The sequence below is a fragment of the Pelodiscus sinensis genome, chromosome 3 (assembly GCF_052426305.1).
Source record: "Pelodiscus sinensis isolate ZL-2025 chromosome 3, ASM5242630v1, whole genome shotgun sequence".
Lineage (NCBI taxonomy): Eukaryota > Metazoa > Chordata > Testudines > Trionychidae > Pelodiscus > Pelodiscus sinensis.
In genome coordinates, this window is record NC_143054.1 from 4,033,248 (window position 1) to 4,165,273 (window position 132,026).

Here is a 132,026-nt window from a genome sequence, read left to right on the forward strand (position 1 = left end):
ATTTGGTCTGGAAAACCTGACACAAACACGGAGCCCACAACAACATCGTGGCAAAGCTTGGCCCTCCCGCTCCCCTAAGCACACCACTCAGTTCAGCTGACTCTGTGCTCTGCTAAAGCCTCCCCCTTGCTGCCCAAAAAGCACAGCAGGTTGGACCGGTCTGACCAGCTGTTAAGCAACAACAAATGGGTCCTGGTAGGGTGGAGTGACTGAGGCAGATTGAGATCCTGAAATGAGACCATCACTCCACCCACATGCCCCTGGTTAGTCCCCACAAGCTCTGCCTAGTAAAAGGCCGTTATTCCGGGAACTTGGAGAGACACTGTGAGGGCGGCAAACCGAGGGTCAGGTAGCAAAACAGCGTTCTTCTGGGGTGCAGTACTGCGTTCCTAGCAGACCCAAGCGATAGCTCCCCGTTCCATTAGTCTGTGTGTGGCGGCTGTCAGGAACAGGTGGCCTGGGAAGTCCAGCTGCATCAGAGGAACTGTCCGACTGAATCAAAACCTTGTTTGGCAGGAAAGATTCAACCAGCTTCTGTGGCAACACGTTCCAAGCCAGGCTTACACAAACCTGTCTCCGCAGCTCTTGCTGCTGCTGCCTCCCACACAATGCTGTGGGGGAGACTGGGTCCACGAGGCAAGCCAGGTACCAGCAGAGGCTACAACCCTTACCCGGCTCGCTGTCGATCTGCATTTCAGCAAAGTGCAAACAAGCTCTAAGGCAGCCCAGCTGCCCCAGCACATCCCCGACACCCAGCAAGGGGCACAGCCCCGAAAACTAACGCCCCACGTGGCGGAGAAAGATTCTCCAGAGACTTTCAGCAGGCACATGACTTACCCTCATCCCACTGCTGGGAGGAGGTGTCCTTTACAAGCCAGCCAACCCCAGCTGGATCTCTCTCGTGCTAGGGTTACATGCACCATTCGCTAGAACCACGGTTGTTCACGTTCCTTGCAAAGCAGACGGCAGCACAGAGCGTCTTAAGGGCTTGTTTACACCAGACGCGACCTCGGCCCAGCAGCGCTGCTGTGGGGCATCTGGTGAGGATGCTTCCATGCCGGCGGGAGAGCACTCTCCTGCCAGCATAATTAAGCCTCCTCCGTGGGAGGCAGAAGCTATGCCAATGGCAGAGTGTCCCTGCCAACAGTGCATCGGTGTGGACTGCACAGAAGACAATGCAACATACATTGGTTGGGGGTGTCTTTCACTCCACTGAGCAACCCAGCTTACATCAGCTCAAGCCATAGTGTAGACCAGAGCTACTCAACATGTGGCCCGTTTGTCTGCGGCCCGCAGTGCGGTTTGGGTTTACGTGGGGCTTAACACGTGGCCCACGGGTGGGATCCTTTGAACGTGGCCTCCACTGGGAAATGCCACGCACAGCTGCTAGCATGAGCCTTTCCTGCTACTTCATGCCCTGCGCCCGGCAGAGCCCACGCAGCTGGAGTTGGATTCTGCTCTGCTTTGCCTGTTAGGCGCAACGGGGAGCAGGCTGTGGCCTGCCCAGGCTCCCTAGCCGGGGATGACACGAGCCACGAAGAGCCCAGCGCAGAGTGCAGGTTGGAGGAGCTGGGCTGACCCAGAAAAAGCCCCTTTTTCCTTTTCCTTGCTCCACAACAGCGAGGCCTCTCCCAGGCGGGGTGAGCATTGAAAGACGCAAGCGGACGGGCAGGTGGAACAGACGGGTACAGGGTGTCGGCATTTCTAGCCCCCCGGGAGGAGGTGCCAGGAGCGCCGGGGCATTGTGGGAAGTGCTTTGTATTCATGCCCGTCAGTGTGAAAGAAGCTATTTGCATGTACATGCAACCACACTTCCGTTGCAGCCCTCAGCGTGTGCTGAGTATCACTGTGGCCCTCGGGGCTTCCAAAGTTGAGTAGTCCTAGTCCAGACCAACCCTCAGCATGCAGGAAAACTCAGCTGGGCCAAGAGCCATTAAAACATTAACCAGTTAACTGCTAATGCCTAATCAGTGAACTGTAACATAGGGCCTGCTGCCCGGCCCTCTGTAGCCATGGGGTGCAGCCCTGCCTGTGATGTCCCACCGCAGGTCCTTTAGTGGCCATGAGGTCCCGCAGCAGCTGTGGGGTCCTGCTGCCCGGCCCACTGACCTGTCCAGGGCCAGGACTGTTCTGGGCCGGTGTGGCTGGCCACCACTGCTTCACCCGCAAGGGCCTTTTAACTGACAGACTGGTAAGCCTCCTGCTGAGTGGCACACGGACTGGTTCATTTTACATCCCTAGTGTGAGGCCCCGGGGAGTTTTGGGGGCTGCATGCAGAGGGGGCACTCAGTGCCCCGGGATGTTACTGGTTCATGTGACAAGGGGGAGACAGGTTGTTTCAGAGACCAGCCCAGAACTGGAGCCCCAGTGACCGATGCCCCCAGCCCTGCTCAGAGGACACGGCCGCTTCCAGCCAGACAACAGACAAGGGGCTGCAGAGGGGAGACCCCTGCGACCTGCCCAGCTGGTCCCAGCAAGGGGAGAACATTGGCTGGAGGAGAGGAGGTGGAGAAGAGGGGCCCAGAGGCCCGATTACCTGAGACACTGGCTGGGGAGGGGCTGTTGCTGAGGCTGTTGGAGGCTCTGCTGGGAGACGGGGGGCTGTTTGGGATGGGGAGCAGAACAGGCAGGACTTTGCTAGCTGCAGGGGAGACTCAAACATGTGGGGCTGAGGGCCCAGGCCCGAGAGAGCCTTTGCAGTGTTCAAAGCTCAATAAACCCTCCTGTTTTGTGCTGAGTGTCGCTCTGGTCTAGAGAACAGGGGGGCGCTAATCCCTCTGGGAGTGGAGGCTCCAGGGGTCCAGAGGGAGGGGACTCCCCCCAGGTGAGAGTGGGCCCCCCAAAGAGGGTCGCTACACTGGAATGGGCGCCCTGAGAAAGGGCTGTGCCTCAGGCACTGGAGTGGAGGGGGCCCCGAGAAGGGCTGCCGTGCTAGAGGGGGGGTCCTGCCCGGGGACGGACGGGCTGAGCGTGAGCACGACCTGTGAGCTTGACACCGCGCTGGGCCACAGCTTCCAACAAAGCAACAGTCGGAACTTTGGAAAGAAACAACTGGCCCAAACTTTCTCATCGGGTTCAGGGGCCCCAAGGGAAGGCATCTCGTCTTTCGAGGCCAGTTCGACTTTGGAGCCTTCGTACAAACGAGGGATGTGAAGTCTCGGTTCATTGAATAGTCGAGTAACCTCAGGAATTCTTAGCAGTTACCCCGCTATGCTATAAGTCCCAGGGGCAGGGCCGGTAGTCAGTGCGCGTCAGCCCCACTCCCGAGGAGCGCTCTGCCGTTCTGCGCTGCTGTGTCTGTATCAGAGGCAGCAACGCAGGGTGCCAAGCGGGAGCTGATCTGCAAGGGGAGCCCGTTTAAAAACCAGCTCCCTTCTCAGACTGGCTGCCTGTCGCCCTGCAGCAGCAGCGGGGGTGACAGCAGCCCCTGTCCAGGAGGTGGTGTGGGGGGTGTTTGAGCTCTTAGACCCAGCACGAGCCAGAACTGAGCCGGGCTGCCTGGCTCCTAATACACTTGAAATGCAGAGCCACAGCGGGGGTAGGTCCTGGACCTGGCGCAAGCCAGAATTGAGCCGGGCTGCTGGCCAGCCTGCTAGAAAATTTACTGGTAGGGAAGGGGAGTGGATGCAATATGCAATCTATGGCAGTAAGCGATAAGCTTTTGCTTATTGATTAATCGACTACGCTATTACATCCAGGAGTCTAACTGAAGAAACCAAAGATAAACAATTTTGTTGTCGTGATCAAGAAAAAACAAAGCTACTTGAAAATGTCAGTCATCCAGTTGAAAAAAAAACCATGTGATTCGGTACTGGCCGAGTCCCCATCAATACCCCAGGTCTTGCAGCGAGCATGAAGAAATCACGACTCAACCACCAACCACAGTCCAGCGGGTATGGAGAGGACAGGTGCATTCGGCAGGGCTTGTCTTTCCCAAGCTTGGGATCCGGTGGAGCAATCGCAATGGCCATGCTTGCGAGGGACAGTAAGTTGGACTGTAGCGAACAGTAACATCCCAGTGGCTTCGGAGAGCTGCTAAACCCGAGGGCACGTGCCCAAGCTAAAACACACGTCTCCAGAGCCTGAGGTCACAGTTACGAGACTGCAGCCTGGGAGCTGGCAGGAGACACCGTGGGGTGGAGAGGGGAGGGGAAGACATGCCAGCAGGCCCAGGAACGAAGTGCAAGTTTGCATTCCACACGCTGGGGGAGGCTCCCCGTAGACACGAAGCCATGTGCCGAACGGACCGCTGCTCTGAAGCGAAGGCGCCACACGCCGTCACGTCTCAGCTCCCACCCCCTAATGACAGGAACACAAGGACACCAAGTGTCTTCAGCAAGCCCCTGGCTTATCTGCACGGTGCTACGGCTGGTCTCCAGCGCTGGCAGCCAGATCGAACAACAAGCCAAGGGAAGACGCGGAACGTTGTTTGGAGTACACCGACGCAGGCACGTGGCCAGGTGCGGGTGTTATTCACCAATGCGGGTCTCTTCCTGCCAACGCTCCAGACTGAGGGACAATTCACAGCACCGAGCCATCGTTTTGGGAGCATTTTTAAGGATCGTAAAAGCAGCCGCTCACTCAGGGCAAACCAGGAGACTTAATAAGTAAGGCCACAAAACAAGCAGCCTTCACATGGGCAGAAAAACGCAAGGGAACAGAGCATCTCTAATATAGACAGAAGGGGAATTCTCAGCATGGGCAAATATATTCATGAGTCAGATTATTGTTCCTTCCTGATAGCATAGGCCCTGGAAAGAAATGCACCCCTCTGTGACGGAGAAGGCCGGGCGAAGAAACCATTTCCTTCCTTCACGTCTCCTTCCCCAGCATTTCAGAGGCAGGCACAACAAATAATCCAACCCCTCACAAGAGAACAAGTTTATTTTAAGGACCAAATTAAGAGAAAACACACACCAGGTTTAGAAATAAACAAACCAACCCAAGAGATTTGCTCCCCCACACCCACACTCTCAGCGGCGTGGCTGTGATTCGGTTTTTCTGAGCCAACATTTCATTCCCCAGAATCCAGGACAGTCACTAAATACAGACAAAAAGAGCGCAACTGAAAAGGGTTTATTGTGTGAGGCGGCAGACCGGGCCAGGGAGCAGAATCGGACAGGCCCGAACTCAGGCAACGCTCACACTGGTTTCTAGCACCATGTGACGGTGGACGTTTTGCCAGCTCCAACGTGCAGTAAGTGAAGGCACCAAGTTCCACGACACCCCAAAGATAAGCCCGGGTATGTCAAAGGTAGCTCTGGGGGTTGAGACATTCTGCCTTAAGGACAAGTCAGTAAAATGCATGAAGATGTTTAAGTGGCAAGTCCAAGTCTAGCTACCAGCCTCCACCCAATGGAGAGCGTGGGTTCCCCCCCTCAGGGCATGTTTCCACACACTGCAAAAAGTAATAGATCAAAGTATTGCACAGCCAGAGGGAAAGCGCGCTAGGAAAGCCAAATCATCGCTGGCGATTAGCGTCTCATGGTGTTACCACCAACCCAGTCTGAACACAGCAGTGCTGTAGAGGCGGGATGGGGCAGAGGAAAATGGAACACGCCATAAGCGAAAAATGAATAGGCCATTCTGCTTCGTGCTCGAGACCCTGACATTCCTTAACGTCACTAGTCAAGGGCAACCGGCCCGAGTTCTCCGTGAGCTCTCAGCATGCAAATGGAAAAACACCCGCCTCAGCAACGTGCCGCTGCCCCAAAGGCAGATTCTGCAACAGGAAAACGTTCCACAAATAAACGGTCCCATTTTCAACATCAAAATCCTAAGGTTTCTTGTGTGATACATTTCAAGTTAATTGGCCCATAATTATACATTTAATTCAACAGGTACAAGAGTCAAAAATTCAAGCACAGTCCAATTCCTCTGTACACTTACGGTTTTTCTGTACAATGTCAGTAATATATATAGTCAAGAGTAAGCTACTTATTGAATAAATTCCGAGGGAAGCAAAAGGTTTTTCCTCTCCCAGATTAACACCTGCCTCCAGTTCCTGATGTACAGTCACGACACATTAACAAAATAATTAAAATGTTTCGTCCAATCACCCCCACAAAAAACCATGATGGGAACACAAAGACAGACACAATAATGGTATCTTCCTGCTTGAAATTAAATTCTCTCCTGTGCCTTGCTGGGTTCCTCTATCCATCAGCTGTGATCTTGCACATCACACCACAGTGAGAATTCAAATAAAAACTAACTTATTTACAATAAATGCTGTGAACTGGCTTCTGGTTGTTGTGTTTTGTGTAACTCGCATGTCAATGATTTGAATGTACAAAATAAAAACATTAAATACTAATTACAGTTAACGTTTTCCTAAGTGAGAGAGATCTCTCACCCACAGAAGGAACACACCCTGACCAAGCTGTTACTAAGGTACGAGTGAATTTGTTCCCACAGTGCATTAATTCGCTGTGCTTGCTCACTTCCGGGTGCAGCCTGTCCAGAGCCTGGGTTTAGGTTGCACTCTTCATTCAAGCACAAGTCTCCATTAAATAAAATGAACAGAAAAGAAAATCAGCACTCAGCCTTCATCACCACTCAATTAAATGAATTAAAAAAAATCACTGAACGCAAATGGTTGAATGGATGGTAAACAAAGATGTTGTTGGACGGGATGTGTGGCCTAACCGTCGGGACAGGTGTGCCCTAAATTAAACGTAAAAAAAAGTCACCCACTTTTCCCCAAATAAAAGGTCCCCAAGCAAATGTGCGTGTCTTCTGTTGTAAGAACTATTCAGGTGTGTTCCCAGCTGGGGGACTTGCCACAATTCAGTTATCTGGAACGGGGAGTGTCTCTATAGAGTCCGTCCCACCCATCGCGTGGACGTGTGCACAAATCGTAGTGCACACGGCCAGACTGAAGTGAGACAAGCCCCCTGTGGCAGGCAAGCCTCCCTCTGGCCCCGCAAGCCAACTAACACTAGATGAGGCTGTACGGATTTATCCCAAGGGAGGTCTTGGCTATGGGCTACTGGAGCTCTTGCAGGCGGTTATAAAGCCAACCGCCACCCACAATAGCCAATGCTGCCCAGAGCTCCAGTTCCCTTCATGGGCTCGTGCGCAAAGAACACGGGTGGCCAATGTATGGTTCACAAGAATAATACTGGCGAGATGTGGTCCCACTTACCCACAGCTGGGAAAATGGGGGGGTGCTAAAGCTGCCTCAACCCGAACCCCTCAATTCCCAAGTCATCCTAGTGGACGATCACTTGCAGCCGCTAAACAACATTTTGCACGTGTGGACGTGCCTGCACCTGCTGGGGAACATGCGCGTGGCCAGCTCCTTAGGTCAGCATCAGGGGGCTTCATATACAGCTAACACATTCCCCACTGACCCAGCTGCTCAGACGTCTCCCTTACGGATGTAGCGAGGCCACTGCTACCGACTCGATGGGCCGATCACTTTTGGTGTCCGTGCCATGCTTAGATTCTGAGCAATACCCAAGCCAGCTCGACTTGCAGTCAGGACCGGAGGCCATTCGGCAGGTCTGTTAGACAGGAATAACTGGGAAGGCTACTCCCAGTGTCTGGTCAGCTGTACGTGGTCTCAGTGGCACTCGGGGTCTAGACCCCACTGTCCCCCCATATCTGTCCAGAAGAGATTTAGGTCTGTGGTGATGGTGGAAGTATTTACAGTCTATTTGCAGCAGTTATTTACAGTACTTGCGCAGACTGCAGGCTGATTTTCTTTTCTTCCGCTTCTAGTCAATCCGTCCCGGGCTTCTTTAGCGAGAAAGGCCGGATGTTGAAATGCTTGCTCAGCTGGCTTACCTGGGGGAGAGAATCAAATGACAGCCCGGCATCAGCCAACACGCCTTCCACCTGAGCCTCCAACGGAGCCACTCAGCACGCCCCCCGACTCGGGCCCAGGAGCGCAGTGCAGCTAGCATGGGAAGGATGCGTAACGCCTGCCGGAGCTACCCCGCAGCAACCCCCAGAGGCTGGCCAGTCAGTCGACTGGAGCTTGCAGGGCCCAGGCTGCGGGGCTATAAAACGGAGGGGTGGACATTTGGGCTCACACTGAAGCCCGGTGTTTTGGGACCCAGGAAAGAAGGGGGTTTCCGCACTGCTGGATGTCTGCACTAGGGGTGTTAAGTCTCGGTTAACTGAACAGTCGAGTAACCTCAGGAATTCTTAGCAGTCAGTCGACTATTCTATAGTCCCCAGGGACGGCAGCCAACGTGCTCCAGCCCCACTGCCGAGGAACCCCCTGCCTCTGGATCAGAAGCAGCAGCACTGGGTGCCAGGCGGAAGCTGGTCCGCGAGGGGAGCCCGTTTAAAAAACCAGCTCATAAGAACATAAGAACGGCCGACTGGGTCAGACCAAAGGTCCTTCAAGCCCAGTATCCTGTCTGCCGACAGTGGCCAGCACCAGGTGCCCCAGGGTGTGTCTAGACTACATGCCTCCTTCGACGGAGGCATGTAGATTAGCCAGATCGGAAGAGGGAAATGAAGCCGCGATTAAAATAATCGCGGCTTCATTTAAATTTAAATGGCTGCCCCGATCTGCCGATCAGCTGTTTGTCGGCAGATCGGGGCAGTCTGGACGCGACGCGCCGACAAAGAAGCCTTTCTTCATCGGCACAGGTAAGCCTCGTGAAACCAGGTTTACCTGTGCCGATGAAGAAAGGCTTCTTTGTCGGCGTGTCGCATCCAGACTGCCCCGATCTGCCGACAAACAGCTGATCGGCAGATCGGGGCAGCCATTTAAATTTAAATGAAGCCGCGATTATTTTAATCGCGGCTTCATTTCCCTCTGCCGATCTGGCTAATCTACATGCCTCCGTCGAAGGAGGCATGTAGTCTAGACACACCCCCAGAGAGGGTGGGCCGAAGACAATGATCAAGCGATTTGTCTCCTGCCATCCCTCTCCAGCCTCTGACAAACAGAGGCCAAGGACACCATTTTATCCCCTGGCTAATAGCCTTTCATGGACCTAACCTCCATGAAATTGTGGACCTAACCTCCATGAAAAGCTCCCTTCACAGCCTGGCTGCTTGTCGCCCTGCGCAAGGTGGCAGCAGCCCCTGTCTAGGGTGGGTCTGAGCTCCGGGACCTGGTGCGAGATGGAAAAGAGCCAGGCGGCCTGCCCGCCGAGCTCCTAATACACTTTACATGCAGAGCCGCAGTGGGGGTAGGTCTTGGACCCAGCGCGAGCCAGGACTGAGCCCCGCTGCTGGCCAGCCTGCTAAAAAATTTACTGTGTGTGTAGGGGGGAAATGCGTATCGTCTATAGCACTAACCTGTCGGCTTTTGCATCTCGGTTAATCGGCTACACTATTACATCCTTAGTCTACACTTCAGCCTCGCCAGCCTGGTCACTGACAAGGGCGTTTTACTCAAGTGCAGATGTTCCTTTATGCACCAATGGACCAAAAGGAGCCATATGTACAGCTAAAAGGGCCGAATCAGCCCCCGCGGGCACAGAAGCCCGGTATCACAGGAACACCATGACGCTTTGTGCACGGCCAGGCCAGCCACACAGGACACTCTGCCTACGTCGGCGTACTTCACTGAAGCACCTCTCCCCCTCTCCACTGACAGGGTAGACCGATCATGCCAGAAGGCTCCCATCAGGCCAAAGCCTGCAGTTCACAGGGCCCATCAGCCTCGCTGCACCAAACCTAGACACTAGCACATCAGGGGACAACTGTTTAGCCACACTGCTGGGTTTTGCACTGGTGGGTCCAGCATTTGACCCTCTAAGAGACTCCGATGAGTAGAAATGTTTAGCTGGTCTGGCAACTCCTGACCGCCCATCTCGTGCTGCACAGCAACCAGAGGAAAGGGGAAGAAACCCGTCCGTTCTGGGCAGGCTTCTCCCCAGGGAGTTGCACCCCAGCCTTCCCCACGAGCAGCTGTCTTAGCCCTGACCTATTATGGTTCTACACCTTGCAAAGCAACGTGCGCCCTACCTAAGGTCACGGGACTGTCAGTACGTTTTTATCTCGATGGCGGCTGTTCTCTGAATCTTAAGCTCTTGGCCTTAAATGGTATCTCCCGGCAGGGAGGACTTCAGGCTAACTGTGCACTGCAAGCCAAGTGCCTTTCCTTTGATCTGTGTTAAGTTCACAGCTGTTCCTCACGGGCTGTTCTGGACTCCATCTGGCCTGTTGTGAGCTGTGAAGCCAAAGCTCCCGCTGGAGCCAAGCAAGCAGCGAGCACACAAGTCACCCAGTTGGGCGTCAGCCGTAGACGAGCTGCGTAAAGCACAAGCCAAGGCAGACTCGCTTCCAACCACTCGTCTTCCAGGGCGGGACAGTGCTACAGCAGCTACCCCACGCCCTCTTCTAGCTCTGGGCTAACAGGGCCTGTGCCCTGCCAAGCCCTCCCACGAGACAGTAGAACAGGACAATGTGCCAGGGGATCCGAGCCAGGAGACAGCAGGTCTGAGACCTGGAGACCCACGCTTAACTATCCCTCAGAAGCCCCCTCTGTGACCTTCCCCGGGCAGAAAGGGCTCCTTTCCTCCACACAGCCAGAAGCCTGCTCGCCTGAAAGGTTGCGCTCAGTGCTGAGCAATGAGATGATTAAGCGCGATGTCAAGTCATTAGGCTGGCTGCCGCTGCCGAGTTCTTTTTAAAGCAAATCGCAGGGCTGCCGGGAAAAGACCAAGACACAGCATGGTGGCTAAGCAGCCACCCCCCACCCCAACGCTGGCTCTTGCACCCCCAGCTTGAGAGGGGGGCTGCAGATTTGCTGTCACCCGCCTGTGTCTCTTGCAAAGGGGCTCCGAACGGCCGGGGTTCTCCCCTAGCTTCTCAGAGGGGATCGCGAGTCTGACCTCCGTGCGTCACGCACTGAGCCCTGCTTCACGCCCGTATCGGGCGACGAGCCAGACACGCTTTCGAGCTGGCCTGAAGCAGTAAGGGCTCGGGTTCCCAATCTGACTGTGCAGCTGACCTAGGACAACCCAAGTAGCCTTTCCCCACTGAGCAGCACTCCCGCAGTCTCGATTTTCTGCGTCCTAACAACGCCGTCACACAGTGCCCGTCTCCTGCCGTTCGCTACAAGGTTCACCTGACAGATTGCTTCCTCTGCTACCTTGCCCGGATTCCCCCCACCCAAGAAACTCTCAGAAGCTTAAAGATGGCAGCTCGGGTGCTTTAGTTTATAACCCCGCACACAGCGCAGACCTGGAGCGTACGCTGGGGGCTGCAAACACCGAACTGCCATGGGACGAGCAAGCGAGCAGAGCAGCAACAGCAGGACCCCGAGCCCAAAGCAATACTGCAGCAGAGCAAAGACATTATGGCTGCCGCCTCCCAAGCGATGCCCACCTTCGCAAAGAAGGCCACTCTCTGAATGTGCAGCCAGCTAGCAGCTGCAGCTGACAGAGAACACGTTGGAAGGACAGTGAAATGGTAGCAAGTAAACAGCACTCGGCTGGGTCTCTGAATAATTTATTTAAAATTAGAGACAGGCCCAGCCCGGACACTGCATGCTACTGGGATCCTGGCGCTTTTATGATTGCTAGAACCATGATATCAGAACCCGGGAGCATTAAATCCAAGCTTCCCCAATGTGGCATTCATGTGATTAAGCTGCCAACTGTGATCAGACGTGGAGCCAGGCTTTGGCTTAGACTCCATCTTTAACGTAAGCGACGAGAAGAATGTCTCCTGCAGCCGGAACGTCAGTTCCTGGTATCCCAAATAAGCCTTCAGGTGCCCCACATGTAGCTCTTTCATGTTTTATATCAGGGGCTGTATTGGTGACCCTTCTCCCCCCTGCATACACTAAAAATGGAGGGGGGGGGGTAATTTAATGGGGGGAGGGGGAACGACTCATGGATGTCAGCCCCACAGAGCTGACCACTCCTGACCTGCAGGTAACCACCTTGTGATCCCGAGAGGTCACGACTCCCACTTTGAGACCCCCCCCCCATTTATGTCAATGCCTCCGCTTGCTTGGCAAACGCGTTGGGAGCAGAGGAATGCTACCTAGCGTTCCAGGGGTACGGGGGACAGCCCCTGCAAACAGCACCGCCGGGGGCCGGCAGAGCGACTCCTCTAGGCAGACCCGCGGCAGTGCACCCCTGTGCCCGGGGGCAGGCTGCACTCACCACGCCTACTCCGTAGTGGATGTGCGCCAGCGTGATGAGCGCCGTCAGCAGGTACAGGAGAAGATCCTCCCAATGCGGCGCCGCTCCGGAGACCACCACGAAGATCACCAGGGCTAACGGCAGCAGCATCCAGTTGAGAGGCTGACACCGGGTGCTACTCATCTGACACACGATCAGCTGGCACTGGTGGGGGAGGGGGGATAGGGCTGTTAGCTGTGCTTTGGTTTCCGGCCCGCGGGAGCCAATCCCTCGCTCGGAACACGGCACCACATCGAGAGGAAACAATCCCCACGGATGGACTTGCATTGGCTTGGCCAGTTCTGGTCCAGTCTGCCTAATGGTGTCTGCAGAGTTAGCAAGAACGCTGCAGAGCGGGAGAGACGGTGCTCGGCTTCTGGGCACAGTCCCAGGAATAACGTTTCACAGGCTTCCTGAATGCTAGCGCCTCGGCTGCCTGTCTGGCATGCAAGGCACCGAGGCCACGGCTTAACAGTATCCAGGACATTTGGGGCGTCTCCTGTAAGCAGGCAGACTTGATCTCACACAGCCGAACCAAATTTTACCTAGAACCTTGCTACGCCTGAGAGAGCAGGACCTCAGGCAAGTGAATCGTCACCCTCTCCTCGACATGCTGGGCTGTCTCTGATCTGGGGAAAGCATCAGATCTGGTTTACAGGACACGGTTTCGGCTCCGAGGCTCTCCCGCCTGCTTCAGTGGCCGTCCTTCCAGTCGTGGCAGGACGGCCAAGGGGTTTACTTTGACACAGCCCACAATTCCTGCTCGTTCATACTGCATCTGTGACGCCTTCCCCCCTCAGGAGCAGCCTGGGCATAGCATGACACGCTGCAGCCCTTCACCCTGGGGCTGACTGAAATCCGCCACCCCGTCCCGCGTGTTTTAGCAGAGAACTAGCACTCTTACCGAAATGTTAGCAAAGGCTGTTCCCACCATGAAGTAGAAGAGCCTGGGGTGGACCTCCAGGATGTCTGACGGTGACATGAAGATCCAGATCATGCACAGAACGAAGAGCAACGCTGGCGAGAAGAACGGCAGCATGATTTCATACACCGACCTGTGCTTCAGGGTGTTACTTTTATAGGCCCTGAAAAAGCAAAAGGAACAAAAATCTTAAGTCAAACTATCAGAAGCCACAGCTTCTGAGCAAGGCTGGCACAAGCCTTCCTTCGGGAACTCTCCAATCCAGGGGAGTGCCCAGCTAGCCTCGGGGACCCTTCCTGAAGCCAGGAGGAAGAGTTTTGCTGTTTGATGAAGCAGTGAAAAACCATGGGCAGAAGGCCCGTCTCACATGAAGGATGTTAAGTATCAGCTACCTGAGTAGAATCCTAGAATCCTAGAACACTAGAATTGGAAGGGACCTTGAGAGGTCATCCAGTCCCCTGCCCTCACGGCAGGACCCAGCACTGTCTAGACCAGTGTTTCTCAACCAGTGGTATGAGTACCCTTAGGGAGAGAAGTCGGGGGGGGGGGGGGAGGGATCTGTCAACAACTGAAATTTGGAGAAAACTGAATTTTTATTTTAAGTTTTACAGTGCTTTCTTATTTTTGTACTTTTACACACCCAAAAAGTTTCATTGTCCACCCGGCTATGATTAAGTTGTTTAAACAAATGTGTTGCAATGGTAGATAAAAAAAATGTGTGAGTCTGAAAACTGTAGGTACTGGGGGTACTTTTAATTTTTTTAAAAGGGGTACTTTATTAAAAAAAAAAAAAAAAAAAAGTTGAGAAACACTGGACAGGTGTGTGTCTAACCTGCTCTTCAATATCTCCAGTGATGGAGATTCCACAACCTCCCTTGGCAACTTATTCCAGTGTTTCACCACCCTGACAGGTAGGAAATTTTTCCTAATGTCCGACCTAAACCCCCCTTGCTGCAGTTTCAGCCCATTGCTTCTTGTCCTGTCCTCAGAGGCCAAAGAGAACAATTTTTCTCCCTTCTCCTTCCTTGTAGATACCCTTTTAGATACCTGAAAACTGCTCTCCTGTCCCCTCTCAATCTTCTCTTTTCCAAACGAAACAAGCCCAATTCCTTCAGCCTTCCCTCAGAGCTCATGTTCTCTAGACTTTTCATCACTTTTGTTGATGTTCTTTAGACCTCCAATTTCTGCACATCTTTCTTGAAGTGTGGGGCCCAGAACTGGACACAACACTCCAATGGAGGCCTAATCAGCACAGAGTAGAGCGGAAGAATGACTTCTTGGGTTTGGCTCACAACACTCCTGTTATTGCCTCCCAGAATCAGGTTTGCTTTTTTTGCAACAGTGTCACACTGCTGACTCATTTAGCTTGTGGTCCGCTATGACCCCTAGATCCCTCTCTGCCGTACTCCTGTTCTGTATGTGTGAGACTGATTGTTCCTTCCTAAGTGGAGTACAGTAAACTTCCGATAATCCGGCACCTTTAGGACCCAGGGGGTGAGGGGTCTGGGGTGGGGTGGATGCCACCCCAGACTCCTCATAGCCCCCCCCCTTCCGATAGTCCAGCTCCGCCCTAGGCGTCCCTGGTTCAGCCGCTGCTGGTCAGTTTCAGCAGCGGCTGAATCAGAGATGCCTGCAACAGAGTAGCTGGGGCGCTGCTGGGTTGGTCCAGTAGCGCCACCCCTTGGCACTGTGAGACCAACCCGGCAGCACCTCAGCTGCTCTACTCCAGGTGAACCCAAGTCAGCCGCTGCTGATACTGATCAGGGGCTGATTCCAGGAAGCTGGGGGCAGAGCAGCTCTGCCTCAGGCTTCCTGGAGTCAGCCGCTGGTCAGTTTCAGCAGCGGCTGAATCGGGGACAGCTGGGGTGCTGCTGGGTTGGTCCCGCAGCCCCAAAGGGCAGCACCCCAGCTGCTCTGCCCCCTGCTTCCCCGATTCAGCCGCTGGTCAGTTTTAGTAGCAGCTGAATCAGAGAAGCGACCGGGGGGGGGGGGGGGGGGGGGGGGGCAGAGCAGCTCCAATGGTCCGGCTGCCTGGAGCACTTCCGGGTTCCTGATGGTGCCAGACCATCAGGAGTGCCAGACCATCGGAATTTTACTGTACTTTGCATTTGTCCTTATTAAACATCATCCTATTTCTCAGACCATTTCTCCAGTTTGTCCAGTTCATTTTGAATTATGACTCTATCCTCCAAAGCACTTGCAACCCCTCCCAACTTGGTATCATCTGCAAACGTAATAAGCGTCCTCTCTATGCTGATATCTAAATAATTGATGAAGAGATTGAACAGAACCGGTCCCAGAACAGACCCCTGCGGAACCCCACTTGTTCTGCCTTTCCAGCAGGACTGTGAACCGTTAATAACTACTCTCTGAGAACAGTTATCCAGCTGAGTAATCGAATAATCAATGCATTTTGCATCGACTATTCGATGGGCACCTTTGCCTTTAAAACGTAGCAACAGCCCTAGGGCTGCCAGCCCATCGACACAAGATGCTCTCCACAAACTTCCTTTCACACGATTCTGCATGGCTAACTCCTAGCAGAACTGGACCACCACAGGCGGTGCCTGCAGAATTAGTTAGCGCCCGTGGTTTCAGGAACACTTACCTGTAGAAGTTATACAGGCTCATGGGCACAGTCACTGTGAGCGCACACCCTGGAAGAGAACATCTAAGTTACCGCAGCATAAGAATTCATCAGTCGCTGAATGTCTTCAGAAGCAGCAGATGTGACAGTCTTTCTTTTTATATAGGCATTTACATGGCAGTAGCTACAAGCTTCCTTCAACCTACTGCCAGCCCACAGCTGCTCAGATTTCCAAGGGCCATTCATACGATTTGTATATTTGACTCAGCTCTTCAGAAGAGCCCTATCTTGGTTAATGAAGTTCCACTCCATGCGTTTATGGAAATAACTCCAATTATTTTAGTGAATCTACGTATTTATCTGCATTCTGACAGAACTCCCAACAAGACACCAAGGGAGCAGCAGAGAAAGCATCATCATCAAGGGCTTCACTTTTTCCATGCAAAGATGACAGATTTCACACACAGTAAGGTCATTATAGAGAGAAGCAAACAAAGCTACATCTATGTCACGTGCATCATTTAGAACATTAGCGCTTCCGTTAACAAAAGCGTCAGTCATTTGACTAAGTCTCATGGCTCTCCCGGAAGGCCCCACGTTCCAGGAATCCCCAACATTTCAAAAGCAGTGCGGACAGACGCTAACACTGAACGTCGACCATCACTTTGCAGCAGAAAAGCTGCCTCGGGAATAGGGATTTCATTGTGTAGTCGAGTACCGATTAACTGATACACAAAAGCTTACAGATTAATGCTACAGACTCCCGCCCCCCTGCCAGTCCATTTTTTAGCAGGCTGGCTCAGTCCTGGCTCACGCCAGGTCCGGGACCTAACCCCCCAGCATCTCCGCATTTGAAGTGTATGAGGAGCCAGGTGGGCAGGCAGCCCGGCTCAGTTCCTGCTCATGCTGGTCTGGGAGCTCAAACCCACCTCTGGACAGGGAGCCGGTCCGGGAGGGGAGCTGGTTTTTAAACTGGCTCCCTTTACAAACCAGCTCCTGCCTGGCCCACGCTGCTGCCTCTGATACAGAGGCAGCAGCATGGAGAAGCAGGGGGCTCCTTCGGAGTGGGGCCAGAGCACGCTGGCTGCCAGCCCCACCCCCAGGGACTACAGAAAAGTCGAGTAATCTATAAGAATTCACGAGGTTACAATTAACCGACATTCCTACTCAGGAAGGCATTTCTTTTAAAGGCTAGTGGTACCAAATCGCATTTCTTTCCAAAGGGCGAATCACAAAGACATTCAAAGTAAGAGCAATAAAGCTACCAAATTCTTCCTGGCCAGCCAACGTGGACACATTTTCAGCTCCCAGGCTGCAGTGAAGGGGGAGCTCTGACATACAACTGTCGAGAGGAGCAAGAACGTAGATCCTTGCTGTTGAGAACTAGGGACCAATCTACTGCAACAGCTGGATTCCCAAGGAGGGTAAGGCCATGCAGGCTAAGGCATCGAAGAGACATTTATTATCTAGTTCACGGGTGGACAGACTGTAGCAGTTCAGAGGCACCCTTGCGGTTTAGTAGGAGGGTGGAGCTGTGCATGCTGGGACCACCTACCTTCTGGGGCTGTGTTTGAATTCAAGGAGGAATTTGCTGCAATCTTCTCCCTTCTCTACAAGTTAGATGCAGCCTTTGGCAACTTGGCCAGTTCTCACCAAACCCTCAGTGGGATCAGTATCAGATCCAGTGCATTTTGCTGCTTACAATCTAGATGAGGACTCGGTCCAGCAAGCTTTCTACCCAGACCCGTCAACAAGTTTCTCTTTGCTAAACATGCAAACAAAGGCAACTTTGAAAGTGAAACAACTGGCTATCAGAAAAGCAACGGTGGTTAAAAGTAGGCTTCAACATGGAGCTTCTTACCAATAATCATTGTAGTGAATAGGTCTCTATATAAGAAATTAAACAGGAAAGGTGCATACCAGGCCTCAACTCCCACAATCGCTGTCACTATGTAGACAAACGAAATGGTCTGAAAAGAAAGCACAGAGAGAGCGCGCACAGGCGAGGTGAACGGCTGGAAAGGCGAGACAGATACAGCGCGCTTCTGCTGGGGCGACCAATCCCCACCAGACCCCTGCAGGAGCGGCAGGGCCTTGGTTTCCAACCAGATTTTCCACTAGCCAGCATCTCTGGGTCAGAGGCAGCCACAGTAGCCCGGTGCAGCCTCCCGTAGCCCAGCTGGGGCCACGCACATACGCCCCCGTTCCCAGGTTCCTACGCTGACGGCACATGAGGAAACAGCCCACCCGACGTTTCCAGCAGCATGACCCAGGAAGCCTGTCTGGAAAGGGAAGTCATGAGAGACCTGGGGTGAGGCAAGGCCTGCTTGGGCAGCGAGAGCTTAAGGCCAGTCTGGAGGAGAGGGGCCTGTGATGGTCTGTCCCGCTCACCCTCCCAACCCCCAGGGAGCTCTCTGCAGTCGATGTGGTTTGTATGCGCATCTGCGGACAGCCCCACCCTACGACTGGAGCAACCGGCCCAAACCCGGGGCACGGCAACAGCTGCCAAAGCGACGGTTAACTGCCGCCTGTAGCAAACCAACCCATGGGAGCTCAGGACGGTCCTATGCACGATCAGGAAACTGCACCTTGGATTTGGAGAAACCTGGAGGCGCAGAGGTGAGGATGACCCAGGGCAAAGGACAGTAGAAATCCTGATTTCGCTAGTTGCACATGATTACGTGGAGATGCCAGAACTTGTTGCCAAGTGGTGCTTTTACAACCATTGGACCCGATGCAACGGCACAAGTATAAACGGCTAAGTCAATACGGCTACGCTGCTGCCACAACAGACTCAGGCCCAACATGATTAGTGTCCAGTTTAACCACATTTTATTGCCTGCTAATGCAAAAGATGTCAACACCAAGATACTTGGGACAGACAGCACGTCTCCGCTGAGGAGAGACCAGATCTGCTGCAATCTAAGTCTGCAGCAGCCGTTTCATAATGTCTCCCTTGCTCCTTGATTCCTTAAACACCTGCTTGACTTTAATCATGCATGCAGTCTGCTATGCTGAATCAGGCCTTCCTAAAGTAGCACTGATGAGACAGTTCCAACGATTGCACCCTGCAAAAAAGCTGGCATCGTGCCCTCTGCCGGAAAGCTCTCTGCCCGGAAGAAATCTCAAGGGGATAAGGGTTAGGCAGAAGATGGGCAATTCATGACGACACGGACAGATGTCACCCAGGGAAAGATGGCAGAGCAGCACCGGCCCCTACACAAAGAGCTCCGGCAGCTAAGCAAAGTTGGCCACTATTTTCTAAATTAGCATTTTGAAACCGAGCGGCGGGAGAGCTACTTACCACCTGGCTGATGTCATATCCCCACGGCAGGAAGAGAATCCCTGTGTTATATTTCTCCCAATGGGAGAGGATGAAGGAAAACAAAACCACCCACAAGAGGAGATAGAGAACGAAGACGCTGACCCCGGTGGGTCCCCGGCCAAAGGTGGAGTAAACGGTCACGACGAAGAACACGCAGGCCCAGCTGTCCAGGCCATGGTCAAAGAGTTCCCCCAGCGGACTGCTGGAGTTTGTTCGGCGAGCTTGCTTCCCATCCACGCCATCTGGAAAGGAAGGGCACAGAGATGAGGTGTTTAAGTCTCGGCTTGACAAAGCCCTGGCCGGGTTGATTTAGTTGGGGTTGGTTCTGCCTAGAGCGGGGGGCTGGACTTGACCTTCTGAGGTCTCTTCCAGATCTACGATTCTAGGCAAAGCTCAAAATCTGCATGCAAAGCAAGTGACTTCTCTGCAGCCGCCCGATAATGCAGGCACAGCTGAGAAGCCAGCAGCTGGCTTCAGTTCCCACCACTGTCCTGGGAGGCACCGAGACTGAACACACACAAAAAACCCCTTAGGAAGAGTCTACTTTAAATATTAGAACGTATTTAAACATTTAGCAGCAATCTGCATTCAGTATTTCACGAGTAGCCCCCGAAGAGTCAGTTCTGGTAGGAGGAGAAATCTACGTCTATGCTCCTCCCTTGAAATGGATAAAACAGATAAAACAATCCCAAGTGGCAGTTTCTAGAGGCATAAGAACATAAGAACGGCCGTACTGGGTCAGACCAAAGGTCCATCTAGCCCAGTAGCCTGTCTGCCGACAGTGGCCAGCACCAGGTGCCCCAGAGAGGGTGGACCGAAGACAACGATCAAGCAATGTGTCTCCTGCCATCCGTCTCCAGCCTCTGACAAACAGAGGCCAAGGACACCATTTTATCCCCTGGCTAATAGCCTTTTATGGACCTAACCTCCATGAAATTATCTAGCTTCTGTGTTATAGTCCTAGCCTTCACAGCCTCCTCTGGCAAGGAGTTCCACAGGTTGACTGCGCTGTGTGAAGAACTTCCTTTTATTAGTTTTAAACCTGCTACCCATTAATGTCATTTGGTGTCCTCTAGTTCTTCTATTTAGGGAACTAATAAATAACTTTTCTTTATCCGCCCTCTCCACACCACTCATGATTTTATAGACCTCTATCATATCCCCCCTCAGTCTCCTCTTTTCTAAACTGAAAAGTCCCAGTCTCTTTAGCCTCTCCTCATATGGGACCCATTCCAAACCCCTCATCATTTTAGTTGCCCTTTTCTGAACCCTCTCTCAGCCAGTCATAGGCTGTTCTCAATATCAGAGCAAGGGAAGGGAGGGGAACCGCGGAGTGACCCAGTCACACTGTTTCTTGGGGGGCAGAGGTTGGGTTTGGGAAACAGAACTATGACAGCGATTCACTTGACTAATTAGCGTCATGACGACAGGCACCTTGGAAATCCAAGATGCAGCATAAGAATCTGAAGTCTTACCCAGTGTATATGCCGCAAAGTTGAGGATACCCACTATGACCCACACTTGACTTGGAACATGCACGTGATCGGGTGCTGTTGAGATTGGAAAGAAAATTGGAGCGTTGAGGACACACAATTCATCAGAGATGCTTTCAACAAGAACCGTGTTAGCAATTCACTGGGACAAGGCTGCCGACAACTCAGGGGTGGGCAAGAAACCTCTCACAGGCCGCATCCGGCCTGCCAAGCCACAGGATCCAGCCTGTGGACCCCTGCCAGGACCCTCACGCACACAGAAGTCGTGGATTTAAGCACAGGGCAGCCAATAAGAACCGACTCCAGCCAATCTTTCAGCTCCTATTGGCCGGAAAGGACCAGCCATTAGGAGCTGAGAACCACATGGAGGGAGCAGCCTGCGGTTTTAAGCCATCTGGGGCTGCCACAGGCAGGGAACCCAGCCTGCCTTGGGGGGTGCTGCAGGGCTGCTGGCCAGGAGACACTTAGGTAAGTGCCTCTCAGCCAGATCTTGCCTCTGGCACCCCAACTGCGAAGCGGACAGGGGACTGCAGACAGGGGGAGTTGAAGAGGGAGAGCAAAGCGACCCCACCGCCGAAGAGGCTACCCGGTGAGAGTACAAGCTGTGGTGTGAGTGTGTGTGTGTGCCTGACTGTTTGAATTTTACAGTTTGAAGTGTGAATTGAGTCTGATTCCAGGGAGTGCTAGCAGTTTCAGTTTCAGCTTCTGTGGCAGTTGGGACTGAGAGCCTGCCATTGTTCCCTTGATTGCCTCTGATTAGCCTCAGGCTCAGCCTTCCCCTGTGTGACTCAGAAGGGGGCAGGCCTGACCTAGGCAAGCAGGCTTTAAAAAGCCAGAGCAGTGCGACCAGGGGAGCGAAGCGGACAGGGGACTGCAGACAGGGGACTGCAGACAGGGGAGTTGAAGAGGGAGTTGGGCAGAGGGAGTGACTGATGGTGATGAAGACCCGTAGCGCTTGTGCCAGTACTTCTCCTGTCTCCTCCACCTGTGCCTGTATCCAGACAGAGAACCTGAGCATGGATGCCTCTACCCAGGTCCTGGTGTGGTCTTGCTGTATTTGTGGCTTGCAATTCCCACTGAGTGATCTCCAGGCTGGGGGAGACAACCGTTGTGAAAGGTGCCTGCTGGTAGAATCTCTCAGGCAGCAGGTGGGAGAGCTACAGGAGGAGGTGGCCAGGGTGAGGAGCATTCGAAGCCATGAGGAATTCCTGGACAGTATTCCTGTGGAGTCCACGGAGGCCACTGTCCTAGGATGTGGGACTGTTGACCAGCCACTTATGGAGGAGGCAGTGGTGCAGGGTGAGCACTGGCAGCTGGTTACTTCCGGCAGCAGGCAGTGTTCCACCCCTGCTCCTAACCCTCCCACTGTGTTGTTACATAACCGTTACTCTTTACTTTCAGCAGGAGACAAGGAGTCACCCCCCACAGTGGAGGAGACCAGGCCTTGCACCACCAAGGTTGAGCAGTCTCCTGCCACCACTGCGAGGAGGAAACGTAGAGTAGTGGTGGTTGGAGACTCTCTTCTGAGGGGAACAGAGGCACCCATCTGTCGCCCTGACAGCTCATCTCGAGAGGTATGCTGTCTGCCAGGGGCCCGTATCCGAGATGTTACGGAGGCATTGTCGAGGATTATCCGGCCCTCTGACTACTACCCCATGCTACTCATCCACGTGGGCACAAATGATACTGCCAGGTGTGACACTGAGCGGATCAAGTGTGACTACAGGGCTTTGGGAGTACGGGTGAGGGAGTTTGGAGCGCAGGTGGTATTCTCTTCTATCCTTCCTGTCAAAGGTAGGGGCCCAGGCAGAGAGAGGTGCATCCTGGAGGTGAATGCCTGGCTGCGACGATGGTGTCGCCAGGAGGGATTCGGCTTCCTTGATCACGGGGTGCTCTTCCAGGAAGGACTGCTTGGCGGAGATGGAGTTCACCTTTCCAGGAGCGGGAAGGCCTTGTTTGGACACAGACTGGCTAACCTTGTGAGGAGGGCTTTAAACTAGGTTTGTCGGGGGCAGGTGAGCAAAGCCCACAGGTAAGTGCTGAATGTGCGGGACTGGGAGATGGGTTGGAAATGGGGGGGACTACGGCCTATAATGGCAAGGAGAAAGGAGGGTCAGGGCACAACAGGGAGGCAAGATCAAATCAGTATCTTAGATGCCTATATACAAATGCGAGAAGTATGGGTAATAAGCAGGAAGAACTGGAATTGCTAACCAATAAATACAACTATGATATCATTGGTATTACAGAAACCTGGTGGGATGGGACGCATGATTGGAATATTGGTATGGAAGGGTACGGCTTGCTCAGGAAGGACAGACAGGGAAAAAAGGGAGGAGGGGTTGCCTTGTATATTAAAAATGTACACACTTGGACTGAAGTGGAGATGAACGTAGGAGATAGCTGTGTAGAGAGTCTCTGGGTTAAGCTAAAAGGGGTAAAAAACGAGGGTGATATCATGCTAGGAGTCTACTACAGGCCACCTAGCCAGGTGGAAGAGGTGGATGAGGCCTTTTTTAAACAATTAACAAAACTATCCAAAGCCCAAGATTTGGTGGTGATGGGGGACTTCAACTATCCAGACATATGTTGGGAAACTAACACAGCGAGGCACAGGCTATCCAATAAGTTTCTGGACTGCATTGGAGACAACTTTCTGTTTCAGAAGGTTGAAAAAGCTACCAGAGGAGAAGCTGTTCTGGATTTGGTTTTAACAAATAGGGAGGAACTAGTTGAGAACTTGAAAGTGGAAGACAGTATAGGGGACAGTGATCACGAAATAATAGAGTTCATGATCTTAAGGAAAGGTAGAAGGGAGACCACCACAATTGAGGTTATGGATTTCAGGAAGGCAGATTTTGATAAGCTCAGAGAACTTGTAGGTAAGGTCCCATGGGAAGCAAGACTGAAGGGAAAAACAACTGAGGAGAGTTGGAAGTATTTCAAAGGGACGTTGTTAAGGGCCCAAAAGCAAACAATTCCGCTGTGTAGGAAAGATAGAAAATATGGCAAAAGACCAGCTTGGCTTAACAAGGAGATCTTGCATGATCTCAAAATAAAAAAGGAGTCATATAAAAAATGGAAACTAGGACAACTAACAAAGGATGAATATAGGCAAGCAACACGGGAATGCAGGGGCAAGATTAGAAAGGCAAAGGCACAAAATGAGATCAAACTAGCTACAGGCATAAAGGGAAACAAGAAGACCTTTTATAAATACATTAAAAGCAAGAGGAAGACCAAGGACAGGGTAGGCCCACTGCTTAGTGAGGAGGGAGAAGCAGTAACAGGGAACTTGGAAATGGCGGAGATGCTCAATGACTTCTTTGTTTCGGTCTTCACCGAGAAGTCTGGAGGTGTGCCTAACGTAGTGAATACAAGCAGAGAGAGGGTAAGTTTAGAAGATAGGATACACAAAGAACAAGTTAAAAATCACTTAGGAAAGTTAGATGTCAGCAAGTCACCAGGTCCTGATGAAATGCATCCCAGGATACTCAAGGAGCTGATAGAGGAGGTATCTGAGCCTTTAGCTATGATCTTTGAAAAATCATGGCAGACAGGGGAGATTCCAGAAGACTGGAAAAGGGCAAATATTGTGCCCATCTATAAAAAGGGGAATAAGAACAACCCAGGAAATTATAGACCGGTCAGTTTAACGTCTGTCCCAGGGAAGATAATGGAGCAGGTAATTAAGGAAATCGTATGCAAACACTTGGAAAGTAATAAAGTGATAGGGAATAGCCAGCATGGGTTTGTGAAGAACAAGTCATGCCAAACTAATCTGATAGCTTTCTTTGAAAAGATAACGAGCCTTGTGGATAAGGGAGAAGCGGTGGATGTCATATACCTAGACTTTAGTAAGGCATTTGATACGGTCTCGCATGATATTCTTATTGATAAACTAGGCAAATATAACTTAGATAGGGCCACGATAAGGTGGGTGCATAATTGGCTGGATAACCGTAGTCAGAGAGTTGTTGTTAACGGTTCTAAATCCTGCTGGAAAGGGATAACAAGTGGAGTTCCTCAAGGGTCTGTTTTGGGACCCGTACTATTCAATATCTTCATCAATGATGTAGATATTGGGATAGAGAGTACTCTTATTAAGTTTGCAGATGATACCAAACTGGGTGGGGTTGCAACTTCTTTGGAGGATAGGGACATAATTCAAAATGACCTTAGCAAGTTAGAGAAATGGTCAGAGGTAAACAGGATGAGGTTTAATAAGGAGAAATGCAGAGTGCTCCACTTAGGAAGGAACAATCAGTTCCATACATACAAGATGGGAAGCGACAGTCTAGGAAGGAGCATGGCGGAAAGGGATCTAGGGGTCATAGTGGACCACAAGTTGAATATGAGTCAACAGTGTGATGCTGTTGCAAAAAAAGCAAATATGATTCTAGGTTGTATCAACAGGTGTGTTGTAAGCAAAACTCGTGAAGTCATTCTGCCGCTCTATTCTGCACTAGTTAGGCCTCAGCTGGAGTACTGTGTCCAGTTCTGGGCGCCACATTTCAAGAAAGATGTGGAGAAATTGGAAAGGGTACAGAGAAGAGCGACAAGAATGATTAAAGGTTTAGAGAACATGACCTATGAAGCCAGGCTTCATGAACTGGGCTTGTTTAGTTTGGAAAAAAGAAGATTAAGGGGGGACATGATAGCGGTTTTCAAATATCTAAAAGGGTGTCACAAGGAGGAAGGCGAAAATTTGTTCCTCTTGGTTTCTGAGGACAGGACAAGGAGTAATGGGCTTAAAGTGCAGCAGGGGAGGTTTAGATTGGACATTAGGAAAAAATTCCTAACTGTCAGGGTGGTCAAATATTGGAATAAATTGCCAAGGGAGGTGGTGGAATCTCCCTCTCTGGAGATATTTAAGAACAGGTTAGATAGACATCTGTCAGGGATGGTGTAGATGGAGCTTGATCCTGCCTTGAGGGCGGGGGGCTGGACTCGATGACCTCTCGAGGTCCCTTCCAGTCCTATTATTCTATGACTATGACTAACTCCCTCCCCCAGATCACCATCAAAACTCTGCACCCCCTGCCACTCCCCCCCCCAAGCCAGAACCCTCTCCTGCACCCCAATCCCTGACCCCGGTCACCATCCAAATCCTCTGCACCCCCCCGCTCCAGCTCACAACCCCCTCCCAGACTCTGTACCCCGCTCTATGCCCCTCCCCCAGACCAGAATCCTCTCCTGCACCCAACCTCCGTCTCAGACCCCACAGCCCCTCCTGCACCCCGTCCCTTACCCAACGCGCCTTTCTGCACCCTCCTGGGCCCAGCACCCCCTCCACAGGAAAGTGCAGCCCTTGGAGCCCCCCCATCAAAAATTACTGCCCACGCCTGCTCCAAAGCTGAATCCTCTCCCTAGTCAGAGGAGGTTTCTTTCAATTCTCCCCAGCGTGCTTGCACTACCAAAGAGAAATGCATCAAATCAGCCTTCAACCGCTCCGCTTCGATCAGCATTATCTTATGCTTCTGCCTGGTATCCAGCAGACCCCCAAAACTGCACTTTGCTGAACGGTCAAAGGTCTGAGCATAATCTCTAGTTTCACAGACCCAAATACGGCATCTCCCTCCCCCTCCCAGCCCTTCAAATAGGCAACGTTTTCAATGGAACAGAGGCACACTTGACATTTTTACTGATGAGCTATTTTAAATCAAAGACTTTAGAGCACAGGCTGAATTCTAGATTATAACTAGATGGATTTGCATTTCCTGGGCTGGGCATTCAATTACCTAATTACAGTACACCCAAGGCCCTCGATTTCACTGCTAAGATGGCTTTGCTGCAGTCTTCATCCCACCCCCCCCACACACACATTTACTCACAGGGTGGACAAAGATAGCAGGAGTGCCAGAGTAAACAGCAGTAAGGTGAAATTCTGTCTCCACGTGGGGGCGCTTCCATTGCGTTCATTTTTAACATTTATTGTGTGGCAGGTTGCAGACAGGAGTGAAGCGATGAGGCCAGGAGAAACGTTAGCTGAGGGGGAGTTCAAGGGAGTTCACGAGCCACGTAATCGTGATCTTATCACTGAGCAAGTACGCTTTGCTGTCATGGAAACAGGCACGGGCAAAGATAGAAGCCCCCAACTTATTTACGGATGACGCAGGGATTGAGCAAAACGTCTGCAAAGCGCAAGTCTGTTTTGGGAAGGGACCGCGTGAGGTCAGCAGAGGGGCACAGAGTCCCAGGTCAGAAAGCCGTGAGATCTAGTCTAGGCCGGAGAACGTGCCCACAATCATTCCTAAAGAACAACTTTTGAAAAAATTCCCAATCTTGATCTAAAAACGCAAGCGAGAGAACTCGCCACAGCCCTTGGGGGACGGTCCTAATGGGTAATTACTCTCACACGCCTTATTTCCTGTCTGAATTAAGCGGGGGGGAGGGGGGGGGAATCAGGGTCCGGGACGCTGGAGGGGAGGGGAGGGGCCAAAGGAAGGGGGCTGGGAAACAGAGCGGGGGAGGGGTGCAGCCACTGGCCACAGCCGGCGTCCAACAGGCCGTGCCCCCGGCAGGCACTCCCCAAGGTTGCTAGTAGAAGCCTGGCGGGGGCAGGGGAAGGGCTGGGAGCCACCCCCCCCAGCCCAGCTTCTGCAGCAACCAGAGGCTCCAAGCTGGGAGGCGGGGCCTCTGGTTGTGTGCAGAAGCCGGGCCGGGGGGGGGGGGGGGGGAGGAGTGGCTGGGTATCCCGCCCCTGCCCCGCCCGGCTTTTGTACGCAACCACAGGGCTCCCAGCGCCAATCAGGGCCCCACCTCCCAGTCGCTGCCCCGCCAGGCTTCCATCCAGTGCCCAGCCGGGAATTCAGAAAATACCGACATTGCACGCGTCAGGTATTTTCTGAAGTTTTCTACAGGACAAAGAGCGCAAATTCTTCCACCGGCGTGCCCAGCCACGATGGCCCATTTCCCAAAAATAGGTTAGTGGAAGCAGTTTTATTATTGCCGGCAATAAGCCCACAGTTTTCCCTTCTGGGGACTCAGGCCTCAAGAGACGCTCTCCCTCTGGCAGTACCACTGCCAAACCCGCCCCCTGAGTTAGCAGCACACTCTGTGTAACTCTACCATACAGAGCACATTCTGCTAAATCCAGACACCAGCTGTGGCTGGTGTTAGCGTTACACTTGTGCTGGGCAGGCAGCTGCAGCGGGCAACCGGCCTTCCACCAGCGGGGTCTGGGTTCTAGCCAATGCCATGAGAGATGAAATCTGAGAGGGATGTAGGGTACCAACACCACCTTCCCCATTCTGTCTGCTTAAACAGCAGATCTGTGCGTGAGGCAGTGGCCGCAGGCCGGAGCCGGAACAGACAGCATGGTAAATTCAGAGCCTTTCAGGACAGAAATGTTTGGCTTCCAATCTTCCTGTAACTCCGCTCAAGCACCTCCATCCTCATCTGTAGCAGCTGCTACTTTTCTAGGCTAGGGACCCCTCACAACTGCTCCGTCCTGAAGCAAACAATAGCGTGCAGCATTTTGTTTTGGTGTAGGCAGTGTTTAATCGGCACGTAAAAGGGCCGAGTGAGCCAAGGAACTGGCCGTAGTACCAGATGCCAGACAAAGTTCTAGTCTCTGCTCTAGCAATGATTTACTGGGTAACCTTGGTTATGTTACTTCATCTGAGCCTCAGTTTCCCCATCTGTTATGTGGGGAATATAGTCATCTATAGATAACTTGTATGAACTCTTTTCACATCTCTTACTCCCATTATGGGGGGGAGGGGAGGAAGGTGAATTGTGGTAGCTTCGGACACCATCTGTGTGCTAATTTGCCTTCAGTGTGATTAATATCTGAATTTACAGAGTAACATACAAGTGCCAAGTAGTATTAGTATTTGGCTAACTACCTGGAAATTGCATTCGACTGGAGCCAAATATAATTTACTGCTGCATCTGATAACATACCACATTTCAATGTCTCCTTCAGCAGGATATTAACTCAGACTGCATCCCAAGCTAGGCAAGACTGACCTACCCCCAGCTCCTGGTCCCAGTGCCCCTACCCCACCAGGCTACTGGATATTATTTTTCTCCAGTTTAAACTTGCTATTACTGCATATTATAAGAAAAACCAGCAGAACAGATATCTGTTTTATGGTGTGCACAGTGGGGATTTTATCTGCTTTGTTATATTGCGTGTGGGTATCCTACAGTAACCCCATGTGTGTGTGCCTCAGTTTCCCTGGGCACCATCTACTACCTAAATGGTGATGGGAATTTCAGTACAACCACCTCCCTCGTGTCAATCTGAGCCTGGGAGGGCATGCAACCAGGTGATCCCCCCTTTTATCCTGGAAACAGGACAAAGGCCGGCAGAGGAGCCTGGTGGGGGAGGGGGGCTGGGACCAGGAGCCGGGGGTAGGTCAGTCTTGCCTAGCTTGGGATACAGGCTGAATCACATCTGACTGTGGATGAGGGTGCAGGACACGATGGCTCCCACATCCCGATGGCCTATCAGAACTGCAATACAAAGACATTAGTCATACGTGTTTTCTATTTTTCTCCAATGACATAAGGATTCCTAACATTCTATTTGCTTTTTTGACGGCCGCTGCACACCGAGTGGATGTTCTCAGAAAACTATCCACAGTGACTCCAAGATCTCGCTCTTGAGCAGTTGTAGCTCATTTCTCATGCGACCCCCATCAAAATCTGTAGGTGTCTTCAAGATGAAAGGGTAGTTCTCCCACTTGGGACCCTCTGGGATTGCTCCTGAAGCTCCGAGTTATTCATGTTTAACGCTGCATTTCCCAGCGCAGCGCAGCATTACCCAGCTGTGCAAAGGAGTGTTTACATTCGCAAACTGCTGCAAGGAACCAAGTGCGCAGAGTCCCTCAGCTGCTGCTAACTGCAGCTTTGCTTGCACTGCTCAGCTCTCCAGCTGGGTTTTGATAATCAGCCCATTGCAGCTATTGCTGTTTTCATCAAGGTCCCAGCTCACTGACATGTAACACAACATCCGGAGAGACACTATATTTGCTGTCAGCAATAAGATCTCAGTCTGTCTTCACATGAGATTAGCCACGAGAGGGGACTGTACAATGGCATGTACCTGGGCACGCAGGTGGAACGTCCTGATTAGGCCTCAGAAGAGTAATGTTCAGTATTAATCCAGTATCCAATTCTCTTACTCTGCACGTATCTAGTCATCTACGTTATTAGTACAATGTGGGTGCAAAATGCTGCCACCAAATCCAAAAGGCAGCCTTTTACACTTCCCCAGTCCGGCACCCTGGGGACCAGATCCATCCCCAAGGAGGGAATTTGCCAGATACAGGGAGGTCCCTGCAACTGGCCTCCCAGGACGCTCCCCCTCCCTGCGGCAGGCTCTGTTCCAGGCCCGCTGTCACTGGGCTCCAGCGTGCAGGGTCTGGACTTGGGCTCTGATCCCTGGGGGCTCCCCATAGACAGAGCGCTCCAGTTGTAGCAGCCCCACTTCTCGCCCGCCCGACCAGGAATCCGCAGGGATGGGGCGTGTTAGCTGTCCCGCTTCTGCTGTGCCCTGCCAGGGACTTTCCGGCTGCCCCTGCTTTGCTGGCTGCCCCACCCAGCCAGGGCTCCCTGGGGACAGGGCTCGCACTCCCAGGCACCAGGGCGCTCAGATCCAGCAACATCCATGGTCCTGCTGGACCAGAGTGTCCCGGATTTCGGAGGCTTGACCAGTACTTAATCCAGGCGCAAGGTAACAGACTCAGACTGTTGCATGATAGAAGACAACACTTCAAGGAAGACCGCAAATCCTCCAATAGGGCAACTAAAATGATCAGTGCTCTGTGCCGTCAGGCACTATTAAAATTACAGACGTGCCCAGAACCACGGCATTTAGGAAGACTCTTCATAGAATCATACAACTGGAAGGGACCTCGAGAGACCGAGTCCAGTCCCCTGCCCTCACGGCAGGATCAAGCACCATCTAGAGCATCCCTGACAGGTGTCTGTCCAACCTGCTCTGAAATATCCCCAGGGATGGCGATTCCACAACCCCCCAGGCAATTTATTCCAGTGTTTAACCACCTGACAGGCAGGAAGTTTTTCCTAATGTCCAACCTAAACCTCCCTTGCTGCAATTTAAGCCCATTGCTTCTTGTCCTGTCCTCAGAGGCCAAGAAGAACCATTTTTCTCCCTCCTCCTTGTAACATTCTTTTAGGTACTTGAAAAACTGCTACCCTGTCCCCTCTCAGTTTTCTCTTTTCTAAACTAAACAAACCCAATTTTCTCAGTAATCTTCCCCCATAGCTCATGTTCTCTAGAGCTTTAAATCATTCTTGCTGCTCTTATCTGGACCTTCACCAATTTCTCCACATCTTTCTTGAAGTGTGGTGCCCAGAACTGGACAACACTCCAATTGAGGCCTAATCAGCGCAGAGTAGAGCAGAAGAATGACTTCATTTACAAGCTTAGAGCCAGTGCTCAGTGTCACATTACCGAATTGGAGGGAAGCAGCCAGATCGCTGCTGCACCCCTAGGTGGGGGTGTTGGCCCCAGAAATTGGTATAAAAGGGAGCCATGTGGGGTATTGAATGGGAGCTTATTGTTTGCTGATCTTATGTACGCTATTTATGTGAGTGTATAATGTCTGAATCTGTAATCTGTGTGGAAGCTGAATATTTCTCTGAATGTGGTTAAGCATTGCTATGGGCAGGCTGATTAGCCAGGCCCTGTAGGACAATGGCACTTGATAGGCCAAGGACACACCCAAAGAATAGGGGCTGTCACCTGAGAGCAGCCAGCAGGAAACACAGAGATTGGCCTCTGACCAGGTGACCTGCTGCATACCAGAAGAGGCCAGGAAGGAGGTATAAAGAGGCCATGTGGTCGATGCCATTTTGTTCTCAGCTCAGCACTTCATCCCAGAGGCAGCATTGCAGGGATCGAAGAGCCCGGAAGACCTGTGAACCCATCCTGATGATAGGATGTGCAACAAGAACTTTTAAACCAGCAGCTGTAACATCTCTGCTAAGCCTGCATCGAGGACTGGGAGATTCGGTGCATGTAACGTACTGTATTTTAATAACCTTACTCTCAGGCTTTTCTTTATTGTAATAATAAACCTTTAGATATAGATTCTAAAGGATTGGCCCAGCGTGATTTGTGGGTAAGATCCAGAGGGTAAATTGACCAGGGATCTGTGGCTGGTTTCTTGGAACCGGACAGAACTTGTTCGGGGTAGGTGGGATTGGGTGCTAGGACGCCCCACCTGTGTATAGGCCCGGGGCCATCTGAGGCACGGATATTGCTGGGGTGTCAGAGGGTTTTGCTCGGGAGGCTTCAGGCAGGTTGCTGAAGCGCTCTGTGGGACTGGTTTGTGGCCTGTGTGGAGAGGTCACCAGTCTGGGGGCTGTAAGGAGCCCCGGATTTGAGCAATTTGCCCTGAGCGGATGCCCTCAGCTGTGCCCAGACACGGCCCGGTCCGTCACACTCAGTTCTTTGATAAGACGAAGGTGCTTGGGCAAGTAATAAAGGCCCCATTTCTTACGGCAAATAATAAATGGACGTATTTCTTCCTTGGTTTTTTGTATACAGACCTTTTAATTCCTTTGCTGTGCCTTCTCTGCCAACAAGCACTTAGTCGGCTCTTTAGCAGGAGCCATTCCAATAAAGGATGCCTAACAGACAGGCTCTGCCTTAGAGATACCGGGATGTGCTACAGAGACTCCAAGAGAATCTAAAATGGATTTGCTTTCTGGAACCAATGCAGCCCAAAGAAACACCAGGTGTGCCGGCCCAGCTGTGCCACAAGAGCGCTCCAGTGCAGATGTTCGTTGCCACCGGAAGGGATCCTCAGCTAGGTCAAGGGAAGAATCCTTCCATCTATCCTCCTGGCCCCTTCTACATCAGGGGTTACATCTCTCCTGGTATGTGGATTTGTCACTTTACTGAGACACAAAACTCCCCGCCCCACCCCCCTATATTTTCAGGGTCGACCAGCTCAGTGTCAAACCAGCCTTGCACGACTGCCATAGCAGTTCACTAGCCCAGACAAACTCTGCTCGCCCACCCTTTATCACAAGGAGGATTGTAAAAGACTGAGATGACTGAACCATCATCCATCTGAACAGGGAGACAAAAGGTACACACATGCAGCATGTAGTGTTTGGTGTATCTCCATCCAAATTTATACTGCTTTAAATCCAACAACAACAAACAGGTACCCATCGCAAATTTTACCTTTTTAAGGAGCACGATTAGTCAGTTACATAACACCAGGGCACGTGCAGCACTGAAAACAATAAATGAACTTGACAAAGACAAGCAGGTCAGTAACCACAAAAATCAGTATTTTATCAGAAAGACTGGTTACATCCTCAGTTATTGGCACACAAATGCACTATTTGCTCTTCCACAAGGCAACAAGTAGCAGAGTTTGTTTGGGGTGTTTTTTATTCTTAGTTGTGTGTCAAGAGTTCATCTTGACTCAAAGATACAATGGACTCCTAAATTTGGGGGCTTACTCCCCCCCCTTTTTTTCAAATGTTGGCTTCTACCCCTCTCAAAGCAACTGGAAAGGAATGAGTCACATTTCTGGCTGCGTTAGTATACTATCACCAAGCAATTTCAGTCTTTGACTTTTTGCGCCACGTGGATATTTAAAAACCAAAGAACACTACGGAGCAGTAGATAAGCAAGCCATATCAGTCAGCACATGAAATTGTGAAATTATAGCATTGGCAGGCATGAGTATCTGATCTTTTATTACCCGCATGCTCTAAAATTTACACTAAAAAAAAACAGTCTTACCAGAAGCGTAAAAGTCAGGGTCAAAGTACGCCATGAGGAAGAAGTTGAAGACAAGCAACAGGAAGCCAGAAAATGTTATCAGATTTGGAGCCAGCCAGGTAGGGAAAATCTATGGGAAAGCAGCAAAAACACAAAGAATCGCATTAGTGCACACAACAGGTGTGACACGTTGGTTTTAACTACATCAGAGAGGAGGTTACGTCTTCCTGGCATTAGATAGTGAGAGAGGCAGTTAGCATATATGATTCTACAGCACCACCTTTTAGACTTATGCAGCTGCATCCATTTACTGTGCTTGAAGGACAAACACTGGCATTAGTCACAGAATGAATAAGGTAGAACTTATTTCCGCTCAAAGGGACTCTTGTCTTAGCATGTCATGACACAATACGGACATGGCCACCTCCAGCAAAGAACCACATGACCAGCAGGAATTCTCACCTTCACTATAGTATTCCAGAAGGGGTGCATAACATAGAGAGAAAGCGGATTGCTGTCCACCGCACTGTACTGTGAAGGAGAGGAAGAGAAAGATTGTTAGTTGAATACTCCAGCAGGTCTTCCCGAAAGCCAACACTGACTAGACACAACTGTGTCAGAGGAATCAAGCATTCCCTATTCCCGATACCCTCACCGTGCGGCACGTCAGATTTTCTCTCCCCAAAAGGATAACCACTGTCTGCCTATGGCGCAGGGAAACACGGACATTTTAAAGAACACGAGACAATCTGAAGATCGCTCTGCCACCATTTATGGAAACCCTGCAGCACCAGCTTCCATGCCCATGGAAATCCTTCCCAGAAACTCATATCAGGAAAAGCCCAACCAATGACTCAATATTTAAAACCTCTGCCCCTCCGGAAGACTCTCTGCAAAATAACCTCACGACTATAAATGTGGAAACCCGTGACTGGACATCGAGCAAAGAGAGGAGAAGAGGCAGTAAAGGGGAAAGAATGCCGAGCGGAGGAAGTCAAGGACAGGTCAGACACCTTCTGACGAATGTGACTGAATTCACGTCAGTGGAGCCTGATGAAATTCTTCCTGGGAAGCTGCAGGAATCTGGGAGCCACTGGCACTAATATCTGCCAACTCACGGATGACAGGTGAGGTCCCAGAGGGCCGGAGAAGGTTAATGCAGGGCCCGTCTTTCAAAAGGAGGGAAAGGAGGAGCTGGGGAACTACAGACCAGGCAGCCTTACTTCAGTATCTGGGATGCTACCAGAGCAGTGGCAGGCAAGCTGCAGCCCATAACAGGGTGGCCCATGCCCTCCCCTGTACCCCACATGCCTCTCGCAGGCTGGAAGCCTTGTGCTTAACCCCTCCTCCCCAAACTTCCAGCACTTCTGGAGCACAGGGAATCAGCAGATTTGCACCCCTCCGTGTCCCTCCCCTTCCCTCCCAGAGCTTGAATGCCCAAGTCAGCCATGTTTGTATTAAGTACAAAAGGAGGAGTAAGTGGGGGTAAGCGAAAGCAGTCAGATCAGAGTAAGCTACTATGATCTTTACTCTGGCTTGGGTCTTTAGTTTCTTCAGCGTTCTTTGTAGCTTCTTAGCTGGCTTTGAAACTGCCTGGCCTATGCTGAAGACAGAGCACTGATGGCTTCCCATTGCTTAAATAGACTTCCCCCCCAGGGCAGAATCTTTGGGTCTGCACCCTCAACCCCATGGAAAATTACTAGATTGAAGATGGATTCCAGTAGCAGGCAGCATGGTCACACATCCTTCCAGGACCAACCATAGTTTGGGCTTCTAGGACACACATGACCATTCGTAGGCTATTGGTTTGAGTTCTGAGTCATTAAGTACCTGAAGTATCACTAGTAGGGATGTTAAAATGCATTTCTTTTGGTAAATATCTAAATGCTGACATTTTCAGCGGTTACACATGGAGGGGTGAGGCGGCTCTGTGGGAGCCAGTGCACAGGGGGAAGCCAGCTATTAAACCCCTCCTTCCCCCCCCCCCCCACACAAATAGGCAGCAACACGGGGGGGAGGGTGTACAGGAGGGAGCTGGTGTTTGCAGGGAGCTAGCTGTTAAGCAGGATCCCTATGATACAGAGGCAGCAGCACATGGGGGTAGGCGGCTTCCCAGAAAAGGAGGGACAGAGATGGTAGGAATGGAGCCAGTGAAGATGGGTGGATCATAGGATGCAATAGTGTATCCAGTTAAATGAGTAACCAACAGGTGGATGCTTATCAGTTAACACTACCGGCTCCAAGCAAACACCCCCCCCCCCCCCCACCCCAGTGCAGCTTTACAAGTACAGTTTTTGCAGGATGGCTGGCAGAAAGGCTCAGTCCCAGCCCAGCAGCTACTCACGTTGCAGCTCTGCACGTAAAGTCTTTTGGGAGCCAGCGCGAGCCGGGCTGCCTGCCTGCCCTCAAAAGCCTTTACATGCAGAACCACAGCAGTGGTAGCTGCTGGGACCGAGACAGCTTGCCTGCACGGCAGCTCCCAAGCTCCTTTCAATGCAGAGCCACAGCAGTTAATTGTGTACCTGACAAAATTTGAGTCAGCTACATGGAAATCAGCTTACATGCTGTCTAGCATCCCTAGTGGATAAGAGCATCTTCTAAAATCAAGGCAAGACTGTGGAAGGGATCAATGTTCCCTCTAATTGTTTCCATCCACGTGCAGAATAAATTTTGTCGTGTGCACCAAGGCAAGCACAAATGTGCAGATAACATGCTGCCAGCTGTGGGCGGTCTGCTAATCAGCTGACCCATACATATTCAGGGCTGGGGCTTCCCCAGAAAGAGAAGGTAAGTCCATGGGAGAGCACATCTCCTGATACAGTGAAGGCCCTGAAATAACTCCAGCTATGTTATTCACTCACAAGACATTAGTAGGTCTTGACAGAGCTTGGCCTAAGCTCACACACGTCGGGTGCTGTGCAGGGTTAGTTGTCAGCCAGACGTACAATAAGGATTCCTGTCTGAGGGTGCAGATGAGTTACACTTATTTCCTCATGGGCTTACAGCGTGTAAAAACCAAACCTTCTACTTTTCTGAGGCGATCACTGCCCCAGCGCACTGGACAAAGCCAACTGGGCCAAACCAACCAAGTCAGAGCAGAAACAGGAATTATAAATGTAGCACAAACTCTCACTTGACAGGCAATTTCCCACACAAGCAAAGGCACAAAATCCACTTCCCCACATGATGGAGACCTACTGTTTTCAATGCTCACCTAAACAAGACCCCACCCCCTTACCCCAGGCACATGGACAAGTAGCTTTATGAGGCTGCAAGAGACTATGGAGAGGAACTGCTTGTGCCTGACTGAAGATGGCGAAGATGGGGGCCTGTGGAATTTTCAAATCCTCTGCAAGTGATTTCTTTAGTAGTAGACAGTGTTTGCTTTATCAACTGTAAAGAATGTTGCAAGCTATTATCTACCCTCTACCTCAGAGCAGAACTACTACCTAAGCACAAAGATTACCCTAGCCAAAGTCCTTACACCTGGCTGGCTTTTGGATTCAATCCCAAGAAAACATTCAGAGGCGATAAATGCCTAGGCTTGCTTAGCACCGCACAGTTAGGGTAGGTCTACACAGCAGGGCTAACGCAAGCAACACACCTTCAGCTATGTCAATGGAGTAGCTGAAATAAGGATGCTAAATATCAAGTAATTTACTAGTCGAGTAGTTGATGGAATTTCCTCACAATGGGATGCAGAGATAAAATTGCTTGATAGCTTAAATGACTGCTTCTTGGAGCAGCTGGTTCTGGAACCCACAAGGAGAGAGGCTATTCTTGATTTAGTCCTAAGTGCAGCACAGGATCTGGTCCAAGAGGTAAATATAACTGGACCGCTTGGAAATAGTGAATATAATAAAATGTAATATCCCTGTGGTGGGAAAAACACCTCAGCAGTCCAATACTGAGGCATTTAATTTCAGAAAGAGGAACTATGCAAAAATGAGGAAGTTAGTTAAACAGAAATTAAAAGGTAGTGACAAAAGTAAAATCCCTGCAAGCTGCATGGAAACATTTCAAAGACACCATAATAGAGGCCCAACTTGAATGTATACCCCAAATTAAAAAGCACAGTAAGAGAACCAAGAAAGTGCCACCATGGCTTAACAACCAGGTAAAACAAGCAGTGACAGATAAAAAGATATATTTTAAAAAGTGGAAGTCAAATCCTAGTGAGGAAAATAGAAAGAACCATAAACTTTGTCCAAGTGTAAAAATATAATAAGAGAAGCCAAAAAGGAGTTTGAAAAGCAGCTAGCCAAAAACTCAAAAAGTAATAGTAAAATGCTTTTTAAGTGCATCAGAAGCAGGAAGCCAGCTAAACAGCCAATGGAGCCCTTGAACAATCGAGACACTAAAGGAGCACTCGGGAATGATAAAGACATTGCAGAGAAGTCAAATTAATTCTTTGCTTCAGTCTTCACCGCTGAGGATATTGGGAAAATTCCCAAGCCTGAGCCATTCTTTTTATGGGTATGTCTAGATTACATCCCTCTGACAGAGGGATGTAAATTAGACATAACAAAATTGCTAATGAAGCAGGGATTTAAATCTCCCGCACTTCATTAGCATAAAAATGGCCACCGCTTTTTGTCGCCACGGAGCTTTGGCGACGAAAAGCGGCAGTCTAGCCACGGTTCTATCGTTCACTAAAGGCTTTGGCGACAGATCCCTTATGCCTTGTAAATCCCCGCTTCATTAGCAATTTCGGTATGTCTAATTCACATCCCTCTGACGACACAAGGATGTAGTCTAGACATACCCTTCGTGACAAATCTGAGGAATTGTCCCATATTGAGTGTCATTAGAGGAGGTTTTGGAACAAACTGATAAACAGTAAGAAGTCACCGGGACCAGATGGCATTCACCCAAGAGTTCTGAAAGAACTCAAATGGGAAATTGCTGAACTATTCACTGTGGTTTGTAACCTATCCTTTAAATCGGCTTCTGTACCTAGTGATTGAAAGATAGCTAATGTGACACCAATATTTAAAAAGGGCTTTAGAGGTGGTCGTGGCAATTACAGACTGGCTTGCTACTGGGCAAATTTAGTTGAAACTATAGTAAAGAATCAAATTGTCAGACACACGGATGAATATAATTTGTTGGAGGAAAGTCAACATGGTTTCTGTAAAGGGAAATCCTGCCTTACTAATCTGCTAGAGTTCTTTTTTTGGGGGGGGGGTCAAACAAACACGTAGACAAGGGGGATCCAGCGGATATAGTATACTTAAGATTCCCAGAAAGCCTTTGATTGGAACGCCGCCTCGGCATTTCAAAGTGGCAGCACCACACACAGCTCGGTATGGGCTCCGTGCAGCACTGCCGCTTTGAAGTACCCACTCTTCTTCTCCCCCACCTTGCGGCCTCTGATACAGGCAGCTGGGGGGGGGGGGGAGGGAATCGACTAGTCAACTCGACTATTCGATAAGCATTTGCTTAGCCGATAGTTGACTAGTCCTTAACATCCTTAAACTGAAGTCAAAAGAGCGTAATTCGGCTTTTGGCACGGTCTACACAGCAGCAAGTCAAAGGAAGAGTCCTTTTCCTTTGACTTCCCTTACTTTTGGTGAAACGAGGGTCACAGGAGTCCAAGTAAGAAGTCCTCCAGATCGACATTATTTTGAAAAAATAGCTTGTAGTGTCGAGGCGCACTCTGATTTCGGAATAACGTTCTAGAACAGACGGACGCCCATTGCAGCAGCTTGGGGCCAGGTGAGGGATGCTGCAGCAGCTCCATGCAGGGGACAGCAGGTAGAGCCATCTTTCTCCCGCTGCAGCCGTGAGGCCTGAGTGGGGCTTAATAGAAACCTGTGCAGCCTAGAAGTAACTTAGGCCCCCAGGGAACTAAACTATTGAGTGCCACAGGCAAATAATCCAAGGGACAAAGGTGCAGAAATATCCAAGGCTCTGGAAACGGCAGGCAATTGATGACATGAGATGTACCCAGGTGAACCTGGTATGCAGCCTGCACACAATGGGTGTGTCTAGACTACCTAGTTTTGTCGACAAAAGTGGACTTTTGTCGACAAAACTATACCAGCGTCTACACTACCACTGAGTTCTGTCGACATAACGTCGACAGAACTCAGCAGTTTTGTCGACGCTGGTAAACCTCATTTTACGAGGCATAACACCTTCTGTTGACAGAACTCTGTCGACAGAAGGTGTTATTGCCTGTAACACTGCGTCCAGACTACAGAGTTCTGTCGACAAAGCAGCTTGCTTTGTCGACAGAACTCAATGTGTCTGGACACTCTTTGTCGACGGAAGTTTTGTCGACAGTATCTGTCAACAAAACTTCCGTCGACAAAACGCGGTAGTCTAGACATACCCAATGTGTCTAGTTAAGGAAGTAGCAACGAGTTGTCTTCAAGGGAGCCCTCATTCAGTCTCTCTCGGCTGGAAGCAATCGTATCCGGCCTAAAGCAGACTGGATGTAAAAAAGTCAATTGTAGATCACATTGCCAAACACTGAGCCATCACGCTGGTCAAGTTACATCTCCACCAGGTGGAAGACTTCAGGCCCATCCCAGTCATGGGTCAGGAATGACCTCTAGGGAGCAGACTCCTCAATTCATGGCTTGTAAGTAACCTTCATTTCACACCGCAGGCATGTCAGTAAAAGAGAACCCTTGATTACTGAATGCAATGGTGTAGCTGATGAACCAATTAGCAAAAGCTTACAGGTTAATGCTATAGACTACACACATTCCCCACCCCTGCTGGTAAATAGTTTAGCAGGTTGGCCAGCAGCCCAGCTCAGTCCTGGCTCAAGACAGGTCCAGGACCTGCTCCCACTGCCGCTCTGCATTTAGTGCATTAGGAGCCAGGTGGGCAGGCAGCCTGGCTCAGTTCTGGCTCATGCCAGGTCCAGGAACTCAGACTCTCCCCACATCTCCCCAGCCCCAGCCAGGGCCTGCTGCCACCCTGCGCTGCTGCCTCTGTATCAGAGGCAGCAATGCGGAGTGGCAGGGGGTTCCTCGGGAGTGGGATCAGAGCGCACTGGCTGTCGGGGACTATAGAATAGTCAAGTAACCACTAAGAATTCATTAGGAAACTCAACTATTCAATTAACCGAGATTTAACATCCCTAGCAGCCCATGTGATATTCTCAGGGCCATACAGACAGCACTGGAAGCAGCCTATAATACACTGCGGGCCTATGTACAGCCTACAATGGTAAATAGGTTGAGAACCTCTGGACTAGCCTCACAAAGTGAAGCCCCAATTAAACTATACCAAAACTCCCAGCTCTTATTACATCTGTCATACACAAAAGTGGAACAGAGAGAGTCCATCACAAACTAGCTGACCATAAAAAAAATTTCAACAACGAGTGGTCCCGTGGCACCTTACAGACTAACAAAAAAGCTGACCCCAGTTCTACCTGCACAGAAATACAGATTTCACACACTAGCGCAAGGACAAGTTGTTACCGATTACAATACTGATGACACGAAGGAAAAAACGGGAAAGGCTTCACTAGAATAAATCCATAGACATGAAATTGGATGGAAATACAGTAAAGCTGCTACATGCGCAGGACTGCTCGGTCCAATGCAGTAGACATAGCGAGCACATGTGGAAAAGCACCACTCAATCCTGTTCCACAGCTCATGCGCTCTTCTCCTCAGAGTTATAGTCGCCTCACTAATCATCTAACCTACAGGAGCAAAGTGACCTTTGCAAGACTGCATGGAACTAAATGTGGATTGGGGAACTTGCTTCCTCTGATTGTAAAGTAGAGTTCAAGCCTAAAACTCCACACTTGATTGAACAGGACTTGCCTCCTGCATATAGTCTCTTTACGTTCATTAAAGTCTTTACTGCTTTTTACTCCGGTTAGCTGTGTCAGGTCTGCATGCCTCAGACTATAATTCAACTGCTTCTTGTGCATCAGAAGGAACTAAGTTCCCACCAGTTACTCCTGTGCAAATACGAGGGCCAGAAGAGCTACAAAGACGGCAATAAAAGCACCATTTGGTCCAGCCAACTTTTATCACAGGAATTCATGAAAAGCAAGAGCCAGCTGAACTCAGATACCAGACTGCATTTCCAGGATCAGTAATTAAAAAGCCAGTTTGTATCCCCATCCCATTACACTGGAAACAATCCAAACAAGAATGCAATTCAGTGATTTTTTAGAGAATCGCTTTTCTGCCCATCCTGAGCTGGTCTCCTGCCACTCCACTGCGAGATGTAAATTCCACCAAGCTGTGTGCAAAGTACAATTGGTTCATTGCACTTTTTCCTCCCTCAGCAGCAGACTGAAAGTGAAAAGAACAGAAGGGCCTTTGTTTTGTTAGAATTGGGGGCTGAGGCGGTATGCACCCCAAGTACAGTCATGTAGCCCTACTCAGAGCAATTACACACAACACCTTGGTACAAAGTACCTGTGCCACCTCTTTACTTGTGCTCCCGCTGTTGGTAGATTTCCCCAAAATGCTACGGTATACAGTTAAGAGACCACGCCAGAGTCTAACACAAGAAAAATATTCAGCGAGCTAGCCTGCCAACACAAGACAAAAGAGAGTGCTCACAGCATTTCACTGTTGTATGACTACCACCACCTTTGCCCCTACCAGGGCTCGCTCTGCCAAGCTAATGTCCTGACGGGATGGGGGGAATCTTGCTCCAATCCTCAACAGGTTAATGCAAATATTGTGGATGACCCTGTAGGTACAATTTATTTTTTTCAACCCAGATTTAACAAGATGGGGTTAATGTGGAATGAGTTGCAATCCCTGCCCATACATGCAGCAGATTCTTACAGGACAGCGATGGCTGGGAAGGCAAGGAATTTTATGATTGCTAAGTTGCCTAGTAGGGATGTAAAAGAGTAGCTGAATAGTCGACTACACGATAAGCATAGGCTGACTACTCACATTCTCTCCCCACTTGCTGCCTCTATATCAGAGTCAGCAAGGGGGAGGGAGGTGTGGAAAGCAGGAGCGGGTGCTGGGGAGGGACCCAGCTTAAAAGCCAGTCTCCCCCCCCCCCCCCACACACCATCTCTGCAGTAGGGGGGGGGGGAGGGGAGGAGCGAAGCAGAGGCACACCATGGGACCTGGCACCAGCCAGGACTGCTTCAGTCCCAGCCCACGCCAGGTCTAGACTGCTGCGGCTCTGCCTTTTAAACGTAGTAAGATCCAGGAAGGCCGGCTCCTACTACCTTTAAACTGCTGAGCCGCAGCGGGGTTAGCGAGCCCCCTCACCCCCATATCAATTTATCGAGCAGCCAATGGAAATTGCATCAGTTACTAGGGATGTTAAACTGCGGATAATCAGCAAATTGAGTATCCGGCACTTTAGTATCTAAGCCCTGGGATAAGAACTTTTTACTACTTGACTCAGTTTTGCAGGTATGCTGGATGTGCCTGTGAGGCTCTCTGGTGATCCGGCCATTACTGTGAGCTGGAAGGATACAAGAGACATAGTCAAGTCTTGTCTACACACAAACATTGTGCCGATTTAATGATAATCAATTTAGAAAGCAATTGAAACTGATGTGACGCCCTTGGTTGGACGTTCTCAAAATCAGTTTAAGAGTATCTGGTATCAAGTTAGGTTAAGTCAGACTTGTACAATATACAGCAAAGCCTTCAGTGAGATCACTTACAATACTGAGGAACCCTGTCCCTTTCTGAAGGACTTACAACCTAAATTGACTGTACAGAGACAAGAATATGTGAATTAGGGACCACTGGGCCAGGTCCAAGCTAAGGCACACGTTTTTATTGGCAGCCTACAACTTAAACCTTTTCTCAGAGAGGGAGTGCTATTTTTAAAGCTGAAGAATTCGTACATTTCAAGGCAAAGTCGGTGTGGATTTAAATTTTTTTTGCCAGCACCTACACGTATTCATTACTTGCACAATAAAAGCCAGAGAATTACTGGACACAAGTTGCTTTAAGAAACTGTCCCACTATGTTAGGAACAGTATCCGCGATTATTCTTCCAAAGGGACACAGAAAGACAGCTGCATTTCTCCAATTCACAAGAGTCAACTCCATTCAGAATCACCTGAGCCAAAGCTGAACCACTCTGCCAAGGGCTGGAGTGGTTTTCCCTTTTGTGAAATGTCCCAAGCCACACTCCAACATGCCAACAGGCAATGGACAGCGTCTCAGCTGCCAAGAACAAGACCAGAGATCTTCTGTATGAGCTGATTGCTGTTTTCAGCTCACACAATGAGAAATCAAGGGCTCCCACAGTACTAAAACCTGGTTCCCTAGAGCCCCCATGGTAATTATGGCAGTAATGCCTGTCCATACAATCCTCATCCTGTCAGTAGTGCGCATCTCACCATGGCGCTTCTACCCACCAAAGGAGGACAACACAAGAGGCTGACAGTGAGGGCGCTCAGCTCCCTGACAGATGGGGCGGCTGCTGCCTGGGGCATCTCACCTCCAGTCTGGTGAGCTGCTGTGCTACCAGCAGGAACTGAGAGCCCAGGAGAGCAGGCATTCCCACAGACAGGTGACTCAGTACAGCTGGGACAGGCCCGCCGCAGACAGGGGCTGCTCTGGCAGGGACTGGGTGTCGACGGCAGCGCTGGGCGCCCCACGGGCTGGGGGCTGCTCCAGATGGGCTGGAGCTGTCCCCAGCCCAGGATCCCAATTTAGTCAGCTATCTGATTAAACGTATGGGCAACCTAACATTTAACCAGTTAACTGATTCACCGAGATTTTACATCTCTACTGACATAAGCCCCATGCCCTCGGTGAAAGTGGAGCGGTTAGTGGCAGCAAGGATGTAGGGTGCACATTGACAGTTAGGTCATCGTGAGCTGCCTTATGTCCACCTAACCACGTAATGTAGACCAGGCCTCAAATAAAGCATTCTGGTAAACCCATGTCAGTGTATACAGTACCAGTCACATGCAGGAGTTCTGACCAAGCTGTTCCTTCCCCACTTATATCTAATCTTTATATCAGATCCCCTACCTTTATAGATTTTCACCACTGGGAGAAGGGTAGCACCTTTGCTCATGACAAAAATCCTCACCTCAAAGCCAACTCTCTCAGCAACCAAAAAACCCCTCACCTTTTCCTTACAACAGGTATATCGATCTAGTCAGAGCATTGTTCTGGGGCACTTCCTTCTGAGAGAAAGCCAGTATTCAGAGCTAAAACAATGGTGCCTCAAAGAAACAGTTCCCACTTACTACTCATCAGTTCATTCCCTCTTTTCTCTTCCTCTCTAGGCAGGCACTGGAGAATGGCATCTGTATGTGAAGACCTTGAACACTTCTAGGAAAGAGTTTCTCCATAACTGCAGGTTTGACACTTACTAGCGGAGGAAAGATATTATAAAAAATTTCATAAAGCAGCCCCAATGAAACTTTGTTACAAAGTGGAGATTAAAATAAAACGTGAGGCTATTTTAGCAGGAGTTGAAATAAGTTTACTATCAGCTGTGTTTGTGGGAGATGCAGTTTCTTCGATAGAACACATTTCCAGACTGCATGTTGAGACACCAGATTCACGATGCTAAAGGAAAATACGGCCAGTTTTTATGCAGAGCACTGACGCTAAAGGACCCCACATCGAGTCAGTCCTAGCTGGGCAAAACTGTGTACAAGACCACTGGGCTGGTCTCTTCCGCACAAGGGCTCCGGGGCTGAAGAGATAAGCTACTTTCCAAAAGGAAGCGAAGAGCACATAATGAGAACAAAGATAGCCTCCCCAATTATCACCTCTAATACCATTAGCTCACAGACATTTACCTTTCCCCCCACCCCCCTTCTGTTCTGAAATGTGATTTGTCCTTTTCATGTGTGTTCATTTTTTTAATTGTATCCTTTGGTATATCTGGTTGTGACAATTTTCTTCCACTATTTGATCTGAGGAAGTGGGTCTGGCCCACGAAAGCTCATCATCTAATAAACCATCTTGTTAGTCTGTAAAGTGCCACATAGTCCTGTTTTTTGTTTGAAGTAATAAACAAAGCCTCATGCATAGGGGTCTGAAGTTTCCACTGCACTTCTCCACATTTGCTTTATTCTGCTAGGCAGAGCTCATGTCTGACCACATGCTTCTATAACACACAGAAATGGATATGGGCAGCCCTGCTGACCTGGGATACTTGGAAAGCTAGCTGCCCTGGGCCCTGCCTTTTCTGCCTGAGGCCCTGCCCTTTCTGGGAATGCAGAGTTGATCTCCCCCACTTGCCCAGAGGTCCACAGAAACTGTTGCCACGGAGCAGTCACCAAGCAGTCAATCCGGATCTACTGGTAGATCTTGGAGCCTCAGAGATGATCCTGACTGGTTTGGCCAAGAGGCTATCAAGTACCGGCACTTCAGCTGCCCCTCCCCATATGACTGCACACCTCCTGCCCTTGCTTTGGAGCTGCCCTTCCCCCCCGGGGAGCCTCCTGCTTGCAGCGCAGGACAGGGGAGGGAAAGGATGGTGCTGATGTTAACGTGCTTCCTCCCATCCTGTATCTTATCTTCACTGAGCAGAGAGGGGGCACAACAGGGCTTGGGATGAGTACAGGCTTGGTGCAGGGCCAGGATAGGGAGTGACACCACCCAGGAGCCACCTGAGGTAAGACCCAAACCCCTACCCCAGTCACAAACCCCCTCCTGCACCCCGAAGCCCCTCCCTAGCCCTGAGCACCCCACATCTAAACACCTTCCCAGAGCCTGCACCTAGAACCACCTCGAGCACAGCTCAGAGCCCCTCTCGCACGCCAAATCCCTTGATCCAAGACAGAGTCTGCACCCCAACCCACTGCTCCAGCCTGGTGAAAGTGAGGGAGGATGGTGGGGAGGGCTGACGGATGGAGCGAGCAGGGGCGGGGCCTGAGAGAAGGGGCCCAAAGGAGGCGGGGCAGGGTATTTGGTAGATCTTGGATTGCACTGAAATTCAAAAAGTGATCTCGTGCTTAAAAAGGTTGGAGACCCCTGATGTAGGGGGATCAGCTTGTAGTGTGGTCAGTACATGTGACAGATAGACAATCAGGGCGCCTCAGGTTTACTGTCAGTTCTGACAACGTCTATGACAAGATTGTCAGTTTCTGTACCTCAGTTCCCCCTCGAAAGCAGGGAGAGTGCTCAGCTAGCTTATTTTAGGTAAGTCACATGGAGCTACTCTCCAACTTCAGCAGTTAACACCTCGCTGAAGCAGGGTGATACCAGTGTTCCCCTTTTACAGGAGGAAAACTGAGGTGCAAAGGAGGGAAGGGGCTCCCTCAGATCACACAGAACATCTGTAGTGGAGCTGAACCTAGGCCTGCTGAGCCCTGTGTAGCACCTTACGGTATCACAGAAATGGGCCGACAGTGCAAGTCACTACGGCTGCATGAAGAGTAGTTTATAAATAGTTACAAACAAACATCAAAAATTGGGGTTTTCCTGTTTTGTTTTTTAAAAAGATCCCCCGTGGAATCCTGAACCTGGACAGAAACCCGTAGGCCATGTTTAGAGTCTGTTCAAGATAACATTCTGCCAGATTGCTTTGGTAGAAAGGGCAAATGACTAAGGAGAAGACCTTTTGGATTAAGACTGGGATAAATCAAAAGGATGCAGCTGCATCTGACAAGAACCTGTCTGCAGCTTACTGCCAACACAGACCAGCTAGCAGAGCCACGCCAAAGCAAACAAACCCCTTCAGCTCCATGTCCACATGGAAGCGATGAGTTGGAAGCAACTTAGTACTTGTGCTTTGAAGGCTGGTACTTATTAACTTGGCCTCGTTTCCCCTGTTAGGTCACCTTTGGCGCCACTGAAAAGTCAGATCACCACTTGGCAAGGATTAGCCTCCCAGGCTCACCAGCGGAGTGCTGATCTCAACAGCAGCAGCGACAGGTCACACACGAGGGGCTCACAGAAGACAGCCCTGCTCACGGGGAGGTGATTTTGGTGGGGGAAGAGGAGACAGGAGCTACTCCAGTAGAGGAGCTAGCCCCAGCGTGAGACTGGGAGCAGGAGCCCTGCGGGCTTGGGGCTGCTCCAGCAGTGGTCCCCTGCCTGGATCCCGCTTAATCAGTTAACCCATTCAACAATCAATTGAGCTAAGGCTTAACAGGTTAACTGATGAACTGGGATTTTACATCGCTAGCACCTAGCGGATGGTGCTAAGGTGGCCCATGTTGCAAAGCATCTTGAAGATTCCTGGACAAATGCACCACAAAACTATTTTCAACCTCTGGACAAGTTAAACTCCCTCTCAGATTTGCACCTCTACTTCAACAACGGCCGCCCATCCACCACTCTCTCTGGAACACTCCGACACCAACTCCCGGGGCCCCGTGCTCAACCACAGATCACATCATCTACCTTCACAGGCCCAGCAACTCCCCAACCACACCAAGAAATCAGTTACTGGGGGTATCTGAGTGCCTGGCTGTAGAATACACTTTGAGGAGGAAGTCCAGGGTACACACCTGAACACCCTCAAGATTGCCTCCAAACAAGGGCTCTCCACTGGAGAAGTAGATGTGTCACGGAACGGGTCACCCAAATACCGAGAGAATCTGCTTCAATGCAGAAAAAAACCCAGAGCCCCATCTGGGACACCAAACAATTACAGCCCACAATCGACAGGTCCCCACCCTGAAAGCAATCTTTCCTGAATCTCCTCTTCTGGCTTTCAAACCACCCCCAACCTCTCTCCAAATTCAGCAGCAGCAAACTCTGCAGACTAGGGCACCCACGCTCACACGCTTCTTAACATCCTTAGCTGTAATACAGTGGCCAAGTAGCTGCGAAAAGTTGTAGCCGCTACACGAGCTGCGGGCTCTGCAGTACAAAGCTTAGCTTAATACTGCAGAGCCTGCAGCAAAGTCTCATTCCCGGGAGCGGGACCGGCAGCCCTTGCCCACCCGGCTCCCGGGGTGCAGGCTTCTTTGCCCTGCCACAGCAAAGCCTCCCCCGGAGCCAGCTGAGTCGAACCGATAAGTATCAGCTACTCACAGCAGCACCAAACCCTGTCAGAACAACAGATCCAAAACCTCCAGCTGTACCTCCACTGCCACACTGATGGACACTGCCCACAATACACGCTGTAAGAGCCATGAGTCCTACAGGTCTATCAGAGCTTGGTGCATCTCAGCCAGTGCCCTCCACATGTTTTCTGCCACAGAACTGGAGGGGGTGGGGGAGTGGTCACAAACCACAGAACTGGGGGGGGGGGGAAAAGTGGTCACGAACCACTTCACCTTGAACAGTCCCTTGAAATATTGTAACTGCTTATGCTAAACAATGTGACAATCTGAGTAAAGGCTCTGTCCTCACTCCCCGGCCCCAGCGACTTAAGTTACAGCCACCTCAGCGCCTGTGTGGGATGTGCTGTGTCAGCCAGAGAGGCTCTCCCATCCATATCGCTCCTACCCCACTTCCCTGCTATGGGAGAGCTGTCCTGCCAGCACAGCAGCGCCGCTGTAGCACAAGGCCCCCAAATCTGAAGAGGAGCTCTTTGTAGCTCGCAAACTTGTCTCAGCGACAGAAGTTGTCCCAACAAAAAAATACGACTTCCTCCACCTTCTCTCATACACGGGGACCAACACGGCTACACCACCCCCGCGCCCATGCACTCCCACACGAGACCCCCTAGCCCGAAGAGAAGGCAGGGTCACCCTTCCGAGCTCTGAGACAGGCAAGGAGCTATCAGGGAAGCCATCTGCCGTGTGTGTCTTCATGCCCGGGTGTGCCCATAACACCCTCAAACAGGAGCAACGCTGCAGACCACAACGCACCAGTTCCTCCTTTGAGAAGTCAGATCCTTCCTCCATTCACTGCCCACTGGGGTGTCAGACCTGGAGCCCCCAGCTCACAGTGTTAGCCTGGGAGATCAGCCCGGCTTTCCAGATGTATCGGAAGAGGGCTCCTCCCCAGGGGTATTTTTATCGACTACTCAACGGGGAAGGCAGCCTCGCTCAGTCCCAGCCCGTGCCGGGACCAAACCCCGCTGTGGCTCTGCGATTTAAGCTGCCCACCCCCCCCAGTTCCTACTGCCTTTTCAATTGCAAAGCCTCAGCAGGGTTTGGTCCTCAACACAGCGTGAGCCAGGGGCTGCTGCCAGAGCAGCCTCTCCTGCCCCTCACCACTGCTGTCTCTGATAGAGGCAGCAGCAGGGGATGGGGGTGGAGACCGTGCTGGAGGGAGCCAGCTTTTAAGCCGAGTCCCCCCCAGCATTGGCTCCTGCTCCCCATCCCTTGCTGCCTCTGATATAGAGGTGGGGGTGGGGTGGGGGGGGGAGAGAATGCAAGTAGTCGATTCGACTACCCGATAAACTTAAGCTTATCAGGTAGTCGACTAACCCCCTAATCTTCGCCCCCATCAAACTAACTTACAGTATTTGGGGGAAGTTCCCCTTTCTTCACTGACGTGACCGCACGAGAAAGCTCGACAAATGCACTAACTCCCGGGGCTTGTTTAGAGCTTCAGATTCACAGGTCCGGACTAGAGAAGGGGAAATGCCGGGGGGAGGGGGGAGGAGGGAAGGAACCACAGACCTTCTCCACACCCGTTACTCCGAATTTCACTGTGCTTTGAAATACTAGTTTACAAACAACCCCTTGGCATTCGTTTTAATTGGTTTTGGGCATCCATATTACCAGGGCTTGACAAATGGCGGTGAAATCTACTTGCCAGCCCTGCACTGCGTATGCACAAGACCCGCATGCGCACACCATCGGTGAACAGGGCAACCGGCTGAAATCAACTCGCCACGAGCAAGTAGAAACAGCAATTTGTCGAGCCCTGCACATTACAGAAAGTGCATACGACTGGTCTCCGGCTCAAGACGCTCACGGTCTAAGGAAGCAGACAGGCTTGGGTACCATCTTAGGGGGCAATGTAGGGAATGAAAGAAAAGTGACTCATATTCCAGTGGTACGTTCGGATGAATCGCTTTTCCCCATGCCATGCAGATTTGTGTACAGGTGATGCTGCAGAATTAGGGTTTTTGAAGCCATGTGAATGAGACGGTGGTGGAAAATCGACAGACTTCAGAAAGGGTTTCCTGCACTGGAAGAAGCATGGGAAAAGGAGAGATGTCCCAGACAGAAGGCTACAAAAGAGGCAGAGATTAGCATAATTGTTGGCGTAGGTGTTGCAGGGTGTGCTGGGGAGGGAAGAACATGAAACGAGACCAGGTTGTATGGAGGCAAGCATGGCAAAATAGGGTGCGGTGCAAGAACAAAAGAGAGGCCTGAACTTGATGTGTAGAACAATAAGAAACGAAAGGGCAAGGTCTGGAAGAGGGTGGCACTTGAAGTGATATATTATTTTGGCAAGAGCATGATTAGTCTCAGGAAAAGCCAAGACCAGGAGACTGCAGAAGCTGAGGAGGGACGTGATTAGGGCCTGACCATGCAGCTGTGCATGTCAAGATAGAACAAGAGGGGCAGAGTATTTTAATGATGAAGAAAGAGCGAGAGGAAGGAGATGCCACAAGTCACGACCTTCCTCAGAATCTCCCAGTACATACAGAACTGTTAATTGGCTCTTATGGGCGGGGACTGCACAAAGTGTTTACCTCTGCAACACTGTCAGGGTTTTTTTTTTAAACCAGAAAAAAGAACACTTAAGAATTCCACACGAGTGCAGAGAAAATGTACGTTAGAACATAAGAACGGCCATACTGGGTCAGACCAAAGGTCCATCTAGCCCAGTATCCTGTCTGCCGACAGTGGCCAGCACCAGGTGCCCCAGAGAGGGTGGACCGAAAACAATGATCAAGCGATTTGTCTCCTGCCATCCTTCTCCAGCCTCTGACAAACAGAGACCAAGGACACCATTTTATCCCCTGGCTAATAGCCTTTTATGGACCTAACCTCCATGAAATTACCTAGCTTCTCTTTAAACTCTATTATAGTCCTAGCCCTCACAGCCTCCTCTGGCAAGGAGTTCCACAGGTTGACTACACGCTGTGTGAAGAAGAACTTTCTTTTATTAGTTTTAAACCTGCTACCCATTAATTTCATTTGGTGTCCTCTAGTTCTTCTATTATGGGAACTAATAAATAACTTTTCTTTATCCGCCCTCTCCACACCACTCATGATTTTATAGACCTCTATCATATCCCCCCTCGGTATCCTCTTTTCTAAACTGAAAACGTTATGGAAAGAGGAAACAGAACTTTCTTTTTAAGTAGATCTCCCACAGCAAACACAAGACAAGGTTTCGGCAGGCACAAGGAACGGCTGGAAGACTCCCTTAAAATCCACACAAGGCCTCTATCTGAAGCAGACAGATAGGACCTGCACATTGGGCGATAAAGGTGCTGTTGTCCAGACAAGTTTGGGTTTGTAATTTGTGTGTGCACCCCTCTCCCCACCCTGCTACAGCTCCCTCACAATCAATCTCCCTCTGCAAAGGAGTGAGCAAGTAAGAGTTAAACGGCATTCTGTACAGGCATCCGACACAAAGCAAAGTCTTGAGGCTGACAAGACCGGTCTTGAGGGAAGCAAAACAGTAGCCTAGGACGCTGAGCCAAGTCAATTGGGCAAGCCTTAGTCGCGTAACCACTTTGAGCCAGGGCCTGGAATCAATTCTTTCATTTCCATAATGAGCTGAAGGACTTTTCCAAATAGCTCCAAGCACGCCAAGCACCCAGTGTTAATCAGCAGAGGAGAACATTTACAGTGGCATTTGCTGGAGCCGAGACCCAAGACAGTCACAGGAGCTTTGTCAGAGGTCTAGTCCCAGTAGAAAGGCTCAGCGTGTGTGTTGATCAGAAGACTGATTTCTCCTGCCTGCCCATTTTCTCCATTAACAAAGACTCCCTCCATGTGAAGCTGATATAGCCAATTTCTCAGTCACATCCTGACAAAGGCTTTGTGGCAGGAAGGACGCGTCATGGGATCAGAGCATCTCCCGCACTAACAGCTGTTCAAAGGGAACACACAGGAAGGGAGCAGTTTGCCACAGAAGAGTTAGTGAAAATATTGTTTTAATCGCCAGCAGGGCACTCAGTTTTCCAGCATCTCTTGGGAGCTGTATCTTCACTGCCAAGTGAATGCTGCTCTTTCCTGAGTTCTGCCTCCAGCCCAGCTCCCATCCAAACTCAGACTGCGCATGGTGGGGCTTTCCACAAGGCCTAGCCAGCCCATCCTCAGGGACAGGCAAAAGCCCAAGTGTTCCTTGCTAGGGATGTGAGCGACTAGTTGACTAGTCGCTTCCCCACCCCTTGTTGCCTCTATCACAAAGAGGCAGCAGCCGGGGGCGGGGGGGGGGGGGGAGAGAAGAGGAAGGGGTGCTTCAAAGGGGCAGTGCCGCATGCAACCCCGGTCCTGCGGAAAAGTCCCCAGCTGGCCCAGGCTGCACGCGGCGTTTCAAAGCAGCAGCACTGCATGGAGCCCAGGGCCACTCCCTGGCTGACAACAGGCTCCATGAAGCGATGCTGCTTTGAAACACCGTGGGGAACACGGGGCTGACGGGGGGCTGCTCAATTTGGCACTTTTGCCTTTGAAGTGTAGCAACAGCACGCGGGCTCTTGCTACACTTCAAAGGTGGAGGCGCCTCTATCGACCAATTGAATAGTCAATGCAAATCCCATCAACTATTCGATTAGCTAATTAATCGAAATTGTACATCTCTATTCCTCATGCTAAGGTTGGGAAGTCCTGCTAACGCCTACTCACTAATGCCCCTCAACCCCAGGCCAGTCAAATCCTTCCCAGGGAATTGTGGGAGAAGTTAGAGTGACTCAGCTTCCAGCACCGCTAACCATAGGATACCCCCAGCAATGCTAGTGCCTCACACGACTGAGTACAGCACTGGCGTCTATGCAATGGAACGGACACACTCATGCAGGACTTTGCTGTGTGGCTGCTCAGGCCTGAGCGAAGCTGATCCCGGTGCCAACAATCTGCATCAACTCTACAGTGAAGACAGTGGACCCTTGGGAACTGTGAGGGCCACGGTAAAGCCGTTTTCCTCCTAGCTGAGGAGCGGCTGATCTCCTTTCCGAGTCCATCAGTTCTTAGAGCTGGAAGCTGCAGCTATTCAGTGACCCGAGGTACCCCCTCCCCTCAGCTCTTAGTTTGGTGAGCAGGCCAGGATGCAAACGAGTCACTCAGTCCAATAAAATCACCCTACGCGAGGAGGGCTCCTTTGTGACAGGAAGCTGGTTTTCTAGCAAAAGAGACTCTGAATGTGGATACTCTCGCCGGTTTATCCTTCTGGGTAAATGCTGAATGTCATCTACATTAGAAGCGCCCCCAGCAATCTACAAGGATCTAAATCCCTGCTCTGACAGCGATGGAACAAAGGCCGCCCTGTTCTGTGCCTTTAGCTGGGGGAAGGCTACAGGAGGGGCCCAGATCAAGCACGCCCCTCATGGCTGCCCTCCACCCTTCCAGAGCAACACACACCCCCGTTACAAGATGCACATCCTGTGTGGGACATGAAGGGTCATCAGATCTGAATGGCTGCTGCAGACATGGGGAGTAATTTCCACCCCTCTCCCCAGCACCTAAAGATAGGCACTTCTTCCCCAGCAAAGACTGCTGTGCTGAACGCCACAGCTCCATCTAAAATCCTTAAGGGATACTAGTGTGAAATGGACTTATTCTTGATGCTTTACAAATGCCCCCAGGTTTCTAATAGCAGCAGAAAAACTGACCAGAAGCCCCGATTTCACACTGCTCTCCCTGAGTCCCGTGCCTCTCCTTGGCAGGACAAACTCTCTCCGTATTTGAGGCTTATCTAAACAGAAAAGGTTACTGTACAAGAACACAGCTTGCTGTCATTACTTTGTATTAGCAGAACACAGGGTATGCCAGCATAAATCCCCAAGTAAAAGCTCTTAATGTAAACAAAACCAGAAAGAGGCACTAATTCTACAATAAGAACAGGTCCCTAGAAGTTATGCCAGTGCTGTATAATTACAGCCAGGTAATTATTCCACAGGTTACACTTCACAGCCATTAAGGCTAGATGTAATGTAATTAATTGAAAGTTTATATTCTGCCAAAAAATGATGACTTAGCTACTCCCTCGCTAGTAGAGGAGTCTTCACAATCAATTCAGATCACGCAAAATCAAGGCTCAGATTTGCGAGGGGGATCTTAGAGGATGGTTATCTGGTCAAGCGGCGGAAAAATAAGGAACTGACTAGTTAGCTGCTTAAGCAGAGAGTGGAAGGTACAGGAAGGAGAAGGCTGCAGTCTTCAGCCCCAACCATTATTACAGATCAACGGATTATACTAATTGTTGGCACAGAAAGAGCTAAACCACCTGCCGGGTACTAAACGCTGTTACTTACAGATGTAAGTAACTCAGATTTTAGCTGGGTCTTTGGCCATTTTTGCCGTGCAAAGCTCTCAGCACAAACTCCTCTGTGTAGGCCTGCCGCAAACCCACTATTAGCAGCAGCGGCAATCCGAGTGTCATATTATTTGCTAGCTTAGCCACGGTCCATGCCGTCACAAACAGCATTCCGAGACACCCATATCAAATGCCTAGACAGCACAGAGAGGTCATTTGGTAGCTGTGAAAACAACAGGCCAGTTAGCTTTGCAATGAACATATTTGTTCAGAGTGATGTGTACTGCACAGAGCAGACTAACCTTCGTAATCATGCTGACAAGTCTATTGCTGTGGCACTAAACACAGCAAAGCTCAAGACAACTAAAATACCTGGAAACGCAAGCAGCACTCACACAGAAGTTGGAGGAAAGGTTTAACGGTTCCTCTAGAAAGCAATCAAGGGCCCACTAGAACATCCAGTGCCACCGTTCAGCAAACTGAGGAGTGCCTTGCCAAGGAGCCAACGCTAATCAAGGTGAGAGGCCAGGACGCCTCCCAAATGGCGTGTTTAGAGAGATGAATGGAGACACGCAGCTTTTCAACATTCAGTAAGCACGCTGGAGACAGCTGCTTAGAACATAATGCACAAGGTCCAGCTGCTTGCCTTTAATGGTACACGCTACCAGCAAGCTCAGCTGTCCCTTCAAGTCACAGGTTAGAGACCTGGACTGACCAGATAAGTTAGGCGACTATGAGATAGACATATGACTATGACTATGACAAATGTGTTCTGGACATTTTTCCAGAGATTAAACAAAAGTTTCTAACCGCACCTCACTGCTTAGCTTAGAAAGCACCCCTCAACCCTTTTCCCGCCAGGGAGGCAGTCACTTGGCCTTCAGTGTGGTCTTACTGAAGAGTGGACATGCATTTCAAAAACTTAGTACCCGAAAGGAAGAGCACAAGCTGATATCCCAGGGTTAGCTTTCTGAATGTTGTCTGCCAGAGTCTGCCAGAGCTAGGTAGGGCTGTGATATTACATATTACAGCAGATCTACAGGAAACTGTTTGACAGAAGAAAAATAAAACGTGCTTTAGAAGATACTAGTCACTCCTCTATCCTACATTCATCATAATAGGCATGATGATTATTAATGCTATAAAGGTCAGCCAGCATTTGTTGCAGCATCCGATTAATATGGTGATCTGCACAGCTGCGCTTTAAAAAACTCTACTATTTAACCATGCACACGTCATTTTTCCAAAGACTGATTAACTCTTTGGGGAAGTAGACGGGATTCAAGCATATCCTGGCAAAGCTTCCCCCTCACACCCACTGCCTCCATCTTGAGGGAGAATGAAAAAGAATGCGGACAATTTTTGTGGGTGTGGTAAGAACTGGCAATTCAACTGCTTTGGCTCCAGACCTGATATGCAAATTGGTAGCACCCACTGAAAGCACTAGAAAGCCCTTCAAAATGGAGGAATAAAGTCATCTTTAACTTTTGGGGGGTAGTTTTTAAAAATGAGATCCTGCAGTCAGTCAGTAACGCACCCTAAATCCTATCGGTGCTCTGAAAAGCACAGCCTAAATTTCTGACAAGCTTGGGTTTTCGGAAACAGCTTGCAGCGAGTGTGCCGCAGACCCTTTCAATTATTTCATGAAAGAGCAGCGTTCTGCACAAAGGAGAGCTGTTTATTTTTAGCCTGCAGACTCCTAGAGAACTCAGGAGTGCTCAGAAGTAGAAGAGAGCGCATCCTGAAGCCAATGCTAAGAAATGAGCAGCCCAAGATTGGGTGGGAGGAAAGCCAGAAAAGATCTAAAAAAACCACACCAGAGCGAGGAGAACCTAGAAAGTATGAAGTGTAATGACAAAAAGGGTTGCAAAGACCACTTGATTAATCCAATACAGTAGCAGGCCTCTAGCAGAAGTCTGTTTGCCACATCCATCCATCCATACGCTTTTCGTATCTGGCCTTCAATCACATAATTTTTGCTATTATCTGTTAACATGCTATTAAAAATCAACAGACTATTTGGATGTCTAGTACCTGGTGCGCTGTGTCCCGGTAAAGGTGCCGTTGCTAGAATATCCAGCACAAGTCAAACTTACTCCACAGTACAAGGTAATGCAGATGTGCCCCAGCTGTCTACAGCAGATGCACATGCAAGATGAGTTCAGCACAAGCGTGCAGCCTATGGCTTGATGCTCTCTGAATCAGGTGGTTTTGGTCAGGCCAGTTGTGCCATGCTTTCAGGCCAGACCCTGGATCTAATCTGTAAAGACGTCACTGAGCTAAGCCTCTCTTTGGGGTGAGCCACCTCACAATTTCATGCCACAAGACAACTGTGCTTTGACAGGAATGCTGCTGCAGATTCATCTGCATGGATGGAAATTCTGCCCCTTCTCCACCCTCTCCCAGCAGCAAGGTTTAAAGAACAGTTAGTTCTTGTGGCGGGGGACACAATGACAAGCAGAAAAAGGAGGTATCTAAGTAACATCAGTTGCAGCAAAGAATGAACACTCTCCCTTGTTACCCTATGTAACTCCCAGATATCATAAGCACACTAGAAGTGCTTAAGTTACAGGATGTCCCTGCTATAAGCCACCCCAGGATTAAGGATTTTAACTATTAGTTATTTTACTAGTCGAGCAGTCAATGGAATTTCCATCGACTACTCAACTAGTTGATGGGCACTTCCGCATTCCTCCTTTGAAATGTACATGAGCCCCCGCTGTTAAATCAAATGAGGAACGTGGAACTCTGCGTGCAGCCCGGGGCCAGCAGGAAGTACCGACTCCGGGCTGCACGTGGTGTGCCAGCTTTGAAATGTACAAGTCCCCAACAGGGACTCTCGTGCATTTCAAAGCGGCTCCGCAACATGGAGCCCGAGGTCAGTGGGGGACTCCCTACTGACGGCAGGTTCCACGTGGCATTTCCCCAGAACACTGAGAGCCAGGACCGATGGCGTAAACAAACTTTACAGGATAGCGGTAAACTTGGCCATACCCATAGTAAGTGGAAGCTGTTCTCAGGGGTGACAGATGACAGAAGCAGCAGCAATGGTCTCAAGTTACAGTGGGGGAAGTCTAGGAAAAACTGTTTCCTAGGCGAGTGGGGAAGCCCTGGGATGGGTTCCTGAGGGAGGTGGTGGAATCTCCATCCCTAGAGGTTTTTAAGTCCCAGCTGGAGAAAGCCCTGGCTGGGATGACTGAGTTGGGCTGGTCCTGCTTTGGGCAGGGGGCTGGACTCGGTGCCTCCTGAGGTCTCTGACAGCCCTATGATTCTATGACAATCAGCTAAATGAATTCATGGATGTTGCCGGACCAGAGCGTGTTGAACTACAGAGGTCCAACCAGTACGGCAATCTGAGCAAGGAGACATTAGTGTACTACCTTCCTATTTGTAACAGTTCCTCAATGAGAGAATAGCACTGAGTCTCCCATATGGCAACTGGGAGACAAGAAAAATTAGCACTTCCTAATGCGTAAAAGCTAATTTTGCCCGCAGCATCTGTACATGCAGAACTTCCTGTTTATTTTACTTGGCGCTTTTCTAATGCCTGGGCAGATGATCACAGACCAGTAATCTGCAAGATCTTAGCAAGCTGGAGGTTTAAAGTCACAGACTACATCCAGAACTTTGCATCTTTACAAAGCAAATATAGTCAAGGCACCAATGTTAAAAAGACAACAGAACGAGGCTTCACATAATTAACAGCAGGACTCTGAACCTTAGGATGCCTTGTTTGCAGCACCATTTTGTTTATCTCAAGACTAAGAAAAGAGGTGACTAAGAAAGGAAAATTAATAGAACGCTACTTGTCACTGATAATCCCAAGAGAAAAGCAAGCTAAGGATGGAGATATTTTATGACCCAACAAGTATGCTATAAACTAAACCACCCCTTACTTTTAATCACCAACTTTTGCTTTTGGCTTATTAAAAATTACCAAGATCTCATCCCAAAATAATAAGGGATGAACTCCTTGGTACACTTTACTTTTTGACCCTGTCAGCATTCCCTGAGGAGGTACTTACATTGCCCACATTACTGTAATATTCAATTATATTCCATGACTACAAAAATTACACTACTTCTCACTTCTTTCTTTGCTGATACAAAGACGGCTTGGGTTGTTTTTCCCCTCTCTTTGGGCAGAGCATTGGAGTGGGACACAGACAACTCAGATTCAATTCCCAGCTCTGCCACTTCTTTGCAGGAAGACCTAGAAGCTGAGGGAGGGAAAGGACTTCCCCAATTTCCCCATCTGTAAAATGGAAACAGTGATACCAACCTCCTTTGTAAAGATCTGAGCCTTACGGATGAAAAGCATGCACTAGTAAAGGCCTAGGTATTACTATACCTCCATATTGCTATAGTGAGAGCTGAAGTTTTAATTTGTGTGTTCTCACTTACCCACACAATTTGGAGTAGCTGCTGAGACCACTTCTTAGCCCGCCCCCACTGCACATTTCCCTAAAGTACTGGAGGGAACGACACTAAGTACCTCATGGCAGAGCCCTGCTCTCCAATCACAACGAGCCACAAAGCACAACTGTACAATAGTGCTCATTGTTAAACTGTTTGCTAGCAAGCTTAGGAGAGTACCAGCTATGCAACTGTTCTTCTCTCAATGACAAAGTTTTAAACTGCAGACTGTATCCTTCAAGGTAGAGCTTTGGATGCTGGAGGCCATAACTGGATGTCTATGTTACATCCTTCAGACTCTTCAGGTTTCTATGCCCTCTTTAATCATAAACCTAGGGCTGCATTTTGTAGACTTTTACATGCAGAAAAATTAGCATTTGGCTTGCACATGGCCTTGAATGAGAATTCTTTACTGTGGATTCCAGACCACCATCCTTCCAGTAGTAGAAATAGTTTGTAAACCCACCAGCCCCCCCCACACACAGAGGACGCTGAGACACATGCAGAATCAGAAGTTAGAAACAGGATCAAGCAGACCACATTTCTCTTGCCACCTCCACTCAACTTTACTACTGTTAGAGTTGCTGTAGCGTCCAACAGGCCAATCAAGACGGAGGCCTCATCGTACGCCTCACTGCAGATACACATTGAGGCAGGGACCATATCTTCCCAAGATTGAGCTGTCCCAACAGACAGCATTGCCTAAGAGGGTGGAATAGAGCAGCAAAAAACCCAACAGGGAAAAAAGAGACACACTTATACTATGCCATTACATAAGAACGACCAGACCGGGTCAGACCAAAGGTCCATCCAGCCCAGTAGCCTGTCTGCCGACAGTGGCCAATGCCAGGTGCCCCAGAGGAAGTGAACAGAACAGCCTATCTTTGGCTAACAGCCATTGATGGACCGAACCTCCAGTTTTCCATTAAGTTTCTGCCACCAGCTTCCAAACCTGGGGAAGTTAATCATTATCTCCATTTACAAATGAGGAAAGTGCACTTCCCACTCAAAGGAGCCTGATGAAGACAAATAGATTTACAGGTTGTGGGGCACACAGAATCTACAGGAATGGGAACCTGTGGAATTTGTAATTTTAGACCCTGAAGCTGCAACCACTTATGCATGAGCACAGTCCCATGGAAGTCAGAGAGACTATTCACAGGTGTCATGATAAGTATCTTCTGAGGCGGTCACAAGATCATGAGCTAAATTTTCAATCTTGTGTTTGGTGCCTGTATCGGCGTTAGAAGATTCAAGTATGATACCCAACCACTGCGGCATTTTTACACTGTATTTAAAATTTTAATATAAAGGTGCATTAACACAATTTTCAAAGCCAGAATTTGACTTGATTTTTTTTTAATCAAGTGACTTAATACTGTCTGTCCTGGTTCCTAATCTGTATAATGGGTATAAAAACACTGCTAAGTCAAATGGGTGTGATAAGAGCAAATAAGCAATTACTAGGATAATGAAAACCAAGCAAGCACCTATAACTGAGAGTGTAATTCTGTTCTTTGGGCACAAAGAGCCCTCTGCTGTTGGTTTGCTCAGGAGACCTGGCTCCCTCGGGGGCAGGGGGTTGCCCAAAGCTATGGGACTCACTCCCTCATCCACTATTTCCTGCCCACATGCAAAGTACACTTCCTCCCCCCCTTGCTCTTCTATTAGCCTGATGTGCCAGGTGTTTTGAACGGCAACCTTCACACAGGGGGAATGATTGCATCTGGAACAGAGGAACCCAGCTTGGCTGATTAATCACTAGGTGCTCAGGTACGATGGTGTAAGTGCTGCATAAAAAAGTAACGAGCTATAATGCTGTCCTAGTACACAAGAACCAGAGAGTGAAACTAAGCAAAGTGAAGTACCAGTCTAGTTTCCCTGTCAAAGCAGAATGGGGAGGGGAAGGGGGAGAATGAGTAAATATCTAGTGGGAAAAAATCCAATTTTAAAAATTATTTTGATCTGAATGAAATTGTATTAAGATCTTAAATAAACCAATATTTTAATATAATGATTTGTATGTTAAGTATCCCCCTAGCATTACAAGAGGGACCACACATTTTAGTATGTCTGCTTCTGTATACTAAAATTTGGATGCATACGAACATAAGATATCAACTTATCAAAGTCAGCTCACGTTTACAATTATTTCCCTCAATAGGCTCCATAGCTATAAATGTTCCCATTGTTCCCACATTTTAAGCTGTGCTATCTACAGAGGATCAGCTCCTTTCTATACAAGAACCTAGACCAGCTTGGCAAGATAAACAGCAACCTGCACCCACGTATTTAACAGCCTTGAATCCGTAAGGTAGTCTCAGCTGAAGACAGCTCTAGTCCCCCAATGCCCATTAACATTCAGGTGACTCATGTGATTCAGAGTCCATGCAGGAATCTGCTAGCACACTCCTACTGCAGAAAGCCACAAGTCCTGTTAGCTACAACATTGCAACACAAACAGGTGCATACACATACACCCCTAGTATTCAGAACACAGCGAGAACCCCCTCCCGTCATCATCAGCTTGACTCCATCGTTGCGCAAGCTGCTGCCCCACTGAGCATGATTAGACAGAGATTTTTTTTCAGCCTGAGAAAAGATGGCAAAGAAAGTGAGAGTCAGGCAGCAAAAGCTTTTTTAAAAAAAAAACCATCACCCCCCACTGAAAACGAGGAAAGTGGCCACAATAAAGACTTTTCTCGTGGACTCCATTACACATTAAACCTTGCACACAGGGGGTATGTCTACACTAGAAAGTTAGTTCGAACTAACGGACGTTAGTTCGAACTAACTTTCCTATGCGCTACACTAGCGCTCCGCTAGTTCGAATTTGAATCGAACTAGCGGAGCGCTTAGTTCGAACTAGGTAAACCTCATTTTACGAGGACTAACGCCTAGTTCGAACTAGCTAGTTCGAACTAAGGGCTGTGTAGCCCTTTAGTTCGAACTAGTGGGAGGCTAGCCCTCCCCAGGTTTCCCTGGTGGCCACTCTGGCCAACACCAGGGAAACTCTATGCCCCCCTCCCGGCCCCGGACCCCTTAAAGGGGCACGGGCTGGCTACGGTGCCCGTGCCAGGTGCAAGCCTGCCAGCACCCAGCTAGCAGACCCTGCACCTGGCACGGCACAGAGCCACCCACCCGATGCCCCCCAGCCCACCCCCTCTTGCCGGGACCAGGCTGGCGGCTCCCGGGAGCTTGCCCTGGACCGCAAGAGGCGGGCACCTTCCTGGGCTAGTGCGGACATCGTGGACCTCGTCCACGATCTCCGCACTAGGCACAGGAAAGTGGCCGTCTAGGGCAGGAGAGCTGCCAGCCTGGCCACCCAGGACCAGGTGTGAATGAAAATCAAGGGGGTCCACTGAGACCCCCGACACTGAGCCCTGAGCTTACAATGGCCGTACTGGGTCAGACCAAAGGTCCATCTAGCCCAGTAGCCTGTCTGCCAACAGCGGCCAACCCTAGGGACCCTGGAGGGGATGGACCGAAGACAATGACCAAGCCATTTGTCTCGTGCCATCCCTCTCCAGCCTTCCACAAACTTTGGGCAGGGACACCACTCCTACCCTCTGGCTAATAGGACTCCATGGACCCAACCTCCATGACTTGATCTCACTTCCCTTTAAACTCTGTTCTAGTTCTAGCCTTCACAGCCTCCTGCAGCAAGGAGTTCCACAGGTTAACTATTTGCTTTGTCAACAACAACAACTTTCTCTTACTAGTTTCAAGCCTGCTACCCATTCCTTTCCTTTGGTGTCCTCTAGTCCTTCTTTATGGGAACTCAGGAAGAACTTTTCTGAATGCACCCTCTCCACCCAACCCCTGCTTTTACAGACCTCTATCCTGTCCCCCCTCCGTCTCCTCTTTTCTAAGCTGAACAGTCCCAGTCTCTGTAGCCTCTCTTCATCTGGGACCTGTTCCCAACCCCTGATCATGTTAGTTGCCCTCCCCTCTCCCAGCCTTTCTCTTCCCCTCTCCCACCTCCTTTTCCCAGTCTCCCCCAGTTTTTTTCAATAAAGACAGAGTCAATGTTGGAAGAAACGTTATCTTTATTTTGTACATCAAGAAGAAGGGGGGCTAGGGAAGGGCAAGTGGAAGGAGGTGAGGGAGGAATGGGGTACGAGCCCCCGATGGGGAGGACTGGGCTGGCTCTGCGGGCTTCTGGGGGTGGAAGCTCTCCTGCAGCCCCCCAATTACTCCCTCTACCCAGATGGCAGCCTGCGGCAAGTGCAGCCGGGCTGATGGCCGAGTGGTGTGATGTGCCCAGTGTGGGCACTCAGGGCACTCCAAGCCAGAACTTCTTTGCAAGCGGGGCACCCCTTAGAACTGTGTGTCCGGGGTGGGGGTCGGGACCCTTTAAGCGCAGCCCTCGGCTAGCCTGAGACAGCATCTCCATGCTCTAAGTCCTCCTTTTATGCCCTGCCGGCACTGCTTCCGGCCATCATTAAGCCCTGTTCAGAGTCCACTCAATGTGGACTTACTAGTTCGAACTAGCAAAACGCTAGTTCGAACTAGTTTTTAGTTCTAGATGCGTTAGTTCGAACTAGCTTAGTTCGAATTAACTAATTCGAACTAAGTTAGTTCGAACTAGCGCTGTAGTGTAGACGTACCCTGAAGGAGTTCTGTGGGGGAGAAAAAGGAAACAGGTCCAGCTATTAAACGTGGCTTGCTTTATCCAGGGGCATGTGCACAGACGCCAGATCAGACCCAGCAAGCCCCAGCGGCTGGCTCAGGGTATATAGCAGAGGTTGCAAAGCTGCCACCACAGGGGAGGGAGAGGGCGAATCTACCCCCTGTGCAGCTCCTGGTCAAGACCTGGTGACACGGAGCGAAGGGGCAAAGGAGAGGCCAGGCACTGACCTTGCAGGAACACCAATCCCCCCCCCAAGGCAGGGCACATGCAGATGTGGGCCCATCGTCCCCAAGGCTGCTCCAGGGGGACATGCCCCTGCGTCTCCCCCGGCCCGGGCAGGGAGAAGCCAGCAGAGCAGGGAAGGGGCGAGCACGTGGAACAGGCAAATGACCCCGGCAGGACCAGCATCCCGGGCACCCTTGCAGGCCAGGGGGAAGGGCCGTGCCACCACCTGGGACGCATGGCCCAGTGAGAGACCCCCCCACCCCTCGGCTAGAGAGAAAGAGACCCCCCCATTGCCTAGGGAGAGACCCCCCCATTGCCTAGGGATCCCCCCTGGGAGAGACCCCCCGCCCCTTGGCTAGGGAGACCCCCCCACCACCTAGGAAGAGACCCTCTGCCCCTCGGCTAGAGAGAAAGAGACCCCACCCTTCGGCTAAAGAGAGACCCCCCCCCACTGCCTGGAGAGACCCCCATTGTCTAGGGATCCCCCCGGGAGGGAGAGCCCCGCCCATCAGCTAGGGAGACCCCCCCCCATTGCCCAGCGAGCCCCCCCCGGGAGGGAGAGCCCCCCCATGGCCCAGCGAGCCCCCCCCGGGAGGGAGAGCCCCCCCCATGGCCCAGCGAGCCCCCCCCGGGAGGGAGAGCCCCCCCATGGCCCAGCGAGCCCCCCGGGAGGGAGAGCCCCCCCCCATGGCCCAGCGAGCCCCCCCGGGAGGGAGAGCCCCCCCATGGCCCAGCGAGCCCCCCCCGGGAGGGAGCCCCCCCCATGGCCCAGCGAGCCCCCCCCGGGAGGGAGAGCCCCCCCCCATGGCCCAGCGAGCCCCCCCCGGGAGGGAGAGCCCCCCCCCATGGCCCAGCGAGCCCCCCCCGGGGGGAGAGCCCCCCCCATGGCCCAGCGAGCCCCCCCCGGGAGGGAGAGCCCCCCCATGGCCCAGCGAGCCCCCCCCGGGAGGGAGAGCCCCCCCCATTGCCCAGAGCCCCCCCCGGGGGGAGAGCCCCCCATGGCCCAGAGCCCCCCGGGGAGGGAGAGCCCCCATGGCCCAGAGCCCCCCCGGGAGGGAGAGCCCCCATGGCCCAGAGCCCCCCCGGGAGGGAGCCCCCCCATGGCCCAGAGCCCCCCGGGCCCCCAGGGCCCAGAGCCCCCCCCCGGGAGGGAGAGCCCCCCCATGGCCCAGAGCCCCCCCCCCCGGAGGGAGAGCCCCCCCCCATGGCCCAGAGCCCCCCCCCGGGAGGGAGAGCCCCCCCATGGCCCCGCCCCCGCACCTTGTAGTTGTCGAAGCCGGCGAGCTGCGCGGCGCTCACGTACTCGTAGCCGGCCATGGCGGCGGGGAGCGGCGCGCGGGCAGCCCGGCCGGGAGCCGACAGAGGACTGGCGGCGCCGCGCGCACCCGCCTTGGCCCCCGCCGGCCGCCGTAGCCGCCCCACGCTCGCGCGCCGGCATCAGCCCACCCGGCGTGCCCGGTGACGTCACCGCGTCGGGCCTCCCAACCGCGGGACAAGCCGCAGCTGGCACGGCCCCCGCTCACGTGACCGCCCCTCCCCCGGCCGCAGCTGTCAGGGCGCGGGCGGCCCCTAGCGGTGCAGGCTGGGCACTGCCTGGGCCCCTGGCTGGGTGCCCTGCCCTGGGCTCCGCTGGGACTGGCTGCCCCTGCTATGCCCTGGCCATGTCGGTCTGGACTGGCCATGCTGCAGCGTGGGCGGGAGTGGGCTGTGCCACGGAGCCCCCGCCACGGCGCCACGGGCCCTCGCATGGCGGGGCGCTGCCCACCCCTCGATACACCGACTCCCCCTCTAAAACAGCCGAGGCGCCGGCGCTAGGAGGGGAACGACTGGTCCACTGCCTAGTGGGCTAGCGGCGCCCCCCGTGGCTGCCTCTGGCGGAAAGAGGCAGTAAAGGCGGGGAGAGGGGGAGCGCTTCAGAGGCAGTCCCCAGCTCGCCCAGGCTGCACGCGGCGTTTCAAAGCGGCCACGCCGCAGGGAGCCCCAGGGTTATCTGGGGTCTTCTGCTGACCCCGGGCTCCACGCGGCGCTGCCGCTTTGAAACGCCGCAGGGAGCATGGGGCCCGCAGCGCTTTCGCCTTTGAAGTAGAGCTGGTGCTACACCTGAAAGGCGAAGGCGCCCTTGTTGACTAATCGATTAGCCAGTTAACCTAAATTTAACATCCCTAGCATGGACCATCACTGCTTTCATTTGACCAGCTCCGTGGGGGAATTGCTGACTTCCCTCTCCCAGCCGGCCGTGCAGCTTCTGGCACCAGCGGCAAATTGACACACGGACACTTTAGCATGTCAAGGCCCAAGAGCGCAGTTTGATGTGGACTCACTTCCGTGTTGACCAGCTTCTGCTCTCATTTAGGCTGCGTGCGCATGGCATTGATATCAGGGGTGTTTACTGCAGAGTAACCGAGAAGGGAGTCAGGCTCTGAAACCTAATGACAACACCGTGAATGGCTCTGTGGTCGACTGTTCCTTCTGGAGCAAAGCGGAAAAGAAACAAACCGTCTCCGCAGGCTACACCAGGGGCACCTCCTTGTGGCATTATGTGTGGACGGGGCTTAAGACGATGATGACTCCGACCCAAATCGCCAGCAGGAAGTATTTGTGTGTTTTGAACTGAGTTGCGTGCTTTTTGGGAAACAGTCGACTTCTTACAGGAAACCTCCGCCCTTGTGGACCACGGGTGGGGCAGAGCTGCAGCCGGCTGCTCAAAGGCAGCCAGGCAATGCAGACTGAAAGTGAAAGTGAACAGGCTAGGCTACCGAAAGGGAGCTGGGAGGGAGAAGGGAGATGCAAAGCGCTGGAGAAAGAAGGAGCAGTCTTCTGAGGCAGGTATTTTCCCTTGGGGAGTGGCTGCGGAGGGGCGGGGGGACTCTCATGCATATGTCTATGGGATTCTTGTTTGACGGCTGCTCTGCTGGGCTACACTGGATGCCGACCCTCCTGCTGCAGTTTAGGCCTGAGAAAAAAGGCTAGTTAGACTCATCCAGCAGCTGTGTGGGCTGCCGGCAGAGCTGAGAGCAGGTGTGTGGGGTGAAGGAACAGGAGGAAGGTCTGGAGTGTGTGGGGGAAGGAGACATCTGGAGCTGGTCTGGGGGTGTAGATAAAGGAGGAGTCCCAGTTCAAGCATGTGAAGGTGGACTAAATACAGGGCCCAGGTTCAGGAGCAGGTTGAGGGAATTAATCTGAGCTATGGGTTCTGGGGCACCCCAATCCCCTGCCCCACCCCTGCACCCCCTCCCCCCCAGACCCTGCATTTCCACCCCACTCCTGCACCCTACCGCCCACCTAGACCCTGCACTCCCAAAAATGAGGGGTTCCGTGTATGGGAGGGGGCTGTGGGTGTAGGGTGTGGGTGGAGGGTAAGGTGCAGGAATGGGGTGGGGGTGCTGAGCCTGGATGGGAGGTAGGGTGCAGGAGTGGGGTGTGGGTGCAGAGTCTGGGTGGGAGGTAGGATGCAGGAGTGGGGCGATGGGGTGTGGGGAATGGGTGGGAGGTAGAGCGCAGTAGTGGGGTTCAGAGTCTGGGCAGGAAGTAGGGTATAGGAGTGGGATGTGGGTAGGAAGGGTGCAGGGGTGGGGGTGCAGGGTCTGAGTGGGAAGTGGGGTGGGGGGGTCTGGGCGGGAGGTATTGTGCAGGAGGGAGTGGGGGTGAGTTCTAGGCGGGAGGTACGGTGTGGAAGTAGGGTAGAAATGTAGGGTCTGGGTGGGACGGGGTGCAGGAGTGGGGTGGGGGTGCAGGGTCTGAGTGGGAAGTGGGGTGGGGGGTGGGGTCTGGGCAGGAGGTATTGTGCAGGAGGGGGTGGGGGTGAGTTCTAGGCGGGAGGTAGGGTGTGGAAGTGGGGTAGAAATGCAGGGTCTGGGTGGGAGGGGGTGCAGGAGTGGGGTGTGGGTGCAGGGTCTGGGCGGGAGGTAGGTTTCGGTAACCGGGTTTGGTTCTTTAAAGGATTTAAAACCACAGACAGAGGAATACTTCTTTTTAGGGTCAAACAAAGATTTTTTATTTTTTCTCTTTACTTTATAATTAATTTCCCATTTAAATCAATTCACTATTTTTGATTCTTTTAAAACAATATAATATACAAAGAAAAAGTAGAAAAACAGTACAGTTAAAAAAACCCAAGAAATAACAACTTCTACAGATATACCCTCCTGATTTACCTTTAAACAATTTATGGAGTTAACAAATATATAATACTGACGTTAAGAAAGAGAGAAGCATTGCTTAGATTCAGGAGAGATTCTTTTCTTTATGTTTTTCCTTTCTTTGGATTTTTCGTTGCAACTTACGACTGGTTTTGTTCCCCTTTCGGAGCTTATGTGCGGCAGCGAGATTCAGCGCCGGGGAGAGAGCCCTGGTTGATCAGACCTGGCTTTTTGGATTCACAACCCGTCCGCTCGTGGTCTGTTTCAGCCCACCTTATCTACCCTGTTTCGGTATTTTGGTATCCTCCACTCGTCTGACAATTGCTGACCTTAGATTTTTGTTGTCTCGTTCTGCCCTTACAAAAACTTTCGTCTGCTTCATTTGGGGTAATCAGCACTGTTGTTGCATACTGCTGTCTGAGTTACTTACTTCCCTAAAAGCGGGGTTATTGTTTGTCATCCAATCAAATTTTGTTTTTATTTTTATCTCCTGTATCTCACAATGCTGCCTTTCCTTTACACTTACAATTAAACTGGTGCTCATTTGACATATTCTGGGTAAGCCTCAATACCTTCCTTTCACAGTAGGGTGCAGAAGTGGGGTAGAAATGCAGGGTCTAGGTCGGAGGAGGTGCAGGAGGGGGGTGGGAGTGCAGGGTATGGGCGGGAGGTAGGGTGCAGGAGTGGGGTGGGGGTGAGTTCTAGGTGGGAGGTAGGGTGCGGGAGTGGGGTGTGGGTGTGGGGTCTGAGCTGGAGGTAGGATGCAGAAGTGGGGTAGAAATGCAGGGTCTAGGTGGCAGGTAGGGTGCAGGAGTGGGGTGTGGGTGAGGGTCTGGGTAGGTAGTAGGGTGCAGGGGTGGGGATGTGGGGTCTGGGTGGGAGGTATTGTGCAGGAGTGGGGTGGAGGGTGAGTTCTAGGCGGGAGGTAGGGTGCAGGAGTGGGGTGTGGATGAGGGTCTGGGTGGGAAGTAGGGTGCAGGGGTGGGACGGTGGGGTCTAGTTGGGAGGTAGAGTGCAGTAGTGGGGTGGGGGTTCTGGGCGGGAGGTAGGGTGCAGGAGTGTGGTGGGGGGTGAGTTCTAGGCGGGGGGTAGGGTGCAGTAGTGGGGTGGGGGTTCTGGGCGGGAGGTATTGTGCAGGAGTGGGGTGGGGGGTGAGTTCTAGGCGGGGGGTAGGGTGCGGGAGTGGGGTAGAAATGCAGGCTCTAGGTGGGACGGGGTGCAGGAATGGGGTAGGGGACAGAGATGCCTGCTTGGCACAGTTCCCTGGGAGGAGGTGCGTGGCTTTTTTTTTTTCATTGTTTGGCTTCTTGTGTGGCTGGGGGCTAGGGGTGTCCTATAGCCCCTCCTTCCAACCGAAATGCATGTGGGAACAGTTCCCGCTGCACAGGAGAGCTCAGGGCTGGTGGACGGGAAGTGTCGCGTCTGTGAAAGCAGGAGCCGGCTGAGATAGCAACTGGGCGCCCAGGCAGCAAGAGGCCGACTGGAAGAAACAAGTTGTTCTGGGTGACGAGAAAGCCGCGTGCGCTGGCCGAGCAGGGACCGGAGCAGGGAGGAAGGGGCGGGTTTTGAAAGCTGGGGATTTTCCTGGCAAAAGAGGGGGTGTTTCCCACTGAGTCTGTCTGTCCCATTGGGAGGGTCATGTAGGATGCTAGGGACACGTTGCAAGGGCTGAGGCAGGGGTGGGCGTTAGTTTTTGATTGGGGAGAGGAGGCATTCCAAGAATTTGGTAAGCGGCGAAGGGCCCCGCTCTTGTATGATGCTAATGGAGATGTGGTTGTGGGATGGAGGTTGGGTTCAGAGGGGAGCTCAGGGTAGGGGATTGAGGTGCAGGAGGGGGCGTGGGGCCTGAGGGGGAGTTAGGGTGAAGGAGGGGGGTTGTGACCTGTGGCAGGGGATGAGGTGCAGGGTCCGGCAGAGGAGATGGGTGCAGGAGAGGATTCTGACCTGGACGAAAGATTAGTTGGGATTGGTCCTGCCTTGGGCAGGGGGCTGATGACTCCTGAGGACTCTTCCAGCTCTAGGACTCTATGAAGGGTGCATGGAGGGAGGGGGACAGGCAGGGTTTCTGGCCAATGGGAGCTGCGAGATTGTACTGGGGGCAGGGGGACAGGCAGGGTTTCTGGCCAATGGGAGCTGCGAGATTGTACGTGGCCCTGCAGCTCGTTGCTTTGCACAGTATGCGGAGGTGCAGAAGACAGGGAGCCCTGGGGTCATGGTGGGTCAGTTGGGCTGAGGAGGGAGAGGGCAGATCTGGGAGCAGCTTGGCGGGGCTGAAGGCGGGGCTGGGGGTCGGGACCAGGTTGGGGGATAAATGTTGGGCGTGGGCTAGGGATGTGAAGGGATAAATGTGTACACAGTTACATGCAGCCCCCGCCACCCCACCCCTGCTCCCACCTCTGTTTCAAGTTGGCTGTCCTGGAGCCACCTGTCTCCCCACACTGCTGCCTCTGAAGCACGAGGCGTAACGGTAGTTCGAGCTAGGAAGCCTAATCCGAACTACCTAGTTCGTGCCCCGTGTAGCCGCGCGGCACGGGGTTCGAACCAGCCGGGATTTAAAAATGGCAGCGCCCGGCTTATGCAAATGAAGCCCGGGAAATTCAAATCCCGGGCTTCATTTGCAATTGCGGTATGCATACATTACCCTCCTAGTTTGATCTAGCGGGGTAGTGTAGACATACCCTTACAGACTAACGCAACTACCCCTCTGAGACTAAATTTGGTGGTACTTTTTGCTAACCAGGAGTGTGCACTACATCTATACCAATATATTTAAATAATTACACAACCTAACATACCTTTACAGGCAGTCCCCAACTTACGTGGATCCGACTTACGTCGGATCCCTAGATACGAACGGGGTGAGGCAACTCCCGCACATGCGCAGCAGCATTCCCGGGGCTCGCTCACCTGGGTCCTAGGATCCTCCTCCTCCTCAGGCCGGCTCCAACTGGGGTCCCGCAGAGCTGCCGGGCAGAGGAAAAGTGCCTCCCCACGCCCGCTGCCCCCCCCACCCCCCTGCCAGCAACAGGCTGCCAAACAGACAAAAGCAGCCTCTCTGCCCCTCCTCCCCTCTATACATGCCGGGCTCCCGGAGCGCAGCAGCGTCCCCGGGGCTCGCTCACCTGGGTCCTAGAATCCTCCTCCTCTTCGGCCGGCTCCAACTGGCCTCTGCCTGCAGCAGCTGGCCACAGGGACAGGGATCCCGCAGAGCTGCTGGGCAGAGGAAAAGTGCCTCCCCACGCCCGCTGCCCCCCCGCCCCCGCCCCCGCGGCCTCGCATCCTGCACGCCTCTCCCCTCCCCCCCTGCCAGCAACAGGCTGCCCCCTCCCCTGAGCAACAGGCTGCCGAACAGCAGACAAAAGCAGCCTCTCCGCCCCTCCTCCCCCTATACATGCTGGGCTCCCTGGGCAAACAAAGACTCCACCAAAACAAACAAAGTGCTGGCCTCATTGTGTTAGCAAAAAAAAGGACCCTCCTCCGAGAACCCTGGGTGGTGTGTGGAAATAAAGTGATTAGCTCAAAGCATGGTGTAGAGCTGTTTGGTATTTGATGAGTTACTCCTTTAGTCCTGAGTTTGTCACAGGGACAGAAATAGATGTGAAATCTTCTGAACAGGGGAACAGACAGCAAAACAAACATTAGAGGGGAGTTAACCTTTCCCTATGCTATCCAAAACTAAAAAAAATGTTTGGCTAGAGTTTCCCCTACAATATGTACCAGTTCCGACTTACATACAAATTCAACTTAAGAACAAACCTACAGTCCCTATCTTGTACGTAACCCGGGGACTGCCTGTATTTGGATTCTTGATTTTTATATTTCTTTATTAGATTAGAAAAATGGTGAATGATGATTTTTTTAATTTCTGAAATTATTTTTACACTTATGATTTGTGCCTAACTCTATTCCAATGAAAATTGGAATTCAAGTGAAAATGTGCAAAAACTTTGTTCTTATTAGTTAAATAAAGCTACCTTAAATGTGCTGAGTATAAGAAAAAAGTTTAGTAAAACATACTTTCTATTTAAAACGGACAGATTTATTAAAGAAGTATTATTTGGCACTAGTCAACGGAAAGATTGCTTCTGGTCACACCAATCTTCAGGGCTTTAGAATTAGTAGATCTCATTCTCTCACACCTAGTTTTTATTCATAGATTGGGGCTATGTCTAAACTGCTGCTTTTTTCAGCAAAAGATACACAAATCCTTTTTCCAATTGTTTTGTCGGAAGAGGCTTTTCCGAAATTTGGCCTGTATACACTGGGCCAAATTTCAGAAAAACCTCTTTCGGAAGAGCCCTTCTTCCTCACAGCACAAGGAAGACGGCTTCCGAAAGAGCAAAAAATGTCAGAAAAGCAGTCCCGTTCCCTGGACGCGGCGGTGTTTTTCTGGGATACCTCTGGTATCCCGGAAAAACTCCATAGTCTAGACATAGCCTGGAAGAGGAAAACCAGAGTTCCTGCTTCATCAGCTCCCAGTTGGTTCTTTAAGTCTGAATGAACTAACCTACTTGAATAAACTGAAATGAAGAAAATATTCCTGGCACCTGTAGAACAGGCTCCTGCTGTAAAAACCTAGTTTGGCCCTCCTGGTTGCAGGTGAATTCCAGCCATTCAGTGGTTGGCCTTTTTAAAAAAAATGAGCCAGCAGCCATCCTGCTTCATATTCACTGTATTTATTTCCAATGAAAGTTTAGCCCTCACCAGATATTTTGATAATTTCAAATAGGTTTAGTTTAAAAAAGAAAAAAAATACATTTAAATTAACCCCCCCAAATCCTTAATTTAATTTTTTAGACGTCGTCATTTCTTATTCACTGTAATTGCAGCTGAGTGCCACAGTGTAGAAATATACACGAAGCTGGGAATGGAGTTGTTGGAGGTAGAGAGGGGAAGATACCTTCATCCAGGAGTGATATTGTTTGTCTGCTCCATTTCACAGCCATGTCTGCGGGAGAGGAAAGCCCCAGGCATTCCGCGGAGGGAGAAGCTGCAAAGGACGATCTAGCCAAGAGCCTGGAAGCCGTGGGTCTGAGTGCAGAGTACTGGCTGCCTAAACTGCACACACAGCTGGGCGTTACCTCTGCCCAAGCCTTGAAACACCTGCGGTCTGAAGACTACCTGAAGTTAGAACGTGACATACGACACGCGTGGGAAAAGCAGGCGCTCCAAGACCTGCTGAAGATAGACCCCAAGGCCACGATGCAGCAGCTGCAGGGGGAGCGCGTGGAGGGGCTGAGGAAGAGACAGGAGCAGGCGAAGTCAGCGCTGCAGGAGCTCAAGGCGATGCAGGAGCAAGGCAGAAACCGCCAGGACGAGGTTGTAAGGAGGAAAGAGGAGGAGCTGCGGAGAGCGATGGACGTGGCCCCTGAGTATTGGGCACCGGCTGAGGTGCCGTTGATGAAGGTGATGGAGAATGTGCACAAGCAATTAAATCTCTCCGAGGAGTCGATGTCCCAGAGTGAGACTCTCCCTGACAGGGAAGTTGTGAGACGGGCGTCGGGGGGGCTGGCCCTGCAGGGCATTTACAAAACCAACCAGCTTGCCGAGATGGTGGAGAAGCGCGAGCAGCTCCTGGAGCTCCCAGACGGGTTGGAGCTCTTTGGCCCACAGCAAGGGCCCTTGTTTGAGATGAAGGAGTTTTCATCGGCCACAGCAGAGTCCACGTTCACACGGACCATGGAAAAGCTGGGCTTCAGCATGAGCCTCGCAGTCAAGGGTGGGTTTGGGGGGTTTAGTGCAGAAACCAGCACCGACTGCAGCAGCTCTTCAGAGTCCGAAAGCACCCACAGGTCCCGCTCTGAGCACACCTACCACTGCACCACCAAGTACAGCTACATCCCCCTGGCCTCCTGCTACTTCCCCAAGGACCGGCTCCGACTGTCCAGCGCCGCGCTGCAGGAGTTAAAAGAGATCGAGCAGCTTTTGAGTCTCACCCCAGAGCCCGACACGCTCCCCCTGCTGAAGAGCCGGGCTGGGAATTTCTTCAAGCGATTCGGGTCTCACGTGAACCAGGGCCCCCTCCACCTGGGTGGGATATTCTGGTGGAAAGCGGCGTCACAGGGATTCCGGGCAGAGCAGCTGGATGAGGTGAAGAAACAAGCATCTGACGAGCTCCGCTCTTACGTCGGGGGCAGCTACAGCGGCTTGGGCTGGGGCATTGCAGCCGGTGTCACTGTATCCAACTCAGGTTCCAAAGCCTCCTTTCAGGGCACAGACAGAAAACAGGAGCAAACAGAGATTCAGCTGTGTGTGACCAAGACGGGCGGCCCCCCTGGAGTGGAGTCACTCGCAGCATGGAAATCTGGGCTGCTGGCCAGTAACAAGACCTGGTCTGTGATTGACAGAGGCTCTCAGCTGACTCCAGTGTGGGACATAATCCTGGCCAATCACAGACAAGATTTTAAAGACGTTTATCAAATGGGCAGCGGCCTCACAAAGGCCTATGAAGCTCTAACAAACCTAAGTGCCAGCCCATTGGCCGGGGAGGGAACCATCAGCGCAGTGGAAGAGGCCAGATCCTTCCTAGAGGAGGTGAAGACCTGGGAAGTCACGGGAGAAGAGGGGCAGCTGGTGACGCTGCTCAAGTTCAAAGAAAAGCTAATGGAAAAAACAAACCACAACAGCACCTGGATCGACATCTGCCTGTCGGACCGAGGGCTGCAGGATTTCTTGGCAAACACAGTTCTCCGGTGCAAAGATTTACCCGCGCAAAACTCTACATACACCAAGTTTCTGCTGCGCTCTCTTCTGAACCCTCACGTCTATAAGGTTAAGAACTTCCCCCAATCTTCGTCCATCATACAGTGGCTCTTTCATGCTGAAGAGAAGCCGGAAAAAGCTCCCCCTGTTTCTGAATTGGCTGATTTTATTCAAGTCCTTGAGGACATGAAGAATTCCATCGGGGCTGCCACGTCTCCAGAAGCATTGGAAGAACGGAAAGTTAAGGCCAGCTTGGATGTGTGCTTAGCTTTCTGCTCCTTGCGGAAGGCTCTGCAGAGCCGTGAGCAGACAGACGTGGAATTGTTATTGCTGTCCATTGCAGCCAGTGTAGGATACCAGGTAGAAAGTAACATGTTTCAGTATCTCCTCGGATGCCCAGAAATTAACTTCATGTCAAGTGAAATGCAAGGGGCACACGAGAGATATTTGACACTTAAACCGCAGAATCTTTCCCGAGCTCAGGCTTTCCTGCTGTTCACCGGCCTGACGGTGACGCCCAAATTCAAAGACGTGTCCCCAGAGGAGAAGACTAAACGTTTGATTTTTATGAAGCATCACCTGGGTCACCTGCTGTCAGGTGAGGTTATGAATGTCCTTATGAACTCTAATGCATGTGAAGACTGGAATGCCCTGGAAAGAAACCTAAATGCCCTCAAAGAAGGAGAGTATGAAACATTCAATAGCAATCCGCAGCAAGAGAATATAATTCAAGAACTAAGGAATGTCTGTCAAAGGGCGAAGGAGACAACCCTACAGAAGCCACGGGCCCAAGTGCCACCAAGGGATGTTCAAATGTCTGAAGGATTCAGAACTCAAGACTTTCTCAATCTGATCAAACGACTGGGGCTTGAAAAGTATTATCCCAGGAGAATGGGGATGGCAGATTTCCACGTGATTAACAAGACCTCTTTGCATGACAGCCAGCCCCGCATGGAGAATGAGCTGCCATTTTATTTTTTGCAAAAGCTGTTGATGCTGGACTATCGGGTACGGTATCTGGTTTGCAAAGATGACTCTAAAACAAAACCCAGGATTACCAGAGCACTGGAGATGTCCAACGAGGTGGACGAATCTTCAGATGCAACTGTCGATGTCTACGAGGACTTTCTAAATGACGGTGAAGGAACTGATGAGTCTGTGACACCAAGTCGGACACACGTGCACCCAATGGACCTCCAGATGGCAATTTTCCATTGTGCGGATGATTTCATGAGACAGTACCTTTCCACAAAGCTCACTCTCTGCCAGTTTGCACTCCCAATTCTGGTGCCAGATCCTTGTACTTCTCAAATTGAATTCCCCCTGTGGGCCCTGAGCCAAGTACAAAAGAACTGGCAAGAAGTCGAGAAGTCAGGATGGGAGACGAGCATTAAAAATTATAAAAACAAATTGATTTACCAAGCAGCTACACCGGTGGTGTCCTTCTTACGAATTGGTCGTTCGTCTCATTCTTCAAAGTCAAAAATTCTGAATACTTTGCTGAGTAAGCACAAGCACGACGTATTTTTCCATCGTGATTGTAGAGGTAGCAGTAAAGATGGTCTCCTGATGAACGGGGTTGTGGAAATCTTCTGGTACTGTCCTGGTGGGAAGGATGACGACAGATTTGACAGTTGCATCGCCTTCACTAATCTTCATGGGGATGCAAGAGAACACAAGCAACAAGTCAGATTTTTACAGAAGATTGCATCTATAAATGTGGTTCTCTTGACAACTTCTGATGACAGCACAATAGGGAAGCAAATTGTCAGTGATTGCCTGACATCACCAAAGCCTTTTGTGTGTCTTTTTACTGAAAAAGAAAACATTGTGGCGAGTAAATCCAATCGAAACATAAAAATCGCTGTGAAGAACAGGAGTGAAGCGGAATTCATTGATGAACTAGCAGCCACAATCAAAGATTTACTGGCTGGTTCAATCCCTTCTGGTAGTCTTGAAACATGTGTAGAAGTTGCTCGCCAGCACGGTTTTCTCATTGATGAAGACAAAGAAGAGTGTAAGCAAGCCAAGTCAATGGCACTGAAAGTGATAGCCTTCTTCAAGGAGACTAGCTTATTGGGTATGAAGGAAAAGCTCTTGCCTCTGCAAGGAGAATTATGGCACAAGTGGTGTAAGAAAGATAAGGAACTTACCCGCTTGCAAGATAAAAAGAAGCGAAGCATTGAACAGCACCGGAGCCTTATTGAGTCAGAAAAACGGGCTATACGACATGATCAGGTAAGAAGAGCATCTTCCTTCAATGGTTTAATGAGGTCAGTCCTGGAAATTCTCCAGTCCCAGTCAGAGACCACGAAAAAGTATTTCCTGCAGTGGCTAAAAGTATTTATGGATGACTTGAGTTCTGACCGCCTTGCAGAACTTCGCCAGAAATACCACACGTTATGGTCCCAAATGCTGGAAGAAGCCCCTCCAGGAGAAAATAGTGACTCCGAAAACACACTGAAAAGTGACTTGGAACGAGTCTCAGCTGAGATAAATGCTTCTACGATTGGCCTGGAACACATTTTGAGAGAGGTTGCTCAGATTTACGAAGCCCTTGGGTCTTTGGCCCTAGAAGATCAACATTTTCTTGAACTTCCACAGATCGCAGCTGACCTAATGGCTTCTGGGTATCCCATTGAGTTGATGGACGGCGACGCGTCGTACGTGCCACTGAAATGGGTGAGAGCTGTTTTTGACAAGTTGACCGAGATGTTAGGAGACAAAAAGGTGTTTGTCCTTTCTGTGCTGGGCATCCAGAGCACTGGGAAGTCCACATTGCTGAACGCCATGTTTGGTCTCCAGTTTAGTGTCAGTGCGGGGAGATGCACCAGGGGGGCATTTATGCAACTAATTAAAGTGGACGAAAGTCTCCAACAGAGCCTGAATGTTGATTACATACTAGTCGTTGATACTGAAGGGCTTCGGGCCATGGAACTAGCCAGTAAATCAACACTCAATCATGATAACGAACTAGCCACCTTCGTCATTGGTCTGGGCAACATGACAGTGATCAATATCTTTGGCGAGAACCCTTCGGAAATGCAAGATATCCTGCAGATCGCTGTCCAGGCGTTTCTGAGGATGAAGCAGGTCAAGCTGTCCCCAAGCTGCTTGTTTGTGCACCAGAATGTCGGTGAAATAACGGCAAAAGAACAGAATATGGAAGGACAAAGACGCCTCCAGCAGAAATTAGATGAAATGACCGTTACTGCAGCCCAGCAAGAGTTCTGTGATGTAAACCGCTTTAGTGACGTTATCCGATTTGATGTGAACACCCACATCCATTACTTTGCTCATCTCTGGGAAGGGGACCCACCGATGGCGCCTCCCAATCCCAGCTACAGCCAAAACGTGCAGGAACTAAAGAGCAAAATTCTCATGGCTGCCAAGCAGGAATCCCAGGGCAGTGTGTTAAAGCTGTCAGAGTTAAAAGTCCGAATTGCTGATCTGTGGAAAGCTTTATTAAACGAGAACTTTGTTTTCAGCTTCAAGAATACACTGGAGATTGCGACATACAACAAGTTAGAAACAATGTTTAATCAATGGACTTGGCAGTTGAGAAGTAACGTGCTAGAACTGCAGACAAAACTGAACAATCGGATTAAGAAGAGAGAAATTCACCAAGTAACCAGGAGAAGCCTTGAAGAAGAGGTGAAAGGGAAATATGATGGCATCCTTAATGAGACAGAAAGATACTTCACTGAGGATCAAGACTGTGAAATATTAATCCAGTGGAAAGCAAGTGTTGAAAACAAGCTGAGAGACCTGAAAGAGTCATTGATTGACGAAACTAAGAGGAAAGCTGAAGAACTTATCAAGCTGATGAAGAATCAAAGCAAACTTGCTGCGAAGAAATCGGAATATGAAAATGAGCTATTCAAAAGAAGCCAAGAGCTGGCTCTGCAATTAAAAGGCAAAGAACTAAGTGAAGAAGAGTTGAAAGAGAACTTTGATGGCCTTTGGAAGCGATGGATCTATGAAGTATCTTCAGATGCTCCTTCTGTTGAGGAACCTGACATCAATGTAGATGTAGAGAACATTATTCTGGAGCATTTTAAACAGGAGCCCAATATAGCAGGGAAAATTAAACATTTCTCCTGGAAAAATTCATTTTCTGTCGATATTTCTAAGCATATTACTATGAAGAAAATACTAGGCATCTTCGATAAGACTTTAGATAAGTGTGCTATAAGGAATATAGAACAAGTTACAGATCGCGTCCTACAGCTTGTTGAGATAATCATTGATACGAAGGTGCAGCAGAGAGTGGATTACAATCAAAGTTACATTCACGAAATATTGAATGAAATAAGAAGAGAGGTGGACTCGGCAGGCAAGAGCTCAAACTACACATTTAATAATGAGTACAAAATGGAGTTATCATTGTATCTGTGCAAAATGGCGGTGGAACGGTTCCAAACTATGCACACGACATTCAAGACTGCAAACGATCCAACCGTCTACCTCGACAAGAAAAGAGACGATTTCTTCAAATGTTTTCAAATTTCCTGCCAGGGAGCAACCTCCATCACAACGTTTGCCGATTTCTTATGCCACAAGCTTGCTGCAGCAATCCGCCAGGCAGTCTATGACAAGGCTGCCATTGCCCTAGCCAACGAGATGAGGTCTAACTATTCGGCCTTCAATGGCAATAGATCCAAACTGGAAACCAGTATTCTGATATCTCTGGCGGAGGAGGAAAACTTTGAGAAGTACAGACAATACATTCATTTCCCAAGGGCCTTCTTAGAGAGTTACATCAAGAAATGCGTTGATGATTATTGTTTAGACAAGAAAAATCCACGACTGAAGCATTGCTTAGATATTATCCTCGATACTTTCCAGAACCGGGTTCTTTTAGCTATTTATGACTCGACGAAAGTTGTCAAAGATAAATATGGCAGTGTATCTTTGTGGCTGGATGAATTTTGCAAGAGATTTGGAGATGACTTAGACCTTCCCCGAAGTGATCTGAAAAGCATTGAACATCAGGAGATCAAGGACATCGAGTTTCTGAAAGAGGCTATGATTAAAGCTTTGCTGCCAGTCCTGGACAACCTGAGACAGGAATTTGCTGTGGTTGATATGAAGGCTCTTAAACAGAAACCTCATCAAATGTTATTTGACCAGCTTTGCGGGTGTTGGGAGCAGTGTCCCTTTTGCAAGGCTCTTTGCACCAACACAATCCCAGGGCACGACGGGGACCACAGCGTCCAGTTCCATCGCCCTCAAGCCCTGAACGGAACCCAGTGGTATGGAACAGACCAGCTTGTCATCGAGATGTGCTCCAGCCTTGTAGCAAGCGACTGCTTCATGGTGCTCTGTGAGAACAAACAAATTCCATATAAAAGTTACAGGCAAGCGGGACCTGCATATGCCAAATGGAGCATCAGGCCAGAAAACTCAGCACAGTCTTACTGGAAATGGTTTGTGTGTCATTTCAGGTCAACACTGGAAGAGGATTATTGTGCAAAATTTGAGGGCAAAGGAGCTATCCCTCGGGAGTGGGAAGAGTTTAGTAAAGGGGCTGTCATCTCTGAGCTGAAAAAGCTGTAACCTGAATATAGCATCCCTTATATCAAATGGGGCCACGAATGTACCAGACTTCACGACTCTCGACAGTCACTTTATTTGATCAGCCATTTATTATTGTGCTGTTTAGCGTTATGGATATTTTAGATGCTCTCTCTTATATAATCAGTCTATGTTAGAAAATACAGGACTATAGAAATGTAAGATTAACAAGTAGGTAGAAGTGGGGTGTATTAGCTATATATGTAAGGCATGGCTAGTATGGAAAAGCTACAGGTGGAGAGCTGTTAGGGTGTGTCTACACAGCACTGTTACTTCAAAATCAGCTTTGTAGCTTATTTCGAGGTTATTTCGAAATAGCTTATTTCGAAATGTGGCGCTGTCTACGCTGTGCCACATTTCAAAATAAAGCGCTCTTTCGACAAAGCCTTTAACAGGGATGCCGGAATAGCACGCCCATTATTTCAAAATATATTTCAAAATAACGGATGCGTGTAAAGATGCAGAATTGCTATTTCGGGATACTTTCAGTATCCCAAAATAGCCCCATGGTCTAGATGTGGCCTGGGATTTTAGCTTAGGAATGCTTGAACAAGTGGGTGTCTTACAGATACGCCCGTAAGGTCACAGGTTTACTGTAAAAGCTGTGCCAATGGGTGATGATATGGAAACATGGATCGCAACAGACAGGTATGTCATGTCCATGAGCATGAGACATTGGATGGTAATACTCTGTTCTGATCCCAGGCTGCCATGGACTTACATGTAGACATTAAGAGGAATGTTATTACAAATGGGACACCCCCATATTAATGGGCTATGGACGTCCTGATAAGGAAAAGAGGGTTGAAACCTTCATGCACAGGGGCAGATATAGGGTAGGGCGAGCGGGGTGACTGCCCCGGGCCCCGCGCTTCAAGAAGCCCCGCGCATGCGCAGTGGCAAAGGGGGGGCCTCGCGAAATTGTGCTGCCCTGGGCCACGCAAAATGGTCATCTGCCCCTGTTCATGCATGTGCGTCAGGTGTTAGGTGTAGTGAGAACTACAATATACGAGAGGTTCCCTGTTTGGGTGAAACTAGGAAGACCCTCAGGAAACCCTAGCAGGCACCATTCCTCTATCAATACTTGTCTGTTGAGAGATCCATCAGACCCGAGGGCAGGGCTGGGCAAGATGCGGCCCAGGGGCTGGATCCGGCCCACCTAATCCATGGATCTGGCTGCAGACTGCAACTGGCCGCTTTCTTTTTATATGCTGTGGCCCCTGCCACTGAATTTCCAGGCAATGGCTCAGGCCGCAAGATCCTATTTAAATGGCTCACAGCTCCTGGTCGCAATCCTTTAAATCATGGGTTCCCAAATTGGGGGGCATGAAGAAATTCCAGGGGGTGGGGCCGCGAGGCGACCCAGCCACACACACTCTCGTCAATAGCACCCCAAGTTTTGCTGCTATTTTTTGGGGGGGGGATGTGAGGGTTTCTCAAAATCAAAAAGGGGGTGTGATGCTGAAAAGTTTGGGAACCATTGCTTTAAATAACTGCAGCAATGCCGGGCAGCTGCCAGGCCATGCGGTAGTGGTGGGGCCAGGAACCATAAGCCTTTGCTGTATTTTTAATTCAAAACCTTGGGCCCCAGACAACTCTCTGGGGTGGCTAGTACCCATCCCTGCCCCTTCCTCCCCAAGCCCCGCTCCTTCCAGGGGTGGAGCCGGCCTGTGACCACACACCAATATAAGAACATAAGAACGGCCGTACTGGGTCAGACCAAAGGTCCATCTAGCCCAGTATCCTGTCTGCCGACAGTGGCCAGCACCAGGTGCCCCAGAGAGGGTGGACCGAAGACAGTGATCAAGCGATTTGTCTCCTGCCATCCCTCTCCAGCCTCTGACAAACAGAGGCCAAGGACACCATTTTATCCCCTGGCTAATTGCCTTTTATGGACCTAAATTTATTAAGTGGTCCCCCTGCAAAAATTATTGCCCACCCCTGCCCTAGAGTACCTTTGAGGATGTGAGTATGGCTACGGGAGTGGTTATTTACATGGGATTCTCTAGCATTTAGAGACGGATGGGTAACTGTAAGTTTACTTATTGCATTAATTAAACATGCAGTACAGATAAGACGTAGAATTTGTGATTATGTTCATGGCCACTCCCCTTGGTCTTCATGTGTGCCCGGAGGCTCCAGAACTGAGGAAAAAAATTGTCATTCTTCACTCGATTGAGCTTGAAATTGGAGCAACAGGAGCTGAGCCCATTGTAGCGTGATAGAAAATTCAATTTAAATGCAAAAAAAAGGAGCTGCTGGAACCATTCTCATGGCTCAGCTTCACCCGCATTCAGAGCCTCTTGCTGATGTCTGGGCATGTGCCCGCTTTGTCCTCATGGAAAATAAAGCAAATTCAATACCGCAGAACTTGAACGCTTCTAATTTTGATGATAAAAGTCATTTTATGGTATTATTAGAATGGGGCTCCGTTGTGATGGTTGGGCCTAAAACTTGTAAAAGTCACGTGACAGTTCATGTTCTATATACATATATCATTTAGGGTATGTCTACACTACCCTCCTAATTCGAACTAGCGGGGTAATGTAGGCATACCGCACTTGCAAATGAAGCCCGGGATTTGAATTTCCTGGGCTTCATTTGCATAAGCCGGGCGCCACCATTTTTAAATCCCGGCTAGTTTGAACCCCGTGCCGCGCGGCTACACGCGGCACAGAGTAGCTAGTTCGGATTAGGAAGCCTAATCCGAACTAGCTGTACTCCTTGTGGAATGAGGAGTACAGCTAGTTCGGATTAGGAAGCCTAATCAAAACTAGCTACTCCGTGCCGCGTGTAGCCGCGTGGCACGGGGTTCGAACTAGCCGGGATTTAAAAATGGCGGCGCCCGGCTTATGCAAATGAAGCCCGGGAAATTCAAATCCCGGGCTTCATTTGCAAGTGCAGTATGCCTACATTACGCCCGCTAGTTCGAGCTAGGGGGGTAGTGTAGACATACCCTTAGAGAGTTTGTGTAGCTGTCTGTCCATGAGTCCGTCCGTCCGTGAGTCTGTTTGTTCAAGGACTCCTAAATGATAAGCTCAAGGACCACCACATTTGAGAAGCAGCTTCCTCTTATCCTACCTTAAAGCCCGGTCGGGCTGGTTGTGCCAGAAAAACAGGAAGTGCCTGGAATGGGATTGTTTTCCGTAATCCGGAGAAGGAGAGGTCAGAGAGCAGGGTCACGTATGCTCTGCAATGACCACTGGAGGACAGTTATATTGCAGCGTGACCACAGGGGGTGGCCACACCACGAAGGGAAGGGCCAGCTGGGGCTGGAGCTTTCCATATTGCCAGCCACTGGACACAGGTGGCTTCCTCTTCCTCAGACCGCTCCTCTCCGTCCCTTGGCCGCAGCACTGGACAGGGGGAGCCTTTCCAGCCAGGGGCCCTGCCACTGTCGCCCCTCCTGAGGAGATGCAGACCAGGGGGGCAAGCAATCCACATCACGGCCCCGCAGGAGACATAGGCAGGGGCCAGGCAGCACAGCCCTCCCCCAGAAGAGACACAGGCCAGGGCCAGCCACCCCGTACTCCTCGTACAATGAGGTTTACAGGGACGGTGAAACAGCGTGTCCACTAGATTTTGACATAGACGTGTTCAGAAGATACGGGGTAGCTATTTCCGGTTACCTCTGCTATCCTGAAATACCTTTGTTGTGTAGATGTACCCGAGCAGACCAGCCACCATTGCTCCAGGATCAAAACTACACAGAAAGGTTACAAGATGCACCGGTGTTCATCCCAGCACGCTCCCTGCAGAACCTCCCTTCTCCCAGGCGCGGGATATGGAAAGTTTAAACAAACTCTTGGCGCCGTCGCTATTCACTGGGACAGGAATCTCTCATGGATTTGCGTAGGGTTCGACATTTCTGCCTCTCTCCATTAACCCACAAAGATCTCCCCAAATGTGGACAGACAAGAGGGTCACCAAAATGGCCCTTCTGTCTTGGAGTGACAGTAAGTTGCACAGGAGAGTATAGAAATTGCAACTTAAAGCAGCTAAGCTGGTGCAGTTCTAGTTCTAGTCAAACAAGGCAGCTACCTACGGGGACAGACATGTGGGCAGCTGCTTAAAGCAGCAGATTAGGCCTGGCTGCCCCTCTGTCGTTACTGAAGGATTGGGTAGCCAGGCAAAATGTGAGAGGGGAGAGGCGTGGCAGGCTCAGCTTTTGCCTATGGTGGCTTGAGCAGTCTCTGAAGGTAAGGATCATAGAAGCATAGCACACTAGAACTGGAAGGGCCCTCGAGAGGTCATTGAGTCCAGTCCACTGCCCTGACGGCAGGACCAAGCACCGTCTAGATTATCCCCGACAGGTGTCTGTCTAACCTGCTCTGAAATATCTCCAGGGATGGAGATTCCACAACCTCCCTAGGCAATTTATTCCAGTGTTTAAGCTGATAGGTAAGAAGTTTTTCCTAATGTCCAACCTCAACTTCTCTTGTTGCATATTAAACCCATTGCTTCTTGTCCTGTCCTCAGCGGCCAAGGAGAACCATTTTTCTCCCTCCTCCTTGTGACACCCTTTTAGATACTTGAAAACTGCTATCATGTCCCCTCTCAGTCTTCTCTTTCCCAAACTAAACAAGCTCATTTCTTTCAGTCTTCCCCCATAGCTCATGTTCTTTCATTATTTTTGTTGCTCTTCTCTGGACCCTCTCCAATTTCTCCACATCTTTTTTCGACTGTGGTGCCCAGAACTGGACACAATCCTCCAACTGAGGCCTAACCAGCACAGAGCAGAGCGGAAGAATGACTTCTCGTGTCTGGCTCTCAACACTCCTGTTAATACCACCCAGAATCAGGTTTGCTTTTTTTGCAGCAGTGTCAAACTGTTGACTCATATTTAGCTTGTGATCCACTCTGACCCCTCGATCCCTCTCCGCAGAACTTCTTCCTAGACAGTCGCTTCCCGTTCTGTGTGTGACACCGATTGTTCCTTCCTCAGTGGAGCACTTTGCATTTGTTCTTATTAAACTTCATCCCATTGACCTCAGACCATTTCTCAGTTTGAATTCTGACCCTCTCCTCCAAAGCACTTGCAACCCTTCCCAGCTTGGCATCATCTGCTAACTTAATCAGGATGCTTGTGAGGTGTCCTATAGAAAGATGGATATGTAAAGAGCTACTATATATCTTTCACTCCAAATCAGAAACTCTACATGTGTCTGTCTTACAAAACAGATATGTGTCTCTATGGGTAAATATTGGGTCTTTTTTCCTTCAGTAGGATGCTGTTTCTCTATTTTAAGCACTGAAAGATGGGAAATGAAAGGTATTAGAAATCAAAGAATTTTCAGACTTTAAATTTAGAAGACCTATGCAGGATTTTTTAACATATTGTTGCCCTGTTAAAATGACAAGAATTGTATGTTCTTAAGAAGGGGGGAGGGATAGCTCAGTGGTTTGTGCATTGGCTTGCTAAGCCCATGGTTTTGAGTTCAATACTTGTGGACACCATTTAGGGATTTGAGGCAAAAATTTGTCAGCGATGGTATTTGGTTTTCCTGTGAAGGCAGGGCACTCACTCGATGACCTTGGTCCCTTCCAGTTCTAGGAGATAGGCAAGCTCTATTAATTTAAGAAGGAACAGGATTATTCAAAGGTATAAGCATCTAACCTATATACAGTGTTAAAATACAAAAAGCCATTGCTTAAAGGGGAAATGAACAGCAGTGGTTAAAAGGAATGCAGTTCTAGAAATGGAGACAACATATAAAGTCTGCAGTAAGAAAGAGATCAAAGAAATGTGACACCGCTGCTCTCTACTGGACATGGGCAGAAGCAGCAGGGAAACTGAATGCTGAAATCTGACAAGTGCCCAAGAGAAATAGGAGGTCAGGTGGGTGCTCTAGAGCAGACCTTATAGGATTCCCCTGCTGAAGTCACTGTCAAACCAGCTCCTACGAGTTGACAGCATTTGCTTTTATAATGTGTCCTGCGATGCTGCCGAGAGGTCAACACCTGCCTGACGGACATTACACAAGGCAGAGAAGCAGCAATAAAAGGGCGTTAACAAGGAGGAGGGAGAAAAATTGTTCTTCTTGGCCTCTGAAGACAGGACAAGAAGCAATGGGCTTAAACTGCAGCAAGGGAGGTTTAGGTTGGTTATAAGGAAAAACTTCCTTACATATAAGAACATAACATAAGAACGGCCGTACTGGGTCAGACCAAAGGTCCATCTAGCCCAGTAGCCTGTCTGCCGACAGTGGCCAGCACCAGGTGCCCCAGAGAGGGTGGACCGAAGACAATGATCAAGCAATTTGTCTCCTTCCATCCCTCTCCGTCCTCTGACAAACAGAGGCCAGGGACACCATTTCTAGCCTCTGGCTCAGTGGTCCCCAACCATTTGGAGCTGCCAGGCGCCAGGGAGCAGGGCCGTTTGCCTGCCGGGCACAAGAGGGCGGGGCCACTCCTGTGCCCGGGGGCGGGGCCACGCATATGCCACACCCTGCCTGGGGCCAGCAACCCCATGTTCCGCGTGGCCACGGGTGGGGCCGTCCATTCGCCACAAGCCTGGGGCTGGCGCCCTCCAGAGCTACGCGCCCAGGGCCGGCACCCCCCCATAGCTGCGCACCTGGCGGCGGGGAGGCCAATTTGCCGCGTGCCCGGGGCCAGCGCCCCCCATAGCTGCGCACCTGGGGTTGGTGCCTCCCATAGCCGTGCGCCTGGGGCTGCGCTCCCCATGCACCATGCGCCCAGGGCTGGCGCCGAGTATGTGCAGTGCGCCTGGGGCCGGCACTGCACATGCGCCACGCGCCTGGGGCAGGGCCAGCCCTGAGCACTTGGCGGGTGACAAATGCACCCACGGGCGCCATGGCGCCCGCGGTCACCGTGTTGGGGACCACTGCCCTGGCTAATAGCCTTTTATGGACCTAACCTCCATGAAATTATCTAGCTTCTCTTTAAACTCTATTATAGTCCTAGCCTTCACAGCCTCCTCTGGCAAGGAGTTCCACAGGTTGACTACACGCTGTGTGAAGAAGAACTTTCTTTTATTAGTTTTAAACCTGCTACCCATTAACTTCATCTGGTGTCCTCTAGTTCTTCTATTATGGGAACTAATAAATAACTTTTTTTATCCGCCCTCTCCACACCACACATGATTTTATAGACCTCTATCATATCCTCCCCTTAGTCTCCTGTTTTCTAAACTGAAAAGTCCCAGTCGCTTTAACCTCTCCTCATATGAGACCCGTTCCAAACCCCTAATCATTTTAGTTGCCCTTTTCTGAACCCTTTCCAAGGCCAAAATATCTTTTTTGAGGTGAGGAGACCACATCTGTACACAGTATTCCCTCCTGTCCGGGTGGTTAAACACTGGAATAAGTTGCCGGGGGGGATCGTGGAATCCCCATTCCTGGAGATAGTTCAGAGCAGGTTGGACAGACACCTGTCAGGGATGGACTAGATCAGGGGTCGGCGGCCTACGGCACGGTGCCATCAGCAGCACGCGGGTGGGAACTCAACCCCGCCCTTCCCCCACAGCGGGGAGCCTGTGCTGCTATTTGAGCTTCATGGCCCGCTGGCTCAGGCAGGGAGCTCAGCTAACCAGCGCGGGGGGTGGGGGGTGCTAAACCAAGGGTGGGCAAATGCCTCTCAGCAGGCACCTGCCTAGGGTTTTGATGCAGCCTGGGAGACGGCTCCAGGCCCCGCCCCCTAGCGCAGGGATCGGCAACGTGGGAGGGAGCTCAGCCCCGCCCCTCCCCCCCGTGCTCCCTCCTCCCAGCAGGTTAGGCTGGGGTGGGAGGAGACAGCGCTGGGGATGATGCTCCTCAGTAGCGCCTTGGCCGGGCCCGGAGGTGCTGCTCCACGGCCACGTGGTCCAAGGCTGCGTGGCCGTAGCCGTGGCACCTCCAACCTCTTGGGCCGTCCCTGGGCCGCAGCCTCGGGGCCTCTGGGGCCAGCCTCAGACCACAGTGGCAGCAGGCCTTCGGGGGGGGTCAACAGTGGCAGCGGGCCCTCCGAGGCCGGGGCCCAGACCAGGACCACGTGGGCCCCAGCAGCGTGGCCTCTCTCTCGGGCAGCCGGGACAGCGTGACTGGCTTTTGTCGCTGCCTAGACCTCTCTGCCCCAATCCCCTCACTTCCCTCCCCCTCAAGACCCGGCGCCCCCGGCTTGTTCCGACACCCTCCCTTGTTTCTGCATCCTCTCTCCTGGCTGGACACAGCATCCTCCCTTGCTCCTGTTCCCTTCACCCGGCCAGACAGCCTCCTCCCAGCCTGCTTCTGCACCCCACCTCCCTCCCAGATCCTGCACCCCATCCCTTTCTTATTTGCTAGCTGCCCTGTCTCGTGCACTGTACCCCTCATTTTTGTCCCTACTCTAGAGCCTAAGGAGGTCCGTAATATCCATTAACTCTGGAACCCTAAAAAAATAAATCTGGTCTATGGGAAGCCTTGAACCTCAGTCCACTCCTTCCCTTCCCCCACACCATGAGGCTGGGGCACCAGAGGAGTGAGGTGCCTCAGTTGGGGCCACATTAGGGAGGGTTGGGGGTTAGAGAGGAGTTTTTTGGATTCTCACTTGTGTGGTCCCCAACTGGTTTTCTGTGGGTCAGTGACCTCCGACCCAAAAAGGGTTCCCCACCTCTGCCATAAATAAAGAAAACACCGAAACCGTTTGTGTTGGGTGTAATATTTTACTGTATTTAAAATGACATTTGATAGACTAACACGAGAAAGTTAAAACGCTTCGTCTGTTTCATAATTTAAATTAAGCCGTTCTCCCTAGCTGCAGCTGGTTCAGAAAATAAGGTCACCGTACCCAGCCTGCCTTTGCCTCCCCTCCCCCTCCTTCCCCTGGCACACGGATCCGTAAATAAGTTAAATCTCAGGGCACCACTTCTGAAAGATTGCTAACCCCTGCACTCAAAGGGTGTGTCTAGACTACATGCCTCCGTCGACGGAGGCATGTAGATTAGCCAGATCGGCAGAGGGAAATGAAGCCGTGATTAAAATAATCGCGGCTTCATTTAAATTTAAATGGCTGCCCCGCTCTGCCGATCAGCTGTTTGTCGGCAGATCGGGGCAGTCTGGACGCGACGCGTCGACAAAGAAGCCTTTCTTGATCGGCACAGGTATGCCTCGTGAAACCAGGTTTACCTGTGCCGATCAAGAAAGGCTTCTTTGTCGGCGCGTCGCGTCCAGACTGCCCCGATCTGCCGACAAACAGCTGATCGGCAGAGCGGGGCAGCCATTTAAATTTAAATGAAGCCGCGATTATTTTAATCGCGGCTTCATTTCCCTCTGCCGATCTGGCTAATCTACATGCCTCCGTCGACGGAGGCATGTAGTTTAGACGTACCCAGAGGTAAGATCTGCATCTTAATGTATTGACTAACTCAGCGGCTGTAAGCAGCACTATTATTGACTTTAAAAAGAATGACCGGCTCTCGGACCCACACTGAGAGGTGAATAAGTCCAATCTCAGCCCTCCACCTCCACATGAGCCCTTTCAACTGCTTCTATTTAAAGGGTTCGTGCTTGCTGGGCAGCTGCGTTGCCTTGTAGCCACCTGGCAAGCCCAGGCCCTTTAAACAGAAGCAATTGAAAGGGCTCCCAGCTCTCGGTCCCACTGGCCGGTTGCCTGGGAGCTGCCCGGGATGTGTGAGCCCTTTCTACTGCTTCTATTGAAAGGGCTTGTGCCGGGCGGCTGCCAGGCAGCAGGTTAGCAGCGGGACTAGGAGCTGCCAGCCATGTGTGAATTCTAAGCCTCCAGCCCCGACAGCTCTGGGAGGAGGCTCACCCCAGCACCCTGCCCTTTGCTCCAGGTCCCTACCGTTGGCCAGAAGTCAGGCAGGGACCCCAGGCCAAGCAAAGCTCCCAGCAGGGTAGCTCTCCACCCCGCCCCTTCTGCCTGAGGCCCCACCCCTACCAGGTCAGCCTGAGGCCACTTCTAAAATTTGTGAAGTGACCCCCCCCCCCTTCAAAAATTATTCCCACCCCTGGTTTAAACACTCCTTCCACTGTCTCGGTGTCCAGAGGGAGGAGGTAGGTGAACGTCTCCAGGCTGAGGGAGAGGCACAAGCAGAGACGGGGGGGGGGGGTTGCACAGACCCAGGTAAGTGGCCAGTTTTCTTGCTTCGGGTCTTCTATACTTGACCCGCTGTCCTGCATGCGGTGTGTGGACAGGAGGATGAGATGGTGAGTGTGTGTGTGTGTGTGTGTTTGTGCGCGTGCGTGTGTGTGCATGTGCGTGCACGTGTGTGCATGTGTGTGTGTATGTGTGTGTGCATGCATGCGTGTGCGTGCGGATGGGAGGACAAGATGGTGAGTATGTGTGTGTGCGAACGGGAGGACGAGATGGTGAGTGAGTGTGTGTGTGTGTGTGTGTGTGCGTGCATACGTGTGCGTGCGTACAGGAGGACAAGATGGTAAGTGTGTGTGTGTGTGTGTGTGTGTGTCTGCATGCAGACGGGAGGACAAGATGGTGAGTGTGTGTGCGTGCATGCGAACGGGAGGACGAGATGGTGAGTGTGTGCGTGTGTGTGTGTGTGTATGGCTGGCCCTGCTAACTAAAACCAATAAACCCTATGCTAGCAGTCGTCAGGCTGTGAAACTGGATTGCTGCACCACAAAGGCCTGTCAGCAACTGGGCTGGCGTCTGCCCAGATAGCCTACAAGCCAAACAGCCCGCGAGCTGTCACACTAGCACTGTGGGGTTGTGCTGATGACACAAACACAGAGTCCCGAGGTGAGGGACCCAAACTAATGGAGATAGGACCAAGCCTTGAAGCAAAACTAATAGCAAAACCAACAACCGCCATATTTGAAAATACCCTGCAGCAGATGATAGGGAAAACCATCAACCTTGCTCAGCCTGTCGGTGAATAAAAGACTACAGCTCGTCCAGGTCAGAGAGGACGATCTCCTTTGTAAATTCTTCCCAGGAAGAGGGGATTTGTCCTTTCCCCTCAAATTTTCCGGAATATTCTTCTTCTATCTGAGAGCGGAAATGGCACACAAACCATTTCCAGTAAGACTGTGCTGAGTTGTCTGGGGTGATGCTCCATTTGGCATGCGCCGGACCGGCTTGTCGATAATTCTTGTATGGAATTTTCCTTTCCCCGCTAAGTACCAAACGGCAGTCACTAGCTACCAGACTGGAGCAGATGTCGATAATGAGATGGTTTGTTTTGTGCCATTGGATGCCGGTCACAGCTTGAGGACGATGGAAGGCAACACTGTGGTCTCCATCATGGCCAGGAAGTGTGTTTGTGCAAACAGCCTTGCAAAATGGACATGTCTCCCAGCATCCACAGAGCTGCTCAAACAGGATCTCATGAGGTTTCGATTTAAATAGTTCTACATTTGTGGCAAAGTCCTGTTTCAGATGTTCTTCTACAGAATTCAAGGCCTCAACCATACTTTTTTTAAGAAACTCTATGTCTTTTATCTCCTGATGTTCAATGCTTTTTAGCTCCTTTCGGGGAAAATGTAAGTCACCTTGAAGGCTTTTGCAAAATTCATCCAACCATAAGGAAGCACTGCCATTTTTGTCTCTCACAACTTGCGTCGCCTCACTGATAGCTGTATGCATGGAAGTGCAGAAAACACGAAGACGACTGTTTAAGAAATGTAAAAGTTTAGCTTTTTCTTTATCTAAATAATTAGCCACACTCTGTTTCATAAAATTTTCAAAAAAGTCTCGGGGACACTGAATGTATTCCTTATACTTCTCAAAGTTCTCCTCTTCGGCAAGAGACTTTAGAATGTGGGTTTCCAGTTTGGCTCTGTTGCCATTGAAGGCTGGGTGGTTCGACCTCATTTCACCCGCTACGTCAATGGCCGTTTTGTCATACGTTGCACAGCGGAGCGCTTCAGTCAGCTTGTTGCATAAGAAACTAGCAAACGTCGTGGTGGATGTTGCTCCCTGGCAGGCAATCTTAAAACAATTGAAGAAATCTTCTCTCTCGTGTTCAAGATACCTCTGTGGGTGATTGGTTACCTGGAATTCTTTGTACATCTCTTTAAACCTCTTTGCTGCCATTTGGCAGAGATATAAGGAGACATCTGTTCTGTAGTCAGGTGTTATAGTAAAATTTTCATCCTTAGGCTCAACGTCTATAGCTTGATTTACTTTATTCACAATCTCATGAAAGTAACTGGAGCTGTAATTCATTATCTCTGGTTGCTTTTCCTCTATGTATTGATTTATTAGCTTTGTTATAGTCTGAGTTACCCCATTCAATGTATTTAATGTCGGCTTATCAATTTCTTCATTCGATGCCTTCAGTTGCCAAATGCTTTTTTTCTTTCTGATAAGATGAGTAGGCTCAATATGAAAAGTGTCACATTTCGAGAATTTTTCAATCCTCTTTAGTAAATCCTTTGCGGATGAAAAATAACTAGTTAGGAACTTCTCCACATCAGTACCAAAAGCAGGTTCCTCAGCCATTGGGACAGTAGAACATACCTCTTCCACCCAGTTCTTCCATGTACACAGAAAGTTATTTTTAAGTTCATGTTCGCTTAGCTTCTTGTCTCTATATTTTAGAGCTAACTCCTTGCTTCTTCTAAGCATGTCATCTTTATACATTGACCTCTTTCTTTCTAAACCGCTTTGGTGATTTTTTAGACAAATAAGCTCTTGGCTTTTTCGATTAGCTTTGTCAACCAGCTCTTGTTTAAATAGTTTCAGTCGGATTTCAAAATTTGTTTTCCATTGAATCAATATCTTGCTGTCTTTATCTTCACTAAAGTATTTTTCCAGGTCCTTTGTGACCTCCGTGTATTTTTCATCAATTGGCTTCTCAAGAAATCCACTGTCTATCCTGGAAAGTTCTTCATTTCTAATTCGATTGCTGAGCTTGTTCTGCAAATCAAGCATGTGGCTTCTTAATGCCCAGGTCCACTTACTATACTCTACTTCCAGCCGGTGGTAGGCTGCAATCTCCAGCGTGTTCTTAAAACTGAAAACAAAATTTTCATTTACCAAACCCTTCCACAAGTCCTGAATGCGGATTTTCAGTTCCAACATACTCAACACACTGCCCTGGGCGTTCTCTTTGGCAGTCATGAGAATCTTTCTCTTTAGTTCCTGCACGTTTTGGCTATAGCTGGGGTTGGGCGGTGCCATCGGTGGGTCCCCTTCCCAGAGGTGAGCAAAGTAATGGATGTGGGTGTTGACATCAAATCGGATAACGTCACTAAAGCAGCTGACCTCACAGAACTCTTGCTGGGCTGCAGTAACGGCCATTTCATCTAATTTTTGCTTGAGACGTCTTCGCCCTTCCATATTTTTTTCCTTTGCCGTTATTTCGCCAACATTCTGGTGCACAAACAAGCAACTTGGGGAGAGTTTGACCTGCTTCATCCTCAGAAATGCCTGGACAGCAATCTGCAGGATATCTTGCATTTCCGAAGGGTTCTCGCCAAAGATATTGATCACTGTCATGTTGCCAACACCAATGACAAAAGTGGCTAGCATATTATCATGATCAAGAGTCGCTCGGCTTGCTAGCTCTATAGCCCGGAGACCTTCTGTATCAATAATCAACATAAAGTCAAAGTTCAGCTTCTGTCTGAATTCTTCCTCCACCTTCAGGAGGTGCATAAAAGCCCCCCTGGTGCACCTCCCAGCACTGACGTTGAACTGGAGACCAAACATGGTGTTGAGTAAGGTTGACTTCCCAGTGCTCTGGATGCCCAGCACTGAAAGGACAAAGACTTTTTGGTCACCCAACTTCTCAGTCAATTTGTCAAAGATGGCTCCGATCCATTTCAGTGGCACATACGAAGCATCGCCGTCCATTAGCTCAATGGGATGCCCTGAAATCATCAGCTCGGCTGCAATTTGGGGCAGAGTGGCAAAATCTTTGTCCTTTTGGTTCACTGCGTCCAGTGTTTCATAAATCTGACCCACTTCTCTCAGCATGTGTTCAAGGCCCAAGGAAGATCCATTGATCTCATTAGATAGTTTTTCCAATTTTGTTTCCAATTCATTACCTCTTGAGTTTCTTTTTTCCAGCATTTGTGACCACAACTTGTGGTATTGTTGGTGTAGTTCGGCAAGGTGGTCAGAAGACAAGTCATCCATAAATATTTTCAGCCACTGCAAGAAGTACATTTTAATTGTCTCTGACTTTATCCTGAGATTGTCGAGCATTGACCTCATTAATTTGTTGAGGGGAAATGCTGTCCTGAACTGTTTACGCCGTAGCTTTCGTTTTTCTGATTCGGTTTGGCTTTTGTGCTGTTCAATGCCCATGTTTTCACTCTCATGCAAACGGGTGAGTTCTTTGTCCTTTTTACACCAGTTGTGCCATAATTCTCCTTGGAGAGGCAAGAATTTGTCCTTGGCCTCTACTAACTTTTTTGCCTTCAAACTGCTTATTACTCTCTGTGCCAGTGACTTTCCTTCCCTGCATTCCAGGTTATCTTCATCAACGAGGAATCCATGATGGCGAGCAATCTCAGCACATGTGTTAAGACTGTAATTGGTATTTGACATTGCTAGAGCATGTTTAATTCTGTCCGTCAGCTCGTCTATTAATTCGGCCTCATTACGGTTCTTGACAGCAATTTTTACTCGGTTTTCTTGTCTGTTTGCTGAGATTCTCTCTTTGTCAACACACAGGAAGATGAAAGGTTTGGGAGACTTCAGCAATTCTTGCAGAAGTTTCTTGCCTGTTTCATTCTGGTCAGTGTCTGACAAAAGAACTACATTGACAGAAGCGATCGCCAGTAAAAATTTGACTTGCTGCACATGTTCTCGTGCGTCTCCATGAAGATTGGTGAACGCGATGCAGTTGTCAAATCTGTCATCATCCTTCCCGCCTGGACAGTACCAGGTGATTTCTATGACACCTTTCATCAAGAGGCCTCCTCTGATGCTGCCTCTGCAGTGACGGTGAAAAAAAATGTTATGCTTTTGCTTGCTCAGTAATGTATTTAAGAGCTGAGACTTAGAAGATGAAGATATTCCCAGTCTTATGAAAGACACCACTGGTGTCCTTGCTTGATACACCCATTTGTCTTTGCATTTCTTAACCTGAGTCACCTCATTGTGTTTCTCATGACTCGTCCAGTTCTTCTTAACCTGGCAAAAGGACCACAGTGGGAATTCTATTTGAGAGGTGCAGGGATTTGGCACCAGAAGTGGAAGAGCAAATTGACATAAAGCGAGTTTTGTGGAAAGGTATTGTCTCATGAAGTCGTCTGCACAGTGAAAAATTGCCATCTGGACGTCCATTGGGTGCACACGTGTCTGGCTTGTGGCAGATTCACTAACTTCTTCACTGCCACTATTAAAAAGATCATCCAGAATATCTAAAGATTTGTTCGTGCTGACTGTGGGGTTCAGTGTATTTGAACCTTCTTTGGTTTTGCTGTCGTCCTTGCAAACCAGACTCCTTGCTCTATAGTCCAGCATCAACAATTTTTGCAAAAAATAAAGCGGAAGCTCTCTCTCCGTGCAAGGCTGGTTCTCCTGAAAAGAAATCTGGTTGATTACATGGAAATCAGCTTTTGCCATTTTCCTTGGATAGTAGTTTTCAAGTCCAAGGCGCTGGATCAAACTTAGAAACTCCTGGGTTTCACCAGAACCATGTGTCTTAGTGGACTGCATTTCTTCGGGTTCTGATTTTGGTAACTCTACTGGTTTAGTTCTTTGACCAATATTGTTTGCTTCTTTTGTCTTCTCCTGTGCCTGCAGATTGGCATTTGTGTCTTCACAGACCCCTTGTATAAGGGAATTCAAGTTAGTTTCTAAAGCTTTCCAGTCGTTATGTTCATTGTGCTTTTTAAGGAGGGTTATAACATCCGTGGACAGGGAGTTGCCCATGTGATGTTTCATAAAAGTCAAACGCTTGCTCTTCTCTTCGGGGGACACGTCTTTGGATTCTGTGGGCGTCACTGTCAGGCCGGTCAACAGCAGGAAAGCCTGAGCCTGGCAAATATTCTGAGGTTTAAGCGTCAAATACCTCTTGTGCGCTTGTTGCATTTCCTTTGACATGAAGTTAATTTGTGGGCACCCGAGGAGATACGGAAAAGTGTTGCTGTCCGCACAGTAGCCTGTGCTGGTGGCAACGGAGAGCAATAACAGCTCGATGTCTGTCTGCTTGCGGCCCTGTAGAGCCTTCCGGAGGGAACCCAAAGCTAAGCTCACACTCACACTGGCCTTCGCCTTTGCTTCCTTCACGGCCGCTGGGGAGGACGTAGGCGTGGAGGTAACGGCCCGTATGGAATTCTTTGTTTTCTGAAGGACTTGAATAAAATCAGCCCATTCAGAAACAGGGGGAGCCTTGTCCGGCTTCTCTTCAGCATGGAAGAGCCACTGCATGATGGAGGAAGACTGGGGGAAGTTCTTAACCGAATAGACGTGAGGGTCCAGAAGGCAGCGCAGCAGAGACTTGGTGGGCATTGTCTCTTGCGCGGGTAAATCTTTGCACCGGAGAACTGTGTTTGCCAGGAAATCCTGCAGCCCTCGGTCCGACAGGCAGATGTCGATCCAGGTCCTGTCGTGGTTTGTTTTTTCCATTAGCTGCTCTTTGAACTTGAGCAGCGTCACCAGCTGCCCCTCCTCCCCCGTGACTTCCCAGGTCTTCACTTCCTCTAGGAAGGATCTGGCCTCATCCGCTGCATTGACGGTTCCCTCCCCGGCCAATGGGCTGGCACTTAGGTTTGTTAGGGCTTCATAGGCCCTCGTGAGGCCACTGCCCATTTGATAAACATCTTTAAAATCTTGTCTGTGATTGGCCAGGATTATGTCCCACACTGGAGTCAGCTGAGAGCCTCTGTCAATCACAGACCAGGTCTTGTTACTGGCCAGCAGGCTCTCTTTCCATGCCACAAGTGACTCCACTCCTGCTGGGCCGCCCGTCTTGGCCATGGACAGCTGGATCTCTGGTTGGAAGGGTTTTGTGTCAGTGCCCTGAAGGGATGTTTTGGCATCTGGTGTTGATACATCAACGCTTCCTGCAGCACCGCAACCAAAGCCACCACGGCTGCCCCAGACGTAAGAGCCAAGCGCCTCCGATGTGCGTTTCTTCGCCTCCTTCAGTTGCTCTGCCCGGAATCCCTGTGACGCCGCTTTCCACCAGAATATCCCGCCCAAGTGAAGGGGGCCCTGGGTTACGTGAGACCCGAATTGGTTGAAGAATCGCCTGCACAGGCTCTTCAGCACAGGGAACTTGTCGGGCTCTGGGGTGTCACTCAAACGTCGCTCAAACTCTTTTAACTCCTGCAGCGCGGCACTGGAAAGTCGGAGCCGGTCCTTGGGGAAGTAGCAGGAGGCCAGTGGGCAGTGGTTGTACTGAGTGATACAGATGTAGGTGGATTCAGAGCAGGACTTGGGCGTGCTTTCAGATTTGCTGCAATCTGAGCTGGTTTCCGCACTAAACCCCCCAAACCCACCTGTGGCCGCGAGGCTCAGGCTGTATCCCAGCGTTTCCATGGTCCGTGTGAACATGGACTCTGCTGCGTCCGATGAAAACTCCTTCGTCTCAGACAAGGGCCCTTGCTGTGGGCCAAGGAGCTCCAACCCGTCTGGGACCTCTAGGAGCTGCTCGCGCTTCTCCACCATCTCGGCAAGCTGGCTGGTTTTGTAAATTCCCTGCAGGGCCAGCCCCCCCGACGCCCGTCTCACAACTTCCTCGGCAGGGAGAGTCTCACACTGGGACACCGGCTCCTTGGAGAGGCTTAATTCCTTGTGCACATTCTCGTTGGAAGTTCTCGGAGAGGGAGACCAGTCCTCTGGGGTTATGTCCGTCGCTTCCTGCCGTGCTTCCTCTTTCTTCTTTACAACTTCCTCGCAGCCACTTCTGCCTTTCTTCTGCATCGCTTTTAGCTCCCACTGCGTCAACTTAGCCCGCTCCTGCCCCTCGCCTCCCACCTCCACGCGCTCCTCCTGCAGCTGCTTCCTCACGCTCTTGCTGTCGGCGAGGTTACATAGCTTTTTTAAGGCCGGCTTTTCCCATGGGTACCGTGCCTCGCTCTCCAGCTGGAGGAAGTCGTCATAGCTCAGGTGTTCCAATGCCTGGGGACTGGTCACCCCAAGTTTAGCTTGTAGCTTGGGCAGCCAGTACTGCGAACTCAGCCCCGTTTCAGTGAGTTTCTGCGCCACTTCGTCCATCTCGGTGTGTTCTTCTTCCCCAGAAATTCCCTCAACTGTGTCGCTTTGATGTTCCCCCTCTGCAGACCTGGGTTTAAAAGAAGAATAGGTATTAGAGAGATCCCTTGTACTCGAATCCATTAAGCCTCAGGCAGATACTTATCTAAATCTTGACTGAGTGGAGTGTTGGGAGGTTTCCCAGGGTTCAAACTGGGAATGTTACAGCGCTGGTATCCACGCCCTGCCCCGAAGCCCAGTACAATGATAGACTAGTCCTCAAATGTTCCCCTTATGGGACTGCAGCTGGCCTGGCCTGGCCTGTTCAGTTCACCGGGTCTGCCAGGGGACGCAATACCGGGTAGACATTTCAATCCGTTTTAAAAACATCTCAACCTTAGGTGGGTCACCTTTTTGCTCTGTGCTCTGTTGTATTAGCTTAGGCCAGTGGTCTCCAACCTTTTTACACCCAAGATCACTTTTTAAATGTCAAGACGACCCATCCCTTCCCCAAGACCCCACCCCTTTCCTTGTGGCCCCGCCCTCTCTGTCCCCCTTCTCTCCATCACTTGCTATCCCCAGCCCTGATACACGCTCAGGGAACAGCTACACTGCCCCTTTTTTCAATCCTTCTGTGGGAAGAGTTTTCCGACATTTGGCCTGTCTAGACTGGGCCAAATGTTGGAAAAAATCCCTTCTTTTGGAAGCCCAATTATTCCTTGTGGAATGAGGGATACAGAGGCTGCCAAAAGAGCATGTTTGCCGGAAAAATTCTTGCAGTCTAGCCAGACCCTCGTTGGGTTGAGAGAGGAGATGTAGGCTCTGGGGTGGGAATGAGGGATTTGAGGTTGGGAAGGGGTGAGAAGTACAAGCTCTGGGAGGGAATTTGGATGCAGGAGAAAGGGATGTTGGCTCAGGGAGGAGACTCCAGGCTGGGGAGTGTTGGGCTCAGGTGGAGGGTTGGGCTGCTGAGCAAGCCACAGGCTTGTGGATGTGAGCAGGGGTGACCCGTGAACCTAGGCAGACTAGGGAGTTGCCTAGGGCACCGCTGGCCCGGGTGCCCGATGATGATGTCACGGGGCACCGGGGTGCCTGATGATGATGTCATGGCCATTGATGGCCGTGTAGGCGGGGGCGCCGATTGCACCTTCCGCCTGGGGCGCCAGCTGCTGTGGCCGGCCTCGGGCCGCTCCTGGCTGTGAGGGTGCAGGAGTTTGCACTGGAGTGTGTGAGGGGCTCAGGGCAGGGAGGCTGGGAGTGTGATGGGCTCCGGACACAGATTTGAGGTGTGTGGATGGTGCAGGAGTGTTGTGGCAGAGGACCGAGGATGCGGGGGTGCTGGAGTTTGGAGATGTGAGGCGCTCAGGACAGGGGGTTCCAGGTTCAGGTTTGGGGTTGGAGGCAGTACAGGAGTGTTATGATGCTGCAACCAGATGAGAGCTTGGCCCCAATCGGGGGCTTGTTGGCCAGGCTTCATTTTTAAATAAAATATTATGTCAAACACAAAAGGTTTTGAGTCAGGGGTCACTGACCCACAGAAAAGTCAGTTGGGGCCAAGCAAGCCGGATGAATGCCCAGATTTGCCACAGACAAAATCACAACACCTCCAGACTCCTCAAGCCACCAGCTGTGCTGGTGGGGGCAGGGGACAGGGTGCTGTGGCAGGGAACAGGATGCTGGTGGGTGCTGGGTCATGGGACAGGGTACTGGGGCAGGGGACAGGATGCCAGTGGGTGCTGGGGCAAAGGACAGGGTGCTGGGAAAGGGTGCCAATGAGTGCTGGGGTAGGGAACAGGGGTGTTGGGGTATGGTGCTGAGGCAGCACACAGAGTGCCAGTGGGTGCTGGGGCAGGGGACAGGGTACTTGTGGGGGTCTGGGCGGAGGGAGGGGACAGGGACTGGTACCTGGGGATCCTGCAGCTGTGCGCCAAGACCCAGGCTGCTCCCCCATTCCCCAAACAGCGGTGCAGTACCTGAAACGCCGGTCCGTCACGTGCCGGGGATTTTCTTACCTTGCTGCCTTCCTGTGCAGGGGAGAGAGGTGGGGCAGTGGGAGTCCCGGACCACGCCAGTTCCAGCTGCTTGGGCCGTGCGCGTCTTGGTCCTCCGCTCCCCATGGCAGTGTGCGCTGTCTGAGCAGCTGGAGCTGGTGCAGCACTCCCCCCCCCTTCCCGCTTGCACGCAGGAAGGCAGCAGGGAAACAAAGTCCCCAGCGCGTGACGGACTGGCGTTTTAGGTACTATGCTGGCTGTTTAGGGAGGAGGGAAGAACAGCCCGTGCACTTCTGGGCCTTGGTGCGCAGCTGCAGAACTCCCCACTACCCCACAGGAATCCTGCGCTACCTCTGTTGTCCCTGGCACACCTCCCGCTTGGTGCCCGAGCCATTTTGGTGCCCCGGGCCTCAGGCATGCAGCGCCACCCCCAGGGCGCATGGCCCCACCTCCGGGTGCACGGTGCATGCGTGGGCCTGCCCCCGGGACATGCGACCCCGCCTCTGAGCACACAATGCCTGCATGAGCCCGCCCCTGGGGCGCGTGGGTGGACACATGGCGCATGCACTGCCCAGTCGGCCCGGCCACCGCCGATGGCGTGCAGCCTGGGGCCATCCAGGGCGGGCTGCACCTGGCCATGCAGGGCCCTGTGGCCGTGAGGAGAAGGGTGCTGCTGGCTGGTGCTGCAGGGGTTAACATGGCCCCTGTCCTGGGCAGCTGCTGCAGCCTGCCGGGAGCCAGGCGCCCCCCGTAGGTTGGCGCCCTGGGCAGCTGCCTGGCTAGCTCACCCCTTGGTCTGGCCCTGGCCCGAGCAAACACACCAGTACAATCTTTTTTACTAAAAAAAATCAGAAAAGAAAGCAAAACAAACAGACACAAAACCAACAACAGTGAAAGCCTTCGGAATGGGAAGTAGCAAGCAAGGCCAAGTCTACACTAGATCTGGGCGGTTGGCTTCAGGTACGCAACTCCAGCTACCTAAACTTCATAGCTGGAACCGTCTCACCTTAGCCCAAGCTTGGCACCATCTTCCCAGAGGGAGGCCGACGGGAGCAAACGACTGTGAGGAGGACAGGTGCCGGCTGGAGCTGCTCTCAGCAATCGATTTACAGGTCTTCACTAGACCTGCTCAATCGCACGCCAGAAGAGCGATTGCCGGCATGGGCGAGTGAAGACGTGCCCTGGGGCTCATTACAACCACCCCCCCAGGGTATGTCTACACTACCCTCCTAGTTCGAACTAGGAGGGTAATGTATGCATACCGCACTTGCTAATGAAGCCCGGGATTTGAATTTCCCGGGCTTCATTAGCATAAGCGGGGAGCCGCCATTTTTAAATCCCCGCTGCTTCGAACCCCGTGTAGCGCGGCTACATGGGGCTCGAACTAGGTAGTTCGGACTAGGGTGCCTATTCCGAACTACCGGTACACCTCGTTTCACTCTCTCGGGGAAGATTACGCTTTATTGGGGCCTGGGCACAGAGAACAGTTGGGTCTCCCACCCCACGGCCCTTCTCCCTGCTCCTCCTGCTCCCTCAAAGTCCTGCCCCCCGACCTGGCCAGAAGCAGGGCTGTGCTAAGAGCTACACACGGCGGCTGGGCTGGGCTGCTCTGAGGCCCCTTGCCCAGGGCAGGCAGGGTCTGGGGCTCCCCACAGCTGCCCAGACTCCCCAGCTGCCCAGCCTCGGGCAGCCACGTGTCCCCTTTAGGCGGGGACAGTCCACTTTTAGGCCCTGCCCCGGGTGTCCCAACTTTTTTGGCCAAACCGGGCATTTGGCCCACTTGCCCCCCCTCGTCCGCCCCCCGATCTGACAAAGCCAGGCACTTGTGCCGTTTGCTCTGCCAAGGGCTGACCAGCTGGCCCAAGCAAGCCGGACAAACGCCCAGATTCGCCACAGACAGTTGGGCCGGCTGGGGCAGGGCCTAAAGGGGCACATGGCCCCCCTCGACTGTGGTGAGAATTGTGCAAGGAGCCGGGGAAGCTGAGGGGCGCCCCAAACCCTTCCTGCCCTGGGCAAGGGGCCTCAGCACAGCCCGGCATCTGGCCAGCTCAGGGGGCCGGGCCTTGAGGGAAGTGGAGGAGCAGGGCCCCAGGGTGGGGTACGAGGGGGGGGGCTCAAAAGTTCTTTGTGCCCAGGCCCCAATAAATTGCCGGGTCCTGGGGCAACTGCCTCCTTTGCCCCTCCCCTCCCCCCATGAGCAGGTTTGTTTTGGGGAATGAAGAGGGATGGGAGGAGGCTGAGGGGGTGTGGAGGGGGGCAGGTGATGGAGGGGATTTGAGGGCAGCTTCCCCCACCCCCAGCAATCTCTCTGCTCGCGTCGCTCGGGGGAAGGAGCAGAGCAGATGGGGGTGAGTGAAGGTGGGGTGGGGACTGTAGGCAGGATGCCCTGGGCTGGGACACTGGGTGGGGGCCCCGGGGCCCCCTAGGGACGGCCCTGACCCCACAGGGCCCGGTCTGTCTTTCATTACAAATGAAGCACTGGCAGCCTTATCTAGCTGGCATGACAGTCCGGCAAACCAAGAGCCAGGGGTGCACGGGGGAAGAAACGTGTGTTCCCGTGGGACACGCCGGGTGCACCATTAAAAGAGGGCGTATGAAAGGAAAGAAGACGCGCTAATTCACCATGCAACCGGAGAGGCCAACAGCCCCTGTCAGCGCCCGGCCCTGAGTTCTCCTGAGAGCTGCAAGGACAGCACGGCGGGCAAGGGGGCTCATGGAAACGCACAAGTGTCACTGGGGCCACGTGTGATGAGCAGAGGGCCCAGTGAGGGAAGATGTCGCCAGCCAAGAGGCCTTGCAGACTTGATTGGGACAGGCAGGGGATGTTGAGGAGACAGGCCAGACGGGGTCAGACCAAAGGTCCATCCGGCCCAGTCCTGTCTGCCCACAGCGGCCAATGCCAGGTGCCCCAGAAGGAGTGAACAGAACAAGGAACTATCAAGTGATTGCTCCCCTGTGGCCCATTCCCACATTCTGGCAAACAGAGGCTAGAGACACCATCCCCACCCATCTTGGCTAATAGCCATTGATGGACCTAACCTCCATGAATTTACCTATTTCTTAAAGTCCTGGTCTTCACGGCATCCTCTGGCAAGGAGTTCCACAAGTTGACTGTGCGCTGCATGAAGAAAAATTTCCTTTTGTTTTAAACCTGCTACCTCTTCATTTCATTGGATGACCCCTTAGTTCTTACGTTATGGGAACCAGTACATAACTTTTCCTTATTGCCTTTTTCCATACCAGTCATGATTTTATAGAATCATAAAAACAAGCGGTTCCCCTTGGCTGCAAAGGATGAAACGGAGCCAATGGGAGCTTCAAGGCTCCGTGGCCACGGCGCCAGTAAATAAATAAACTGAGGCAGCCAGTGAATGTGTTTCTCAAAGTGATTTTGCGGTACACTGGTGATGGAGATTCCACAACCTCCCCAGGCAATTTATTCCAGCATTGAACCACCCTGACAGGCAGGAAGTTTTTCCTAATGTCCAACCTAAACCTCCCTTGCTGCAGTTTAAGCCCATTGCTTCTTGTCCTGTCCTCAGAGGCCAAGGAGAACAATTTTTCTCCCTCCTCCCTGTGACACCCTTTTAGATACTTGAAAACCGCTCTCATGTCCCCTCACAGTCTTCTCCTTTCCAAACTAAACAAGCCCAATTTCTTCAGTCTTCCCTCCTAACTTGTGTTCTCTAGACCTTTCATCATTCTTGTTGCTCTTCTCTGGACCTTCTCCAATTTCTCCACTTCTTTCCTGAAATGTGGTGCCCCGAACTGAACACCATACTTCTGCTGAGGCCTAATCAGTGCAGAGTAGAGCGGAAGAATGACTTCTCATAGGGTGACTGTCATGATCATGAGGAATAGTAATAGAGATGCAGCCGTGTTAGTCTGGTCTAGCTGAAACAAAAAACAGGACTATGTAGCACTTTAAAGACTAACAAGATGGTTTATTAGGTGATGAGCTTTCGTGGGCCAGACCCACTTCCTCAGATCAAATAGTGGAAGAAAATTGACATGACCATAGATACCAAAGGGATGCTATAAAAAAAAAGTGAACACATATAAAAAGGACAAATCAAATTTCAGAACAGAGGGGGAAAGGGGGGGGAAGTTTAATGTCTGTGAGCTAATGATATTAGAAGTGATAATTGGGGAAGCTATCTTTGTAATGGGTAAGATAATTAGCAGCTTTGATTATCTTACCCATTAGAAAGATAGCTTCCCTAGTTATCACCTCTAATATAATTAGCTCACAGACATTAACCTTCCCCCCCTTTCCCGCTCTGTTCTGAAATTTGATTTGTCCTTTTTATATGTGTTCACTTTTTTTTGATAGCATCCCTTTGGTATATATGGTCATGCCAATTTTCTTCCACAATTTGATCTGAGGAAGTGGGTCTGGCCCACGAAAGCTCATCACCTAATAAACCATCTTGTTAGTCTTTAAAGTGCAGCATGACCACGAGGGTTAGTCAGCATCGTGGGGACTAAGGGGTTAACTATGTCCCTTACCTAAACCAGGTGGCAGTCAGCCAATAGAAACGTAGGTAGGAATTTCAAACTGGGACAAAGGAATTTTGGGGTTTTCCCTCCTTTGTCTCTGGGGCAGTTTCTCTCTGGTTACTGAGAGACACAGACATGTCTCTCTCTCTACGGCTGTGTCCAGACTCAGGGGTTTTTTCGAAAAAAGTAGCCTTTTTTCGAAAAAACCTCACCTGCGTCTAGACTGCAGCTGCGTTCTTTCGAAATTAAATCGAAAGAACGCGGCTTTTCTTTTGATGGCGGTAAACCTTAATTTATGAGGAAGAACGCCTTCTTTCGAAAGTTCCTCTTTCGAAAGAAGGCGTTCTTCAATGTAAATAGGGCTTCTTCGAAAGAGAGCATCCAGACTCACTGGATGCTTTCTTTCGAAAAAGCAAGCTGCTTTTTCGAAAGTTCAACGTGCAGTCTAGACGCTCTCTTTCGAAAGAGGCTTGCAGTCTAGACATAGCCTAAGAAACCATTCTTCACTTTCTGTAAGTAGGGTAAAGTTTAGATAAATCTGTTTTATTTTTATGGTTTGGGAATGGGAATTTGAAGTCGGTGCACGTTAAAAAATTGCTTTGGCTTTCCTTTGTAACTAAGTTCTAGGCCTATGGCAGAGTTTCTCCGTGAGTATATTATTCGTTACTTTTCCTTCTAGTCATTATACTTGCAACAGGAATATTGTGGTGACAATAAAAGTTCTTTCTTTCTCTCTTTTTTTTTTCTTAACCTGGTATTGGTTAATTTTTGTGTGTCCTGGTTTGTACTTTAGGGGTGAGATTTCCCAAGTAGTCTTTCCCAGGCTGCTTTATTAATATTTTGGATGGTGGCGGTGGAGATTTTATCCCCCAAATCTAGGTTATTAAGATTTTGGGGGGATGTTTTATACCAAAGCCTGGTAGATAAGGTTTTGGGGGACTTTTGCTGGCCCCCACTTCTGCATTTATCATGCCAGAGTGGGGAAGGAGCCATGATAGTGACCATATTTGAACTTTCAAAAAAGAGGACATTCCTGAAAGGAGTGTATCAGTATCAGTATCTACCAACTCACATTGTGTCAATGCATTATACTACATACAGAACACATTAATATATAACATGTCTATCAGCTCTCCCCTTAGTCTCCCCTTTTCTAAGCTGAAAAGTCCTCTCATCATTTTTGTGGCCCTTTTCTGAACCTTTTCCAATGTCAAGAGAGCTTTTCTGAGATGAGGCGACCACATCTGCACGCAGTATTCAAGACGTAGGCGTGCCGGGGTTTTATACAGCGGCAATACAATATTCTTTGACTTATTCTCTTTCCCTTGCGAATGATTCTTAACATTTCATTGGCTTTTTTGCCTGCCACTGCACACGGAGGGGATGTTTTCAGAGAACTCTCCACAATAACTCCAAGAGCTAAATTAGTCCCCATCGTATTGCATGTCTAGTTGGGATGATGTTTTCCAATGTGCATTACTTTACATTGATCAGCATTCAATGGCATTTGCCATTTTGATGCCCAGTCACTTAGTTTGGGGAGATCTTTTGGAAGCTCTTCACAGTCGGCTTTGGCCTTAACTCTCTTGAGCAGTTTGGCATTGTGACGGCGCGTTGGGGGTCCCCCGTCCCCCGTCTCCTGCACCCCGAAATGGCACAAACAGACTGCACCAGCCGGTGGACTAGAGGAAGTTTAGTGCCTCTCCAGGATACAGCACAGCACAGATGTAATCTGGTCACAGAGCTGGGCTAGGATGCCTCAGGCCCCCTTGAGATGGGGGGAAACTGGGCCCCTAAAATCCAGCCCCTTTCCCTAGGCTGTCTCCTCCATGCTCACAGACACCAACTAACTAACTCTCTGTCAGCCCTGCCCCCCCAGCCAGGGCAGCATCCACCTCCCTTTGTTCCTCTCCATGGGGGGTGTCTGGCCATACTGGTTTGCATAGTGACTCATCCTGTTTTGCTGGGTCCTGGTACCCACGGCAGCCAGTGGGGGTTACCCCAGAGCCAGCAGCATAGAAACCAGCCAGGTACCCCCACTACGTCACAGGAATCACCCCTACGCCACAGAGGCGGCTGCTCATGGGATGGGTGCCGTGTTCCTTTAACCTTGTCCACTGTGCCCTTGTTTTTCTTATAGCTGCTCTTTAAAAAATTGCACTTGCAACGTAATGCAGCAGCAGGGAAGTGGCTGGCGTGGAGAGAATAGCCCAGAATGGGGGCTCACTAGCCCGTGGCCTATGTGACCACACCAGATTTGGGATAATACCCCCCCCCCCCACGCGTGTATGCTGAACCCAGACTTGTCCTGGCGCTGCTGCATGGGAAGGTGGACGAGGGGTCCGGGAGAGGAGACGGGTGAGGACTTTCATTGTCCACCTCCTCCAAGGTTTTGCAGGAGCCAGGAAAGTTCCCCACAATAGCACAATACTCCCTCTCTGACAAAAGCATTTTCCCCAAGCCTTGGCAAGGGGTGAAGAGTTTTCGCTGAACCTTGCCAAAACGGAGCCCAGAACTCACCCTAGGGGGGGGCAGCTTGCAGCCCAAACAGCTACAGATTGGCAAAGGTTTAAGCAATTGACCTCTTCGAATAGGAACTCTTAGCTATTAGCTACCTGCACAGTCTACTGGACTAGACTGCAATACAGTCTCCTTCGTCCTACCAGCCGGCTCCTGAACATGGTCTCCTCTTCCCCTCTGAACCAGCCAGCCTGTTCTAACACCAGATCCTTCTCTCCATTAGCACCCTGACCGATACCTGACGCCTGACCCACATGCCCCCTCTCGGCCCTGCCTGAGCCAATAGTCCCCCAGTCAAAGCCGTACCTACTAGCTCCAAAGTTCTGGCTGGCACAGGACTTGCTCGGCTCGCTCCTCGCTCCGAGCGCGGGTTCTGCAGGGCTATTTATGCAGCCAACCTGCCCTGGTGCCTTGCCAAGACCTCACCCCTGATTGCTTTCAACACGCAGCCTGTGCAGGGAGAATCGTCGCGAACACACGGTCTCCTCCCAGGCATCCTGTCCTGGCCTCTTGGCAGCCCGGCACATGGCCTTTTACCTCCGTTCCCTGTGGCGTTACCCAAAGGCCCCACCTCCGGCTGTTACATAAACAAGAGGCCAGTGTATTGCAACTGCCTTGGGCAAATCGGCTGGAGCAGCAGCCCCCAAACACAGTCCATGGCCCCCTTGTGCGTGTCGTCTTTGATCGCATTAGACTCCCCCTCTCTGCCCTCCACCCCACATGGCTTCAGTCAAATCTTGGCTCCTTCTCCAGCCTCGTCTGTCCTGTAACCAGGAGAGCTGCCCCAGCCCTTCCTTCTGGGGGGCTCCCTGCTCTTGCCAGCAGGGCTCCTACAGCCACCGCTGGGAGCATCCTGGCTGGACGAGCATCCCTCACCTCCCTGGCTCCCTCGCTCTTCCTTTGGCTCCAACACTCCAGGAAGGGGGCGTCTCTGCTGCTCCCCCTTGGCCAGGCTCAGAGCCAGCAGGGGTAACCCCACGGTTGCTCCCTGGCCTTCAGCCCTCTCGCCCTAGCTTGGGGGTGCCAGCCAGTAAACCCCTCTGGCTGCTCTACAGCCTCCCCCCAGGAGCCACCGCCTGGCTCTAGCAACTCTCATCCCCCGTTCTTCTCCTGGCTGACCCACTCCGCACCGATTCCTGATGGGGCCGCCTGCCCCAGACTCTGAGTTGGCCCATGAAACACACGGAGAGGAACAGGACAGCTGAGCCCAGTTTCTTTTAATGGCCCAGTTACCCTACGACAATAATCAATTGAATCCTTGGGTAGCAACGCTCTGATGGAGGTGTTAGGTAGTACTCTCGGGAAGTAATACAAAAATACTAAGAGGCAAGTGAGAGTTAGCATGGCTTTGTCAAGAACCAAATCACGTCAAGTCAGCCTATCAGCTTTCTTTCACAGGGTGACCAACCTTGTGGGGAGGGGGAAGCGGTAGAGGTGGCATATTTTGACGTTAGTAAGGCTTTTGATACTTAACTGATTGGAAAACCATTCCAAGAAAGTAGTTATCATTGGTTCACAGTCAAGCTGAAAGGGCACAGAAATCATTTGACATGCACTCCACTCGGGAGAGACTCTCTCTTTCTTCTGTGGGAGACGTCTTAAGGAGATAATCAACAGTCTCATCATCATAGTCCTCTCTTCCCAGGATACCCCACTCCTCAATCCTGGAGTTTGGTTCTTCAAGAGCAGCTTCTTCAACAACTCAGCTGCTGCAGCACAGAATTCTTTCCCGCCATTCTAAAGCCCAGCGTAGGTTGCCTCCACCACTCGGGGCATATTCCAAACAGAGATCACAGAGCTGCCGTTCAAGCATGATCTCCACTTGCTTCTCCACTTCAGAAGTTCTGTTGAAATATGCAAGAAGTGGCCACTGCTGCTTGCTTCTTTCTTTAACCGACTGTAGAGCTAGTCACCCAATTTGGCCTGGCTTCCTCAAGGTCAATCCATCTGCGTTGCACCACTGCTGATAGACTTCTCTTTGGTTTTGCACATCCATTGCAATGAGAGAAGTTATCAACTATCATGTTTCGGAGATGGCTTTGACTGTAGCATTAGCTATCAAGTAGCACATGAGACACCCCCAAAGAGGGCAATATTCAGAGCCTTTCCTTGACGTTGCTTCAGACTGAATTTTTCTGGTCAGCCACCACATTTGCCAAGTCAGAGGAGAATCCAAGTGTATTGGCCCAGGGAATATTAGATTCCATGAAACCAGAATTCAGTGATGAAACCAGGTTTCCTGCATTTGGACTATAGGTAGTCCCCGAGTTACGAACGTGTCGACTTACGACTGTTCATATTTACGACCAACCTCCCATGAAGCGCAAACAGCTTACGAACAGCGTGGTCACATTTAAAAGAATGGAGTCCAACTTACAAACCAATCGAGTTACGACCAAGCGTTTGGTACGTAACTCATTCGTAAGTCAGGGACTACCTGTATTACAAATAGGCATTGCGACAAGATCTGAAGTCGAGCATCTCAATCAAAACACTGCATCATGATGCACGCTCCCTGATGTTTCTGGCATCGCTGCTTTGATCCTTCCTCCCAGTGAAAGGTCCTGACTTGGCGTGGTTCACAGCTGACTGTCTACGATATGCTAGCAGGCCTATCAATTCCTTGTGGATGCAAGTTGCTTTTGTTCCTTGCTCCCTTCAAAGGAGGACCAACAAACACACAGCAGCTGTTTTCTCTAAAACAGGGTGTATTTATTAAAAACACAGTGCAGAAAATGGCATGAACACAAACAAAAAAACCATCTGGCACTACAATTTCTTGCAAGTGTGACAAAGTCAAGCCGGCCGGCTACAAGAAGGCCAATATGTTCGGCCTAGGATATTCAAGGCCCTTTTCTCTAGCCACTGAAGTCTAGCACTCGTGGGATGTTAAAATATGTGCGGAACATTGCAAATGTGGAATGTTAAACCAAGCACTAATAAGAGACAGGAGAGTAGTTTGCATAAGAGACACTAGTTCAGCTGTAGACAACCTGCGGCCCACAAGACGTTTTGTTCTCGTTGCCTGTGCATAGGGTTGTCAGATTCTGCTGGGTTTTGTCTGTGTAGATTTTTTCCCAACCAGCATGACTGGAGTGACAAGCATGTAAAGCACAGACCCGTGAAGCGAGGGACGTGCTGACTGCACATCGCATTGGCTGAGAGAGCCGTGCTCTGCCTCTGCAGCCAATCACAGCGCTGTTACAGAGCCATCCCGCAAATTCTAGATGCGCAAAACTCCCCTCTCCCAGGAGAGCATCTTGGCTGCGACAATCTTGCGGCACCTGAGGTGAAGGAGGCTGCTCCTGCAGCCCGCTCACTAGTCTGGGTTGCCCATTGCTACACTAGTTTCTCAGCACAGTGCCGGTGAGACACAGAAACAGCTACAGCAGAAGTGAGAATGCAAGAGACCACAGAGAAATGGGGGTGTGACTTACATGCTAGCCACACTGTATCAAACAGCATTGACGCAGTACAGAGAACAGGTGCAATTGTCAAAGGAGCAAAGAACAGAGCTCACAGCTAGAGAGTGGGAGAGCCAAGAAACTGACGAGGCGAGAAGGTTGGAGAAGCCGTGGAAAATCTTTACCAGATATTTCAAAGTTATTGACTTGTTCCCATAATATAAGACCCATGGGTCACCAAATGAAATGAATAGGCAGCAGGTTTAAAACAAACCAAAGGAAGTTTTTCTTCACCCAGGGCAGAGATAACCAGTGGAACTCCTTGCCAGAGGATGTTGTGAAGACTAGGACTTTAACAGGGTTCCAAAAAAGAACTAGATAGATTCATGGAAGTTAGGTCCATCAATGGCTATTAGCCAGGATGGGTAGGACAGTACTTGGTCCTGCCATGAGGGCAGGGGACTGGACTTGATGACCTCTTGAGGTCCCATCCAGTCCTCGTATTCTATGATTTTATGATTCTATGAATGGTGTTCCTAACCTTTGTTTGGAAATTGGTGACAAGGGAGGGATCATGTAATGATTACGTGTTGTGTTCCCTCCCTCTGGGGCACCTGCTATTGGCCACTGTCGGCAGACAGGATATTGGGCTGGACGGACCTTATGTTCTTAAGATATGGGAAGACACCAGGCCACCACTGGCAGCAATGGCCAGCAAAAGGAACAGACTGTAGGAGATGCCACAAAATGGGACTTTTGGCAGTAGCACGCAGGTCACCAGGGTTTCTGGAACCGGTCCAAGAGGGCGTGTTATCACGGGGCAACAATAACGCCACATTTCTAAGAAACGTATTCTCAATAGAACTGACACCACCCTGGGTACACAAGCCTGGATTGAAACAGCTGGGAGTTTACACTGGGGCCGGAGTCACGGAAACTAAAACACACCCAGAAAGGCGAGAATCCCTCCAGGGATGGATATCTGCCAAGGCCAAGCAAGATGCTCTGTGGGGCTAGGAACAACGCCTTGAATGTTCCCAAGGAAGCTCCTTGGGAAACTCTAGAAAGGACAATGATCTATGTAACACGAGGAGGAACAAGTCCCCTGCTAGGATTGCCAGCTGTACGAGGACTCCACCTCATAGAGAAACTAGGCATTTCTCCACACACCTTCACGGGGATAGGGAAGCAGCGGAAGCAGTAGAGAATAAAGTTGGTGCCATCAGTGGCTGTCTTTGCTCTCATAGCCCGCACTGTCTCTCTCCAGGCCTAAGAGGCGTGGACTACAACATTCCCCGATGGGCAGAGCCAAACTCTCCCTGCCCCCTGGCAGGAAGTGCAAGGGCAGGACAGGAGATATAAAAGGAGGACCCCGTCACTCAGTTGGTGCTGGATTAGGAAGGCAGTGGAGGTCTCGTCTAGCAAGCCAAGTCCTCTGTGGGGTCCTGGGCCAGCAGCTGAGCAGACCAATAGTCGACCGACTCAGGAGGTGGAAGGCCCCGAGAAACCGCTGCAAGGAACATTGCCTGGCTGCACAGACAGAGGCTGGTGCCAAAGAGTCAACAGCAGCAGAAATGAACAGGCCCAGCGACAAAAGTAAAATCTCTGCAAGCCGCATGGACACTTTCAAAGACACCACAATAGAGGCCCACCCCGTATTAAAAACCACAATGAGAGAACCAAAAAAGTGCTGCTGTGGCTTAACAACCAAGTAAAAGAAGCAGTGACAGATAAAAAGGCATCATTTAAAAAGTGGAAGTTAAATCCTAGTGATGTTACCCTGAGACGCAGTAACGATTAATTTAAAACCTAATATTGGACACGCCCTGACTTATAGTGCAGATGGTAAATATCCCAAGTACCAGAAGAAGGGATCGCCTGAGGCCGATTACTCGTGGCCGTATCTATCACCGGCGCATGGTTTTCCAAATAAAACTCCGAGTCTCAATTTGGGGCCAAACCATATATTATAAATTTAAAATACAGAACAGCATGTAACAATAACTCTATAATCCTCCCTATCCCCGAAGACAAAGTAGATAGTAAAGACCCCTAAACAATAGGACTATACATTACATTCACGTGGCCTAGAGCAGCTGAGGCACTCACGACCTCTATGCTTTGGCTAGTTGCAAGCCGTGGCAGAGGAACAGTGAGGTGATCCCTTGATGTCACTTCAGGATCAGACCTTCTGGTTTGATGATGGATGGGATATGGACTATAAGTCGAAGGCCTTCCGCTCTCCGGTAATAATCCAATGGGATCCAAATGGTTTTCACCCCAGAATTCTGCACAGGCATAAAAACCCAGAAATAGAATCCACCACACTCACACAAACACTACACTGACTAAGCTCACCCTCTCACACTCTCTCACTCATTCTACCATTGACGCTACCACAGAGAGACATTCTACAGAACCAAACACAATCAGGAACCCACAAGGAAAAGGGACTCAAACCGCTACTGAACTGGGGTATTTAAGCACTTCCCAGCGGGAAGATTCCAAAGGTGCGGAGTGCACTCTTTTGCGGGTGGGGTGCATAACATTCTGAACCATGTGCAGCTATTTTGAGCCGAGTGCAGAGCAATTTGGTACCGAGTGCAAAGAATTAGAATGGGGTGCAGAGCACTAGTCCCATGTGCAATTTGGAAAGGCAGGAAACTTCCAACTGGAAAACTTCCTTGGTTCGAACTAAGATAGATGGTTCAAACCAACTGCCTTAGTCTGGTTTAATCAGGACTCAGAACACACTACTTCACAATTTCCCATCCACACAACCAATAAACATACAAACTGAGGTAACAGTGAGGAAAACAGAAAGGTGCATGGAGATTGCCTATCTCCTAGAGCTGGAAGGGAATTTGAAAAGTCATCATGTCCAGTCTGCTGTCTTCACAGCAGGACCATGTACCATCCTACTTTCAGGTAGGAATAAGAGATCCTCCGGAAAAGGGCTTTATTCCGGAGGATCGCGCCAGTCTAGATGCTTTTTTCCGGCTTTTCCCAAAGCCGGAAAAAAAGCGGCGGACATGTTTATTTAAATCCGCGGGGGATATTTAAATCCCCTGCGGATTTCCCTATGCTGACTTACCTGCTTTGCGTCACTTTTCCGGAATTTGGGGCCAGTGTAGACGTAGCCCCAGTGGGGCCCTTGGACGATCGAGATGCTAAAGGAGCACTCAAAGATGATAAAGTCATTGCAGAGAAGCTAAATGAATTCTTTGCTTCAGTCTTCACAGCTGAAGATGTTAGGGAGACTTCCAAACCTGAGCCATTCTTTTTAGGTGACAAATCTGAGGAATTGTCCCCAGATTGAGGTGTCATTAGAGGAGGTTTTAGAACAAATTGATAAATTTAACAGTAAGAAGTCACCGGGACCAGATGGCATTCACCCAAGAGTTTTGAAAGAACTCAAATGGGAAATGATGGAACTATTAACTGTGGTTTCTAACCTGTCCTTTAAATCGGCTTCTGTACCTAATGACTGGCAGATAAGTAACATGACACCGATATTTAAAAAGGGCTCTAGGAGTGATCCTGGTAATTACAGACCAGTTTGCTACTGGGAAAATTAGTTGAAACTATAGTAAAGAATAAAATTGTCAGACATATAGATGAATATAATCTGTTGGGGGAAAGTCAACATGGTTTCTATAAAGGGAAATCCTGCCTTACTAATCTGCTAGAGTTCTTTGAGAGGGTCAACAAACGTGGACATGTGAGATCCAGTGGATATAGTGTACTTAGATTTCCAGAAAGATTTTGACAAGGTCCCTCACCGAAGGCTCTTAAATATAGTAAGGTGTCATGGGATAAGTTGGAAGGCCCTTTCGTGAATTGATAACTAGTTAAAAGACAAGAAACAAAGGGTAGGAATAAATGGTCAGTTTTCCAAGTGGAGAGAGGTAACTTGTGGGTTCCCCGAAGGGTCTGTCCTGGGACCCATCCTATTCAACTTATTCATAAATAATCTGGAGAAAGGGGTAAACAGTGAGGTGGCAAAATTTGCAGATGATACTAAACTGCTCATGATAGTTAAGACCAAAGCAGACTGGGAAGAGCTTCAAAAAGATCTCACCAAACTAAGTAATTGGGCAACAAAATGGCAAATGAAATTTAATATTGATAAACGTAAAGTACCGTATTTTCTGGCGTATAAGATGGCTTTTGATGCTAAAAAACATACCCCCAAAATCGGGGGTCGTCTTATACGCCGGGTATACAGCTTTGCGGCTTTGCAAAGCCTCGGGGGAAAATTATGACTGGTGTGGGAAAAGTGAATAAGGAAAAGTTATTTACTTGTTCGCACAACATAAGAACTAGGGGTCATCAAGTGAAATTAATGGGTGGCAGTTTTAAAACAAAAGGAAGTTTTTCTTCATGCAGTGCAGAGTCAATCTGTGGAATTCCTTGCTGCAGGATGTTGTGAAGATGAGGGCTTTAACAGGGTTCAAAAAAGAACTTGATAAATTCATGGAGGTGAGGTCTATCAATGGCTGTTAGACAGGGTGGATAGGAATGGTGTCCCTAGCCTCTGTTCATCAGAGGCTGGGAATGGGTGACAAGAGAGGGAACACTGGAGGATTCCCTGTTCTGTTCACTCCCTCTGGGGCACTTTGCGCTGGCCACTGTGGGCAGACAGGACACTGGGCTAGATTGACCCTTTGTCTGACCCAGTCTGGCTGCTTTGATGTTCTCTTAACTCTGGCCCCTTAGAGTTCAGGATTTTCTGTGCACTTCTGAGTTTTATGTCTCCTTGTGTGCACACAATCTCTTCCCCCCTCCATTCTCTTTTGACTCACAAGTATGGAAATGGGATTTGAAATGTGACACATAGTAATGGGAACCCTTCGCTTTCCTGGAACAAAAATATTCTTCATTGACTGTCTGGATGGGATCAGTGGGTCTTTCTAGTGCTAACTTCATTTCCAATCTTAGGAAACCTGTTTGAATGGCTCACCCAGAATGATCTCCCTGCTCTGGTAAGATGAACCAATCACTGAATTGGTTTTGGAAATAAGCCATAACAGGAAAAGCAACAAGGAGTTCAATGGCGCCTTTAAAGGCTAACACATTTAGGGGTAGGAACCTGCCATAATAGGACGTTTCACCCCACCTGCACTGTTTGCCAGAAAGCACAGACATGGGAGAGCACTTCTGGGGATTAAAGCTACAGCGAGAAAGAAAGAGAAACTAGAATCAGAAATCTGATCTGGGCAGCTGTAACTAGCCAAAACAAGCCCCAGGAGCACAGCTGACTGCCTGCAGCCTTCATTCTAGATCAACAGTTTTGGCAGGTGAATTTCCCTGATGAGGGTCATCAACTGTTCATTTGGTCGGAAGAAGAATTTTGTCCTTCATGTGTTACACCAAACCTCCATGTTTACCAGAAAGATAAACCCAGAGGATTGTAGGTGTGAAAGTGAAAGTCAGAAGGAATAAAAGAACGAAGAGGAAATAGACTCTGACAAGCAACGAACGGATTCTCATTCGCTTTGATCACTTGTCATGTCTCCACCGCCTGGTGGGTCGCAGCGAAGTCAGTCCGCATCTTTGACCCAGCCCTGTGAACGGTGTAAGCAACCAGAGGCCGCATCCATTAAGACGTCAGTCTGCCACCCGCAGAAGACAGACGGTTACTGGCGGGCTTCATCGGGACACTGAAGGTGATGCTGAAGAAGTTTGTGGCCTCAGACTCTCCATCACTGAGACTGACTCCTACCGCCCCTTCGTTTTGCCATACAGGCAGTCTCACAAACTTCCGTAGGGGATATTTGAACTGCTGTATGGAAGAAAGCTCCTGGGATTTGGGATCTTTGGGAACCCAGGGCTACAGGCCCAGTAGAATACGTGCGCCAGCTCTGGAAGAGTCTGGCACTCGGGGGAGTTGCAAAGAACCACCTCCCTTAAGCCCAGTGTTGCTAGGAACGCTACAACAGAGGAGCCTGGTTATGGGAATTTGAGCCTGGCAATAGGGTATTAGTGATGCTACCGAGACATGAGTTGAAGCTGTGGGCCAGCTGGCAAGGGCCCTTTGAGGTGGCAAGAAGGGGAGGGCCAGTCACTTGGGAGAGTCTACATCTTTCCATCTCCCAGAATGATGGAGACCCGTCAAAGCAGGATCAGCACTTCAGACTATTAAAGAAGGCTGGACAAAGCCAAGAACGCATGCGGCAAGCCATTCCGGAAGGGAGGAACACGCCCACGGAAGGACTCCGTAGCAACCTGGTATGACACTTGATTTCAGAAGGCATGTCCCCATAGCGCACGCAACCTGCAACCAGCAGCGGTGGGAAAAAATGAACCGATAACAAGGAGGAGAGAGGTGCAGAGGGCAAAGCCGACTCCAAACCACGCACCCCAAATGCCCCAGGATGACAGCCTAGATACTGTAGGGACAAAGGCTCTCAGGGTTGCCAATAGACACCTGAGGAAGGCGTCTGGGAACCTGCAGACCAGCCAGTGCAGCATGGCTACGTGCACGAAGGACAGAGACCAGGCACGTGATCATGTGCCCAGCCCCCATTTGAGAGGCCCTAGGCATAGAAAAGTACCACGAGGGCATCTCCGTCTGGTCTTCCATCTGGCTCCTGAGCCCAGAAGCACTTTTGATAGAAGCAGAGGCCGGGAAGGATTTGCTGACCCGTCCTGACAAAGGATGCACTCCAGAGACTTGTCAGCTGGCAGTTTGTTACATCTCTGCTGAGAGCCTGCATAGGACTGGGTGACTGACGGGTGTCACGTGTTCTCCTTCACAGTCTCACTCTCAGCCGTTTCTGTCTTTCATCGATAAACATTTAGATGTTACATTATACAGGACGGGCCCAGCGAGCTCTTTGGGGTGAGATCTGAGGCGTAAATTGCTCTGGGACTGTGGCTGGTCCTTTGGGACTGGGAGAACCGGTCCTGAGTCAGTGAGATGGGTTATAACCTCTCCCCTGTGTAAAGTGGGGTTGGGGGGCACAGGGAGCACTGGGGTGTCTGAGGGGAGGTGGGGGATGGGTTATAACCTCTCCCCTGTGTAAAGTGGGGTTGGGGGGCACAGGGAGCACTGGGGTGTCTGAGGGGAGGTGGGGGATGGGTTATAACCTCTCCCCTGTGTGAGGGGGGCTGGGGAGGCACAGGGAGCACTGGGGTGTGTGAGGGGAGGTGGGGGGATGGGTAATAACCTCTCCCCTGTGTGATGTGGGGCTGGGGGGGGCACAGGGAGCACTGGGGTGTCAGAGGGGAGGTGGGGGATGGGTTATAACCTCTCCCCTGTGTAAAGTGGGGTTGGGGAGCACAGGGAGCACTGGGGTGAGTGAGGGGAGGTGGGGGATGTGTTAGAACCTCTCCCCTGTATAAGGGGGGGCTGGGTGGCACAGGGAGTGCTGCGGTGTGTGAGGGGAGGTGGGGGATGGGTTAGAACCTCTCCCCTGTGTAAGGGGGGTTGGGGGGCACAGGGAGCACTGGGGTGTCTGAGGGGAGGTGGGGGATGGGTTATAACCTCTCCCCTGTGTGGGGGGGGGGGGCTGGGGGGCACAGGGAGCACTGGGATGTGTGAAGGGAGGTGGGGGATGTGTTAGAACCTCTCCCCTGTATAAGGGGGGGTCTGGGGGGCACAGGGAGTGCTGGGGTGTGTGAGGGGAGGTGGGGGATGGGTTAGAACCTCTCCCCTGTATAAGGGGGAGTCTGGGGGGCACAGGGGGCACTGGGGTGTGTGAGGGGAGGCGGGGGATGGGTTATAACCTCTCCCCTGTATAAGGGGGGGCTGGGGGTCACAGGGGGCACTGGGGTGTGTGAGGGGAGGTGGGGGATGGGTTAGAACCTCTCCCCTGTATAAGGGGGGGCTGGGGGTCACAGGGGGCACTGGGGTGTGTGAGGGGAGGTGGGGGATGGGTTAGAACCTCTCCCCTGTATAAGGGGGGGTCTGGGGGGCACAGGGAGCGCTGGGGTGTGTGAGGGGAGGTGGGGGATGGGTTAGAACCTCTCCCCCGTCTGAGAGGGGCTGGGGGGGAACAGGGAGCACTGGGGTGTTTTCGGGGTTTTGCTTGTGAGGCTTCTTGCTGGCCAGAGTGGCAGCCGAGGTGCTTGATGGGATTGATTTGGTGCCTTGACAGGGAAAGATCCCAGACCTGGCCTGTCCGTAGCCTGGTTCTGAGCCATTCGCCCTGATCCGACACACTCAGCGGTGCCCGGACCCCACCCAGTATCTTACACTCTGCCAGGTTCAAAGGATTTCCTCCGGAGAAATCGTGCCCGCGGAAGCAACCTCGCTGCGCTGAACAGGCAAGTCCTCGTTCATATAATGCGGTAGTAGAGGGGCACATGGTATCCACACAGGACCCAAACGTGCACTTTTAGGATGGTGAGATACACACACCACGGAGACTTGCTTAGCAGGGCGTGGAAGGACCACAGCTAGTGGGCGGCCCGTGGATGTTACAACCGACTCTCCAAACACCACGCCGCCACGTGCAAGGCGGGGCCCCTATCCCAGGAAAGAGCTCTGCTTTAGCCGTGTTGGGAGACAGCAGGTGGCTGGACATGGTGAGGAGAGGTCAGATACCCAGGCCCACATTTTAGTTTGGGCGGAAGGAGGCTGCTCTGGAGCCGAGAGGTAGATCGGTGAGCCCGCAGCACGGAGGGGGGCGGGGTGGACTTTGCGTGTGTGGGGGCGATTATCCAGAGAGAAAGGGCGGAGAGAGAGAAGAGAAGAGGCCCGAAGGCAGCTACTCAGCTCCGTGGAAGCCCTGTTGGATGCTGGAGGGGGCGGGTGAGATAAGGCAGCTCCTTCAAAGGCCCAACAGAAGGGCAATTAGGGGTAAGGAGAATTACCGAGAGAGGAGAGTCAACGTCAATGGGGGTGAGGGGCAGGATTTCACAGAGACCCCCCTCATGGGGATGATGAAGAGCAGGGACAGGCTGCGGGGAGGAAGGACACAGGTTGCAGTCCTACGCCGGTTCCCTTTGGCACATGCATGTGCGGGGGGTCTCTTGAATTGTTGCTGGTTTTAAATATTTGAAGAGGGAGACAGGTATTCCTGACCCACATGTTCTCAGCACCCGGGAAGATCTGGGTCGTCAGGCAGGACTTCAGTGCATTGCCAGCGGGTCTAGAGAAGTGATGGTTCCCCTTTATTTGGCTCTGGTGAGGCCACATCTGGAATATTGTGTCCGGTTCTGGGCCCCCCGCTCCAGAAAGGAGGTGGACACGTTGGAGAGGGTCCAGCGGGGGAAGGGGGGCAAAATGATTCAGGGCTGGAGCAAATGAGCTACGAGGAGAGGCTGAGGGATTTGGGCTTGTTTACTCTGCAGAAGAGAAGAGTGAGGGGGGATTTGAGAGCAGCCTGCAACTCCCTGCAGGGGGGTCCAAAGAGGCTGGAGAGAGGCTGGTCTCAGTGGGGCAGGTGGCAGAACAAGGAGCAATGGGCTCAAGTTGCAGTGGGGGAGGTCTAGGTTGGAGATTAGGAAAAGCTATTTCCCTAGGTGGGTGGGGAAGCCCGGGGCTGGGTTCCCTAGGGAGGGGGTGGAATCTCCATCCTTATGGGTGTTGAAGTCCCGGCCGGACCAAGCCCTGGCTGGGATGATTGAGTTGGGTTGGTCCTGCTCTGGGCAGGGGGCTGGACTCGATGCCTCCTGAAGCCTCTGCCAGCCCTGGGATTCCAGTATTCTGTGAAATGGGAACATGGAGCAGTGAGGTAGGGCGGGGTAAGGAGGCTGTTCCATGCATGGACGAGATCCTGGAGAGAGTCAAGGAACAGCAGACTCGTTCCAGCGCTGCTCTATTGCTCTCGCTCCTAGAAGACACTGTGAAACGAATCTCCCTGGGGTGCTAACTTACGGCCTTTTCTCCGTTCCGTTTTAAACAGGGAAGTCCAGCAAAGAATCCGTCTCCGAGCCTGACAGGTTTCTCCACTTCTCCCGCTGTTTGCACGACTAATCCGACGTGTCAGAGCTTGGTGTGGCAGGCAACCGGTTGTTATGCACGCCTTCTGAAAACGGGGCGATTGACAAGTTGCTGGCAAGCTACCAAACCCGAAACTTTGCTGTGCAAATCCCCGTGCAGAGTCACTGGGTAAGAACCAGGAAAGAGAGAACCAAACAGTGAGCTAGAAAGGGCGAGGTGCTGGCTTTTAGAGACGGAGGGGGTCTCACCTGGGGGCGTCCTGAAAGAGGTGGGTCCCCGGCAGGATTTAGATGGGAACAGTGTTTCCCTCCCCCCCTCCCCGCCGTTCGCTGACCGTTCTCCCGCAGCAGGTCCCTTCCAGGGGTTGCAGGTATGCTTTGCTACAATGCTTAGTGACGGGTGTGGGTAGCTGTCCTGATGCCGATTCAGGAAGGCTGGAGGGACGTGGAGATCGGGCCGTCTCCCTGACCCATCCTTTGTCCCTTTTATTTCAACCTAGAAACCTGGGACCTGTTAGAGGAACAGTGATTCCAGCCGTCCCCACATTGACCGGCACCTCGGGACGGGATGCAGAGAGGGAGTTCCTTGACCCCGCACATGCCCGCCCCTCGGAGCAGCCAGTCTTGGAACCCGCAAGGGGAGAGGCAGTTCTTGCTTTAGTCCCAGGTGGAGTCCAGGGTCTGGTCCAAGAGGTGACGACCCCTGGACTGCTTTGTAATAGCGCCCAGCCGGGTTCCCTCGAAGACTTTCCACGTGTGAGCGGAACGAGTTTTGTCTTGTGCGCCAATATTGACGCCGTGTGCGCTCGAACGGATGTGCCTCACTAGGGCACCCACCAGTCACTAACAAAATGACACGTGTGCACCCCCCCGTTTGTGCACGCACTCATCCCCCCCCCCCCACGTGCACACTGCCTGGATAGAATTGTAAATGGTTATGTAAGAAAAAACACTAAAACAAGGGATGATTAACAAGGTGCACGACCCTGCCCCCACCCATCCTGAAAACTACCCAGCTTGCGGGTCCCTGCCCCTGACACTCACTGCGCCTGCCCCACTGCCTGTGCCCCCATCAGGACCACACACAGCCAGCTGGTGCCTGTAGAGGCCTGGCTAACTGCCTACCCCCCCCCACACACACCCTGCAGTTGTACCCAGCCCTGTAATCTCCCCCCTCCATATGCCACCAGTATATATGCCAGGGCCATGCTCTCGGCCCCCCAAACACAGACAGCCAGTACCTGGGCCTAGGGACCACAGCCCAGCACCACTGCCCAGAGACCTGCGCCTGTCTCCCCCCCCCCCCCGAGACTTGTGTCCAACCCCGCACCGTACCCTCCCCCCGCCCCGGAATTTATCTGCGCCCGGTACCACCCATGGCCCTGGGCTCTCTGGCTAGGTCTACACGGCAGAGCTTTTGTGCAAAATCGGCATCAGGGACGTATGTGTCTGTGTTCCCGTGTGTGTGTCCGTGTATCCATGTCCCTGTGTGTGTGTGTCCATGTCCCCGTGTGTGTCCATGTCCCCATGTCCCCGTGTGTGTGTCCATGTGTCCGTGTCCCCGTGTGTGTGTGTCTTTGTCCGTGTGTCCGTGTCCACATGTGTGTGTCCGTGTATCCCTGTCCTCGTGTGTGTGTCCCCGTGTGTGTGTGTGTCCGTGTATCCATGTCCCTGAGTGTGTGTGTCTATGTCCCCGTGTGTGTCCATGTCCCCGTGTGTGTGTGTCTGTGTCCGTGTGTCCGTGTCCACATGTGTGTGTCCGTGTGTCCCTGTCCTCATGTGTGGCTGTGTGTCCGTGTGTCTGTGTCCCCATGTGTGTGTGTCCGTGTCCCCATGTACCCATGTGTGTATCCGTGTGTCCCTGTCCCCGTGTGTGTGTCCGTGTGTCCCTGTCCTCGTGTGTGGGTGTGTCCCCGTGTGTCTGTGTCCCCGTGTGTGTGTGTCCGTGTCCCCGTGTCCCCATGTGTGTATCCGTGTGTCCCTGTCCCCGTGTGTGTGTGTGTCCGTGTGTCCGTGTCCCTGTGTGTGTGTCCTGGGGGAGCCTGGGGTGTGTGAGGAACAGGCTGTGAACTGCCCTTACGTCCCAGTGACAGCTGGTCCCGGTGTCCCCAGGCCCACAGGGCGGGTGCTTTGTTCCCTGGCAGTTGCTGTTTAACACTTTGTAATAGGTTGGGAGTTTCACATGCCCCAGCGAGGGGCAGGGAAGCGGCGGGTGTCCAGGCTCCTCGGGTACCGGCACAGTCTGTGTGGGACGTTGGGGAGATGGGCTCTGTGTTTCTATTGGACGTGTTTGCTGCAGGGCAGGGCAGGGGCTCGATGCCGCATGGACAATGGCTCTTGAGGGTCTCCATTGACACCCGAGGAGCACACAAGGGCCCCCGGCCTGAGAAGGACACACCTGGGGACTCAGCGGTTTCTTGCCTGGAAAGGAAAGAAACTGGTTGGTGGGTCATGTGACCAGCCCATTTCAGGAGGGACCAGCACCCCGAGGAGGAATGGGGGATTCCCTCCACGTGGGAAGATTATAAACGTATCCTGAGGGTGCCTCCCTCTGGTCTTCACGCCTGCCCTCTGCTCCGGAAGCACCTTGGGTTGCCAGATGGTCTCCCAAAAAATACCGAACACATGAGGGCCAAAAATTTGTCAAGAACCCCCCCCCCCCAAACACACATGCTGTGTTTAATACTTAACTGTATTATAAACAGTCTTCATCCTACACCGTCTCTTCTTTTGCACCAGAGTGTGCAGCTTTTATACAATTTTTATAGTTCAAAAACTCAACAGTCTGTCCTGCACCGTATATTTTGCATTGGACTGTGCAGCTTTTATCAATTTTGTATCCATTTTTATCGTGCCCGCCTCCCAGCCACTCCTCCCACCACGCCAGGCTTCTGTCCGGTGCCCAGCCAGAAAAATCAGAGAATACTGGACACTGCACATGTCCGGATTTGTCTGATTTTTTTTACTGGGCAGAGGGCACAAATACCAGACACTGGCAACCCTAGAAGCACCTCTGGGAAGGGCAGAGGCCGGAAGGATCGGCTGACCCGCCCTGACACAGGATGTGCACCAGAGCTGGCTCTGCAAAGAGCCTGTGTCAAAGACTGGGCGATGGACGCGTGTGGTGGATTCTCTGTCACAATCTCACTCCCGACCTTTTCTTTCTTTTTATTAACAGCCCTTTGGATGCTAAAGGACCGGCCCAGCGAGCTCTTTGGGGCAGGTCTGAGGTATGAATTGCCCCGGGACTGCCTGGCCCTTTGGGACGGGGAGAGCCTGTTCGCAGGCGGGAGATGGGTTAGAACCTCTCTCCTGTGTGCGGACTTGGGTTGGGTGTGGCACAGGGAACGCTGGGGCCTGAGGGGTTTGCTTGTGAGGCTTCTCGCTGGCCAGAGGGGCGGCCGAAGTGCTCGGTGTGGCTGGTTTGGTGCCTTAGAGGGAGGGCCCCAGGCTTGGGCTGTCAGTCGCCCTGGCTCTGAGCCATTGGCCCTCATGTGACCCTCTCCGCGGTGCCCAGACCCAGCCGATATGTTACAGGCTGCCCCTGGATCAGGCGGTAGCAGCCGCTCCCTGGCTGGGGGCCAGTGTGGGGTCAGGCTGAGTGGGACGTTTTTCTGACTGTTCAGTGACTCCAGACCAGCCCATACGTGGGAGGTGGGGGGGTTGTAAGGCAGGGCTCTGACATTTCGTCTTTCACTGCCCGGGACAGAGCCCCTCACCGCTGGGCCAAAGGCCGGGCAGTTCGACCAACGCCTCATGTGCTGCTTTCACCTGCTCCCCTGGCCCTTTGGTCACTGGGAGACATTCCCTGCTCAGCTCAGGTCACTCGACACGGCTCCTCTTCCCTCTTTGTCCCAAGCCCGGCCCCCGAGAGCCCAAGCGCTGAGGTCACAAGGCGACCGCGGGGTGGAGACATTGAACTGCACCAGGCCTGAAGTCCAGACACCTCCCAAAACCTGGTCTGCTGCCTGGCTCCCTGCCCAGTGACTGGGGAGCAACAGGCCCTTGTAGCCAGACAGCCCCCCCCTCCCCCCCATCTCATCCATCTTATTTTGCCTCTCTGGTTCCTGAAGCATACAGGACAGAGAAGGAGCAATAAAATCAGCACAGTCTATGCTGGTGTGACGTAGTGGGGGTACTTGCTGGGCTGTGGTGACCTCTGCTGTCTGGAGCAAGACCCAGCAGGGAAAACCTCGCTAGGCAGAGGTAAGGCCAAACTTGTTGAGCCAGGGGCCAGACACCCCCCATGGAGAGGAACAAAGGAAGGTGGATGCTGCCCTGACTGGGGGGGCAGGGCTGCAAGGGAATTTAGTTAGTTGGTTGGTGGCTGTCTGTGAGGATGGATGAGACAGCCTAGGGAGAGGAGCTGGAGTTTTAGGGGCCCAGTCTCCCCCATCTCAAGGGGGCCTGAGGCATCCTAGCCCAGTTCCTGTAACCAGATTACATCTGTGCTGCGCTGTGCTGGAGGAGCAATAAACCACCCTCAATTCCACTGGCTGGTACAGTCTGTTTGTGCCATTTCGGGGTGCAGGAGACGGGGAACCCCCAACGCGCCGTCACACTGGTGTCAGAAGTGGGATGCACTGCACCCCGTGGATGAAGCCCCCAGCGGCAAGCGACAAGGCGCAGTAGAAGCAAGAGCCCTGGAGCCAGGCGTGCTGGAGACAGAGCGAAGCGGTTCCTGGGAATCGTGGGGCGCTGCAGCACTAGACTGGTGAGTCTGCACCGAGAGGCCCAGCGGGCAGATGGCCTACGCCCGACTCTTGAAGGCAGAGCTGGTGGGGCTGTGCAGAGAGAGGGGCTTGCCTGTGCGGAAAGCAACCAAGGCCCAGCTGATTACCCAGCTGGAAGATAATGACCAGCCACAGGGCCAGGATCTTGTCCCCAGGGAAAGCAGCCAGACCCCCCCTGAGAGTGTGTCAGGCTCAGAGAGGGGGAGGAGCGCTGGAACCCAACGGAGAGATGAGACAGCGTCTCCCGGGAGGCCTGCAAGCCGTAGCCCATCTAGGGCAGGGGCCAGCCCAGCGGAGCTGCGGCGGCTGGAGATCCAGCTGCGGATCAGGGAATTGGAAGTAGAGGACCGAGAGAGGGAGCGCCAGGACCGAGAGAGGGAGCGCCAAGATCGAGAGAGGCAGCGGCAGCATGAGCTGGCCATGGCAGAGCGGAGAACCGGCGGGGCACCGGCTGCGCCAAGTGCGGATGGGCCCCAGGGTCCCAGGACTGCCAGACGCTTGGAGAGGCTCGTGGTGGCCCAATTGAAGGACATGGGTGACATAGACGGGTTCCTCAGCTCCTTTGAGAGGGCCTGTGGACTGCAACGGGTTCCCCCAGCTGACTGGCTGCAGGAGCTCATCCCCGCACTGAACCAGGAGGCGGCCGGAGTGCTCAGTCAGCTGGAGGACCTACAGCCAGGGGATTACAACCGAGTCAAGGAGGCCCTGCTGCATAAGTTCGGGCTGACCCCCGAGATGTACAGGAAGAAGTTCCGGGGGGTACAGAAAGGGCCACGGGAGACCTATGTGGACCTGGCCTCCCGCCTGGCACAATACTGCCGCAAGTGGGTGTCTGGAGTCGGAGCCCAGACCGCAGAGGAGCTGCTCAAGCTGGTCATGATGGAGCAGTTCTATGAAGCGTGCCTACCCAAACTGAGGCTGTGGCTCAAGGACCGGAGACCAGAGAACCCCCAGGAGGCCGGGAGACTGGCGGATGAGTTCACGGAGAGCCGGTCCGGGTGTGAACGGGAGTCCCGGAGAGAGAGGGAACCGCGCAGAGACCGGATCTCGGCTGAGCGACGGAGGGAGTCAACTACGGGGCGAGACCAAGGAACAGGTCATCTGCGCCCCGGAGAACCAGCCAGGGCCTGGACAGAGACAGCCCAAAGCCTAACTTGCCATCGCTGTGGGCAAAAAGGCCACAAGAGGGCTCAGTGCACCAGGTCCCAGGACCGGGGACTTTCCAGGGTTAACTGGCTGGGGCGGGAGGAAGGGCAGGCTGCCCCAGAGGCAGGGGCTGGCAGGCAAACCTCAGCTCAGAGAGAGGGGAAGGATGCTCAGTGCACCGCCCCTGGGAGGTCTGATTCTCAGGAGGCGGATTTCTCCGTGTACCGGGTGGGGGCAGGACGGCCCCTGCGGAGCGAGTGCCTCATACCCCTGGAGGTGGATGGTAGGAAGGTGACGGGCTTCTGGGACACGGGGGCGGAGGTGACTCTGGCCCGATCCGACATAGTGGCCCCGGAGCGGATACTACCCCACGCGCAGCTGACCCTGAAGGGCATAGACGGGTCCCCGTTTAAGGTGCCTGTAGCCAGGGTGCATCTGAAATGGGGGGCCAAGGAGGGCCTCAAGGAAGTGGGGGTGCACCCGCACTTGCCCACCGAGGTGCTGACGGGGAATGACCTAGAGGAGTGGCCCCGTGAATCCCAGCGGGCTCTAGTCACTACCCGGAGCCAGAGCCAGCGGGGGGCTGACAACGTGGGTCCAGGGAAGGACTCCTGGCAGCGTCCTCAGGGTCCCATCCCAGTGGACACGGGGTCCAGCCAGGCTGGGACTCCGGACCTAGGCAGAGGTGGGGGACAGGTCCCGATCCCTGCCTCAGCAGCTGAATTCCAGGCTGAGGTGCAGGCAGACCCCTCCTTGCAGAGGCTGAGGGACCAGGCTGGCCTCCATGCAGCTCAGCCCCGGGGGAGAGGTGGCCAGGAGAGATTCCTGCGGGAGCGTGGGCTCCTGTTCCGTGAGTGGCTCCCCCCCAGGAAGGCGAGGGCATGGGGGGTCCAGCGGCAGCTGGTCGTCCCCCGAAAGTATCGCCTCAAGCTGCTGTATTTGGCCCACGATGTCCCCGTTGCGGGCCACTGGGGGATCCGGAGCACCCAGCTGAAGCTGCTCCAGCACTTCTATTGGCCGGGAATCTTTACAGCCGTGCAGCGGTACTGCCGGTCCTGTGACTCCTGCCAGAGGGGCGGGAAGGCCCAAGACAGGAGGAAAGCGGCTTGGGGGTCTCTACCCCAGATAGACCCTCTGGGCTTGTTGAGAGAGTTATGGGAGGGGAAGACCTCCCTGGATGGAGCTTCGGGGGTGGAAGCCGCCCTGGCTGTCCAGAGAAGGCTCACTGGGCTCATGGCCCCGGCCCGAGAGACCCTGGCCAGAGATCAAGGCCAGCGGAAGGGTGGGTGTGACCCCCGAGGACAGGCCTGCGCCAGTCGCCCTGGAGCGGGGCGGCGAGTGGACAGAGGGAAGCCAGCTCATGTGGGGCCTTGCCATGGCCGGCCTGAGTCAAGGGGAGCACCCATGTCCCCAGGGCGGGTTCCCACGCAGAGGACCCGAACTTCCCCAGGTCACGAGCGGAGTGACCCTGCTCAGTTCGCTCTCGGAGGGGGGAGAACTGTGACGTAGTGGGGGTACTTGCTGGGCTGTGGTGACCCCTGCTGTCTGGAGCAAGACCCAGCAGGGAAAACCTCACTAGGCAGAGGTAAGGCCAAACTTGTTGAGCCAGGGGCCAGACACCCCCCATGGAGAGGAACAAAGGAAGGTGGAATGCTGCCCTGACTGGGGGGGCAGGGCTGCAAGGGAATTTAGTTAGTTGGTTGGTGGCTGTCTGTGAGGATGGATGAGACAGCCTAGGAAGAGGAGCTGGAGTTTTAGGGGCCCAGTCTCCCCCATCTCAAGGGGGCCTGAGGCATCCTAGCCCAGTTCCTGTAACCAGATTACATCTGTGCTGCGCTGTGCTGGAGGAGCAATAAACCACCCTCAATTCCACTGGCTGGTACAGTCTGTTTGTGCCATTTCGGGGTGCAGGAGACGGGGAACCCCCAACGCGCCGTCACAGCTGGCTCATCTGATCCTGAGAAGCTGAAAACATGGCTATGAGGAGAGAATGATTAAGGCAATAAGCTGGCCTCGAGGCTGCGAGAAGTGCCCGGCTGGCACCCATGTTGATATGAACACACAGCCGTCCCTGGGAGAGGAATCCCCCACTGAGAAAAGAATCTCCAGTACTTCCAATTTAATCCTCTCAACTCTCTTACAAGTGTAAATGAAGTTCACAACTCCCTTGTAAGAGCTGGTCTCACAAAAGACAGACCAGCACCATTTGGCATCACAGATAAGAAAGAGAAATACGTGACCCCATGGGTATAAAGATGGGTCCAGCACACACTCACTTTGAGTGTCAATCTACCCTCTACCTGCTGGTCGGGTTAGGTGTCTGACCTCCCGAGGTTCTATGGGGACGCCCACCTCGTATTTTCGTCTTTCCTAGGAATTGAGGGACCAGCCCTGGCCTGACACGCTGGAGTCGAGAGGCACAGAAGGGGGTAAAAGTTGTACCTGGATGTGGTCCTCTGTCTTAAGTGTACACAGACTTAGAGCTCTTTAAAGATTAAGCTGTTACCTGGTACTATTATTTGTTTTCCTATCTTTATCTTCTTTGTAACCATTTTTAAGATCTATATTTTGCTAGCCGTTAAGAAATAGAGCAATAGCCATTGCAACCATATGATTTATAAGCTTCCTCAATAAACCTGTAACTGTTTAAGCTTTAACCTGATTCCTTCAGTTGCTGTAATAGAACCAGGCACAATTTAAAAGAACTTCAGCCGGTCTTAAGAGACAGATATAGGGAGAGCTTGGGTGTTTGGATTTGTGTCACTCCCAGGTGGCAGATCCGTTGGGGCACTTCTCAGCCTCCCCCAGGATGCCCGCTGCGAAGGAATCACGGATTCTAGCAGCTAAAATCTCAAGTGTTATAAGCTCTCCCTGTAAACTTATTGGGGCACTCGTCAACCTCCTCCAGGTTGCCCACTGCAAGGGACCCCGGTCTCAGCAGTTGAAGTCTCGGGTGTATAGGACAGTGTGACGTAGTGGGGGTACTTGCTGGGCTGTGGTGACCCCTGCTGTCTGGAGCAAGACCCAGCAGGGAAACCTCGCTAGGCAGAGGTAAGGCCAAACTGGTTGAACCAGTGGCCGGACACCCCCCGTGGAGAGGAGCAGAGGAGGGTGGAATGCTGCCCTGACTGGGGGGGCAGGGCTGCAAGGGAATTGAGTTAGTGGGTTGGTGGCTGTCTGTGAGGATGGATGAGACAGCCTAGGGAGAGGAGCTGGAGTTTTAGGGGCCCAGTCTCCCCCATCTCAAGGGGGCCTGAGGCATCCTAGCCCAGTTCCTGTAACCAGATTACATCTGTGCTGCGCTGTGCTGGAGGAGCAATAAACCACCCTCAATTCCACTGGCTGGTACAGTCTGTTTGTGCCATTTCGGGGTGCAGGAGACGGGGAACCCCCAACGCGCCGTCACAGACATACACACACCACTCACCTCCCTGACCGTTGGCTGACCCTGAGCAAGGATTCTCGGGAGCCGGGGGTGGGGCAGACTCTGGGTTCAAGTCCCACCCTCCAGCAGATGGGAGAAGAATTGGAACTGGGATCTGCCCCCTCTTAGGGGAGCGCTGGGACCACTGAGCTGACGGGTCCCTCGGTCTCTCCCATTGATGCTGCCCCGCATTTAAAAACCCACTGGGGCAGGGGCCTGGACGCTGGAGCTTCCACCTCCCGGCCTCCCCCCACGCTGTCAGCTTACTGCTAGGGGCCTGATCCGGACCCACAGCCGAGCGAGGAGGCCAAACTCCAGCCCTGCCCTGTGTGGATGCTGCCAGTGTGTGCTCAGAAACACCGGTGCTGAGTGAGCCTCTACTGCAATCATGTCGCTGCCCAGTGAGCTTGGGGTTCAGCAGCCGCTGGGCAGGGCTCCGGGAGCCCCAGGGGGCAGATGCTGGGCGGGCGGGGCCCAGAGGGGTACGTCAGTGCACGAGCCCTCGTGAGCCAGGCCCCCAGAGGCGGGCGGAGCTGGGACGTGAGCTCGTGGGGAAGGACTCGCAGCTGGGAAGGGCCGGCGGAGCCGTGGGATCCTTGCGGCCGCTCGGCAAAGCCAGGCCCATTCTCCTCCAGGCTTTAAGGGCTGAAGGGACCAGTGAGAGCTTCCCGCTGAGCTGCCTCGCTCCCCCGCCCCCCTGCACAGACCCCGGAGCCGCCCAGGCCTTTCCCGCTGGGGCAAACCGGCCAGAGCCTGGTGTTCGCACACGCGGGTTCCTTGGGCTCCTTAGCTCAGTCGTTCCCAGGTGTGAGCAGCGCCTGGCATCAGACACGAGGCCCCAGGGCCACCCCAGCCAGCCCCCCCCCCCAACCATCTCGGCAGCTGGCACCAGGGGCTGCTGCCCGCTCACGGCCCAGGAGTCCTGCGGGGACGGTACCTGCCCTTCTCTCCAGCCCCTCTGCCCCCTCCTGTTCCCTGCCGCCGGGAACCTGCCCCTCCTGCCCCCACACTGGCCTTGCTCCGGTCCCGGCCTGCGGGAACCCAGCCCCACGGGCCCGGGGAAGCGGTGGAAACCGGGCACAGTGGCTGAGGTCGACGCTGCAGGGCACCTCGATCATCCAGCCTCAGGTCCTGAGGTCTCTGCTTTCCGGAGCGTGGCCCTGGCCCCAGAGAGCCAGTCCTCACACCGAGCCTCCGCTCAGCCGTGGGTATCTTCCTGCCCCTCGGCCCCATGGCCGCTCGGCCGTGGGTATCTTCCTGCCCCTCGGCCCTATGGCCGCTCGGCCATGGGTATCTTCCTGCCCCTCGGCCCCATGGCCGCTCGGCCGTGGGTATCTTCCTGCCCCTCGGCCCCATGGCCGCTCGGCCGTGGGTAACTTCCTGCCCCTCGGCCCCATGGCCGCTCGGCCGTGGGTATCTTCCTGCCCCTCGGCCCCATGGCCGCTCGGCCGTGGGTAACTTCCTGCCCCTCGGCCCCATGGCCGCTCGGCCGTGGGTATCTTCCTGCCCCTCGGCCCCATGGCCGCTCGGCCGTGGGTATCTTCCTGCCCCTCGGCCCCATGGCCGCTCGGCCGTGGGTATCTTCCTGCCCCTCGGCCCCATGGCCGCTCGGCCGTGGGTATCTTCCTGCCCCTCGGCCCCATGGCCGCTCGGCCGTGGGTATCTTCCTGCCCCTCGGCCCCATGGCCGCTCAGCCGTGGGTATCTTCCTGCCCCTCGGCCCCATGGCCGCTCGGCTGCTGGGCAGGGCAGCGGGGAATTTGGGGGTGACGAAACTCCATTTGGAGGCCCCTTCCCTGGGTCGGTGGCAGATCTCCCCATCTCCCCCCTTTGGGCCCTGCCTGCCTGGCCCATCCTCCCTCTGGTCTCGTGTCCCCCACCGGGAGGATCCCAGCCCCCCCTCGCCCAAGGAAAGCCCAGCCCGTTACCTACCAGTACCTGTCGCTTCTGAGCCTTGTCCAAACCAAGCGCCCCGGAGCCCCCGGGTTGCCACCCTCCCATAGACACATCTCTGGGGCACCCCCCCCCCGCATGCACACACACGCACACACCCACATGCACACGCGCGCACACACACGCACACGCACACACACGCACACACGCACCCCCCCACACACACACGCACACACACACACACCCGCGCGCACACACGCACACCCACACGCACGCGCACACACACGCACACACCCACATGCACACGCGCGCGCACACACGCACACGCACGCACACACCCCCCCACACACACACCCCCGCGCGCACACACGCACACCCACACGCGCGCGCACACACACACACACGCACA

The 132,026-nt window shown here is 51.8% G+C and overlaps 3 protein-coding genes across 4 annotated transcripts; 1 reads left to right on the plus strand and 2 right to left on the minus strand.

Moving 5' to 3' along the window:
- Positions 1 to 4,866: 4,866 nt before the first annotated feature.
- SELENOI (selenoprotein I) lies at positions 4,867 to 65,072 on the minus strand. The gene is made up of 10 exons (XM_075925954.2): positions 64,911 to 65,072; positions 33,615 to 33,683; positions 33,174 to 33,282; positions 20,414 to 20,488; positions 18,918 to 19,180; positions 17,475 to 17,583; positions 15,635 to 15,683; positions 13,009 to 13,189; positions 12,087 to 12,269; positions 4,867 to 7,791 (listed from the first exon to the last, which is right to left on the minus strand). The coding sequence occupies exons 1-10, from the start codon at positions 64,965 to 64,967 to the stop codon at positions 7,675 to 7,677; spliced, it is 1,212 nt and encodes a 403-aa protein (XP_075782069.1). The 5' UTR covers positions 64,968 to 65,072; the 3' UTR covers positions 4,867 to 7,674.
- Positions 65,073 to 66,006: 934 nt separating this feature from the next.
- On the plus strand, positions 66,007 to 82,590 carry LOC102456620 (interferon-induced very large GTPase 1-like). 2 transcript variants are annotated; one of them, XM_006117588.5, is made up of 2 exons: positions 66,007 to 66,476; positions 72,732 to 82,590. In XM_006117588.5, exon 2 carries the CDS (start codon positions 72,734 to 72,736, stop codon positions 80,048 to 80,050), a length of 7,317 nt encoding a protein of 2,438 aa, XP_006117650.3. In that variant the 5' UTR covers positions 66,007 to 66,476; positions 72,732 to 72,733; the 3' UTR covers positions 80,051 to 82,590. The 2 variants fall into 2 exon arrangements, with proteins under 2 accessions (XP_006117650.3, XP_075779343.2); XM_075923228.2 differs by having other exon boundaries at positions 66,007 to 66,472.
- Positions 82,591 to 90,694: 8,104 nt separating this feature from the next.
- LOC102457100 (interferon-induced very large GTPase 1-like) lies at positions 90,695 to 98,140 on the minus strand. Its single transcript, XM_075923229.2, has one exon. It carries the CDS (start codon positions 98,138 to 98,140, stop codon positions 90,905 to 90,907), a length of 7,236 nt encoding a protein of 2,411 aa, XP_075779344.2. The 3' UTR covers positions 90,695 to 90,904.
- Positions 98,141 to 132,026: the final 33,886 nt, after the last annotated feature.

Excerpts from the sequence above, each read along its gene's own strand:
- LOC102456620 (XM_006117588.5), top strand. The coding sequence starts at position 72,734 with ATGTCTGCGGGAGAGGAAAGCCCCAGGCATTCCGCGGAGGGAGAAGCT.
- LOC102457100 (XM_075923229.2), bottom strand. The coding sequence starts at position 98,140 with ATGGACGAAGTGGCGCAGAAACTCACTGAAACGGGGCTGAGTTCGCAG.